The sequence below is a fragment of the Cyprinodon tularosa genome, unplaced genomic scaffold (genome assembly GCF_016077235.1).
Source record: "Cyprinodon tularosa strain WSP-4 unplaced genomic scaffold, ASM1607723v1 ctg466, whole genome shotgun sequence".
NCBI lineage: Eukaryota > Metazoa > Chordata > Actinopteri > Cyprinodontiformes > Cyprinodontidae > Cyprinodon > Cyprinodon tularosa.
The window spans coordinates 1-143,357 of NW_024039192.1; the positions used below are offsets into that span (position 1 = coordinate 1).

The 143,357-nt window shown below is 39.3% G+C and overlaps 7 protein-coding genes across 7 annotated transcripts; 2 read left to right on the top strand and 5 right to left on the bottom strand.

The window, feature by feature from the left end:
• Positions 1–221: 221 nt before the first annotated feature.
• LOC119794019 (cullin-5-like) lies at positions 222–19,143 on the top strand. The gene is made up of 19 exons (XM_038301351.1): positions 222–287; positions 2,749–2,858; positions 2,968–3,067; positions 4,869–5,045; positions 5,137–5,278; positions 9,930–10,075; positions 10,553–10,633; positions 10,770–10,863; positions 11,034–11,164; positions 12,720–12,827; positions 12,902–12,966; positions 13,053–13,185; positions 14,510–14,641; positions 14,735–14,858; positions 15,815–15,990; positions 16,519–16,680; positions 16,765–16,883; positions 18,665–18,788; positions 18,878–19,143. The coding sequence occupies exons 1-19, from the start codon at positions 261–263 to the stop codon at positions 19,070–19,072; spliced, it is 2,346 nt and encodes a 781-aa protein (XP_038157279.1). The 5' UTR covers positions 222–260; the 3' UTR covers positions 19,073–19,143.
• Positions 19,144–26,498: 7,355 nt separating this feature from the next.
• LOC119794002 (alpha-1A adrenergic receptor-like) lies at positions 26,499–63,101 on the bottom strand. The gene is made up of 5 exons (XM_038301336.1): positions 62,349–63,101; positions 56,216–56,467; positions 46,191–46,584; positions 26,914–27,035; positions 26,499–26,835 (listed from the first exon to the last, which is right to left on the bottom strand). The coding sequence occupies exons 1-5, from the start codon at positions 62,646–62,648 to the stop codon at positions 26,500–26,502; spliced, it is 1,404 nt and encodes a 467-aa protein (XP_038157264.1). The 5' UTR covers positions 62,649–63,101; the 3' UTR covers position 26,499.
• A 41,339-nt stretch (positions 63,102–104,440) lies between these two features.
• Positions 104,441–109,982, top strand: LOC119794022 (hepatitis A virus cellular receptor 1-like). Its single transcript, XM_038301354.1, has 7 exons — positions 104,441–104,505; positions 106,486–106,675; positions 108,603–108,742; positions 108,824–108,895; positions 109,192–109,265; positions 109,435–109,543; positions 109,627–109,982. The coding sequence occupies exons 1-7, from the start codon at positions 104,457–104,459 to the stop codon at positions 109,701–109,703; spliced, it is 711 nt and encodes a 236-aa protein (XP_038157282.1). The 5' UTR covers positions 104,441–104,456; the 3' UTR covers positions 109,704–109,982.
• Positions 109,983–114,933: 4,951 nt separating this feature from the next.
• LOC119794023 (claudin-4-like) lies at positions 114,934–116,549 on the bottom strand. Its single transcript, XM_038301356.1, has one exon. The coding sequence runs from the start codon at positions 116,093–116,095 to the stop codon at positions 115,118–115,120; it is 978 nt and encodes a 325-aa protein (XP_038157284.1). The 5' UTR covers positions 116,096–116,549; the 3' UTR covers positions 114,934–115,117.
• A 5,310-nt stretch (positions 116,550–121,859) lies between these two features.
• LOC119794020 (claudin-4-like) lies at positions 121,860–123,270 on the bottom strand. Its single transcript, XM_038301352.1, has one exon. It carries the CDS (start codon positions 123,174–123,176, stop codon positions 122,547–122,549), a length of 630 nt encoding a protein of 209 aa, XP_038157280.1. The 5' UTR covers positions 123,177–123,270; the 3' UTR covers positions 121,860–122,546.
• A 7,564-nt stretch (positions 123,271–130,834) lies between these two features.
• Positions 130,835–131,592, bottom strand: LOC119793999 (claudin-4-like). Its single transcript, XM_038301333.1, has one exon. It carries the CDS (start codon positions 131,455–131,457, stop codon positions 130,900–130,902), a length of 558 nt encoding a protein of 185 aa, XP_038157261.1. The 5' UTR covers positions 131,458–131,592; the 3' UTR covers positions 130,835–130,899.
• Positions 131,593–136,596: 5,004 nt separating this feature from the next.
• LOC119794004 (claudin-like protein ZF-A89) lies at positions 136,597–137,375 on the bottom strand. Its single transcript, XM_038301338.1, has one exon. It carries the CDS (start codon positions 137,337–137,339, stop codon positions 136,707–136,709), a length of 633 nt encoding a protein of 210 aa, XP_038157266.1. The 5' UTR covers positions 137,340–137,375; the 3' UTR covers positions 136,597–136,706.
• Between the last annotated feature and the right edge of the window lie 5,982 nt (positions 137,376–143,357).

Sequence of the window (143,357 nt, forward strand, 5' to 3'; positions counted from 1 at the left end):
TGCCTAGACTAAAAGCATTACTGCAAAATTATAATTAATTCTATGTAATTAAAAGTTTATTTGTAATCGCTGTTATAATTGAGGTTCTAATAATGGGGAAGAGATATGTAGGATCATAAAAAGTAACAGCGTAGTTACAACTTTAGATTAAAGGAGTTGCGTCTGAGTTAATAATAAAACGTCTGAGGGGAAACAAACGCAGCATATTTCCCCACTTTGAAGTTCACGCGAGATTTCTCGAGAGGAGAAGTTGAGGGAACATGGCGGCGCCGTCTAATTTGCTGAAGGTAGGATCCTTGATTCAGTTATTATTGCCTGCAGCACCTGTCATTCTCACAGTGAAACGCTAATGTTTGGGTCCCAGTTTACCGAACAGCACCGGGTCATGCCGGCGCTGTCAGGGTTCGGCCTCAACTGGCAACAGTTTAGTTTCTTCAAGCTAACATTAGCTGCTTCTTAGTGATGTAGCAGCTAAACACAGGAGCTATAGCAGCGCTAAAATAGGTAGAAACAACTGGAGCCGATGAGGGACAGAACCTTGGGATGAGTCGACGTTTTACTGCTCGTTCTGGTACTGTAAATATAACCACAGATTTCTTCCGGGCTGGTCCCGAAGCTCATCAGCTGTCATTCAGCAGAGCTGAAGCCTCTTTAGACCAGAAGGGTGCTGCCTGGATCAGCTGTCATTAGCCTTTTTCCCTCCTCCTCACCGTTTCCATACATTCAGCCACAGACTTTCTGTCTGTTCTCTCTATAACAGGTGTCTGCCTAGTTTTTAAAAGGGCTGCATTTTCATTCATTGCACCATAAACTTGGCCAGTATTCATAGAAGTAATGCACAGGCAACCTTTTTGTCTTGACAATCAGTGATGGTGAGATGAAGCCTCATGAGGCATTGAACCCTTTGGCCAAATTGCTTCAACTATCCCAACAGTTCATGAGGCTCCATGTGAACATGTCACCACCTGTAGTACATAACTAGAGTTTGTAATAAAATCTGTGATTTTTTTCCCCAATAGTTTTTCTTTTTCCCCCTCTTTTGAGTTCCTTTCAAATTATTAATGGTTGGTGTGTATAATAAAATATCTTGTAAGTTTTTTTAAGTGTAAAATTTCTTAGAACAATCATTTAAGGTGCACAGTTTTTCTGCCATTTTAGTTAAATAAACTCAAGCAGACAGTGAAAGTTTTTGTGCAAATTGGGCAATGATGAGCAAAATGAAACGTGTTAGTCATTTTAATTCAAACATAACAGTTTGTTCCACATTTTTTGGTTTTAATCAGGTTGGAAGTTGATTTCAACCAATCTTTTGGCTCAACCGACCTAATATGGCAGCGTTTTTAACCCATCTATATTTTTACTAGTGCAAACCAATGCAAATTAGTCTCATTAGCCAAAATAGTTAAGTATAATCACAACTTTCAAAAGTCAAAGGTAGGTCTTGAACCATCAACCTCAGAAGAGGGAGTCTGTGTCTTACAGATAACGCCACTTACGTATTAAACTGTTCAATGGAGACAATACTACTTAACACTAATGTTACAAATGTGCCCAGTGGCTTGCTCAGATTTTGATCATTACATTGTTTATTCTAACCAAAATAGTTTTAAGCAACTAGATTGGTTGGAAAAACAACCAATCTATTCTAAGAACCTCTCCAAACTCTATACAGCTGACAGCAACTCCTGCAAACTCCCACATCTTGACTGAGTAGTGAGGCTATTTAAATGCCTGTCAAAATTCTTGCGCTTCCTGAACCACTTCCCAAAGCAGTGACATGGTATCACGGTAGCGAGGCCTCGGACGTCATCAATTTTGGCCCCTCCATCTAAATGAATCACGCCTCGACACGCGCTTCGGGGAAACGCCCCCTTCATTACTCGACACACGCCTCAAAGCCTTAGCTCATCTCGTAACATCACTAACAGTCAGCCTTTAAATAAGGTATACATGTTAGAAACAAATACATTTTTCCCATTGATCTGAACAAATAAAGTACATTGTCAACAACACCAAAATTATATTTGTATAGTAAATAATAAGAAAAGGAAAATTCTTTGTCAATTTATACCTCTATGCCTTAAAATCTTTGGTGCAGAGTTTGTCGTAGTGGTTTATTAGCACGTACACCCTGTGTTGTGTAGAAAATGACTAGATATTCCTCATATGGAGCCATTATATATAGGTTTGTTTGAGACATTATATAATGTGACTTCAGCAGATGGATCAGCTCAGTAATTCATCGTCTTGGTGCCCGAGCCGCCTCAGCTGACTGCTCTCAATGTGGAGGAGCAGCAGCTCCCTGATACTCAAGCTCCTCCTTACATTATTATTAAGGGAGGAGCACTCTTTACATTTTTATCCCACAGCGTTTGTTTTGGGGTCTGTTAAGAAATTGTATCCAAGCTTTGTATGATGGATTACTAAAGTTCCACAGCAGACAAACTCGTCTGGCATGGAAAGAATGGAGTGGTGTGAACAGCAATGGGTGTGGCCTTATTTGATTCAAGACTTCTTGTGTGGAAAGGTGCTCTTGCTATGAACTTCAGGCTAAACCTAATTTTCTCATTATATTGACGGTAAAGAATTACTTCTTTGCTTTAATGGCTCTAACATGATAGAAGAAAGTTTTAGATATTTTATGTAACAGTAGGAGATGAACAGAGAAGGATAAAATATAGACAAATGAAGAAAAAAACAATATTTCCACTTGGTGTATCTTGTAGTTTTTCCTTTTTCTGTTTCTAGAACAAAGGCTCCCTACAGTTTGAGGATAAATGGGATCTGATGCGCCCCATCGTGCTGAAGCTGCTACGGCAGGAGTCCGTCACCAAACAACAGTGGTTCGACCTGTTCTCGTACGTTTTTTTTCTTTTCTTTCTGCGCTTGTTACTGTGATTACTGGAAGTGTTGCTTCTCAGTGGCAACAAAAACTGCCATTTGTTTGTCTCCTTCTGGTCTATACAGAGATGTCCATGCCGTCTGTCTGTGGGATGACAAAGGTCCCGCAAAGATCCACCAGGCTCTGAAAGAGGACATCTTAGATTTCATCAAACAAGCTCAAGCAGTAAGGCATGCCGTTGATTTCTTTCCATCTTTACACAAACTAAAAGTGGATTTTACTGCAAGAAGAATTTGTTTCTCTAGTCTTTTTACTTATAAATATAACTGCTTAAAATGTGGTGTTAATTTATACTCAAACAGCTTGACCTAATTAAAAATAATGTCTCAATCTGATGTTATCAAAGCTGGATTATCAAATTGTAACAGAAATTATCAATTTGCATCAAGACAACTCTAGTTAAAAACACAGCAGACAGATCAAGCAGTCGTTTAAAGCAGGGTAAGGTTCTAAAACAATATCTGAAACTTTTAAAACCTTCCATAGTCTTGTTTAATTCATGAACTTAACCAAAAGAGAGACCAACCAACTGCAGACCAACCATGATATGGACTGCCACTGTCAGGAGGTGCATCATAGCTCTGGAGGAGCTGCAGGGAGCCACCACTTACATGGGAGAATCTTAACACAGGACAATTACTGGTGTTTTGTTGTTGTTGTGTTTTTTTATTCTTTTTCCATTTAGTTTTTTTCTTTTTTTAATGGTAACTTTGGAAGAAGAAAACCATTGTTGATAGATAGATAACTGGATGGATGGATGGATGAACCATGAATTAGATCATGGGTCGTGTTAGACAGTCAAATCTGAAAGTCATCTGTAATTTTGACCGTTAGGAATTCACACCATGACATCTTGGGGGCATGTAGTGTAATAATTAGCTGTTCCTCACTTGTTAAGAAAACCCCCTCATCAGATCACCTCATTTGGTGACATTTTCCTAGATTTTAAAACTTTGGCTAAAGTTGTATTTGTAATTCTATCTGTTGGAAGATAGCAGGGTTCAGCCTCCAGAGCAAAATTAAAACAGTCCGAGCTGAAAGTGCAATAGGGTGGTGATAAATGCCTTAGTAAGAATTCAGCTGGAGACTTTTAAAAACTTACAAGCAGGTGTGAAGCTGTGAGAATTTGTGTTTTTCTTTTTTTGGGTGATCATTTAATTTCATTATTTATGTTTGTTTTGTCACTTGGTCCACTGTCATGATTCTTTCACAGCCGTGAAAAAGCTCCATATTTTATGTGGGTTCTCTGTTCAGCTTCTTTGGACTGGATATCAGTTAAATGAATGAAAATCTCGCATATAAATTATTACCATTAAAAATGATGGGTAGAAATAAATTATGACTTTAAAGAAAATGTAAAACTGGAAATTGAAAGAAGTCTAGCTCAGCCTCTGCTGCAGACAGAGCAAGCATGTGGAGAAGATGCTCTAATCAGAGCAAAAACTAAACTCAAAAAAATATATAGATAAATTGGTCCCCATGGAGAAACGCAGCATTATGCTTACAGGTCAACCAATAGGAATTGTTTAGGACACCCTCCAAGTGTAATTAATGGTCTATTCACAGAGTAAAAAGTTGCACCTATCTGGGATCTACTTTGGTTTAAAAGCTGCTCCTTATCTTGATATACTGTATATATATTGTTTATTCTTAATGCACCTTTTTTCCTCCTTGTTAGCACCTTCTTTAATTACTATGCCAATATGTGACCAGTTAGTTTAAGCAGCTGTTTGGATTAGGCTCTGTTTAAATGTTCATTACTGATTTTTAGGGTAGAAGATGACTTCAGATGTCTTTCAGTTAGATAGCTGACTTTATATTTAAAAGTAAAGGTTTTGTTAAGAAGTCCACACTGATGTCATGACTTCAGTACCTAGGCCATTTTTGTTGCATGTTTCTTTATTTTCTGTCCTGAATTAAATGTTGCAGATAAGCCCTATCTTTTGCTTCTAACCTTTTTTCCAAGCGCGTGCTGAGTCACCAGGATGACACGGCGCTCCTGAAGGCTTACATCGTTGAGTGGAGGAAGTTCTTCACTCAGTGTGACATCCTGCCCAAACCTTTCTGCCAGCTGGAGATCACCCTGATGGGCAAGCAGGGAAGCAACAAGAAGTCCAGTGTAGAGGACAGCATAGTCCGGAAGGTGAGGAGAAGCAGAGTTCTGCTGTCTGGTTCTAACCCAGCGTTCATCCACTGTTAAAGCAAAATGGGGATTCTTGTTTTGGTGTTTGCAGCTCATGCTGGACACGTGGAACGAGTCCATCTTCTCCAACATTAAAAACAGGCTCCAGGATAGCGCCATGAAGCTGGTCCACGCCGAAAGGCTCGGAGACGCCTTCGACTCCCAGTTGGTCATCGGAGTGAGAGAGTCTTATGGTAAGAAACACTTTTGATTTAGTGAAAAAGTTTTCGGAGTTACTGTGGAAATCATCTCCTGTTTTGGAAACTCAGATTTAGGGCTGGGTATTTTCGCCAAAATCCTGTATCGATTCCATTTTGATTCATACGGTTCTAAATCGATTAATTTCGATTCAATCTTTTTTTTACAATAGTGAAAGTGGTTCAACTGTGTTTCAAAATACTCATGTAATTTATTTTTTCCTGTCACATTAAACACAAAGTGCAAACTTGTAAATCAGACAGTTTAAACTTGAGATGTGAACAAAACTGTCTCATAAGTGGCAAACTTGTTTGTGAATAGTGAAAAAGTGAAAACTTTCACGAGCAAGCAGACGTGACACAGCGGGAAACGGCAGACATGCATGAGCTGCATTATCTCCGCTGCAGAAACCATATTTGCAGCGTTGTCTGTAACCTCTACAGGGTGTTTGCTGGTCAGCCACAATTTGTTAATGTCTTCAGTCAACCTATTTGCAGCTGTCTGGCTTGAAGTAATCTTGAGTGCATCTTTCCTGCTCATTTGAATGTGAACATCAAGTGCGTCACTATAAAACTAATCAATCTCATTCCCTAGACATCGATTTTGCAAAAATGCAAAGGAATCGATTCAAAATCGATTTTTTTTTACCCAGCCCTACTCACAAATGTTTTTTTAATAATCATTAATTCCTTCTGCATCAAACCTCTCCTCCATCAGTACATACATGAACCTGTCCACATTGAATATTTTACCCACTGATTTCAATCATACAGTCAAATTTTTCTATCTAAGGAAAACCAGTGGATTGCATCGACTCAAATGCAATCCCTCACACTAAGCATGCTTTTAGCGACAGTGGAGAGGAAAAACTCCCTTTTAACAGGAAGAAACTTGCAGCAGAACCAGACTCATTTCAGCCAATAATATTTTTTTGGAAGATCCGTTTTGATCCACTGCCTTATTATTGTTCCTGCTTGTTGCTAGCACACCCCCTCATTGGATACCCGTCCCACTTTGTCCCAGCTGTTTGTTTTCCTCTGTCAGATCTTCAGATATAAAACCATGCCTTGTGTATCTCATAACCTAGGACATCCTTTAACACTTTCCATACTCCTTCCATGTACCTCTGCAAAACATAAGTTTGGTCAGCCCCCTTCTCTCTACATACACTGCAGCACTTTTTCTGTTCTTTCCCATAACTCTTTTTTTTTTTTTTTGTCTGTGGGGGTCATAAAAATTGGAATTATGTTTTTTCTGATTGAACTCTCTGCTTGTCTACTAAAGTAATATATTTTTTTTCTTTTTGATTTTCTTCAAATAATAAACTTAAAAGCTTAATACATTCAAAAGTGAAGAAGTATGACTCATGTATTATTTAGTCCCTCTTTTACATAGACATTGATGTGTTTCTAGGTACTTGTTTTTATAATCAGTTTATTTAAGCAGTGAGAAATTGTTTTTATTTCAGAAAATGTCTTTCATAGTGAACGGTGTGTCCATGAGCTGTACACTCAGACCTCTCGTTCTGCATAAATCGCATCAATGCGCGTGGGATAGAGAAGATCAACCTGTGGTTATGCTCAGATGTTCAGGAAGGTTGCTTTTATAGCCACCTTCAGGTCCCCAATGCTGGTAAAAGCAGCTATTGGTACCTTTGCCTGTGTGGATCAGTAACAAACCCTGCTTGAAAATAGGGGTGTAAATAATAATCGTTTTGTATCGATGCATCGATCCAAAAGCCGACGATCCGATGCATCGACACGTCCGCAAGATAATTGATTCATGTTTTTTTTTTTTCCTCCGGTCTATTTTTATCCAGTTGCTCCTGGGCGTAATTCTCTCTCCCGTGCTGCGGTGCCGCTAAACCTATTTTGCCCTCCTACCGCGCTTCCTGGTTATACTCTTACAGCAGTTTGTTGCAGCAAGCTTCACACAGACATTTTTAAATTATGCTCAATATTGAAGCGTGGTCTGAGCTACACACTGTGGGTCTAGATATGGCCGAGGCGATGAGGAAGTGGGGGCGAGTTTAGTCCGACGACGGAGCGACATGAGGGCCAAAAAGAGCGGAGATCCAGCTCGAAAAAGGGTCCCAGCGTTCTCGCGCACCTCGCTCTTCTAGCGGGTCAAACTTCACGAGTTGTTTTCCGCAATTTCGGTCATAAAAACAAAACAAGCCGGCCTCCTGTCTGCTGCACTGTTTGCGGTGAGCTACAATCTGGGAGTGGAGCAGCGGAGCGTCTCTCAAGGGGGCGGTGACATCGACACACTGGAGCCTTCTTCTTCTTCTTTTTTTTAATGGCGGTTGGCAAACAACTTATAGGTGCATTACCGCCACCTTCCAGAATGGAGTATGGACCAGACAAACTATTATATTCTCCCTAAAATACCCGTTCTTCTTAGAAAATTAAAAATACTCCCCAAAAACTACATCCCCAGATTACCTTTGAAACAATTCCCTTATATCTAGTTTATTTTTATTCCTGTCTAACTCTCTACACAACATCTCTCTTTCCTGAGTATATTTATTGCATTCTAAAAAAATATGTTGGACAGTTTCTCTGGAGCCGAGGTATTGCATTGAACTCATTACACTGATATTGTGCAGTATTTTTGCAGTATTTTTTGATGCAACTTTTCTACTTCTGTTATTTGCTGTTGTTTCTAAAGAAAATGCATAATGATATTACAGCTTTCATTGATTTATTTCAAACTTGAAGCTTTGTTTAGCCTGTAAGGTGTAATAAAAAAATTATAATAATAAAGGAAAAATTTAACCGATTAATCGAATCGAATCGAATCGTGGTGTATTCTTGAGAATCGAAAATAATCGAATCGTCGGGTCAAGAAATCGATACTGAATCGAATCGCCATGATGGATGTGATTTACACCCCTACTGGAAAATGAAAACAGCATCTCATTAAACTTGTTAGCATAAAGTGCTCCAAGATGTCCTGGTAGATGGCTGAGCTAACTGCAGACTTGATCAAACATTGGAGCAGATGCAGCAGATAACATATACCCCATTTACACTACCCTTGAAAAACCGATCCATGCCGAGACCGGTCCGAGCTCGGATCAGTTAACCAGACGGAGCTTGGTTCTGACGACCGTTTACACATCACGCTATCTCAGTTCCTCGACTCCTAGTGATGATCTGCGGTATTACTGCCAGTATTGAAGGAGGAAATTAAGCAGTTGGTGGCGGTAATGCACCAAAAGTTGTTTGCCAACCGCCATAAAACACAAGAAGAAGAAGACGATGAAGGAGGGAGTCAAGCAAATCAAAATGGCGGCGCCCGTCACATTCAGAATGGTATGCTTGATTATTATTGCTGTACTTGGGTGTTATTATTTAAAAAGCCATTATTTAAAATGTTGCGTGGAGAAGATTTTGATTGTTGTTTATAGTTGTTCTTCTTCTTCTGTTTTGTGTTGGTTGGCTGGCAACTTCCGGAGGGGCATTACCGCCAACTACTGGAATGGAGTGTGAATCGCGATGTTCAGCCAGACAGAGATGACGCGTTCTGCTCATGCGCTCTTGTTATCAGAGAAAAACCGAGTCGAGCGCACCTCTGGAACTGGTCTGCAGTTATCTCGGTTCGGTTGTGTCGAGCTCGGTTCAGTTCAGTTTGCTTTCCATTTACACACAATTAGTTATCTCTCTTACTGAGCTCGGACCGGTCTCGGCACGGTTTTTCAAGGGTAGTGTAAATGGGATAATAGGACCCTAATTCATCCCACAGTGGACCTGCAACAGCTTGAGTTCCGGGCTTCCCCTCCTCTTTCATACTTGAAGCTTGATTTCAATACTTACTTTCCTTTGAGAAGAGGAATTTGTACCACAGAAAAAGTCTTTAATATTCTCTCCTTTGTCCAGCTAAGAAGCTGCTGACATTGTCTGTGGTTCAGGTCCAACACCAGGAATGTTACACAGCCCATGTGTAGCTCTGGCACCTCTCTCTGCAGCTACAACCCACACAAAGAGAATCTCTGCTAAGCTATTAAATAGGCCCTTTCTCATAAATATTCTCCAGGCTCCATTTCTCCCTCCTACATGTACACAACAGTTTTTCTTTTCACTCAACTTCCAATCAGAAGCTTGGGTACAGCAATCTGTCAGCATTCAGCTTCCTCAGTAACAGCCTTTTGACGTTTCTCCTGCTGGTGGCTGCCACCTGGACAACCTTTGACCCTGCAGTCTTCCTTATGATTAAAATGGCTAAATTGACACATTAAAACATGTTCTAGTTATTGTACAAATTTCTGAGGAGGTTAGTTTGGGGTTTCCCTTTTTTTTTAAGCCAGAGTAACAGCAAAAACGGACACAAAAATAACCCAAAAACTAGAAATAAATTAGTTCAAATAAAATGAATCCATAGAATAGACACTTTTTAAACTAAATTACTACAGATGCCCTTTTTAATCCTATTATTATGCATTGAGCTACAAATCTAATTTGGTTACTAACCGTTGAGTTATGAAAACAGATTTTGTTGTGGTTAACTTTATGTGGAAAGCTTCGCGTGGTTGTAAAACATGTAGAGCCAGTAGCTGTTCCTCATGAACTCTTGAAGAACCCGTGAAGTGTTGCAGACTTTCATAGAAGTTTTCTTCTCTCTGATTTCCTTCTTTTGGTCGATCAGTAAACTTGTGCTCCAACCCTGAAGACAAGCTACAGATCTACAGGGATAACTTTGAGAAGGCTTACATGGATTCTACAGAGAGGTTCTACAGAACACAGGCGCCGTCATACCTCCAGCAGAACGGGGTCCAGAACTACATGAAATATGTAAGTATAAGGCAGGAGTGCACTACTGACAAATACTGCTTTAGCTTTTCTTGTATAAATTTTTCAGCTCATCAAACAGATTTTATCATCAAACACGTCAAACCTGAGTAAATGGAAAACAAATCAATTGAAGATTTATTTCCCATTTACACTATCCCTATGAAACTGATCCATGTTGAGTTCAGATCAGTTCCCCTTTGGGTTTAGTGAAGTCTTTCTCAATTAAATCAGCTTCAGACCCTGTTGTGATTTTAGTCTAACTGCAGCTGTTGTGTTTCTGGCATCAGAGGTTATTTAGAGAAAAATCAGCATCATGAAGACAAAGGACCCTGGTAGATGGGCAAGGAGGATGTTCTGGGAGAAGTTTTAGGGCAGCGTTGGGTTAATCAAGATGATCAGATTGTTTTATTTATATCTTCACGTTTGCTGAGAGGACATGGTTCTGTGTTCAGTAACTTGGTCTTAAACTCCCGCCAGGCGGATTCAAAGCTGAGAGAAGAGGAGAAACGAGCGCTGAGGTATCTGGAAACGAGACGCGACTGTAACTCCGTCCAAGCTGTGAGTTTAATACTCAGTCTGCCTGTTTTAAATATGGGAATTTGATGCTATAAAAGTTAATGACAGAGTTATTCTATTGATGATGTAACAGAGTTTTCTATTAATACTGCTGATGTTTTCCTCTCCCTGCTTCCAGTTAATGGAGTGCTGTGTAAATGCGCTGGTGACGTCATTCAAGGAGACCATCTTAGCTGAATGTCCAGGCATGATCAAACGAAACGAGACTGACAGTGAGTCCAGAACCTGAACCTTCTAATGTTTTCACCTTCATACAGAGTTTCAGTGAACTACGTCGAGAGGTTTAAACATCTAAAGAAACTAGAGACAAAGTTAATGAATGCAGACTTTTGGGGTCACAAGAGTTTGTAAACTGACTGGATCCATTTTCTCTTCACCACAGGGTTACACCTGATGTTCTCTCTGATGGACAAAGTTCCCAGTGGCATCGATCCCATGCTGAAGGACCTGGAGGACCACATAATGAGCGCCGGCCTGGCCGATATGGTGGCTTCAGCAGAGACCATCACCTCAGTGAGCTTTTCACTCAGACTCATGAATGCTTTCAGTATGAGGGGGGAACAGTGTCTCTGTTCTTTAAAGTTTAGAGGAACCTTTTGAAACCGGTTCATGTTTTTTTTCAGCCTTAGATCTAGATTAAGCTAAAAAGAATTACATTTATAGTAATTTAATATTTAACCTTTTAATAAGAAAAAGAAAAAAATATTTTTTTATATGAGCTGTTGATTAGAAATGTTACGTTCCCACTTAAATGTGGATTTATAGTGGGCATCTTTTATAATAATTAAATGTTCTTCTTTTTCTTGGTCAATCAGACTATATATATATATATATATATATATATATATATATATATATATATATATATATATATATATATATCCATCAATCAATCTTCTTTCACTTATCCGGGGTCGGGTTGCGGGGGTAGCAGCTCCAGTAGGGAGGCCAAGACGTCCCTCTCCCCAGTCACTTCAGCCAGCTCCTCTGGGGGAATCCCAAGGCGCTCCCAGGCCAGCCGAGAAACATAGTCCCTCCAGTTGGATGAAAGCGTCTGCTAAATTCATTAACAAACTTTGATTGAAAGAAAAAAGAAGAAAATTCCCAGTCTAACTTGTGATATATTTCTAACAGCTGTGTTTGTCAGAAAACTGTCCAGTTAAAACTAAATATGGGTCGGTTTTCGTGAATTTGATTGAAAGGTTTCTTTTGTGCCTTATCTGCTCATTCCCTTTCACTTTCTAAACTTAACTCCTATAAAGTTATTTGTTTAAATGTTATTTTACTAGTTGGAGATCTCACAAACACAAAGAAAGTATGAACGGATCTGATACTGAGGTCCCAGTTTATCATCCAGCAGAAGGAAAAAAGAAATAAGAGATCTCCCCCATGTCAGCATCAAGGCCCCGGCTCCTAAACATTCTGTTAACATCAGAACATGCTGTCATTTTGTGATAAATGTATTTAAAGTAGGGCTGAAACAATTAATCAGATTAATTGTGATTAATTGATTATTGAAAAATTGTCAACTAATTTAATAATTGATGAATGGTTAACTGAATTTTAGAGACTCAAAAACTCGTCTTTAGCTGAAAGAGCGACCCACCTTGAGCAGCAATTATACCAAAATTGTAAAAGAAATGTTAACATTTGGAATTTAAGATAAAAATCTTCTTCTTCTTTCAATATCTTCTATCAAACACTCCTCTAGTGGAAAACTCTTACTTTCACCTGGTTAAATTTAGCAAAAAGAACCTTTTACTATCCGATTATTAATTGATTAATCAAAAAAATTATCAACAGATGATTCAATTTGCAAAATAATTGTTAGTTGCAGCTCTAATTTAAAGACTGATTAAACGTTTTTAGTGTTGATTTGTTTAATGAAGAGGAAGTAAATAGATAATAGAAAATGGTGGATGAATAAAAACCGTAGAATGGAGTAAAATTGTTGGAGTCAAGCTTTGGGTAGTTTACCCTTTAACTAGTTGGTTGAAAACAGATTTCTTTTTCTGCAGTTTAAGCTTTTAGGATCTGAAACCTGCTTTAATGTTTTCTTCTGCTGCAGGACTCAGAGAAATACGTGGAGCAGCTGCTGACTCTGTTTAACCGCTTCAGTCGGCTGGTAAAAGAAGCCTTTCAGGACGACCCTCGCTTCCTCACTGCTCGAGACAAGGTGAGTTTTTCTGTGCTGAACATTCAAAGGAGGCGATGAACAGTTTCCCTTTACATTTTTATTCTCTTTTCCAGGCGTATAAAGCTGTCGTTAATGATGCCACCATATTCAAACTAGAGCTTCCAATGAAACAGAAAGGGTAAGATAATTTTTACTACCAGCCGCTGCTTTTGGTTCTGATCCAAAGCCGAGCTTATGTCTTACTGATCGCTGTCATGCTTATAGGGTGGGGATGAAAACCCAACCAGAGTCCAAGTGTCCAGAGCTGCTGGCCAACTACTGTGACATGCTCCTGAGGAAGACGCCGCTGAGCAAGAAGCTCACCTCAGAGGAGATCGAGGCCAAACTCAAGGAAGTGGTGGGTCCTCATCAACAGAAACTCGTAGAAACATTCACGGTTTTTGCTTTATTTTTAAAGGAAAAGTCCGGTCTGCAAGGAATGCTAAATCGATCATTATCTATACCTAAAATTAATGCGTTTGCAGTGATTTCATGAATTTAGTGTTAATCGGTAAAAAAAATGAAAACATTATTTTTGTTGCGATCGCTGAGTCTGGGAGCGGCCATTTTCCCCCCAAATTAAGTAACACCTCACTCCTGACATCTTCCGGCAGTGACATCACTGTGCGGTAAGCCTAGCGCCATTCTCCCCGCTTTACAAGCAAAATCAATGGGAACTACTAGACCAGGGGTCACTAACGTGGTGCCCGCGGGCACCAAGGGGCCCCTCATGGACCACATGGGGTGCCCTCAGACTTCTAATAAAATAACAATTCACCAGTGGGCTAAGTTTGAAATTTTCTTCTGTTCTTTTTCTCTCCGTTTTTTATAATTTATAGATCCTTTCAAAATGACAATGTCTAAAATACAATTAGAACCTAAAGGAAACAATAAAAATTGTTAAAAAGGTTGGTGACGACCCCTGTACTAGACACATCTGCAATCAACAACAATTATTGAAGATTTCCAGAGGACTTCACCATTGAAATTCACCAGAGCTATAGTGAAACTGACAATGCCCACGTGCATGGCAGTTGGGTGTTGGAATACATCGGGTAAAAGTAATAAAGAAATTAGTTATTCCACCTTTAAATTAGTTATTCCACCTTTCCTCCGATTCCTGATCCTCCACAGACGGGTTCGTCGTTGGATTGCAAGAAGTGGTCGAAGAGGAAGGATTTGCCATCGAACTTCTGGCCAGAGAAAAAAACACGTAATATGTAGCCAACATTTGAAAGAAGAATGTTTTCAAGATGACTTAAATAATAGCGCGTTGTGACAAACACCAGATACAGCACTGGGACTTGATCAACAGCCGATACCGTACCATGACGTCACAAACCAATAGGTGGCAGTAGTGTTCTTTGACAAACATGGATGCCTCCAGTAAAGAACATTAAAAATGAAAATTACTCTTAATTGAAAACACTCATTTATTGAACAGTATGTAATAATTTCATATTTAAAGTACTTTCAGAAGTTTGATTTCTGAATATGAGTGGACTTTTCCTTTAACTGGGAGGAAAATTCCCACTGAGCATCATGTCCCTCTGGAGCTGGAAAAAAAGAGTCCTCAGTAAATCATAACTGCTCTTGAAATAAAGCAGCAAAAACAAAACTTTCAAAATTTGAGCATTAAGTAGCATTGTGTGGTTTATTAGTAAACTGTTTACTTCTTATAGCTCTTGGTGCTAAAGTACGTGCAGAACAAAGACGTGTTCATGCGATACCACAAAGCCCACCTGACCCGCCGTCTCATCCTGGACATCTCAGCCGACAGCGAGATCGAGGAGAACATGGTGGAGTGGCTCCGGGTACCAAACTCTTCGTACTCTACGTGTGATTTTAATACCGACTGGTTATCAGTTACAGAGGACCTGAACCCGTGATGTCATCTCTCATTACAGGAAGTGGGGATGCCAGCTGATTATGTCAACAAGCTGGCCCGAATGTTCCAGGACATCAAAGTGTCAGAGGATCTGAACCAGTCTTTTAAGGAAATGCATAAACACAACAAGCTGGCTTTGCCAGGTAAAACCCATTTATCTGCAGCCAGAACGGGGTCTGGTATTTTATATTATTTTGAAAATCTCTCACTGCCTTACTGGGCCTGACTGGGATGAAATGATGCACAGCATTTCCAAGAGCTCCTTAAATTTTTTCAATTTTTTTATTCTTTATTTCGAACATGCAATAGAAAAACAAAAATACAATAAAACAATGTTTAAAACATTGGAGAGAAAAACAACAAACAAGGTACCCTTCTTTCCTGAGTTAATATATCTCTATTACATGTGCGAAAAGGAGTAGGAAGAAGTAAAACTTATGTACTCCTACCCCTTTAATTCTTGTATTTCTTCAATTTACAATATTTATAATTATGTTGCTATATATATCCATATAAATACATACCTACCTACACATATACATACATAAATATGTATACACATATACCTTCATACATGTATACAAATAAATAAAACAAAAAACACAAACAAAACTTTCTACAATGCTTCTCTATAGCTTTTGAAAATAATTTCTTTGTACATTTTTATGAAAAGGAATATGTTTGGGCATTGCTTTAGGTTCTCATTTAGTTTGTTCCACTATTTAACTCCGCAAATTGATAAACATAATCTTAATTTTAGGTTAAATGCAGATAATCTTCTCTATATTCAAAATCAATTACATTTGTTTTTGTGTCTCTTTGCGACACATTTTGATGCCAGGATTGTAGTAATATGATATTAACAGTAATACAAACAAAAAGTAGCAAGATTTGTTGCTTTTGCGTTTTTTATTTTAAGTCAAGAGTTGCTAAATAAAGTACAAACGGTGCCTGTGTGTTAATTGGCTTATAGAGTACTAAGATAATGTAGCTAAAGAGAATAAATAAATGACAACATGGTGAAAGCATACATTACAAACCATTATGTATTTTGTATATACGGTTATGTTTTTATTAACTTATGTTCGTTTCCTTCCAGCGGACTCGGTCAACATAAAAATCCTAAACGCCGGCGCGTGGTCCAGGAGCAGCGAGAAGGTCTTTGTGTCTCTGCCAACAGAGCTGGAGGATTTGATACCTGAGGTGGAGGACTTCTACAAGAAGAACCACAGCGGCAGGAAACTTCACTGGCATCATCTCATGTCCAACGGCATTGTGAGTCTAAAGAATCAGCATCAAATAAAGGAAAACATGTCCTGCCTTCTATATTGAACTTTATAAACTAAGTCAAACAGTTTTAGACTGTCTGAGAGAACATAAGGCCTGTTGGCAGCAGGGCTTCAGGCCAAGCATGGGGCCACAGTGGAGGGGAACACTTCCCTTTTGCTGATGAAAGGGCTGTCAGAACCCTCCTCCATCTGAATCAATTATCGTCAGCTGAAAAGAGAGCAGACCCTACAATTAAATCATTTTTTCCATGTTTTTACTACGCTTGCTCTTTTTATCTTAAAAGCTCCTAAAAACATACAGAAGCAGAGAGTCAGAGTTTCTTTAAATGGACACACCAGAAGCACTGGGTCAGTTATACTTTCTATGATACAGGCAAAGGAAAGACACAATGCTAAATACAGACGAACTGGGTCAGGTGTACTTTCTGTGGGAAATCAAAACAACATTTTAGATTAGGCACCTTCCATCTAGCAGTGGTTTATGGTTGATAAGCTTCGCCTTTCCTCTTTACAGATAACATTTAAGAATGAGGTGGGGCAGTACGACCTGGAGGTGACCACTTTCCAGCTGGCTGTGCTATTCGCCTGGAACCAGCGGCCGAGAGAGAGAATCAGCTTTGAAAACTTAAAGCTAGCCACGGAGCTGCCTGACGCTGAGCTACGGCGAACCCTCTGGGTAAAGAGCCACTCAGAGTTTCAGACCAGTTTGTTTTTTACACCTTTGTGCTGATTTCATTAACCTGTCCTCCTTTTCTTCCAGTCTCTGGTGGCCTTTCCAAAGCTCAAACGTCAGGTTCTGTCGTATGACCCGGTGGTGTCCTCCCCCAAAGACTTTGCAGAAGGAACATTGTTCTATGTCAACCAGGAGTTTTCTCTAATGTAAGGAACCTTAAAGTTGCTTTGTGTCGGATGATGGAGGGTTTGAAGTAACGTGTTTGATTAAGTCCAGTAACTGTCCATGCAGAGAAGGGTTCACACTAGAACTGTTGATTTCAGGTTTCGCCAAACAAGGCATTGTTTATTGAGGTTACGGGTGTTTTTTGTTTGTTTTGTTTTTTTTCCTCAAGGCTTCAGTCGTCCCTTTTGCTTGTGAAGCAAATGCTTGCATGCAGCTCCTTGCGCAAAAATCTTCTTCTTTAGCGTGCCAATTGGTGGACGAATCTCTTTTTTAACGTCCATCTGCTGACTATCGGTCCTCACTGATACCTTTTCTTTTCTGGCCCCATTTTATATTCTGCATAACTAAATTATAAATTAATTCAGCTGTAAGCCAGAATAATCAAAATGAACAAAATAACTTAAAATGTGATGCTGTGTGTTAAAGCCGTCTAAATTTGGGCTTCAGACCTTCTCTGGATGATCTACAAATCTTCAGGGTTCAAATAGTCTTTCTATTCAATTCAATTCAGTTTATTTATATAGTGCCAATTCACAACACAAGTCATCTCAAGGCACTTTACGGTTCAACCAGATCATACAGTCAAATTGATGCAAAGTTTTCTATCTAAGGAAAACCAGTTGATTGCATCGACTCATTGACTCAAATACAATCCCTCACACTAAGCATGCTTGTAGCGACAGTGGAGAGGAAAAACTCCCTTTTAACAGGAAGAAACCTCCAGCAGAACCAGGCTCAGTGTGAGCGGCCATCTGCTGAGGCCGACTGGGGTTCAAGGAGACAGAAGCAGAGATACAAAAAGCAGCTGTAAAATGCAGCCCGGTCCAGGAAACACACAGCCAGGCAGACGAGAGCCGAGCCAGCTCCCATGCCAGAGGATTAAGAGTGCACATGTCAGAGAAACAAGAACCACACTGGAAAACAGGCTTATCTCCAGCATCTATAAACAAAGGTGTTGATAGAGGCAGCACAGCTGATATTTCTCTCCAGGATGAAGTCACAGCCAAACAGATGAGGCAAAGCTACTCTGAGAAAAAGCAGAGAGAGCAGAACGTTAGAAATTGAACTAATAGATTTCGCAGAATAGGAGAATAGAGAGAGAATGAAGCAGAATGATGAAATGGGTGTCCCTATGTCCTCCAGAAGTCTAAACCTATAGCAGCATAACTATAGAGATAGCTCAGGATAACCTGAGCCACTCTAACTAGAAGCTTTATCAAAAAGGAAAGTTTTAAGCCTAGCCTTAAAAGTAGACAGGGTGTCTGCCTCACGGACTAAAACTGGTAGTTGGTTCCACAGGAGAGGAGCCTGATAACTAAAAGATCTGCCTACCATTCTACTTTTAGAAATTCTAGGAACCACTAGTAAACCTGCAGATTGAGAGCGAAGTGCTCTGTTAGGAACATAAGGAACAATCAGATCTCTGATATCAGATGGAGCTTGGCCATTTAAGGCTTTAATGTGAGAAGGAGGATTTTAAATTCTATTCTGGATTTAACAGGAAGCCAATGAAGAGAAGCCAGGATGGGAGAGATATGATCTCTCTTTTTCATTTACATCAGAACTCTAGCTGCAACATTTTGGTTCAGCTAAAGGCTTTTAATTACAGTTTGTGGACTTCCTGACTTCTCATTTTTTCCCCTTCTGTTTGGGTGCTTTGTCTCCCTATTTCAGGTCAATTCCTCCAAACCTGAACAAGACAGCATATGTTTGTTGCATGCTCACACTTATGCACTGATTGATTTTGCTTCAATCTTTCCAGAAAAAACTCAAAGGTTCAGAAAAGAGGAAAAATTAACCTGATTGGTCGGCTGCAGCTCACAACAGAACGAATGAGAGAGGAGGAGAACGAGGGCATCGTCCAGCTTAGGATACTCAGAACACAGGTATGAAGGATGAGTTTCCGCCTGGTTCACAGTAACTAAAGCATGATGGGATGTGGTTTAACCTTTCTGGCTTCTTCTACCACATCCAGGAGGCCATCATCCAGATCATGAAGATGAGGAAGCGCATCAACAATGCACAGCTGCAGACAGAGCTGGTGGAAATCCTAAAGAACATGTTTTTGCCACAGAAGAAGATGATCAAGGAGCAGATAGAGTGGCTGATAGATCACAAGTACATAAAGCGGGACGAGATGGACATAAACACCTTCATCTACATGGCGTAGCGCAGCACACATGAGTCTTCACTTTGTCTCATTATTTCAGGTCTGATGGACATTTCCAGGCCTCCTAAACTGCTGAATTCAGGGGACTGAATTCAGACTGAGACCTATTTAAAACTAACTTCCTGCCTTAAATTTGCGCAAAGGAAAAGTCAGCAGAAACAGAAGAAGCTGAGAATCTGCTGTCCAGCTGAGGTCTGTCAGCTGTCCATGATCTGTTCCTGATGCTGGCTCACCACAACTTCTACAATAATACTATGACTGCTACACTCCTGGTCAGGGTTTGCACAAGCCTAATGAGAATGTGGGCGGAAAATGAAGCTGCAGAAGCTCTGCAGTCCAACCCTGGTTCCAGAACACTTGAACTAAAATGCTGCCATGTTCCCTCAGACACGATGCTGCTATGTAACCAAGCTACTCCCTTTTCCACACGGCTTTGATCCGAACTTCATTTAATAAGCCAGAGAAACACTTCACAGGTCAGAGAGTGCTGGACTGAACCATCATCTCTGGCCCCGGGTACATATGGGGGGGAGGGGGCTGATGACTGTGTTTTATGGTGCATTTAAGTTGCACTATAAATTCAGTTCAATTATGGCTAACATGCACACAGAATGCAGTGGGAGTTCCTCAAATTACCAGTTGATTTTCTTTTCAGATGCTTTGCACTGGCTGAGATCAGCTGTTGCATGAATCAGCATGTATCTGGGAACATGTCCCGCTCAGTGGCCTGACGGCTGAGAACAGGCTAAATCCTGCTGGTTTCAGGTTAATTGCCAGAACTGAAACCCTTAAAAATGGAGCCAAGCACCTGTTGCACAGAAGAAAACCTGACGGAGTTGCTGAGGGTTGAGGTGACTGATCAGTATTAACAGAACCACCTGATCGGGTCGTCTCTCGTGTTCAAACAGTGAAGGAAGGATCCGTACAAACTGGGATAGTGCTGTTTGGCTGGTTCTAATGTGGCACAAACCAATCAACAGGTCGATTCTGCAGCCTTCTGGCAGCCATGTTGAACTAGAACTCAGGGCTCCATGGAGACTTCAGACGATCTAAGCTGACGATGTAGGAGGAGTTGTTTGATTTCAGTTTGGCACCTTGATTTAAATTGATTTTAAAGATTATTTAATAAACATGGTCTACAATTACAACGAATGATTTTAAAGTCATTAAATTGTGGTCATTTCAGATTAAAATGAAGTCGATTAACATTTTTCTTCTTTTAGGGGCATCAGAGCAGTTGAGTACGGAAGAGGATTAGGGCTACTGAAAAAAAAAAAGTTAACTGATTTTTACATTTTATTTCAGTTTAATACGGGAAAAAAGTCAGAATTCTGAACTTTTTTCTCAGAATTCTGAACTTTTTTCTCAGAATTCTGAACTTTTTTCAAAGAATTCTAAACTTTTTTCAAAGAATTCTAAACTTTTTTCTCAGAATTCTGACTTTTTTCTCAGAATTCTGACTTTTTTCTCTGAATTTTGACTTTAATCTCAGAATTCTGACCTTTTTTCCCAGAATTTACTTTAATCTCAGAATTCTGACCTTTTTCCCCAGAATTGACTTTTTTCTCAGAATTCTGACTTTAATCCCAGAATTCTGACTTTTTTAACAGAATTCTGACTTTTTTCTCAGAATTCTGACTTTTTTCTCAGAATTCTGACTTTAATCTCAGAATTCTGACCTTTTTTCTCAGAATTCTGACTTTAATCTCAGAATTCTGACCTTTTTTCTCAGAATTCTGACCTTTTTTCTCAGAATTCAGACTTTAATCTCAGAATTCTGACCTTTTTTCTCAGAATTCTGACTTTAATCTCAGAATTCTGACCTTTTCTCAGAATTCTGACCTTTTTTCTCAGAATTCTGACCTTTTTTCTCAGAATTCTGACTTTAATCCCAGAATTATGACTTTAATCCCAGAATTCTGACTTTTTTCTCAGAATTCTGACTTTAATCTCAGAATTCTGACTTTAATCTCAGAATTCTGACTTTAATCTCAGAATTCTGACATCAAGCCATAGCCATGTCTGTTTTAGAGACTAGCTCTCTTGTATTAATGACCTTCTGCTCCTCCATTAAAGAGGGGACCCCTCGGGCACGTAAAAAGTTGCCTAATTCCGTCATTTTCCACCAATGTGTCACTGGTCCTCTCAGACAACTTACATCTTTGTCAGTTAAGCTGAGTGCTCCCACATCTCTTTCTTCATGGTGCCCATCTACATTAAAATCCAAAATTCTGAGATTAAAGTCAGAATTCTGAGGAAAAAGTCAGAATTCTGAGTAAAAAGTCAGAATTCTGACTTTTTTCCCCACGGTAAACTGAAATAAAATTTAAAAATCTGTTTACTTTTGTTTTTAATTTTTCAGTGGCCCTAATCCTCTTCCGTAGTTGAGGGGTTGGGTTAACCCTAGCTATTATTTTTAGTTCCTTCGATGTTCAAACATTGTGTGAGGATATTTTCTTGAACATGTATTATCCCTGTTATCAGATTCCCTCCATGGAAAGTACCGAGGGTCAGAGGAAGGTGTTGGAGTCCATGATATCCACACTGGTTTTGGACCAAACCTAGCGTCCAGAGAAACAAAGGCTAAAGTCAGTATTAGTGTTACAACACCAAGCTATCAGTGGGGGTGGGGTCTAGCAAGAGATGTGAATAAATAAACAGCACCTTATAATGAAATATTGTACAGGTGTGACTTTGGTCACGGCTCAGTCACTCAGGTTTATTCCTTCATTTATTTATTTTCCGTTAAGTTTCTGTTGATCTAGTTCTGCACCTCTGAAAATGATCAAATATGCTGATTTAGAATCAATCAGATTAAAATTTTTGCTTAAAGGTGATCATTTTGGTCCAATTCTTTAAAACGTTTTTTGTTTTTTGGTTATTTTTAAGAATCCACAACTTATTATACACTGCTCAAAAATAAATAAATAAAGGGAACACTCAAATAACACATCTTAGATCTGAATTAATAAAATATATGTAATATTGGTTCTGTACAAAGTTTAATTTGCTGAAAACAAAATCACAGAAAAATCAATTTAACCGACGGAGGCCTGGGTTTGGAGTCACACTCACAAAGTGGGAAAACAAATTGATCCAACTTTTAATTAAAGTCCTTAAAACAGGTCAAAATGATGCTCAGTGTTATATGTGTCCTTCAAACGCCTGCATTACCTCCCTACAACACCTGGGCATGCTCCTGATGAGGTGGTGGATGTTCTTAGGGGTTCTCCTCCCAGACCTGGACTAAGGTATCCGTCATCTCGTGGAGAGTTGGTGGTGCAGGGTGATGTTGGTCCAGATGTGCTTGATCAGATTCAGGTCTGTGGAACAGGCAGGCCACTTCACAGCTTCAATGCCTTTATCTTACAGGATACACTCCAGCCACATGACGTCTAGCATTTTTCTGCATTAGGAGGAACCCAGGGCCAAACACTCCAACATATGATCTCAAAAAGAGCCCGAGGATCTAATCTCTGCATCTAATGGCAGTCATGCTCCCTCCTGAGCAAATGGAGGGCTGTGCCACCAAAAATATGCCACCCCTCACCATTACTGACCCATTGCCAAAGCGGTCAGGGTGAAGGATGTTGCAGTCAGCAGATCTCTCTTCACAACGTCTCCAGACTCTTTCACGTCTGTCACATGTGCTCAATGTGAGCCTGCTTTTGTTGGTGAATGGGGTGGCGAATTTGTCAATCCTGGGGTTCTCTGGCATATAGCAAGAGTTCTGGTAATTGTGACACTTTGCCAATGGAGTAATAAAATCTACATAAAAAAAAAAAAAAAAAAAAAAGCAGTTATTTCAATCTTTACAGATAAATAAACCTGGAAGTTTTGTAAGCTTGTAGTCAGACTAATTCGTTAGAAATGTAAGAAGTAGAACTAAATGACTCGAGTAAAGTTTAGATTGCCAACATTCTACTGAAGTAATGAAGTATTTGCACTTTAATTGACACCTCTGATCCTGGAGTTTATACTGTAATTGAAAGTATTTCCATCATAAGCTGTGGTATTTAATATTCCTCTGACCCTCCTTTGGATATTTCTACAGCTCAGTTTTTTTCTCCAAATCATTTAACAGGATTTGGAGAAAAGGCATACACAGAGCTTATCTTTAACAGAAAAATAATGGAGCAGTGTAATTTCTGCTGATTAACCATGTCCTTAATACTCTGGGGCCCTCCACTGTTGGCCCCCCACCAGCAAAGGAGCTCAGAAAACCTGCTTGAATGGTGTACCTGGTTTTCTTTTAACACTTCCTTTTGTTTTGGAAGGGATAAAAATGCTGATAAAACTACAAAATAAAATATGCACATTTAAATCAAAAAATTGTTTTTGAAAATGCACAAAGAAAAAAAAAAAATTTTTCTCTATTCCTATTCATTTTGTCCAGATTTTTATTAACCCCTAGAACCCTACGGACCCACCGGTGGGTCCAGCTGCTACGTGACCTCGTAATTTTAACAAACCCCCAGTATTGATGTAAAAAACACATTTGGCACAGTTTGGTGACATTTTTGGATAAATGTGCCAAAATGGCCTCTCCGCCTAAGAAATTTCTCACTAATACCATTCTAAAATAAATATGATTCATCTGATTGATTCCAAATTTGGTATATTTTTACACAACATTTAGATTTAAAAGTCTGTACTACTTTTTTGTGCTATAAATAATATTTTGGTAGTGTTTTGCAATGTTTATTTCAAAGAAAATTTTGGCGAGGTTCAAAAAATGCAAAATATTTTGTATTTTGTCCCTAATATTTCAGGCAGGGTCAAAGCTACAATGGTGCTGACACCAGAAAACCATTCATGACATCTTCCCTTTACAGACGTACCAAAAGTTTCTTCTTAAATCTAATAGCTGTGAGGCTATAAGTGATTTACTTTTGTGTGTTTTGTCAGGCAGAAATTTATTTATACCCCCTTAGGGTGTAAGAGGATAAACCAAACGGATTCTTCCACTTTGTTAAACCAAAATATCTATATACCCTGCTTGAAGATATTTATTAGAGACCCCTCCTATTGGTACAAAACCCCCTATTGTCAGTATGAAACATCCCAGAGTAGTCTGCATCATTTCAAACATGTAAGCTAAGGAACAAATTGAGGGAACAAAACTATAAAGGTGAAGAACAGTGAATGGAAAGAGTGACCTGAAGTTGTTCAAGTTTCCAGGCATAAGTCAGATTTGGGATATAAATGTTAAGATGTGTCAACATGCAGCACAAAGAGACATGTATGTACAACACAGCAAACATGTTTTTAATAAACTGAAACAAACAGATGAGGTGAACCTTGTCCCCGAGGGGAGAGGCTAATGTTTGAATAGAAAAACTTTATCCAAAGAATTAAAAAGCAGCTGCAGTTCTGTACAAGTCCACCAGGTGGTGCTGAATGTCAACAACATCCTTCCTACCACCAGGGCTCAAAATGCCTTCCTAGTTTCCTGCATGTTTCAGAACTTCATCATCTTCTGACAGATGGAGGGACTGATCACAACACACTGCTGCAGAATGTTAAGGACGTGTTGTAGGAGATTGAGGACCACAGCTGGAGACCAACACTCAGGAAGTAAACACTTTGATAGAAGCATGTAAAAAAAATACCTTCACAAAAGAAATACTACAACCACTGATACCTTCACAATATAAGTCCTGTTAAAGCCGTAGCCTTTCAAAACAAGAGCTTCCAAAAAGCTGAACTAATAATATCAGGTTATTGAGTTTTCATTACAGAGTGAAACAATGATAATCAACAGTATTACAGTAAATAACTGTAACATATAAAAGTCCAGGGGTGATGCTGAGAAACTAGTCCATGCATTTGTTACTTGAAAGCTGGACTATTGTAATTCTTTACTATCAGGAAGTCCACAAACTGTAGTTAAAAGCCTTCAGCTGATCCAAAATGCTGCAGCCAGAGTTCTGATGAAAATTAAAAAGAGAGATCATATCTTTCCTATCCTGGCTTCTCTCCATTGGCGTCCTGTTAAATCCTGAATACAAATTAAAATCCTCCTCATATATAAAGCCTGAAATGGCCAAGCTCCATCTGATATCAGAGATCTGATTGTTCCTTATGTTCCTAACAGAGCACTTCGCTCTCAATCTGCAGGTTTACTAGTGGTTCCTAGAATTTCTAAAAGTAGAATGGGAGGCAGATCTTTTAGTTATCAGGCTCCTCTCCTGTGGAACCACCTACCAGTTTTAGTCCGTGAGGCAGACACCCTGTCTACTTTTAAGGCTAGGCTTAAAACTTTGCTTTTTGATAAATCTTATAGTTAGAGTGGCTCAGGTTATCCTGAGCTATCTCTATAGTTATGCTGCTATAGGCTTAGACTTCTGGAGGACATAGGGACCCCTATTTTATTATTCTGCTTAATTCTATCTCTATTCTTCCACTCTGCAGAATCTGTTAGTTCAATCTCTAATGTTCTTCTCTCTCTGCTTTTTCTCATAGTAGCTTCATCTGGTCTGTTCCTGTTTGGCTGTGACTCCGTCCTGGAGAGAAATATCAGCTCTGCTGCCATCAACACCTTTGTTTATAGATGTTGGCAACCTGTTTCTCTGACTGTAACTGGCTGGATGTGCTCTCTTCATCCTCTGACACGGGAGCTGGCTCAGAGCTTGTCTGCCTGGCTGTGTGTTTCCTGGACGGGGCGCCTTTTACAGCTGCTTTTTGTATTTCTGCTTCTGTCTCCTTAAACCCCAGTCGGCCTTGGCAGATGGCCGCTCACACTGAGCCTGGTTCTGCTGGAGGTTTCTTCCTGTGAAAAGGGAGTTTTTCCTCTCCACTGTCGCTACAAGCATGCTTAGTGCGAGGGATTGCATTCAAGTCAATGAGTCGACGCAATCAACTGGTTTTCCTTAGATAGAAAACTTTGAATCTGGTGAATTATCTCTGTAAAGTGCATTGAGATGACGTGTTGTTAAATTGGTGCTATATGAATAAACTGAATTGAACTGAAAGTACACTAAAACATTTTTTTCCCTACCATCTTTAAAGTTATGGTGTATTTGTTTTATTTATATAAACAAAAACAATATATAATAGCTATAGGCAGGTGAACAGTGTTTCAGCATCTGTGTGACCGACTGTTCATCCTGTTACAGTCAGACTCTCATTAGTTGGGATGTTTTCATTTAGCTTTCCTTAAACAAAATTAATCCTGGTCTTTTTTACCATAAAAAACTTGAACAGGTTTGATGATAAAATAAAGATATGCACCAGTCCACAGCTAAAAAAAAAATTTTTTTCATGATGTTCTTGAATTATCCTGGATTCATGAGTTTAAAGCAGCAGATCTGTCACAAAGGTTCACAATAAAAGCCTGGGGTTCTCTGTCTACACCTGTGAAGTTGAGGAGCTCCGCCTCCTGGTGCAGGTGTGTCGATGGGCCTGAGCACCTTATATATGTTAGCTTAGAGTTGATTTCCTCTGTATCGTTGTTCTTCTCCTGTTGTGTGCACAGTGTTAACTCCTCGCAGGGTCCCAGCATCCTTTGTAAGGGGAGACAGAGGTCCTGGACCTGGTCTCGCTGCCGATCCGGGGAGCAGATGTTTGCTAGAGGACGGCCATGGTGGGGGGCGGAGCTTGGTAGAGACGAAGCAGGGGCTGGGGCTGACAGAGGACAGCGTCTGCTGGCTGCCGTTCAGGAAGGACGAGGTGTTTGACCCTTGCTGGCAGCGATAGTTGTAGTACGCCTGCCAGCCCTGACGTTTGGTCTTCCAGCGGCAGCGCAGGATCCGGATGAAGGCCTGCAGGTGGGGAACAGAGGGATGAGAGAAAGAGCCTGAAGCAGCGGAGCTGAGCTTCATCAGAACATCAGCCGTTACCTGTTTGAACTCGCGGCTATAGTAAGGGTAGATGATGGGGTTCAGGCAGCTGTTGAAGTATCCCAGCCAGAAAATAACTTTGAAGAGCGTCTCAGGAGGACGAAGATTGCTGTTAAACGAGCCTGAAGATCAGAGAGGCAAAACGTTACTCTGACTTCATCACCGTTCTAAACCTTTTAACTATCAAACCTGCATTTTATGATTCAAATCAGTGTTTATAGCCGTTGATTTCATAAGACTTTAAGCCTTCAATTGACAGTTTTAACTCCCTCTAACTTACAAATAGACCAGACAACATGTGACTCCCAGACCTAGACCCAGGTGAAAGCCATGAGGAGGGGACCAAAGTACAGCGCAGCAAATCTGGTCCAAAACTGCCTATGATTACAGATTACAGGACAAAGCTTTGTGTTAAGGAAGTAGGAGAAAATCTCCTCCAGTAAGATTTATAAACAATAGATTACCAGGAAAAGTCAAGAAAATATGTCAGCTTAGAATGATGAAGTCCTATTACACCAGTTACAGTAGCAGCCATTCAAACTTTCTCCACTTTCCTTGATGGGTCCTTGGCTGGTTCACTACAATTCCTTCTTAAACATCTATCTTTGTACTAAAATATTCTTTCTGTCATGATTTGTGTACATTCAGCGTTATCTCCCTGTCAGACCCTGTAATTCAGTAGCCTCGTGAAACCATCCTGATCTCGCGAGCTTTCAAGATTTCACTCGCTAATCAGGCTGGAGACTCTCCGTTGAAGAAAATTTGGAGCCGTTCACCAAACGAATGTCCAATCAGCGTTGGCTTTGAGGCGGATTGAGGTGTGACGCAACGAGAAGCGCGACAGTTCAGTCTAAAGAACATGGCGGCTTCAGCCGATGAAACTAGCATTAGCGTGGCTAACGAGCAAGTTTTATCGGAATTACAGAGTATTTCTTCACTGAAAGAAGAGCAAAACACTGCTCTGTAGGCTTTTCTCAGAGGAAAATACGTTTTTGCTCTTCTCCCGACTGGTTTCGGCAAGAGTAGCCTGGCTTATGGTTGTGTTTTCGTCGTAGTTCTGTTAGTACGTCATATGCTTCGTTGATCTGATTGGTTTATTTGGCCCGTCTATCACCAACATAGGCCAATCAGCTAACCAGTATTTTCGCCCCTTCCCAAAATTACTTCAACGGAAGGTTTCCAGATGGATATGTGGAGCAAATCCATCTGGCGGAGTCAGGTTAGTAATTCAGTGTAAGGATGGAGTCCGAGTAAAAAAATATACACGCCCAGGAGAAGGAGGGGGTAAATCCATTGGCTGGAGGGAAATTTGCTTGGAGTCGCAGGGAAGTGGTCCATTCGGCTGGCGTTTGACTGGGATGGGCCATTTTGAATGGCTGCTACTGTCGAAGGGTACTAAGGTTATCCTAGCGCTGCAGCAAATCCTCATCAAAGATTATCAGTGGAGATAGATGCTGAAGAAGTTTTTTTTTTCTTTTTTTTGGAGCTGAAAAGAACAGTTAGTTTTATATTGCACCAGCTTTGGGAATACACAGCTAACCCTGCAGCTTTGTTTATTTATTATTAGGATCATCATTAGCTGTGCTTTACACCCAGCTACTCTTCCTGGGGTCCACATCATTAAAATACAGTATACAATGTAAATTCATAAACATGTTTGACAGATGAAAAATATCATATCCATATCAATAAGACTGAACATTCATAGAAAAGGAGAAAGTTACAATTAAAAATTTTAACATTTTGATGAATAAGTTATTTTGTCGTCTGGGCACCAGCTGCCCAGACGACTGAAACTTGGAGACAAAACATCAGACATCATAAAGACAAAAAAACTTCCTAAACCTGAAAAATTAAAACTTTTGTGCACAAGTTTTGATCTTGTGCACTAAACTACTGCAGCTCAGCTGAACAGTTGATTTTCAACTCATGTTAAAAAAACAGGAAACTGTTGTGCAACTTTAATGTAAGATATTTGTGTCTCTTTTAAGAGGCAGGAAGATTTTTAGAAGCTTTAAAAATCTCTTAAAGGGAAACAGAACTAGAAGAGGAGGAGCAATTAATAAAAACATATTTTTCTTCTATTTTGCCCGTCTAAAATAATCTATTCCCTTTTCCATAATTAGTCGAAAAAACACTGATGATGTTGGCTTTTACTGTAACTTCTGACTGTTTGGTTTCAGGGTAGTTTTTATATTTTAAATGAAAGATAGGAAATAAATTAGAAACAGCCCTTCTCCTTCCAACATTGGAATAAAAGGATCTTTCCTTCTCTTCCACAAGCAGCTCTCTGGTTGATGAAGCAGCTGAGCCACTGTGTTTCCAGGGATTTTCCTGGACTTTGGTGGTTTTTAGGGGATCAGGTTTTGTATTTTTCTTCGATCCGACAGACTCCTGAGCAATGGGATTGGTTTTCCCTGCTCATGGACTTGTAAGGTAATCCTGCGCCTCAGGCTGTGATTGCTGACTATATATGAAGAGTTTCCCAGTTAAACCAGACAACGGGCAGGATAAAAACACGGGACACCTGCCTACCAAGCATCAGTCCCAGTAAAACCCACATCTTTCCAAGTTTGGAGTTTCTCCTCCTGATATTGAGGATGGAGTTATTTTGCTTTGTTTTTCGGGTAATTTAAGGATTTCTAATGCTGATTCCAGGAGGTGTGTCTGGAAGAATGCAATAGGTTTATTTCACCTTCAGATTAAATCAATACTGACATTTAACACGCAGGTTCAAACATATAGGCGACCATTTGGGTAAAACAAAACTTTTCTTGTCAGGGTTTGAGGTTGAGGTTTGGAGGACCCAAATGCAGAGGCAGAGGGGCTGAGGGGAATTCTTGTAGTTTTTAATGATGAAAACAGTTAACAAAGGCAAGAATCCAAAAATCCAACAAAAAATGTAACAGACCAGAACCACGAAGACATAAAGGGAAAACACGCACAAGGAGCCAGGGAGAGACGAGGTGAGAGGACAACGACAGGACCAGCAACAACAAGGAACCAACAAAGAGTGAGAGCAGAGGGAGAGCGTATATAGCTGACAGAGACAAAGGGAGGGCTAACGAGCTGACAAGGAGCAGGTGTGAGAGGAGACAACAAGGGAGCCAAGGGGAAAGGAACAAACACACACAAGAGGGCAACAGAGGACAACAGAAAAACATGAGAACTAACAAATCTAGAAATTACAACAAAATAGGAATTAAACCAATAAAACTAGAAAACAAGGAGCAAAGTAAAGCATAACATGACCAAAACCATGACATTTCTATTTGCAGGACTGGAGGTGGAAGGCAGTTAAAGATCCGGTTCAGGTTTTCTAAAGACAGGAAGCCGACAGAGCCTGCTTTAAATGCTATATTGGTTTCCCTAAATACATTTAACAATATGGTATTTTCAACAAGATCATTTATTTGGACTTTACTTACAGTAGCAGCCATTCAAAATGGCCCTTCCCAACCAAACGGCAGCTGAATGGCAGTCTACTCCCCTGTGACTCCCAGCAAAATTCCCTCCAACTTCCAGCCACTGGAGTGACCCCCTCGTTCTAGTGGGGGTGCTTTTTTTTTTTTTTATTTGACTCCAGCCTTTCACTGAACTACAGGGTCTGACCCAGAGATTATGCTTTTCTATAGATCTTAATGTCCACAAATCATGACAGAAACAATATTTTAGTACAAAGATTGATGTTTAAAAAGGAATTGTAAGGAACCAGCCAAGAGCCCATCAAGAAAAGTGGGGAAATTTCAAATGGCTACAACTGCATTTGGTAAATTCCAAAATCATTCACTTAAAATTAATTATGAAAATATCCCAATTTTAAAATTCTATTTATCAAACTAGTTCTTTAAAGAAAAAAATATGAAGCATTTCCTGTGTTTGGGGAACGATAAAAGCAAATTGATAAATATTAACTGATACTAACTAAATTGGAATGGCACAATTATAAACTAATATGTTCCCATCTGGTTCTTACTCAGCTTTTAGTCTCTGTTTGGTTTTGTGGATCTGCTTGTTGAGCTGAATCCAGGTATTAATGATGCTGTCAGGCTCACATAGAGCTGCAGGAACTTTTAATGCAACACTGCAGCTGCAGTGTTTTCACTCTGCAGCTCCACTGAGGACGCAGTGCAGTTCATGACTCAGCATTTCTGAGTCACTCAAGACATATTACAATAGCTCTGTTTGTTCACCGTCCAAGACCACCTGACATCATGGATCCAATCAGGAGGTCAGAAATCAGAACCAGTCAAAATCATTACTGCAGCAGGTTAGAAAGCCTGCAAAGTGAAATAAAATGGACCATACCCCTAAAGCAAACTTCCCAAATCACTGAAGGCATCAGTTAAAAAAAACTATTTTACAAATCTTCAGAAGAACTGTTCAAGTACTTTTTCCTTCCTTGAAGATTTTATCACAAAGTTCATCGTTAAGAACAGGTATCCTGGATGATGTTTTAATTATCGATTTTTCTCAGCACACCTGGGTCAAATGGTTGCTCATTAGCAGCGATATGCAGAACTTTCAATTTGCTGAGGTGGTAGCAACTACCTTCAAGGAGAAGAACTAAAATACCAGATAGCAGATTTGCATGACATTCCAGAACTGTGAAAAATTAAGGGCAGATACTATTTGTAGTTCACTAATTTGTTGTTGCCATTTGGCCAAGTTGTTCAGCTTGAGTTTTCAAAGCAGAGTTCTAGTTTCTTTGTGGTAATAGGTTCAACCTTAGTGAACATGTGAGGAGAATTAAGTTACTGTTTTCTTTTTGGTGTTTTTAATTAAAGGTGTAGTGGAGAATTTTCTTTGTCCAGGTGGATCATCTAAATAAGTGATCCTCCTAATTATCATTCTGGTGATATGTTCATGTAAGGCCGTCCTACGTGCTCGCCCCTTTAGCTATCTTTTTCTGCCCATGCACACTTTCAGGCATATATGTGTGGTGAGCTCCGGTTTCAGACAGTCATTGAACCTCACTTTTCTCAATGCGGTTCTTTGAAAATGTCTGAAAGATAAAAAATGTCTATGAAGTGTATGAGAAGAAAAGAAAGGCCTCAGAAGAGGCAGATATATCCCAGAATACTTTGCGTGTAGAGCTCTCCTCGCAGAGCATTATGGGATTTGCTGTCACAGCAGCCTGCTGTCACCATAGGCTGCCGCCACCCAACAGAGGTGACTAATAAAAATGTAGGCACCTCGCGTTGGAGGCGGAGTTACGTGACCAACGGGGAGCAATAAGAAGTGACTATCTGTCTGGACAGACAGTTAACTAAGTTCATTATAAAATCCACTATATATTCACCACTCCATATAGCGATGAGGGATTTAGGGGTTAGGGCGGACATTTGGTCACAGTAAGTTTGTATAAGTGATGCAAACAGCAACTTTTAAACAGAGCTTGTACAAGGAGAAATGGGCTCATGCATGCATTTAATAGGCGTTCCCTCTCGGGAGTGAAAACTTGAATATTTTCAAAACTGAAAAATTCAGTACTTTAACTAGAGTAGATTTTTGACCGAGCAACTTTTACTTGTAGTTGAGTAAGATTTGACCATGAGTATCAACACTTTTACTCAAGTACTGTAGTTGAGTACTTTGTCCACCAATGGCTGTAGGTCATAGCTGACTGATTTTACTCAGCTGTTAAACAGACAGACACAAAGTTCTTTAGAGTTCTTAAGGAACTCTTAAGGAACTCTCCTGAAGGAAAAGACAGCAGATCTGCTGTTTTTTCCTTCAGGAGAGTTCCTAAAGAAACCCTGCAAACTTTTGACTTAAGAATTTGCTTAATTTGATATTTTAAAAAGATTTTTCAAATCAATATTCAGGACATTTGGCTGAATGACATCACCAGAATGGTTCTAATCACCTCAATACAAATTATTGAATCTTTACATCACCTATTCCAAACAAAGGAACTTTACAAAAAGAACCATTGTCTGTGCACTAACATGCAATCGTATCAGATGGCATTTAGACAGAAAGCCCAATTGGATCATAGTTATAATAAAATAAAGCTCTCTTTATGCGTATCCTTTTATCTTCTATCAAAGGAAGCGCAGTAGATTTAGTACTGAGCAAGTATGAGGCAACAGTCAGAGGGAAAACCTTCTTTCTTTAAAATAAATTCCACCAGAGCCTGGTTCCGTTCACTGATCAGACGAGCAAGAATCAGGCATTTATAAAAGGCTTGTTTTTTTAGAGGAAGCAGTACTTCTTAGGTTTAAAGACAGAGATCAAAATATTTCTTACAGCTATGACCAAATGATACCCTGAAGAGACCAGAGACTATAAAGTTCATCATCCTTACCCAGTTTGTCAGCCTCCTCTAAACCCCAGAGCAGCCGGAGCTAATTTCCTTTGCAAACATGTCCTCTGTCTATTAATTCACCATCCAACACTATAAACTGGGTACCCTCTGAAGAGTGATGCATTCAAGAGCTTCAAGAGAAAGACGCAGAATGACAGTGGTCACACTGGAAATGTAAATCTATCTATTAATAGTAATAGTTAAAAGTTAAAGTAATTTTACCCTCCTGAGAGTTGGTCCAATCAGTTTCCGTTACTCCTCTAAGCCTGGGTTGCTTTCAGGGCAGGTTAAGGCAGCTCAGAATGAGAATTAAACCACCTTAGTTGCTCAGTTATAAACCTGGACTCAGCAGGTATCATGTTAACTATTGAACCATTAAGATCCAAAACATTAGTAAATCCACACAACCAACTCTCTGCTGCCTCTTTCTCCTTTTTATTCAACTAATCCGCTAGATAAATGCCTTTAGAGACTTTAATCCAATGACTGAGTTTGAATCAAGTTCATTTGCAGTTTTAAACATAAACTTTGGGAATTCTTAGATTAAAATCTAAGATAAAACTTGTTGAAGAAACAAATAATTAAAGTAGACAAATCTTTATTTGGACTCTTTGTTTTTTCTTGTTTAGTTTTATGAAAACAATTGCTCATGAAAAACCTCCTCAGAAAGAGGTCTACATGTGGAGGGCAGAGATCCCAGATCGGTCCCTGTTAAAGGGCAGACTGTTTACAAACAGCTCCCTGCCTGGATGCTCAACTGGGATCAGCTGGATCTGAAGTAATAAACGTCTTTATTGTGGGAAATAAAGAACCCTGTTTGCTGAAATTCCTGAAGAGAAAACTGGAAACATTTCAGTTTTTTTCTGTGCATCTTTGTGATGCTGCAGCTGAAACTTTCCTCAGACCAAATATTTCAAGCATTCCTGATAACGGTCTCAACATCAATCCCTCTTCTGCCTGGGTAAAAACAGCTGTTGTTTCATCAAGGAAGCGTGTGGAGGATGCCGTGAGTCCAAAGCTAACAGCGCTGACAGCAGAGAAACAGTTTAGGTGAAGAAAATATGTTTGTTCAGGATTTATCAGAGTTAGCGTATCAGACTGATTTTCAGCTGAATTTCCTGCCCCTGATTTAATGAAGCAGCTCAGATCTGCTGTGACCAATTGAGGCTCAGGGGAGTGTTAAAACAATATCTGACTGCTGAAAGCACCATGCTGCAGATAAGAATCAAATTAACCAGGTATGCCGCTTTTTTAACCTACTTTGGATTTCCACAAATTTAATAAAAGGTTGGTTGTAAAAAAATAATAATATATATATATATATATATATATATATATATATATATATATATATATATATATATATATATATATATATATATATATATATATATATATATATATATATATATATATATAGTCCATTTGATGCTGTTTTTAAGATAGAAATCAGCAGATTTGAAGCAGGATGAAATTGCAGCTAAAAAAAGATCTTTGATCTTTGTTCAACAGAAAAAATCTGAAACAAGAAAAAAACTGCTGTTCTAATGTCCTAAACTGATAAAATCATCTACACATCTAGGAATGTAGTCATAGTAACTTATATAAGTCTAAGCCATATATGGTAACTAATACATATACACTGCCTGGCCAAAAAAAAAGGTCACTCATTCTAATACTTTGTTGGTCCGCCTTTAGCTTTGATTACGGCACGCATTCGCTGTGGCATTGTTTCGATAAGCTTCTGCAACGTCAAAAGATTTATTTCCATCCAGTGTTGCATTCATTATTCCTCAAGATCTTGCATTGATGATGGTAGAGTCTGACCGCTGCGCAAAGCCCTCTCTAGCACATCCCAAAGATTCTCAATGAGGTTGAGGTCTCGACTCTGTGGTGGCCAGTGTTGGGTAAGTTACTTTAAAAATGTAATCCGTTACAGTTACAAGTTACCTTGTTTAAAATGTAATTGTAGCGTAACTTTTTCGATTACTTTTAAAAAGTAATGTAACTAATCACTTTTGATTACTTTTTGATTACTTTAAGGTTTTAATTGTTGGGAGCTGGAGAAATTCCACCTTTCTCCAGCAGAGTCCGCCGTGGATCCTCTGAGGGAGCCTCTTGCACAGCTGCAGCTCTTCAAGATCATCAGAGGATCCACTACTTAAGCTGTCTTCAGACCTTGCCTCAACGCCGCAGTGTTGTTCCAGTTGGTCAGCGCTTAAGCCTAGATCCTCAGAGTATTTCGATGACTTTTGAATCCAGCTTGGATTCTAATCCCTGTTTCTGTTTTCCAGGAAACCTGTGTCTCCTCTGTGAAAGCTCAGGAAGAGCTAACCTGCCGAGCCGACCCTCAGAGCCAAACCTGAAGATTCACAGAGAACCTCCAAGCAGCTCTGGACTAGAGCTGGAAAACCCAAAGCCAAGGTCTGTTCAAATTAGACGTGAGACGCTGAAGCAGCAAACGGACTCTGCTGATGAACTCTTCTCCAGAACCAACAGTGACTCTCCCAAAGCTAACCTCAAGAACCCTCAAGGTACAATCAGTAAACTTCAGGAAATCAAACCTCCGTTGACAACGCTAACTGAACTATCTCTCACGCAGACTCCGGTGAACCAGAATCCAGGCCCCGAACCTGAACCAGTATATTCTGTGTGTTTGTCCATAAATAAACTGTTAAACTTTCATCCTTGTGTCCGTCAGTGGTGTTCTGCATTCTTGGGTCGTTTTTAGTGAACCCATCATGACAGAACACTGCGGCCAAACTCAAGGCCCAGCAGATCACCTCACCCGTCGACTGGAGGAGCAGGATGCCCAAATTCAGGGACAAACCCAAACGCTCCGTGAGTTATACCGTCTAGTTGACACTCATAACCAAATGCTACAGAGCTGTGCTAATTATCTGAACAGCGCTAATGCTGTCCCACAACCATTCCCGGGTCCAGTTCCACCTCCGAGGTCACCAGCTGTGACGTCATCAGAGTTCCGTCCTAGTCTCCCAGAAAGATTTTCTGGTAACATGTAAGATTGCAAAGGATTTTTATTTCAATGTCGGTTGATTTTTCAGAACTCCCCTGGTTGTTTTTCCACGGATCACAAGAAGATAACTTTCATTCTCTCGCAGTTAACAGGAAGAGCCTTAGAATGGGCTCAGGCAAGATTTGCCGCTGACGATAGCTTAAACTGCTACTACTCTGATTTCATTTCTGAATTTACCCAGGTATTCAACCAAGAAACTGACCAAACTATTGATTCTAGAGCTCTTTTCAACCTTAAACAGGGAAACTCTTCGGTGGCAGAATTTTCCATTAACTTCCGGGTTAAAGCGGCAGCTTCCGGATGGAACCAAAGCGCCTTAAAGGGAGCCTTTTTCATGGCATTAAACGAGCACATTAAAGATGAGCTCGCAACCCTCGACGAACCTGCTACCCTCGAAGATTTAATTCGCCTCTCCATTAGATTGGATAATAGAATCCGTGCCGAAACAGTTCTAAGAAGCAGGGTACACTTTTTTCTGCCTCACATAACGTGACTGTTTGTTCTCCCTCTACAGGGCAGCTGCCCATTCAGAGGCCTAAGTCCCAGACTCTACCGTTGCCTGTTCAGGCCTCTCATTCGGGCGAAAGGGATGTCGAACCCATGCAGGTGGGACACACCAGGCTCACTCCAGAGGAGAGACAAAGGTGATTTCTAAGCAAACTATGTATCTACTGTGGTGAGAGTGGACACTTCATTGCTTCCTGCCCGGCTAAATCAAAAGCCTGGGCCCGCCAGAGGATCTGAGGAGTCTGGCGGGCCAAATAAACACTAAGAAATCTCCTCGACTGTTGCTGCCTGCCACGCTTTTCTGTGCTAATCAAAGCCTCTCTTTCTCTGCATTCATCGACTCAGACTGTGAACGTAACCTAATCGATTCTAACCTCGTCCAGCAACTCCAAATTGAAACCATTCCGCTGACTCAGCCTCTCAGTGTATCCGCTATTGACGGAAAAAGACTCCATCAAGTTACACACCAAACTCAGCCCCTCGAGCTACTTCTGTCAGGTAACCACCGAGAGACATAACATTTTTTGTTTTTCCCTCTGCATGTTCCCCGCTGGTGCTTGGTTTCGAATGGTTAGAGAAGCATAATCCTCACATTAACTGGACTGAACGTCACCTGGAATCATGGTCCATCTCATGCCACGAGACATGCCTTCGTTCTGCTGCCCCCTTGGTGGGGTCTCCTAGAGGTGGGGGGGAGATGGACTCTCCTGACCTTTCTTCAGTTCCTTCTGAGTACCATGACTTAGCCCCTGTCTTCAGTAAGGTCAGTGCGACGTCCCTACCTCCACACAGACCATACGATTGCGCCATCAAACTTTTACCTGGTGCTCCTCTACCTAGCAGGAGACTGTATAATATTTCCAAGCCCGAGAGAGAAACAATGGAAAAATACATCAACGAATCATTAGCTGCTGGAATAATTCGCCCATCATCCTCTCCATTGGGCGCCGGGTTCTTCTTCGTAGGGAAGAAGGATGGTTCCCTGAGACCATGTATTGACTATCGAGGTTTGAACCAGATTACTATTAAAAACAAATACCCACTGCCTCTCCTTGCCTCTGCTTTTGAACCCGTACAGGGAGCTACTGTGTTTTCTAAACTGGATCTACAAAACGCTTATCATCTCCTTAGGATCCGTGAAGGCGACGAATGGAAAACTGCCTTCAAAACACCCTTGGGCCAATTCAAATATCTAGTCATGCCCTTTGGGCTAACTAACGCTCCAGCCTGCTTCCAGGCCCTCGTAAATGATGTTCTCAGAGACTTTCTCAATGTGTTTGTTTTCGCGTACATTGACGACATACTCATCTACTCCAAAAACCTCGATGAACACAAGAAACATGTCCGCCTTGTCTTACAGAGACTGCTGGAGAACAAACTGTTCGTGAAAGCCGAGAAGTGCGAATTTCATCAACCTTCAGTCACCTTTTTGGGGTTTGTGCTCGAGGGCGGCCAGGTTAAACCATCTGAGGACAAGATTAAGGCAGTTTTAGACTGGCCAGTTCCTGAGAACCGCAAACAACTACAAAGGTTTTTGGGTTTTGCTAACTTCTATCGTCGGTTTATCCGAAACTACAGCCAGACCGCCCTTCCATTAACTTCTTTGACCTCTGTCAAACGCAGTTTTCAATGGACTCCCGAGGCTCAAGCAGCATTTGAAAAATTAAAGTCATTGTTTTCCAGAGCACCAGTCCTTATGCAACCTGATCCGGCTAAGCAGTTTATCCTTGAGGTGGACGCTTCAGATTCTGGTGTTGGAGCAGTCCTATCCCAGAGACTCGACTCAGATCAAAAGATACACCCTTGTGCTTTCTTCTCCCGTAGACTTTCTTCTGCAGAGTAAAATTATGATGTGGGTGACCGAGAGCTTCTGGCCATCAAACTGGCGTTGGAGGAATGGAGGCATTGGCTGGAGGGAGCTGAGCACCCGGTTCTTGTATGGACAGACCACAAGAACCTGGCTTACATCCAGTCAACCAAACAAGCCAATCCCCGCCAATCCAGGTGGTCAATCTTCTTTTCTCGGTTCAATCTCATCATCTCCTACAGACCCGGATCCAAGAACGTGAAGCCCGATTCTCTCTCTCGTCTCTACTCCGTCGATCATCCCGAGACACCTGAACCTGTTCTTCCGGCTTCCTGTACAGTGGGAGTGGTCAACTGGGAAATAACTGACCTCATCAACTCAGCCCTGGCCACTGAACCCGATCCAGGTAACGGTCCTTCTAACCGTACCTATGTCCCATCTTCCGTCAGGTCCCGTCTCATCCAGTGGATGCATGCCGCCAAATTCTCTGCTCACCCAGGAGTCAGTAGGACTGTAACTCTCATCTCCAGACGCTTCTGGTGGCCCACTCTCCACAGGGACGTTAAGGAGTATGTGTTGGCTTGCCCCACATGTGCCCGTAACAAAGCCTCACACCAACCTCCTTCTGGCCTGCTTCAACCACTTCCTGTTCCCTCACGTCCTTGGTCCCATATCGCCATTGATTTCGTCACCGGTCTCCCTGTCTCTCGAGGTATGTCCACTATATTCACTATTGTTGACCGTTTCTCGAAGTCTTGCCATCTTATCCCCCTCAGAAAACTTCCCACGGCCTTCCAGACAGCCCAACTTCTCATCAAACATGTTTTCCGGTTACACGGCATTCCCCAAGACATCCTCTCGGACAGAGGTCCACAGTTCATCTCCCAGGTCTGGAAGGCTTTCTGTTCCGCTCTCGCCTGCAAACCCTCTCTTACCTCTGGTTACCACCCCCAATCGAATGGTCAGACTGAGCGTATGAATCAGCAATTGGAATCCACCCTTCGCTGCCTCACGTCGAACAACCCCGTGGACTGGAGCCAATTTCTTCCTTGGATAGAATACGCTCATAACTCCCTCAAATCTGCATCTACTGGACAATCCCCATTTCAGGTCAGTCTCGGCTATCAACCACCTCTTTTCCCCGCAGACGAGAGAGAGATTTCGGTGCAGTCCGTCAACCAACACATCCGTCGTTGTCAAAGGATCTGGAGGGAAACCATAGCCACTCTCAACCAGTCATCAGAGTCAACAAAACGCTTCGCCGACGCCAGGAGACGTCCCGCCCCCGAGTACACCGAGGGCCAGGAGGTATGGCTGTCCATTCGAGACATCCCCCTCAAGGGGATGTCTCGAAAACTCTCCCCTAGATTCATCGGACCCTACAGGATCTCTCGAGTCATCAACCCTTCAGCCGTCGGTCTTCAACTACCTCAGTCCCACCGAATCCACCCTACCTTCCACGTGTCTCAGATCAAGCCTGTCTCCTCGAGCCCTCTGTGCCCACCGTCCGACTCCCCACCACCCGCCCTGGAGGTCGATGGTCATCCGGCCTTCACGGTTCGCCGCATCGTGGACTCCCGTCGACGAGGTCGCGGATGGCAGTACCTCGTCGACTGGGAGGGCTACGGACCGGAGGATCGCCAGTGGGTTCCAGGCTCGTACATCCTCGATCCAGCCCTTATCGAGGAGTACGAGCGTTCCTGCCCATCAACCTCTTCCGGACCGCCAAGGGGCGGTCGTTGAGGGGGGGGTACTGTTGGGAGCTGGAGAGATTCCACCTCTCTCCAGCAGAGTCCGCCGTGGATCCTCTGAGGGAGCCTCCTGCACAGCTGCAGCTCGTCAAGATCATCAGAGGATCCACTACTTAAGCTGTCTTCAGACCTTGCCTCAACGCCGCAGTGTTGTTCCAGTTGGTCAGCGCTTAAGCCTAGATCCTCAGAGTATTTCGATGACTTTTGAATCCAGCTTGGATTCTAATCCCTGTTTCTGTTTTCCAGGAAACCTGTGCCTCCTCTGTGAAAGCTCAGGAAGAGCTAACCTGCCGAGCCGACCCTCAGAGCCGAACCTGAAGATTCACAGAGAACCTCCAAGCAGCTCTGGACTACAGCTGGAAAACCCAAAGCCAAGGTCTGTTCAAATTAGACGTGAGACGCTGAAGCAGCAAACGGACTCTGCTGATGAACTCTTCTCCAGAACCAACAGTGACTCTCCCAAAGCTAACCTCAAGAACCCTCAAGGTACAATCAGTAAACTTCAGGAAATCAAACCTCCGTTGACAACGCTAACTGAACTATCTCTCACGCAGACTCCGGTGAACCAGAATCCAGGCCCCGAACCTGAACCAGTATATTCTGTGTGTTTGTCCATAAATAAACAGTTAAACTTTCATCCTTGTGTCCGTCAGTGGTGTTCTGCATTCTTGGGTCGCTTTTAGTGAACCCATCATGACATTAATGAGTATTGACCATTGTTCAACGTTTAATTTTTGAGAACTGAATGTGAACCTTAAAAAAAGTACTAAGCTGAGAGGGAACTGCTGACAGGCAATCACAGGATGTCCACAAGAAGAGATGCCAGCACCAGGCATGTAAGATTTTCTCAGACTCCTCTCATCGGGCCATACTCTTTCTGATCCTACCCCAGGCTCTACCATTTACGCAGTTTGCAGACTAACACAAGCAGGTTCAGGTTGATAGCCGGCAAACACTTCTTGCACTGCACGGTTAAATTTGAGCCAATTTCACAGATGTAAATGAAATGCTCCTTAAATTTCCAGTGCTGGAAGGCTGTCATTTTTGATGCGCTGCTTGAGCTGAAATAGAACCGTCTGCTCGCTTGCTGTTCCTCAAGGAGGCTCCACCAGCACAGGATGGATCATCAGAGTGGCAAATATGATAGAGACAAGGAGCCGTAGTGGGAAACGGCGATACAGGGCGCGAAGCAATAAAAATATCATTACTGTACATATTTCGCAAAGGTTTTTCTTTATATTTTTAAAAAAATGAAACTAGACTTAGACTTAGACTTCTTTATTTGTCATTTTGTATGCACAGGGTGCATACAGAACGAAATTGCGTTACATACAGCTTATGAACGTTGCATTGATATTTCACAATGGCACGAGTTATAGAAAAATACAAAAAGTGCAGCAGTGGTCAAAGTGTGAACAGTGCAGAGGATAAGAGACAGTGTGCAAGTTGCAGTGGTTCAGTGCAAAATGGCATTTGTGCAAAAAATGCGTTATTGAAAAATACAATGAGATGAACAATTTAAAGGGCTAAAAGTTAAAAGTTCAGCAGCATTTGATGCCCGATAATGTGCAATAGGTGCAGAGTTCGGATTGTGGATCAAAGGTTCAACAGTCTGATGGCAGTGGGGAAGAAGCTGTTGCACAACCTGGTGGATCTGCAGCGGATGCTGCGGAACCTCTTTCCAGAGGGCAGCAGGGAGAACAGTCCATGGTGGGGGTGTGAGGGGTCTTTGATGATATTACGGGCTCGGGACACACAGCGCTGTGATGAAATGTCCTTAATGGAGGGAAGAGGAGCCCCAATGATTCCTTCCGCTGTCCTCACCACCCTCCTCACATTCTTCCAGTCAGAAGCTCTGCAGCCTCCACACCACAGAGAGAGACAGCTGGTCAGAACGCTCTCTATGGTGCTTCTGTAGAAGGCTGTGAGGATGGGCGGGGGCAGGCGGGCTCTCCTCATCCTCCGCAGAAAGTACAAGCGCTTCTGTGCCCTCTTCACTAGAGATGAAGTGTTTACAGTCCAGGTGAGGTTGTCCGTGATGTGCACCCCCAGGAACTTTGTGCTGCTGACCACCTCCACAGCTGAGCTGTTGATGAGCAGTGGAGCATGGTGGGGGCGGTTTTTCCTGAAGTCGACGATGATCTCCTTCGTCTTCTCCACGTTCAGGATCAGACTGTTTTCACTGCACCAGTCCACCAGCTGCTCCACCTCCTCTCTGTAGTCCCGGTCGTTGTCGTCCCTGATGAGGCCCACCACCGTGGTGTCGTCCGCAAACTTCACGATGTGATTGGTGGTGAACCTGGGGACGCAGTCATATGTCATCAGGGTGAACAGCAGGGGGCTCAGGACGCAGCCCTGAGGGGAGCCCGTGCTGAGGGTGATGACATCAGAGGTGTTCTGACCGACCCGGACTGACTGAGGTCTGTTGGTGAGGAAGTCCAGCAGCCAGTTTCGAAGGGGTGTGTTGAAGCCCAGATGTTCCAGCTTTCCCACCAGGTGCTGTGGGATGATGGTGTTAAACGCTGAACTGAAGTCCAGGAACAGCATCCGCACGTGGGTGTTCTTCTCCTCCAGGTGGGCCAGGCTCAGGTGAAGAGCAGAGGAGATGGCGTCCTCAGTGGAGCGGTTTCGCCGGTAGGCAAACTGGAACGGGTCGAGTGTTGGGGGGAGACTGGAGACGATGTGTTCCTTTACCAGCCTTTCAAAGCACTTCATCATGATGGGAGTCAGTGCGACGGGCCGGTAGTCGTTGTAGCAGGTGACTTGAGGTTTCTTTGGCACTGGGATGATGGAGGCAGACTTGAAGCATGCTGGCACTGTGGCTTGCTCCAGCGAGGTGTTAAAAATGTCCGTGAGGACACCAGCTAGCTGACCTGCACACTCCTTGAGCACCCGCCCAGGTATGTTGTCGGGACCTGGGGCCTTCCGCGGGTTGACCCTCCTCAGAGTCTTCCACACGTCGGCTGTGTCAAGGCAGAGAACCTCCTCTTCCTGATGTGGGACAGCCTTCACTGCTGGAGTGCGATTTAGTGCCTCAAACCTCCCAAAGAAGTTATTTAGTCCGTTTAGGAAGTCAGCATCAACTTCATCCACCGGGGCAGGGGGCGTGTTGTAGTCTGTGATCGCCCGTATGCCTTGCCACATGCTCCTGGTGTTGTTGGCGTCGTGGAACAGATGCTGGATTTTCTGGTTATGGTTCCGCTTTGCTAACCTGATGGCACGGTTCAGGGTGGCTCTAGCTGTCCTCAGTGCCTCCTTGTCACCAGACTTGAAGGCTGAGTTCCGTGCTTTTAGCGCGTGGCGGACCTCCTCAGTCATCCAGGGCCGTTGGTTGGCTCGGGTGGTGATGGTCTTTGTTGTGCTGACGTCCTCGATGCAGTGGTTGATGTAGGCTGAAACAGTCATGGCGTACTCATCAACATTGATCTTGTTGTCATATGTTGCTGCTGATTTGAACATGTCCCATTCAGAGCATTCAAAGCAGTCCTGGAGTGCATCCATGGCCCCCTCCGTCCAGACCCTCACCTGCTTCACTGTAGGTTTTGCTCTGATCAGCAGGGGTCTGTATGCAGGAATTAGCATCACAGAAAGGTGGTCTGAGGAGCCGATGTGGGGGCGGGGGGCTGCTCTGAATGCGTCTTTTATGTTTGTATAAACTAAGTCCAGAGTGTTCTCTCCACGAGTAGCAAAATCCACGTGTTGATAAAAATGAGGGAGAACAGTTTTCATATTCGCCTGATTAAAATCTCCAGCAATGATGAAAACGCCCTCTGTGTAAATTTGTAATTCTTAATATTTTCGGAAGTAACTGTAACTGAATTACATATTTTCTCATTGTAACTGTAACGAATTACAGTTACTCTGTTTTTGTAATTAAATTACGTAACGTTGTTACATGTAATCCGTTACTCCCCACCACTGGTGGTGGCCAATCCATGTGTGAAAATGATGTGTCATGCTCCCTGAACCAGTCTTTCACAATTTGAGCCTGATGAATCCTGGCATTGTCATCTTGGAATATGCCTGTGCCACCAGGGAAGAAAAGGTCCATTGATGGAATAACCTGGTCATTCAGTATATTCAGGTAGTCAGTTGACCTCATTCTTTGAGCACATACTGTTGCTTAACCTAGACCTGACCAACTGCAGCAACCCCAGATCATAACACCGCCCCCACAGGCTTGTACAGTAGGCACTAGGCATGGTGGGTGCATCACTTCACCTGCCTCTCTTCTTACCCTGATTCGCCCATCATTCTGTTACAGGGTCAATCTGGACTCTTCAGACCACATGACCTTCTTACATTGCTCCACAGTCCAATCTTTATGCCCCCCTAGTAAATTGAAGCAATTTTTTCTGGTTAGCCTCACTGATTAGTGGTTTTCTTACGGCTACACAGCTGTTCAGTCCCAATCCCTTGAGTTCACTTCGCAATGTGCTTGTGGAAATGCTCTTACTTTCAGTATTAAACATAGCCCTGAGTTCTACTGTTGTTTTTCTTCGATTTGATCTCACCACACATTTAAGTGATCGCCGATCACGATCATTCAGGATTTTTTTCTGGCCACATTTCTTCCTTGAAGATGATGGGTCCCCACTATCCTTCCAGTTTTTAATAATGCGTTGGACAGTTCTTAACCCAATTCTAGTAGTTTCTGCAATCTCTTTAGATGTTTCTCTGCTTGATGCATGCCAATGATTTGACCCTTCTCAAACAGACTAACATCTTTTCCACGACCACGGGATGTGTCTTTCGACATGCTTGTTTAGGGAATGAGAAGCAAGTCATTGCACCAATTGGGGTTAAATAACTTGTTGCCAGCTGAAAGATAATCGCCCATGCAGTCATTATCCAATAGGAGGCTCGTACCTATATATATATATAGTTTACCTGTGTATGCATCTGCATAAACAGCAAATGATTAAAGGAATAGTACACCCAAAACATGATTAGCCTTCATTTTCTACTCACCCCCATGCTGAACAACACTCTGGAGTACTTTTTTGATATCTCAAATGCATCTGGAGATCTGGGAGACTTCTTGCTGTCTGCTGACATTCAAATAATGGAGGTCTGTGGCGCCCGAGGCAGAAAGGTCCATAAAAGTCCACAAAAAACGTGTCAATATTCCTCCATACTGCTCGTCCAATGTATTCCAAGTGTCCTGAGTGGGTAGCGTCCATAATTTACTCGAAACGAAGTCATTTAGAATGTTTTTAGAGCATAAACAGTAGTGTATAGGATTTCCTAAAAGCGCGTTCACAAGTCTACGGAAACCGCGGCCGACCAAACCAGATGAAAGTGCGCATTCAGCGTCTGCCGATAATGCAAGCGTAGAAGAAGAAATGTGCTGTTTACCTGTGCAAAGAAAGAAACAACGAAAGAAAAATGTCTGAGGACTTCAGTGTTGAGGAAGAGCATGAGTTCTTTGCCGAGCCGAACGCGCACTTTCGTCTGGTTTGGTCTGCCGCGGTTTCCATAGACTCATGAACGCGCTTTTAGGAAATCCTATACACTACTGTTTATGCTCTAAAAACATTCTAAATGACTTCGTTTCGAGTAAATTATGGACGCTACCCACTCAGGACACTTGGAATACATTGGACGAGCAGTATGGAGGAATATTGACACGTTTTTTGTGGACTTTTATGGACCTTTCTGCCTCGGGCATCACAGACCTCCATTATTTGAATGTCAGCAGACAGCAAGAAGCCTCCCAGATCTCCAGATGCATTTGAGATATCAAAAAAGTACTCCAGAGTGTTGTTCAGCATGGGGGTGAGTAGAAAATGAAGGCTAATCATGTTTTGGGTGTACTATTCCTTTAATAAATAGACAAAGGGTATAGTTGTGATTTGCACTTACTGATTGGTAAAACCAAGAAGAAGGGCAGCCAGCAGAGGATGAACATGCCCACCACCACACCCAATGTCTTGGCAGCTTTCTTCTCACGAGAGAACTTGAGCAGCTTGACGGTAAGTGCGTTACGCCCTGCCGTAGCCCCGCCCACTCCTGCTTTGGAGGGCGGACACAGATCATGGATCTGTTGGTTCCTGCAATGAATCCTCAGGGTGAGCTCATTGGAGTCCTTGGCTTGGTCCTTCATCATGCCGGCCTCCAGGTTCTTGGTGGTGCGTTTGGCCACCACGTACACTCTGCAGTACATGGCCAGGATGACGGCCAGAGGGATGTAGAAGGAACCGAGAGAGGAGAAGAGAGCGTAGAACGGCTCCTCTGTGATCAGACACACCGTGTCGTCCTGTAGGATGGACAGAATCAGCAGAACTTTACCTGATATGAACTATGGCACAGGGAAAATTCTATTAAGCAATTGGGTTTATAAAATGACAGCAGAAATGTTGTTCACATCTTCAAACTGTGTTTTGTAATGCTTTTGATTAGAGCCAAATAACCAGGAGAGGCAGTGTGACTATGAGGACAGAAACTAGCTGCTGCTCACACGAACATCATGCAGTGGGGGTGTTTCACTGCTGGAAGTAAAAATGCATTGCTAAAACAACAAGTGGGACCACCAGATTCTCCTGCTTCTGCTGAGTTTTCCAACACAATAATGATTTTCATATATTAAAATGGAGTTTTAATCCCCAATCTAGACTAATTAAACACTTATGAAGATTCCTGACGGCTTAATAAAGCTTATGGTAAATGTTCAACTTATGTATATAATTTTACCCTGTTTGGATAAGATTAAATCCAATAAATCGAAACTATTTATAATAAAATAATTAAAGTTGCATGAAGTATAATCACCCCATCCTGAGAAAAACAAATCTAGCAAATCCTTAAAAGCCCCAGAATAATATGCCCATGATGAGTGAATGGAAAGTACATAAAATCCTGTGGTTCTCTATAAATCACATAAATCATTGTGCAATTTTGCACAGGGCTATGAGCCTGGATTCCCAGACCCTTTCACTAAGAATAAACTAACATTTCCCTTATTTGCAACAAAATATGAGAAAGTCAGCAGCTTAACTTTACCAAACATGACTTAGAATATCAATACTGAAAATATATGAAAAAAACGTTTTTTATAATTTTCCACAGGCTCTCCATAAAATTGTGTTAAACAACAAAAAAAAAAAAACTGAAAATGCAATCCTCACCATCATCATTGGAAGGAGGAATGAAACATTTATGACCCACAGATGATCCCAATAGTGACACGAACAAATAGATGGAAAACTGTCTGTTGATGTCCTGAAACAGATTTTAGGAAGCTGTTCATGAGACAGCCGTCATCTGCTGCCGGAAAAAAATTTAATTGCAAACAGATCTAGGCAGACAGTTGATGTGGATTTCTTTTTATAGAAAAACTGAAATACTTATTGAAATAAGTTAAAGCAATGGAATATGAAACAGTCTGGCAGGGATAACACAAACCAGGATATTTATTACTGCCAGATGTGGTAAGCTACATGTAAACTTGGAGTCTCATCTATAAAATATTGCATAGGATCCGTATTAAGTGTTTAATGTGTGATTTTATAAAAGTTTTTAGGCTGCTGCTCTTTTGCCAACATAAAATTCTGAATGCTGGGCTATGTTGGGAACCCTGGGAACTCTCATATGATTGGCTTAGGATCTAGGAAGTAAACATGAGCCACACACTTGTTACGGCTGCAGTAGGTCTCTGCTTTTTCTTTTAGGGTTCTGGAGGCAGGCCTTCTGCAGGTGTTATATTTTTCCCTGATTGGTGCTCTGCTGCTTTAAAAGCTGTCATGCTGCAGCAGTCAGGAGGCTTTTTTCCTCCTCTCCCTCTTCAGAACTCGAGTTGGTTTGGACTTTATGATTGAGTTTTGTTAGGTTTGTTTTGCGTGTGTTTATCTCTAATTGGTTATGGGTTTTGTATTAATCTGTTTTGGCTTCTTATTTCAGGTAATCCTTTTTTAGGTTTTACTTAATATAATTTAATAAATTTCCTTTTTCATCAACTCTGAAAATCCTTGTGTGGTCTCCATTAATGTTACTCCACCTAACAAGCCAGGTGGACGTAACATTGTGGGGGCTTGTCCGATTCATGTGGACTGATTATGCTTAATTGGCCTCATTGTTTGTCTTCAGGTTGCAGTTACATGCCCCTGATTTTGGTTTTCCTCTGTTGCAGGTTGTTTGTGGGTTTTTGGGCTACTTTAAGGTCTTTGGAACCTTACTAGATTTTGGACATTTTTGGTGTTCCATATGTCTGTTGTTGGAGGTCCATGAGGATTTTTGCTCTTTTGTTAGAGGGGGGGGGGGAGAAGTCTCTTTGTTTTGTGTCAGGTAAGTGCTATCTGGTGTTTGTTGTTTTGGCAACTCCATTTTAATCGACCCTGTTTATTATTTTAGTTCGTTATTTTTGGGCTGGATTCTGGGCTGAGGGCACCGCCGTGGTTTGCTGCCTGAGAGGTTTTGGCCTGGAGGGATTTGCTGCCAGCGGTATCTTGGTGCTTAAAGTGCCTTGGCTCTTGGAGGAAAGCCTGAAGACTAAGCTAAGTTTAGTCAGGGCTTTGATTGGTTAGTTAGTAGTAGGATAATGGAGTTTTGCCATTTGTTTGTACCAGTTATGCACTTCCTGATTGTTGGTTAAAAAAAACAAAAAACAAAAAGAAAAACAAAAAATTGGTGTTTTCTGATTAGGTTGGTTTGTTGGATTATTTTTTGTTGAAAATGGATACTGTGGGTTCTTTTTTGGCTTCCCCAACTTTAGAACTGTTGGAAAAGCTTACTAAGGAGCAGATTCATCAAGTAGCTGAACACTTTGAAATTAACCTTGGAGTTGCAAAAGGATTTAAAAAACCTCAATTAAGGAGTTTCTTAAAAGACAAACTTGTACAACTAAATGTCTTTGCCATTTCTTTTTCAGATGCTGATGTGTCAGATGTAACTTCCCGGGGCATAGATTCTTTAACTGGTGCTTTAAAGTTGGATGATGACTCGCCAGGTCCAACGGTATCTCAAGAGTCTCAATTAAAGTTTCAATCTATGAGAACTGAGATGGAAATGCGGTTTGAGGTGGAAAAATTGTGGCTAGCACATGAGCTTGAGGAGAGAAAACTAGCTTTACAAGAAAAGAGGCTAGCACATGAACATGAACAAGAAGAAAAGAGGCTAGCGCATGAACAAGAAGAAAAGAGGCTAGCGCATGAACAAGAAGAAAAGAGGCTAGCGCATGAACAAGAAGAAAAGAGGCTAGCGTATGCACATGAGTTGGAGGTTAAGAAATTATCTTTGGAAGCTGAGCGCTTGAAGTTGATGTCTGAGGGCAGGTTAAGTGGTGGATCTTTCCATCTGTCTCAAGGTGGTGATAGGTTTTCTGGACATAACTTGGTTAACATGTTGAAGCTGGTACCCAAGTTTAATGAACAAGATCCTGATGTATTTTTTTCTTTGTTTGAGGACCTGGCAGGGGACAATGAGTGGGGTGATCGTGATTGTTCTATTCTGCTGCAAAGTGTGCTGGTGGGTAAGGCCCAAGAAGCTTATGTTTCATTAACATCAGCTGAAAGAAAGGTATACAAATCTGTTAAAGAAGCTGTTTTGAAGGCTTATGAACTAGTTCCTGAACATTACAGGCAACAATTTAGGAACTGCAGGAAGGCTGAAAAACAGACAAATACAGATCTAGTCAGACAACTAAACACCCAGTTTTATCGTTGGTTATCAGCTGAAGGTGTGAAGGAGTTTGAATCCCTTTGTGATTTGATGGTGTTGGAACAGTTCAAGACCATTATTCCAGATCGGGTTGCCACATATGTTAACGAGCAAAAGGTAAAAACTGCTGCTAAAGCTGCTGTCTTGGCAGATGAGTATGTTCTGATCCATAAAACTGTGAGTGATTACAATTGGAAAGGCAGCTATAGCTTTCAGGAATCTCATCAGGATAGGTTCTCTGGTAAGACTGGAGTGGAATCTAAAGCAGACTCTGTTTGTAACTATTGTCGCCAGAAAGGACACTAGAAAAATGAGTGTCCTCTGAATACCAAAATGAAATCGGCTAGGAGTAAACGAGATAATCAAAAACCTGTTGCTTTAGCCAGCGTTTCACAGTTGCATTCAGTGGAGTCTACGCATCCAGCTAAAGTTGAAAGTGTAAGACCAACTGTTTTAGCTGTACCTGTTGACTATAAGTTTTTTTCAGAACTGACTGTTACAGATCCCCAGATTTGTGAGAAGGATGTCGGACAAGACTATGCACCTTTCATCACAAATGGGTTTGTTTCTTTGAGTGGCAGTTCAAATAAAGTGGCTGTGAAGATTCTACGTGACACCGGAGCATCTGAATCTTTCATATTGGAATCTGTTTTGCCATTTTCTCCTTTATCTGATACTGGTTGTAGTGTCTTAATTGGAGGTATTGGGTTGGAAACTTTCTCTGTGCCTCTTCATAAGATCTACTTGCAGTCAGAACTTGTACAAGGAGAGGTAACTATAGCTCTTCGTCCTTCTTTGCCTGTGGAAGGTGTATCTCTCATTCTAGGAAACAATCTGGCAGGTGGACGTGTGTGGCGAGATGTTGCACCCCCTCCAGTGGTCCGAGCTTGTCCACCCGTTTCTTGGTCAGACGTATGTGCTCGAGACTTTCCTGAGGCTTTTCCAGTTTGTGCAGTAACTGTGGCTGATAAGGAGGTTGAGTTTGGTAAGCCTGGTTCTATTCTTGAGAAGACTGCCTGTTTGCCAACTCTTCCTGTTCCTTTGTCACTCAGTGCGTTGATTACAGTCCAGCAAGAGGACACAACTTTAGCTGCTCTGTTTGACCAAGTCCAGGCAGCTGAACAGGACACAAAAGTGTCAAGTGGATATTTTCTACAAAAAGATCTGTTGGTACGTGAATGGTTGCCGTATAGTGACAGGGAAATTGTTGGCCCACTCATTCCTTCAAAGTCAGGATCTGTGTATTTGCTGACAGTTATGTGTAGAAGCACTTGTTATCCTGCAGCCTATGCTTTGAACTTGGCTGGCAAACTAGCCTCTGAGTATCTTCAAAAGGCTCAGAGAATAATTAAACTGTGGTTTGTCCAAAAAGCTGAGATTGTTACAGAGGTCCCTGTTGGGATCCTCTGTTTTAAGGGGGGAGGTGTTACGGCTGCAGTAGGTCTCTGCTTTTTCTTTTAGGGTTCTGGAGGCAGGCCTTCTGCAGGTGTTATATTTTTTCCCTGATTGGTGCTCTGCTGCTTTAAAAGCTGTCATGCTGCAGCAGTCAGGAGGCTTTTTTCCTCCTCTCCCTCTTCAGAACTCCAGTTGGTTTGGTTTGGACTTTATGATTGAGTTTTGTTAGGTTTGTTTTGCGTGTGTTTATCTCTAATTGGTTATGGGTTTTGTATTAATCTGTTTTGGCTTCTTATTTCAGGTAATCCTTTTTTAGGTTTTACTTAATATAATTTAATAAATTTCCTTTTTCATCAACTCTGAAAATCCTTGTGTGGTCTCCATTAATGTTACTCCACCTAACAAGCCAGGTGGACGTAACACACTACACCAAAGTAGTTTCAGACCGCAGCTCTAGGTTTGAAAGAAAGAAAACTTGGCTAAGACATTATTGATGGAGAGGACTATTTGTATACAGGGAATGTTAGTTCCATCCCAGATGACAAATGGGAATGATTTGGGATCATTTTAATGTAAATATTTAACTTATTGTATATTTAAATGAGCCAGTGTTATGTTATGGTTACCAATGGCAACCACAAGAAAGACTGCAAAAGATACAATTTAGCTAGGTAGAAATACATGTGTTGGTGCAAGTGTATGGAGGATAAAAAGTGCCAAAATTAAATAAATAAATACAGCATTAAATAAATAATTAAATGTGTCTATAATTAATTAAATGTGGAATTAAATAAATAAGTCATTCATTAATTAAAACCACGTCACTAATATAAAGTGCCACAATTAAATAAATAAATACAGCGATAAACAATTTAAATGCGTAATTCATTAAATAAATAAGGAATTAAATATATAAATGTGTCATTAATTTAATAAAATACGTCTTCATTTTATTAAAAAAATATATATAATTATTTCAGTGTGCATTTAATTATTTCATGGTCCTGTGCATCGAAACCATTAAAAGAATCTGTCAAACTCACCCACCAAAGTTAGGGGGCGGGGTTAACGCGAATCGAGTCTCTGTAATCGCTTTGCTTCGCCTTAATGTGCAGGGTGACCAATCAGGTGTTAGATAAGCGCCCCCTAACTTTGATGGGTGAGTTTGACAGAATCTTTTAATGGTTTCGATGCACTGTGACAAAGGACCATAAAATAATTAAATGCACACTGAAATAATTATATATATATTTTTTTTATAAAATAAAGACGTATTTTATTAAATTAATGACACATATATTTAATTCCCTATTTATTTAATGAATTACACATTTAATTAATTGTTTATCGCTGTATTTATTTATTTAATTGTGGCCCTTTATATTAGTGACGTGGTTTTAATTAATGAATGACACATTTATTTATTTAATTCCACATTTAATTAATTATTGACACATTTAATTATTTATTTAATGCTGTATTTATTTATTTAATTTTGGCACTTTTTATCCTCCATACAAGTGAGGTGGAGAGTCAGATAAATACTGTATGTTTGGTAGCCAGAGTAATGGCATCACATATATCAGGGGGTATAATGATTTAATGCGGGCCAAAACAAAAAGTGTTTTGGCTACATTAGCTCATTTTATTTAGATGCACAAATTTAAGCATGTCATCTATTTACTGTAAATCTTAAGTTCATGAGTTTTAAATGTAGAACGAATTGCTTGTTTTTAGATCTGTTTTTCTTTAGAACCTTGCACCCGGCAAACTTCAGTTTCTTTCTACATCAGGTTTGTGCGCACCAATCTCTTGTTTAACACGTGTGATGCACAGCATCACACTGTGCGATTTTTTCAGTACTTTCGTATTTGGAAAACAGACATGGCTGATCAAACGTGGCTACTACGGTCTGTCAATTTTACAGACAGAACTGCATTTCACTCATTGCATCCCTGCCATGCTTCTGTGTTTACATCTGAGAGGAAGAAGAAAAAGAAGAATCCTTCTTTGCGCACTGAGCGATTTGCCCAGGACGGTCGGGACATCCTGATCACGATTCCTGATCAGGAGGTGGTCGTGAGAGGCTGATCGCCCCTCGTTACCCCCTGTTCACTACACAACGCACGATCAGGATGAAAGTCGAAAGATTCTCGCACGACTGGAAAATCGCCCTGAAAATCGCACAGTGTACGTCCGCCTTAGCAAGTATAAAGTTCTGCCACAGGTCCTTAGACACGGGTGTTTATCTTTGCAATCTTCTTACTGTTTGTTTGCAAATACAGTGTTGGATTTCATGGCATAAAAAAATGGTAAATTGGAAGCATGCTTGAGGCAAGCTGTGAGCAGTGCTGTTTGACACTGCTGGCTAATTCCATTCAGTAATTCAGGACAAAAAATGTTGGAATTGAAATGATTGATTTGTGTTCATATGGTAATTCACTTCATTTTAAAAAGGCTGTTATCTAAAACTGCCCACGATGATTCCACTGTGGATTTGACTATCAGCACGGTGGTTATCCAACCGTCTACTATGTGTGGCACAAGGGTTAATCCCCTGATGAGGAGCGCAGAGAAATAAAGATTTTTTTTCTTAGTTTCCCCACTAAGCGGCAAAAAATGTTATTTCTTTTATATTTTGCCCCCTTTTTGTTTAACATTTAGGCACAATTAGCTTAAGTCTAATACATCTTGTTTGTCTAATCTTTTAAGCCTTTTTCAGCAGTGTGACACTGCTGTTCTTACTATGCCACAGCCACCAAATCCTAGTATAGTATAGTTAAAGTGTGGGCAACAGACTATCAACTGTAAACTAAGAGTACCTTTGTTGACTAAACCTAATTTTCTGCCTGTGCTATGTTTACGTCTGTTTTAAATAATAAACTACAAGATTGAGAAACATATTTAGTGACAGGCTGTCCCCTCTTTTCATCTTATGAATGCACCACAACTTTCTTTAGAATCATGAAACCATGAAACAGGTATTCCTCCACTGTTTGGATGCAGAACGCTGTGGCAAAGTTCATGTGATTTGTCATTATTGTTTAAACATATGTATTTCTGTATGGTAAAATGCGCACTTTCATCTGGTTTGGTCTGCCGCGGTTTCCGTAGACTCGTGAACTCGCATGCGCGCGCTTTTAGGAAGTCCTATACACTACTGTTTATGCTCTAAAACATTCTAAATGACTTCGTTTCGAGTAAATTATGGACGCTACCGACTCAGGACACTTGGAATACATTGGACGAGCAGTATGGAGGAATATTGACACGTTTTTTGTGGACTTTTATGGACCTTTCTGCCTCGGGCACCATAGACCTCCATTATTTGAATGTCAGCAGACAGCAAGAAGCCTCCCAGATCTCCAGATGCATTTGAGATATCAAAAAGGTACTCCAGAGTGTTGTTCAGCATGGGGGTGAGTAGAAAATGAAGGCTAATCATGTTTTGGGTGTACTATTCCTTTAAAGGAGAGGTGGTACGCACATCATCAGATTCTGCACTTCTGCTTCACTCTTTCTTTCCTGTAAAACTCTGGCTGCAGCCAAAAGGATCTCATGAAGCAGCTCAAATGAATAAATGACTAGATCAATAGAGTGTTATCATCAATATGTTCGCAATTAGAGAATGGTATGCAAAGGGAGTCCAGCCTATCCAAACTTTGGATAAGCTTGTTGAGTGGAAAATACAGTGAACATTTCAGACTGTTGTTATAATGTGAAATACTCCTCTCATGCTTAAAGAGTTCTGGTGACATATTTAGCTTTAAGGAGGGAAGAGGAGGTGGATGAAGAGGAGGCAAAGGAGGAGGAATAAGCACCAGCAGCAGGTATCCCACAATCCAGCCACTTCTAAATAATCATGGAGGTACTGGAGGGTGTGGGCCGGTCCATCAAAGAGCCTGAGAATCTTATCTGCAATATGTTTTTTGTTAAGTTCTCCATTATGAGTTTAAACAACGCTGCTTATGGTTCTTTTATGCCTGAATGATTTATATAGCTAAGAGTCACTCAAAGATACACTGGAAAAAATTTAAATATAGATAAGTAATTTTTTTCTTTAAATAAGTGCATTTGTTCTTGAATTGAGGGGGTAAAAGAGACCTTTTGCCAATGGAACAAGACAATTTACATTTAAAATAAGTAAACACAATTGCATTGTCTTATTTCAAGTGCATTTTATCTAATTATCTTATTTTAAGAGTAAAAATACTAATTCCATTGGCAAACTATCTCATTTACCTACTTAAAATAAGAATGAATACACTTAATTTAAGAAATATTTACTTATTTCTAGATCGTTTTTGCAGTGTAAAATGTCCAGGTACAAATATTTAAGCTAAATGAAAAAGCATCCTAAGTCCTAGAAAACCATAAACACCTTCAGGAAACCTGGAAAACAGCTGATCCAAACTAATTCCAGAAATTCCATCACAGGAAGGAGAAATTGGTGAAGGCTGGGCTGAATGGTAGCAGTCAGTGGCGTTCCACAGCACATGGGTGTAAATAAACAAAGCTAAAGTCAGTAAATATTTCCTGCTCTGGTTTCAGATGGTCATGGCCCTGGCATTCTAATGAAACTCTATCTGTTATTTGTGGGGCCTAAAAGTGTTTAATAAATAGCTAATATTATTGTTTTATTTAGAAAAAAACATAATCTGATGTCTCCCTTTTGCCCAGACAGCTTTCCAACAGGGACGTTCCGAGTCAAGACGGGCCCCAGATGTTGTGATAAATTCAACAAGCTTTACTGCATCAAAGTTGTGGTTCACTGGGTTCTGTCTCCCTCCACTATAACAACAGGATGGATTGACTCAGCCTGGCTGGTTCCGACGGCGTACCTGTGACGGTGGCTGCTTCCAGCCCAGCAGCGGCCCGATTGAGATGACGAAGGACAGGATCCAGACTCCCAGCATGGCCAGCAGGGCCCGCCTTTTGGTGACCACCATTGGGTATTGCAGCGGATAGCGGACGCCAACGTATCGGTCAATGGAGATGACACAGAGTGACATGATGGACGCCGTGCAGCACAGGACATCCACTGCAGCCCAGATGTCGCAGAAGATTCGACCAAACACCCAGTAACCCAAAACCTAGAGACATCAAAATTTACAGAATAGATGTTTTAGGACAGTTCTACTGTCTATTATATAGATTATATTTACGTAATATTTGTCCCCTGATAAATTGCATCCAACTTTCCAGACAGTATGAGATTAATACTATATGGGGACTTTTAGACATTTAGATCCCAACCGTAACTTATTTTTACATCTGGAAATATTTCCTATAACTCAATGTATTCAGCATGTGTGAGAGGTGTTCCACAGGGATGTGTTTCATCTCCTTGGTTTTTGTTAGTTCATACTAATAAGCTGCAGACCTGAACCTTCAGAGGCACATAAAGGCAGTTACTAATTTAGGACTAATGTCCAAGTGGGATCTAGAAAATCTCAGTCATGCATTTATCTTTATTTCAATTGATCATTGCAACAGTGTCTTCAATGGTTTGCCCAAAAAGTCCATCAGACGGCTGTAGCTGATCCAAAACGCAGCTGCCCATGTTCTCACTAGAACTAAGAGAGTAGAGCACTTCAGTCCGGTTCTGAAGTCCTTCCACTGGCTCCCTGTATTTCGGGGTAAGGACGTTAAAATCCTTCTGTTAGTCTATAATTCACTGATTGGATTAGCATCTACGTGTATAACAGATTTGTTGTCAGTGTATAAACCTCAGACCACTCAGGTCTTGTACTGTAGTTCAAGTCTACTCTGTACACCCAGAACTAGAACCAAACATGGAGAAAAAGCGTTTAGTTCCTATGCTCCATTTATTTGGAAAAAATTTCAAAAAGACTGGAAAAGTGATGAAAGCCTGAGTTCTTATAAGTCAAAGTTAAAAACCCATTTGTTTAGAATTGCCTTTGAATATTAAAGATAAAGTTTTCACTAAAGTATTATTATTTTAAGTTTGTGGTCCATCTGTTTTGTTAGTTTTACTTGTTTTTTTTTTTATCTTTACTTGCTTTTATTCTTCTTTTATTTTCCTTCTATATTATAGTTTAAGTTATTTAAAGCACTTTAAATTGCCTTTGTACTGATCTGTGCTATAGAAATAAACGTGCCTTGTCCTCTGAAAATTAAAACAGATGCTATGATCCAACAGTTACTCTTTCTTATTTCTTGGAAAACAAATTTCTGCTATAACTTAAATAAGCTGTGGGTTTGGGGGCAGTCACTGTTTACAATCCAATTTAAAAATGTCCGATCGGGGAGCGTCACTCAAAAAATACATAGTGCTGAACACAGGCTGATGGATCAAAGGTCAATTACTCAAAATATTTTCTTTTTAATTATAGCATATTATCACAGAAATCTGAGTTAAACATCAAACAAAATACAGATTCTGCCTCTTACTCCAGACATTATACGGTCTTCACTCTATTTAAATTCTAGAGGACCTAAAGTTGTACATGCACAGAAAACTGGAAATAAATCCTTTATTCCTCATGTTATAAAGACTAAAAACTGGAACAATTGCATCAGTCCACCTTCATTGATAAATTATCTTTTGTATATTCTGTTTTTCTGCTTTATTTATTTATTTTTGATGAAAGTCTGTATTTCCATAAACCTTATAAACAAGCACACACATACATTTCCACCTCACTCTGTCAGAGTAGTATCACAGAATTGTTTTTAGGAATGCACCATTATGGCTGATAAGAGATATTTACCAAAATTGTTTCCTACATCTACCCTTTGATCACCATTGAAAACCGACCATAGTGCTGACATTGCCTCTCTGTTAAACACCCACAATCCTTTGCTATATCACTGTCATACGACAAAAAACCCCTTCACATTTACTTCTTTCCCTCTCCTACAATAAAGACAGTTACATTAGCCCAGTTCTACTTATTGAACCAAGACTGATGTGTCAAAATGACATCTGCCGATACCGATCTTAATGCGCACATAACATGCTTCTCTAGATTTCCCCAAAAAAGAAAATTAAAAACAATCCACTTGACTTTGTTTCCAAGTTTAAAGATGTTTCGTTTCCCATCCAGGAAGCTTTTGAGCAATTGAGTTAATCCCTTCCCGTTATCATCGCAGCCTAGAGTCCTGCACGGGTCGAGTTTTACCAACCCGCACCCGCCCGAATCCATTAGGATCACTACCGAACCCGACCTGTCACCCGCGGATATCTTCAATTCAAATCCGAACCCGACCCGACCCGTTGATATTTAACCCGCAACCCGACCCGTTAACACATCAAGTGATAGGCTATAGTGCGCTGCGCTGCAGAACAGCGCCATTAACACTGCAGCAGACGTGTATGCACTGACTGTGGCCTTTTTGGAGGGCAGCCCACACTGCCGGCAGGGCTTTAAGCTACAACAAGGGTGACCCCAGTGCCTGATTAATATAACATTTCTGATGTCCATAACAACACACACGCATAAAAAAAAAAATCACCAACTACCGCACTAAAAAAATATCCGCCCGACCCGTTTATTTTTATTTTTTTCACCCGCAAAAGAGCATTTTAGCGGGTGACCCGTCGGGGACCCGCAGGTACCCGACCCGTTGCAGGACTCTATCGCAGCCCCACCTCCTCCTCTCTTTCAGACACTTAGGCTATGTTCACACTGCAGCCTTAAGTGACCCAAATCCGATTTTTTGGCCCATATGCGACCTGGATCTGATCTTATCATGGCTGTCTGAACAACACAGATTTTTTTCCAATGCGACCCAGCCCACTTGGCTCTGTGGTCCTGAATCCGATACAAACCTGATCTTTTCAAATGCGATCTATGTCTGGACGGCCAGGTCGGATTAATCCGACCTGAACTCCATTGATACCTGACTAAGGTAATTATTCTGGGTCTTGCTATGAAGAAGCGGCAAGAAAAACAACAACCATGGCGGACGATGATGGGCAGTATTTATGTTTAACCACCTTGAAAAGATTGTGTTTTTATGGTTGGGAAAGATCGCTAGATGCTCTCCGGCACTACCATCCATGTTTACTTCCGTAAACACAGAGCACACCGGCATGTGATGTCATTGCGCCTCTACTGCGCATGCGGGACCCTTGAGTTGTAATACTGCAGTTCACACAGGAGATCAAATACAAGTCACATACATATATATGGAAACGTGAACGAAAGGCAAAAAAATCAGAATTGAGCATCAAGGCCTGCTGTGGGAACGTAGCCTTAGACAGATATGGGGTATTGCAGTCTAACAAAAGAAGCCAAACGACCCCAATTCCAAAGGGGTGGACCCCTTCATCTGTTCATAACAAAAACAAGGCTTTGTTGGGCTACAGTATAAAACCTCAAACTCAACACTAATTCTGATATTTTGAATTGAAAAAGCTTCCTGGATAGGAAGCGAAACATCTTAAAACTTGGAAAAAAAGTTGAGTAGATTGTTTTTAATTTTCTTTTTTTGGGATGATTATGACCTAGATGACTGAGAACCTTCACCAGTCTCTAGAATTATATTTTAGGTGAGTGGGGATTTTACTGCATGCTTAAAAAAAATACAAAATCACATGACCAGGTGATGCAGATGATGAAGACAGCACAGCTTTGTAAGTAATCACACTCCTGTCTGTGAAATCTTGGAAAAATTCAAACATTTGGTCGCAGTTTAGTTATAATCGTTTGTCTGTTCCAATAATTCAGGAATGTGTTTCTGTGCAAAATTCACAAAGTCACAGTGAAGATGCTGGTGACGCTGGTGAGCGAGCATCATAAGATATACATATAATATATATGTATATCTATATATCTATAGATATATATATATCTTGTTAGATGTCACTCAGTGAGGAAGAAGCCATTAACCCAATTGTGACAGAAAGTTATGCAAGCTTCTAATTACACACAGGACAAAGAATTTTATTTTTAGAAACATTGTGGGCATTAGGACATAATGAGGCTTTAATATGGAGGAAAAACAGGGAAATTCTAAAGTGTGAGAACCATTAGTACAGAAGCATCATTTGTGGTCCTAAAACAGCAAATTATGTAGGGAAACAGCTGCCTAAGTATCACCAATAAGCTACTCATCGCTCCTAATGCTGCTTTTTATTTTCCTCTAGAGTGAAATTATGCTCAATAACTCAACATCCTACAACAACACATACAGCACTTAAAATTAGAGCCTTTCCCTGAAGTTGTATAGATATATATATTTTTTCCTTCTTTAAACATATCATCATGATGGGTATTTGATGGTGTCATATTTACTCAGGTAATAAATAAAATACCGTAATAAATAAAGATTATGCATTGGTGTTCTTGGTCTACCATTTTCCCAGTTTCCCAGTTATCAGTTTTCGTATTATTGTATTTACACTACTTTTATCAACGTTTTCTTTCAACTGAAGCTGCTAAATCATATTTTTTTCCCATGATTTTATCCCATATAACATATTGTCTAATAAGTTGGTCCAATACTCACTCTACTACAATAAAACCATTAGAAACATTATATAAACAAGCATTAAAAATACTAGATAAAAAAAACCATACCATTACCACCACTGTAGTATTCTGAGGAAATATCAGTTACTTACATGGAACAATTTTATCAAGTTCAAAAACATCTGTTTAATTTATAAAATCAGACATGGTTTAGCACCACCTCCACTATGTGACTTTGTACAGTTCAGATCCAGTGAGATCAGGGTAACCAGAGGGGCAGTGAGGGAAAACTGCATCATCCCCCGTTGAAAAACAGCCTTTGGTCAGGCTGTCTTCTCCGTAAGAGCATCTCAGCACTGGAACACAGTGCCGGAAACCATCAGAGACTCTTTGTCATTCTCTTCATTCAAAAAGAATGCAAAAAAATGGCTTGTAGAGAGCCAAATTTGTGGGCACTAAGGTTTTCTGTGTATTTAAATAATTTAATTTTTTATTATTTTACATGAATTGTATTTCTTAACCATAATGTTTTTCATGTAATTGGTATTGTAATTTTATCTTGTGATTTTATACTTTAAGGTTACCTTTTTTATACCTGGCTGGGGGACTACCAATGAAAATTAGCACTCCTTAGCTAACTCTGGTATATTTACATTGTTTTAATGTTGATTAATATACACTGTCCCCTTTCAAATAAACAATAAATAAAAATGAAATGAAACGTTGCTTTTTTTCCTTAAAAGAGTTTTAAATGGCAATATAAACTGTGTGATTGTAGCTGCATGAAATTAAATCATTTTCATTTCATTTTTCTAGAAGTTGCACAAAATATTGACTTGCAATTTTAAATGCAATTTAAATCTTTACAGCAAGCCATAATATTTCACCAGACATGTACTAATGCTGTGCATGAAATCAATAGATCTGGCCACCAGCTGGATGGACTATCACTGCCCATGATGTTCAAACCTGAAATAGATGTAGGTGCAAGAAATGCATGAGTCACAAAGAGAATAGATGCGAAACAGGGAAGAAAATCTGGTTTAAAGGCAACTGATAAAATTATCACTTAAGCTGTATGCAGATCCATATATTCCTGTATCGTGTGGTTATAATTGCAGTGGATACAATTACAAGAAAATCACTGCATTGGCCACTAATACTGGTAATATGGTGCAATATATGCTGTAATTTAGGGTCATTTTTTCTAACAACTGAATATGCAATTATTATTATTTTTTTTTTTACTACTTCATTACCAGAATCTTTATTCAGCAACAGTAGAGGAAACTGAACAATGGACTTTACAGCACTACTGCCATACAATATACACTATATACAAGACTTTTTACATGTAATTGATAATATCATCTATTCCTCTATGTGATTTTGGGACATTGTGCAAAATCAAAACAAACACAAAGAACTAAACATTCCCAGCAGGGTTTGGTTTAAAGTAAACCTTAATTAGTCCAGCAAACAGCCACTAATTAACCAATTAGCAGCTGTGGGTCGTAGTGTTGCTCTCATTTACCTCCAGGGTGGCGGACACCGGCAGCACCGTGGTGCTCAGCAGCAGGTCGGCCATGGCCAGGTTGATGATGAAGTAGTTGGTTGGAGTCCGCAGGTGTCGGTTACAGACCACCGACAGGATGACCAGGATGTTCCCCACGATGGCGAACATGATGAAGGAGGCCAGCACCATGCCCACCGGGACCGCCCGGCTCAGGTCCAGCTGTGCGGCGGTGGAGGCCGGGTGCTCGGTTCGGTTAGAGGAGGAGTTGGTGTCCAGAGGGAACAGGTCGGTCCCGGAGCCGTTAGTGCTCAGACTCATGCTGAGAAACGGTCAGAAAATTCAATTTAGCTGGACTTTAATCCAGTAAGGAGCGGAGAAAAAGTTTAATATGTTAATAGAGTCCAAACAGCGTCGATCCCGTTACTTTGTTTTTTTAATGAAAGCTTGGAAGAACGTAGAAATGAGCTTTTCTCGGCTCCCCGGTCTGAGCTGAGCGCTCCTGTCGTGGAGCGCGAGGCGCGCGCTGCGCTGCGCAGCAGCAGGTGGAAGGCTCCAGTCCAGTCCGGCTGCTGCGGGACAAACTGGGCTCCACGGACCGATCGGTCAGCTCCTGCCGGCCCCAGCGGAGCTCCTCCTCGGCTTGCACTGTTGGTTTAGGCGCAGGAAGAAAATGTGTGTGTCCTTTTATGGTCCAAGTGTTTAATGTGGGAAAGTTCCGAGAGTTGAGGGAGAAAAGGCAGAGATACATAAACACACACACCGATACATGGCTCTCTCACTGCGACTGAGCTGTACTGATACAATCTTCAAATACAGCTTTAATTATTAAATCCTTTACGTGTTCTCATATTATGTCTAAACTACAATGCAATTATCAAAATCCTACCGACAGAACAAAGCAGTAGGTTAAAAAAAACCCAAAAAACACTAAGTCTATTTATGGGTTTATACCATGTTTTAAAATGCAACCTGAAAAGTGTGGCATGCACGTGAATTCAACCCCCCTGAACCAGTACCTCCTGGAACAGGTGTTCTCATATTGGGGAACAGGGTGCAGTTTTGAGATGATATTTACATTTATTTTGATATTATCACTTAGGTATATAATAAGTCATATATGTTAGACCAGAGAAAAGGATAAATAAACCATGATTTGTTTAGATATTTCATTCATATCTATTAAACTCTTACAGTAAACAAAAAATGTAATTCCTAATAAAATAATAAATATGATATATAAATACATATGGTAAATAATAAATTAATAAAATTTTAAAAATGAACTTACTAAAAACTAAATGCAATTACTTTACTATATTTGTCCACAGATATGAGCGAAACAAGATTTACGGGTCGATCAGTCCTTGTGCGATTTTTTTCTCTCTCACAATTGTGCAATAACACATGTCAAATACTGTGTAGCTTGTGTAATTTTTTTTTACTTATTTCAGTAAGGTACATTACAGTGAATATGCAGTCAATATACAATTCAACTACTTTGTAGTCTGTTTAATTTTCACCTATTTATATGGTCAGTACATTTCTGCAGTACAAGTGCAATAACCCAAGTCAGCTACTTTGTAGTCTTCCCTTAGCTCTCTCTAATAGATATTTAGATATTTTTATATCTAAGGAAAACTTAGATATAAAATAGAGTACTCTTTGTACTCTATATAAGCTAATGGAACCAGAATTTCCCTAAAGGAGTAATCCCAAGGGATCAATAAAGTTAAGTCTAAGTATAGTCTGGGTTATGGTTATTTTTGGGGTTGTGGGCTGAGAAATCAGGGAACACCTGCTCTAGAACCACGTTATTCCGATCCTACAGCTGCAGGTCTTTCTGGTCTGTTATATGGGCTTTCAGCATCTACAGAATGGATTTTTGGCTCATTCCTTTGTAGAAAATGGCTTAATTTAATAAGTAAAAGTGGAAAACATTTGTGAACACCAGATTTTAGGTCTTGCTCCAGATTATTTTTTAGATTATTTTTTTTTCTTTCTCTTTCCTCCCATTGTTATCCTGATTTAGTCACGTTACCAACCTACTCAGACCAGTTTCCCTGTTCCTGATGAACGAAAAAAATCCAACAGCATCATGCTGCCACCACTTTCATGGCATGTGGAGGAGAAAGTCTTAAGCGGGTAGCAGATAGGTATGTTAGTGAAGGAAAATTTAATGAAAAAAAATTAAACTCATGAAAACAAGAACTAAGAGGTTTAGGAGGGATGACTAAAAAGCACACTTAAATAATACAGAGAGTAACTGAAAAAAAGGTGAGGAAAATTAACTTAAAACAAGAAAGTGTAAATCATAAAACCACCATGTTTTAATCTGTGGATTAAGTGTCCACACAGCGGTTAGAATGGGGGAAAAAAGAACAAAAAGGCTCAGGAGCGGTCGAAGATGGTTCAGACTATCAGATTACTGTTGGTCAAGACACATAAGCATTAAATGAGTTCCATTTTTTTATTGTATTTAATTCTTTTTTATAACCCAGAGTAACTCCAGGTTGCCCAGGATAAAAAATATGGCCATAATGCATAGAATATTATTATTTTTATGAAAAATCATACAAAAAAATCATGCTTTCTTTTTTTTTTTATTCATTCTTTATGATACACTGGAAAATATTTAGGTGATGAAAAGCTTTGCAAGTATTTAAATCTGCATTTCATAGTAAACCGTTTCGCCACTTGTTTGTTTGAACTCAATGTTTTTTTACACAGGCCTTTACCCACCTATTTACAACAAAAGGTCATCTCAGTACAAAAATAATCAGGTTCTGTAAACCTGAAAACAGCAGGAAATGTCATCTCTTCTCTCTTTCCGTAAATAAAAGATGGATTAATTCTCACATAGATGGAGAAGAAAATGTCATCTTTCTGTTCTGCATCCGTTATGTTATAAAAGGTAATAATTTGATCTAAAGTTCACATAATTCTGCCATAGCAGCTTTATTTAGAATGACTGGCTCTAAACACCTTGATCAAGTTTGCATTTGTTTGAAATTGTTCGGCTTTACTACATTAACTCATATTTAAGGTCATCCATCATGGGATTCTAATTTTATAAATTGACTAAAACATTTACTTTGTTAAAGAAGTTGCTTTTAACAGCACAATCTTATATTTATGCATATTTTATAGAACTGATCCTCAAACAGCCCTAGGCAAGGTTATTTTAATTAAGTGCAGTGAGGCTGTAGTGAACAGCTGCTTTAATTACCAACATGTATGATTAGTATTTTCTTTTCTAATTAATTTCTTGCATGAAATTATAAAATAAACACTTGAAGCCAAAATAATAGTTATTAAAAAAATATTCATACTGGAGGCGATTCATAAAAAAATTATTCTGTTGAAAAAATATCTAAAAATAATAACAAAAGTTCTTTGAAATCAGAAGAAATGAAATTCCATACCACAAAATATCTAAAATATGACTTAAATAATATATTAAGTAGTGTTGCGCTGATGCCATTTTTTGGCCCTGATACCTGACTGTGCAATATTGGCCGATACCGATACTAGGCGTGTAAATCACATCCATCATGGCGATTCGATTCAGTATCGATTTCCTGACCCAATGAATTGATTATTTTCGATACTCAAGAATACACCACGATACGATTCGATTAATTGGTTCATTTTTGGGTTTTTTACACCTTACAGGCTAGACAATGTTTAAAATTTGAAATAAATCAATGAAAGCTGTAATATTGTTAAGGCAAGGCAAGGCAAATTTATTGTATAGCACAATTCAGTACAAAGACAATGCAAAGTGCTTTACATGATTAAAATAGAGGAAGATAAAACAGAATCAAAGCAAGGAGGAAAAAAAATATACAGGTGCTGGTCATAAAATTAGAATATCATGAAAAAGTAGATTGATTTCAGTAATTCCATTTAAAAAGTGAAACTTGTATATTATATTCATACATTACATACAAACTCATATATTTCAGATGTTTATTTTGTTTAATTTTGATGATTACAAATGACAACAAATGAAAATCTCAAATTCATCATATCAGAAAATTAGAATATTACTGAAGACCAATAAAAACAAAGGATTTATAGAAATGTTGGCCAACTGAAAAGTATGAACATGAAAAGTATGAGCATGTACAGCACTCAGTATTTAGTTGGGCCTCCTTTGGCCTGTATTACTGCAGCAATGCGGCGTGGCATGGAGTCGATCAGTCTGTGGCACTGCTCAGGTGTTATGATAGCCCAGGTTGCTCTAATAGTGGCTTTTAGCTCTTCTGAATTGTTGGGTCTGGTGTATTGCATCTTCTTCTTCACAATACCCCATAGATTTTCTATGGGGTTAAGGTCAGGAGAGTTTGCTGGCCAATTAAGAACAGGGATACCATGGTCCTTCAACCAGGTACTGGTAGCTTTGGCACTGTGTGCAGGTACCAAGTCCTGTTGGAAAATGAAATCTGCATCTCCAAAAAGTTGGTCAGCTGCAGGAAGCATGAAGTGCTCTAAAACTTCCTGGTATGTGGCTGCGTTGACCCTGGACCTCAGAAAACACAATGGACGAACACCAGCAGATGACATGGCACCCCAAACCATCACTGACTGTGGAAACTTTACACTGGACTTCAAGCAACGTGGATGAAGTGCCTCTCTTCTTTTCCTCCAGACTCTGGGACCTTGATTTCCAAAGGAAATGCAAAATTTACTTTCATCAGAGAACATGACTTTGGACCACTCACCAGCAGTCCAGTCCTGTTTCTCTTTAGCCCAGGCAAGACGCTTCTGACGCTGTCTGTGGTTCAAGAGTGGCTTGACACAAGGAATGCGACAGCAGAAACCCATGTCTTTCATACGTCTGTGTGTGGTGGTTCTTGAAGCACTCACTCCAGCTGCAGTCCACTCTTTGTGAATCTCCCCCACATTTTTGAATGGGTTTTGTTTCACAATCCTCTCCAGGGTGCGGTTATCTCTCTTGCTTGTACACTTTTTTCGACCACATCTTTTCCTTCCCTTCGCCTCTCTATTAATGTGCTTGGACACTGAGCTCTGTGAACAGCCAGCCTCTTTAGCGATGACCTTTTGTGTCTTGCCCTCCTTGTGCAAGGTGTCGATGGTCGTCTTTTGGACAACTGTCAAGTCAGCAGTCTTCCCCATGATTGTGTAGCCTATAGAACTAGACTGAAAGACCATTTAAAGGCTTTTGCAGGTGGTTTGAGTTAATTAGCTGATTAGAGTGTGGCACCAGGGGCCATCAATTTTGAACCTTTTCACAATATTCAAATTTTCTGATATGATGAATTTGAGATTTTCATTTGTTGTCATTTGTAATCATCAAAATCAAACAAAATAAACATCTGAAATATATGAGTTTGTATGTAATGTATGAATATAATATACAAGTTTCACTTTTTAAATGGAATTACTGAAATCAATCAACTTTTTCATGATATTCTAATTTTATGACCAGCACCTGTATAAAAATTAAATAAATAAAATAAAATAAAAAAATGCAGAAACAAAAAAAGAACATTAAAAACAGTTGGAAGATTTGTTGGATTACATTTATTTATATAATTTTTTTTATGGAGAAGAAGAGGACTTCGTTTGAGCTAATTTTCCAGTATTTGATTTCTAATTATCTATAAAGCTGTTAGCATTTGATCAAAAATTTCTCCTTGGGCAGTTGACAATTCCCCAAAACCTTGCCTTTTGTTCTACTACCATAGAACTGCAAAACCTTTCCCATTAGCTACAGGTAATTTAACTCTGCCCGATATGCAATTTAACTCTGCCCGATACACACCAATCCTACTGTATGGTGCCAACCTGGAGAACTGGGGATGCATTTTTTTTTTTTAGAAACAACAGCAAATAACAGAAGTAGAAAAGTTGCATAAAAAAATACTGCACAGAATCAGTGCAATGAGTGCAATTCAATAATTCAATTAAATTTTTGGCCCTCATGTCCCTCCGTCGTCGGACTAACTCCCCCCCACTGCCTCACCGCCTCGGCCGTATCTAGACCCACAGCGTGTAGCACAGACCACGCTTCAATATTAAGCATAAATCAAAAATGTCTGTGTGAAGCTTACTGCAACACACTGCTGTAAGAGTATAACCAGGAAGCGAGGTAGGAGCGCAAAATAGGTTTAGCGCCACCGCAGCACAGGAGGGAGAATTACGTCCAGGAGCAAATGGATAAAAATGGACCGGAAAAAAAACAAACATGAATCAATGCTCTTGTGGACGTATCGATGCATCGGATCGTCGGCTGTTGGATGGATGCATCGATACAAAACGATTATTATTTACACCCCTAACGGATAACATCTGTTTGAAATGTATGTGTTTATATATGAAGAACTGCATACTGCTTGGATGTAAAGTAATTGCCAATCCTTTCTTTGTCAAGCTGCTGCCTACCTTTGTGAAGCAGGAAAAAGACAAATACAAAGTGAATCCAGTAGAACTTTTTATTGCCTACCTGGAGTGGGTGACAATAGTTGAATAAACTTCTTGCTCTCAAAATGGTATTGGTGCCCTCTTTGTTGGTACTCGCCGATACCGATACCACCATTTTAGTGCTGGATCGGGGCCCCGCCTGATACTGGTATTGGTATCGGTGCAACACTAATATTACATCTACTCATCATAGACATAATTAATCAGATTTTTTTTCTCCAGGGTGAAATAATTATACTTTTTACAACTTAAAGGTATAGTGGAGGATGTTCTTTTTCTGGGTGGATCATCAAAATAAGTGGTCCTCCTAATTGTCAATGGTGATATGTTTATGTAAGGTCATCCTGCATGCTCATCCCCCATTTTGTGAGTCTGACATAGTGGAAAAGAAGCAAATCTTCTTTTGAAAAGTAAGCTTTTATGAGCAATGCAAACAGCAACTTTTAAAAAGGGCGTGCACGAGGAGAAATGGGCTTGTGCACGCTCTTGCAAGCGTTTAATAGCTCGGGAGCGGGTACAGGGTTGTGCATGTGCATTTAATTTTTTTAAGTGGAGAGGATGGGTCCTTTCAAAAATTTGTCAAAAATCATCACTATACATTTAAAACAATTGTTAAATTAATTGGTTTGGGAATATTTAAAGTAGTTTAACATTAATGGTTTTCCCAAACTGTGTTGAAAATGTGAAACTTTGCTTAAAGTCTGGTGTTGTGCAGAAAACACAACTGTTAAATTTACCTGTACTAACTGTATAGAAAAGAAGCCAAAAATCTAATAATAAAATGCCAGATGCTTTTTGCTGTGGTTGAGGTGCTACTTGGTGTGGGATGTTTAACCCAATATCATAGTGGATATGTGTTTACAGTAGGTGTAAACCAGTGTATCATAATGACCCTTTGTGGATATAAAGAAAGACATGATGAGTAGAAAGATACTAGACATCCATATATGGTGATGTGAGCTCACATTGGCCTTAATGGGATCAGGTTAAAGCCTGTTTTTTGAAATGCAGATGTAATTCATTTGAAGTTGCTGCGGTTGCTCTCATTCAGCTGCTGACTTCAATGCTGTCTGGTTTGTGTGAGGAAACATAGCAGAGGTCATTTCAGCCCCCCTGTTCGTCCACCAAAACACCAGCAGTCATGTAATTCCTGGACGCTCCATTAACAAAGCTAATAAATTTCCTGGAACTGCTGATGCTGAGGGTGAATGTCCTTAAACGCAGAAATGATTTAATGGATGGATTAAATGTGTCTGGGGACCCACAGTCTGCTGGCTTCTCTCTGTCACAATCAGAACAATTTGATGCTGCCCCCCCCCCCCGAACAGCTTCTGTCTGTCAGCTTTCACATAGAAACATGACACCACAACAGCAACCTCAGCTGCTTCCAGGTCCTAAGAGGAACGAGTAGAATCCGGTCCCGCCCTCAGAGTGTGTGATATAAGGCCAGGGCTGAATCATCCCCAGCCAAGGTCCCCTGGTTTCAGGCGATATAAGTAGCCCAGTGGGCACGCACAATGTATTTCGAGATCTGTTAGAAATTCGCACCATCCTGTCGACAGCACGGCAACAATAGATGTACCAAGGTGCTATAGATGGAGCTCCATCCAATCAGAGAGCAGATTAAAAGATGGGAGGTGATGAACAACACAGCGGGGGTCGAATCCACAACCTTTTAGGTTGACTTTTTTTTTTTTTTTTCTGAGACACAGTTTCTTCAGGATTAATCCTGATGAATCACATCGACACGTAGAGATGTTTCCAATGTCTTCATCAGTAAAACAAGAGGATGAGCCACAGATTAAACCACTGTGACCTCCACATGGAAACCATTCATCTGAGCCGGCAAGCAGCATGGACTGATTTCTAATGTGAGGATCCTCTAATCATAGGAAGAGGCGTGTGAGTCAGACTGAGGTAAAACAACGTCAGCACAGCTTTAAATTCCACACAGACTCCTTAAATCTGCCGCTGACAGACTGATGGGGAAGCTGAGGGGAGATTGGGAAACATTCAGAGCAACCAGAGTCTATATGACCAAACACGTCATCTAGGTCCATTTTTTCCCCCTCCGGAGCTCCTTAATGATCTCCGTTCCAGTCACTTATCGATTCTCTCATGGGGGTTTTTAATCTCTTAAAGCCACTATAATTAAGAGTGTATTATTTGAACGATGAAGTGAAGTGATACTGTGGGTCACTTGGGATAAAGGTTGGGCTGAATTAACATAGAAAAATAATCTCTATGTAAGGAATTAAACCATACACACAATTGTTTTCTTTCCGCATAGTCTATAACCTTTTGTATAAATAATCAGTCTTCTTTAAGTGTTTTTGAAGAACTAGGTATTTTGTGATGATATGCTAATTAATGACTGGAGCTTTCCCTTACTTCCTGTTTCTCTTGTTATTCCCCGTTCTTAGCTTTGGTAATTACTGATGACCTCTCGTTTTATAGATGTCCCAATTCAGATTTATTTTCATAAAAATGTTGACATTAATTTGAAATTATGCACCTGTAGATTGTGCATCAGAAAACCTAATCTGATACTAGATTTAAGATAATAAAACTGTTGGTACGTGTTTGTGTGAAAATTTGTATGTGTGTAAAATTGAATAGCTTTGGGCTGTAGTAATACTTCACTATCTTTCTTTTGTGTCATATGGTCCACATATGTATTATGATTAGATGGCCAATTTTAACTTTTCTACAGTAGGATACAATTTTTAAATGTTTTTTTTCTCAGTCTTTTTGTGTGTTTTTTTAAATACGGAGCCTAGGCAGAAGTTCAACTGAAGAAACTGATCGCTCGCCTTCATTCACCTACTTAAATGGCCTCCGATCTGCAACTCGTCTGCTACCTAGTGCACAGACCGCCATGTTGAGCCTGGTTCTGCCAGAGGTTTCTTCCCAATGGGGAGTTTTTCCTCTCCACTGTCGCTTCATGCTTTCCCATCATGGACAGGTTCTCCAAACCTGTGTTATCCAAACTAGACTTCCATCTTCCAGGTCCCTGAGTGAAGCTCTCAGCTCACGCAGTGCACTGGATCTCCCCATAAAGCTCAGCAGACCGTCCCGCTAACCAGCAGTCTACAGACTAACCAACTGCATCTATCTCCACTCCACCACCAGTTTCAGGCCTGGGGGGGAAACAGCTCTCTTCTTTACTCCTGTTCAGGCATATCTATCAAATTCAGCGCTATGTTTCCCGCCTAGATCGAGTAATTGTATCAATAAAATTCTCCTTATTATCTTTTCTCTTCGTTTGAGTTTTTCAGATTGAACTCTGTGCTATTTAACTTCTCCAAAGACCTATTTCCTCCCTAAATGAAAAAAACTCTTATCGATTACTGCAATGTTTTTATACACTATCAGTAATTTATAAAGTTGAAAGTAGCATTTTGCTGCTTGTTTCCTTAACCCTTTAAAGGCTGGATTATGAAAAAAATTGACAGCTCTATTTTTTATTTGAGTTTTTAATGAACTTTCTGACAAATGAAATAAAAAACACATTTTAAGTTGAAGTTAAATGAGATTGTTTATTTGCATCAATTTTAATACAATAGGAAATTCTGTATACTCTATTACGCATTTTCTGTTCACTAAATCTGTGTGATCGTGTAAGTCAGGGAGTTCAAGAATGAAAATATCACACATGAGGTAGAGGTCTCAAAAACTCATGTGATACACCTGGCTTTAAAGGGTTAAATTCTGTGACTAAGCTGTTGGGTTTTTTTTTTCTTAGAGCCTTCCTTCTTGCAACAACACCCTTTATTTCCATTTTGATAAATGGGGCTCTATAATTAAATTTCCTTTGCCTTTTTCTTGCATTTTTTCCAATTTTAGCTGTTTTTAGGTTTATCTTCTACACTTTTGATCTGTGTATGTGTCATTGCTCTATGTTGTTGTTTATCTTTAGTGACTGATGGGGAAGCTGGTGGCACTCAGGAGCTCTGATGAACAAACACATCATCTCAAAGATGTCGCAATGTGTGTGTGTGTGTGTCTGTGTGTGTGTGTTTGGCACAATGATTAGTTCAATAATATCTGCAGGGCTTGTCTGAGAGTAAGCCAATGCTCTGTCAGCAGATGGTGCTTTTAAAAGGTTTTGACGCAGCTCCTTATTCAACTGCAGGGAGACTTAAGCACTGTGGCCTCACACAGCAGCAAAAACACGCAAATACACCACAGAGAGCGAGGGGGACATGAGCACAGTATTCACCCTAGACGTTACAGACTAACAGACCTCCTCTTCTGCTGAGGGTTTTGCTTTCAGACCTTCAAACATGTCAATTATCCTTTTAATCCAAAAGACAAACACAAACGATGACCAGAGTTTTAGGGGGACTGGGCATAGAGCAGCACTGGTTTCTTCCCATGACCTCCAATGCCTCCATGCTACCCGAAAAATACGTCTCACACAGTCAAAAGACAGAAACTGCAGTTTTAAATCTGATTCTCTGTAGTAACTTCCTGAGGGGCCCAGAGGCAAAGTAGCCGGGCCCCTGCTGACCCCAATTATATATGCTAGAATCTCAACTCAAAATCCATGTTTTCTCTGTAGTTAAAGACTGAACAATATCTAACATTTAAAGTTTTTGACTGAATATAAATCAGTTTTTTTATGTTAAATCATTATTACTCTTTTTTATCACTTTATTTACACTGAAATTAGTTGTTTACTTGTAAAAGTTATTGATTCAACATATGAAGCGTCCAACTGGAGTTGACTAATCTACAACATTTCTATCACAACTGAAAAGGCAAAATTTCAGACAAAAGGCAAAAAAAACTATGTTAACATTAATAACAGTGTCATTGTTATGATTTCTGGAGTATATCCTTGATAAACAGTGTCAGAGTTTGAAGGCAACATTAAATTTGTATCATTGTGATGCAGAGTGAGTCTGTTGATAGACGAAACATCTGAAAAGTTTAACTGCACTTATGTAGTCAGATACTATAGATGGACCTGGAATAAAGCATTTGCCAAGTCCTGTGTGTCAGGAACTGCTAAAACACTCCAGCTATATGAGGTATATCATTGTCCTGCATTACGAGGGACCCAGGGCCGCACCAGCTCAGTACCTAATGGCAGCCGTGCTACCTCAGGCAAGAACATAAAGTGCTGTGTGGCCTTCCATAGAAATGCCATCAAACCAGTATGCTAAAGGATGTTGCAGGCAGCAGATCATTCTCCATGGTGTCTCTAGATTCTGTCATGTCTGTCATATGCTTAGTGTGAACCTGCTTTCATTTGTGAAAGTACAGGGTGCCAACAGTGCTAATCCTAGTTTTTTTTTTTTTTGGCAAATGCCAAGCATCCTGCATTGTGTTGGGATGTGAGCACAACCCCTATCTGTGGACATCAGGCCCTCTTACCATCCTCATGGAGTCAGTTTCAAACCATTTGTTGAGACACATGCACATCTGTGGCCTAGAGGTCATTTTGCAGGGCTCTGGCAGCACTCCTTCTGTTCCTCCTTCCACAAAGGCAAAGGTAGCGTCCCTACTACTGAGTTGTTGCCCACCGTAGACTTAGACAACTTTTATTGTCATTTTGTATACAAAGCAAAATTTTGTTTTGTACAGCTTTAATAACATTTCCATTTCTTAAAGTGCAGCAGTGATCAAATGTAATCAGTGTGGTCATTATGATATGTGATAGTTTTAGTCGACTAAAACTTAAAAAGGTTTTAGTCTAGTTTTAGTCAGTGTTATGTTGCAAAAACGTAACCTTTACAATTTCAAATAACAACCAGGTTCTTTACCAGACTGACAGCTCTTGCCTAGATACTACAATTGCTGGGTATTGAATGCTGCCGTGCAGTTCATCATTGCTGTTGGGCAGAAACTTTACAGAATTTACAGAATAAAAATAAAATTTTCAACACCTCACTCCTGACATCTTCCAGCAGTGACCTCACAGTGTGGTAAGCCTAATGCAATTCTCCCCGCTTTATAAGCAAAATCAATGGGAACTAAAAAACACATCTGCAATCAGCAACAATTATTGAAGATTTCCAGAATACCTAACCGTTGAAATTCACGAGACCTATAGTTAAACTTACAATGCCCATGTGCATGGCAGTTGGATGTTGTAATACATCGGGTAAAAGTGAAGAAAATATTAGTTATTTCACCTTTCCGATTCATGATCTTTCATGGACGGGCTTGTTGTTAAATTGCCAACTTCAGGATTTGTCATTGAACTTCTGGCCAGAGAAAAAAAACAAATCATTAATCCCTTTCTCTCTTCTTTGCATAGTGCACTGGTCGTCGCCATTATGGGTCATATCTTGTTGTGACAAACACCAGATAAAGCATTGGGACTTGATCAACAGCCGATACTGCACCGTGACGTCACAAACCAGTAGGTGGCAGTAGTGTTCTTTGACAAACATGGATGCCTCCAGTAAAGCACATTCACATGAAAATTACTCTTAATTAAAAACACATCATTTTATTGAACAGTATGTAATAATTTCACATGAATATGACCGGACTTTTCCCTAATATCTCCCATCTTCTCCCTAAGATGGGAGATATAGCTGTGAATAAACCAAGCCAAGACTTGCCAAACCTAAAGCTAAACCAAACATGAACATGGCAGTGCAGGAGGATGTAGGTCCACTGCTATCACTCTTTTTTGTTGTTGTCAGAATCCAGGATTACATCTTTAAAGAATAACGGCAGGCATAAGTTGATAGCCAGGTATTAGGTCTGAGCAGACCCAGAGGAAAAAAGGAGTGTATCTAAACCTGATGTGTAGCACACATTACCAATCTGGCTTGCCAGGCTAAATATAATTGCAAACTTGATTATTTTCTTTTAATCAGAAAAATATACAAAACTCGGTTTAAGTTTAGGATCTGATATTTCACAGATCAGATTTCTAAAAGAATACCTATAACACATATGGACAGCCCTGGTCCTACTGACGACAGCTCAGGCCTGCAGCAAACTTTCAAGCATTGTGTATATGTCTGTGTGGGTGGCACTTTCCTGCCTTGGCCCAGATCTAGGTGTTGGAGTGGATTCAGAGTCCCATAGGAAATACTGTATCAGTCAGTTCTTCCTTCAGTGTCAACCAATTTCAGCTGATGGCAAACTTATAAGGATGGTCGGTGTGTAATCAGCAGGGAAGCAAGCCTTAAAAGACATGGTTGACAGAGGTGCACTGCAGAGCCAGAAGTTTACTCAGAAGTTTACTAAATATTGAATTACTCCTTGTCTGTTATACCCCAGCTGTTTATTAACACTACAGCAGTAATAATGATTGGTCCCTGGTCTGGACCAAACAACCGGAAAATAGACACTTTTTTAGGTGATCTCATTACGCTTACGAAATAGCTCTGGTGACTCAGCCGTGTGGTGACGGTCAACGTGATAAGTCATACCTGATATGCCATCTGCCAACATGCAGGGGGGGAGAACACCATCTTCTTCTTCAGTTTGTAGCATCATTTACTTCCAAAATTAGAAATAAAGTCGCAAGACTGTTTAAAATTAGCTGCTTTTGACACAATGATTTTCTAGCTCCAAAGCAAAATAAATTATGCAGAACAGAAAAGCAGAATGCAAGACTTCTATATTAGTATTCCTCTATTGTCTGTGCTACTAGTCATTTTTCACCAATGAGACAACAACGAATACTCAGATCCGTTGTTTTGTTTAGAAACTACAGTTAATTTGCAAGAAGTACAATCTGACTACTTTTTAGGTCTCAATTGAAGAGGTCAGCTAAATCCTGGAATGAATACACTCTTAAATAAGTTGAACGAAAAAAACCAAACCAAGGTAGCTAGAATACAGAGGGGACAGAATAAAGGAATAAATTAAACAACTAAGTACAAAAGTATAAACTAATATGGAAAGAGCAAAACTTGTCTAAATGACCAACACTGAAAAAAATAATGCGAACATTTTTGGCATTTACTTAATCATATTTAGTTACTTTATTTATTCTTCTTGATGCCAAAAAGAGCCCAACAGATCTTACTTTTACAAGTGTAGCAGTACGGCTATTGCCATAGTGTTCCGCTTGATTTATGCATATAAATAGCTTCATCATAATTATGAAGGGAGTTTTACAGATTATATGGACACTGCAATGTAAGTAGAACAGGAAAAGAACAGAAAATAAGCATCTTCAGTCTGCTTCATCACCTGCAAAGAGATGTAAAAAGAACAGCACAACCAATGGACATGGTACGAGACATACAATAAAGTAACACCTTGATACTATCGCTGAAATATAAGTAGTATTATTTAATCTGACATGTATTCTGTGTTACCTGAAGATAAGAATGTGGGCTTTCTTTATGAAAGTGAATCTCTACCTGGAACATTTACTTAATCATATTTAGTTACTTTAACACAATTGTTTCATGTTAGCAGGGTAGGACATAAAACTATTGTATTAAAGTAACTAAATATGATTAAGTTAATGCCAAAAGCGGCTGCATTATTTTATTTATTTCCGTGAAGGAAATACTGTAGTCAAACAAACCAAAAAACATAAATGTGGAGACCATGGAATTTTGCTTTACTTTTACCCATAGCTGCATGTTGTTAGATATACTTCATTTTAAATTATATAAGAACTAGCAGATGTAAACTCTGCAACATGGCGTAGTTTTGTATTTGTGTGTAGGAGCATGCTGTCTGCTCTGTAAGAAATGTATCGTCTGCAACAAAACTTGCAGTTGTAGAACAGCTTGGTTTGTTTTTTTCCTGCAGGAAACGAGGGATTGATGTCAGACACACTCTGAAATATGGCCTGTGCTACTAGTCTTAGCACAGACCATAAAACAAGACCGAAGCATTTCAGCTGAGGAAGTTAACTTATAACTCTATACTGTTAGGTATCTGACAGAGAAGCTGACTGTGATAGAACAAACCTGATCTTTGATCAATACAGAGGATCTCAGATGCGTAAACACCTTTAAGTGTTTGATGATGTCACCCTTTAGCATTGACAGAGCGTGCTTTTTAAGTAACTTAACTTCTTAAAAGTGGTATACATCAGGTAGATGGACAGGGCTCCAAAAGACTTGTACCAAACTAGTTCTGCTCAGAAGCATTGACCCGTCTGACTAAGCTTTCTATGTCTGTGTCTAAAGTCCAGATATCAGGTTCCTTTCTCATCGCAAATGTGTTTGAATGCATAAATTGGCTTAACACACCAATGAGTTCATGATGTAAGTTCCTGTCTGTCTTGCTGCAGAAAAAAATAAAAAAAGAAAGAATAGCACAATCTCATTCTAACATTTGATAAAACAGGAAATAAAAAAACTAGAAACGGACTCCGAGAGCTCAGACCATTGCCAAGCAGGACATTTTGCCCCAAATCATGACTTACACCTATAGCTAAAACTTGCTAATGACCTGGATCATAACCAAATTTAAAGAATTGTTCCTTTGCATGAGGAGCACCTCTGGTAAAAAAAAAAAGAAGGTATATCATGTTATAGAATAAAGGATATGTATTGCTAAATAAATGCAAGAAGGGTTATAAATGGCTGTTTGTAAATTATGTAATGAAATAAAATGTTTTATTTGCACATTACAACCAACTCTTTTAAAAGTAGGATAATTCTGAGGTGTCAAAATGAGTTTGATATCCACCGGATTAATGAATGATTCTCTATAAAGGCAGGATATGAAAGTAGCAAGCACAACGTTGATGCTAAAATACATCAGTGGTGCAAACAGGCACACAGCCTCACACCCCCACTCACAGCAAAAGGTCCCCTCTGGTGGCCCAATGCCCATCATGACCCCACCTAAATTTAATTAAATTCAATTCAGTCTATTTATATAGCGCCAATTCACAACACAAGTCATCTCAAGGCACTTTACAGTTCAACCAGATCATACAGTCAAATTGATTCAAAGTTTTCTAAGGAAAACCAGTTGATTGCATTCTTGACTCAAATGCAATCCCTCACACTAAGCATGCTTGTAGCGACAGTGGAGAGGAAAAACTCCCTTTTAACTGGAAAAAAACCTCCATCAGAACCAGGCTCAGTGTGAGCGGCCATCTGCTGAGGCCGACTGGGGTTCAAGGAGACAGAAGCAGAGATACAAAAAGCAGCTGTAAAAGGCGGCCCCGTCCAGGAAACACACAGCCAGGCAGACGAGCTCTGAGCCAGCTCCCATGTCAGAGGATGAAGATAGCACATCCAGCCAGTCACGGTCAGAGAAACAGGACTACACTGAAAAACAGGCCGATCTAAACTGCCCAATTCCAAGGTGAAGGCACCAGTTAACCATGGCTATTGAAACTGCATAGGCTTAAGGTGGAAGGGGTATGTTTTATACTTTTGGGAGGTATTTCTCTCAAGAGGGAGGTAAACCCTCCAGAGCCCCTACAGCTAGCCCAACAAATCCATCCATAGAGACAGTACTCCACAAAGAGTAGCAGACACCTCTGACTTTCTTGATTGGTGATAATCCTTAATGAATGGGATCAATGTTTTCATTTTCACGTTTTTTCTTAAACCTTACAAGTAGCAAGAAGGGCAACCTATTCTCATTATGAGTGCGTATGAAATCATACGAAAAGTTATGCACCGCAATTTCGTACGTTTTGGACGTTTTTTTCGTCGTATGCGCATTCGCATCTGACGCACCATTTACGAATATAGAATATAAATAACATTTAGCCCTAAACCTAACCCTAAGATATAAAACAGCAAGCAACGTAGTTAGAGACATGAATAAGTGATTATTGCACTGTTTTTCCCATTTTTATGTCCATCCGCGGATCTCCTTTTTTTTCTGTCTGCCAGCGCATGCGCACTGATGTGGTTTTTTGAGGAAAAACGTCCAAAACATACGAAATAGTGTGCATAACTTTTCGTACGATTTCATACGCACTGATAATGAGAATATGTTGAGAAGGGACATATTAAGTTTTTTTTTTTCATTTGGAGAAAGTGTTCAAGTAATAGCTGATGGAACAGTGCTACTGTATATGTGAATAGCTCCTTATGATTTTTATGAGAATTTAAAGTAAGGATCAAAAATTAACATTAAATCAAAGGTGGAAATCTTAAAACAAAGTTAAATAATTAAGATCTTTCCTGGTTACAATCTCTGAAAATGGAGATCCCATTTTCATTCAGCTTATTGTCCTTTGCATTGTTCTCAGATCCAGAAGGGGATTTACCATAAGGCAATACTAGGCAGTTGCCTAGGGCCCCAAGTTCCTGGGGGCCCCATAAAACTCTGTTTACATGTATGGTTAATACAACTATTCCTTATTTGTGCACATTAATTATGTTTTTGATCAAAACCCTTTGGCAAAAATGCCATCAGAACACTGATAATTTTAAGTGTGTCTCAGCCCCCCACCCACAAACCCCCCCCCCCCCCCCCCCCACCCCCTTCAGTGTCCACCATATTGGATCAGTCCATTTGCTGCACATGTTCAGAAAGGTCCAACCAGACAGCAGCAAACCATTTGAAAACAAATGATGCAAAGAGCAGTGTTGCCAACTTAGCACTTTAGTCGCTATATTTAGCCACTTTTCAGACCCCTCTAGCACTTTGATTTCTAAAAAGCTCCTAGTGCCAAATCTAGCGACTTTTTCCTGCTACTGGAGACTTTGGAGACAACATCTAAAAGCAGCGAACTCTGCTCTCCAGAGCGAGTAGATTGGTAACCCCGCCTCCTGCTCTCCTCTATCTTGTCTGCTGTCATGATTCATGCAGCTATTATTTCATCCAAATGAAAAATGGAGAACAGATAAGCAGATCATGGCTTGTCTACAGTGAAAAGAAGGACTGGGTTATTTACTTTGGCCTTTTTGGAAACACAGGAAGGAGCAATCAGCTAAGTGAGCTTAGTGCTTGGAAAAAATCTTTAATTCCTTTAGAGACAGCATGAAAAGTCAGCTGAGTACAAAACATAGAGAGGAAAATGGGTCTGTTTATGTCTTGTCGTCTCCATTCAGGCGGCCCCCTGTCTGTATTTGCCTAGGGCCCCACATTTCCTAAATCCGCCCCTGCTCAGATCTATCAGCACTTTGTTGTTAGGACGGATCTGTTCAGTGAAAGCCAGATGCCAACTCTGAGAGTGGCCTGCAGGTCCTGTGCTCTCTGACCCTAAATTATTTCCAACCAAACTAAAAACGGCAGCATATCCCTTTAAGTTTCAGTTCTACATTCTTGGGATGGCAGCTTTCAATGCAGGACGCTCAGATGTGTGACAGCTGTGAAAACAAACAGCAGTACAAGCCAGCATCAAGGCTTCTATTTTAACAATCAAAATTTACATAATAAAAATGAACTCCATTTTGTCTGTCTACGAACATCTCTGTTTTATTCTGGACATATTTACAGTGAAATTCATGAGTTCACTAGTTTGAGTTTGGAAGAAGTTCTGTTGGTTTTCCTCGCTGAGGCACTTCGCCGTCCTCCTCCGCTCCAGCTGGACCTGAGTTATGGCGGCGTTCGGCAGCCGCCCGTGCAGCTGGTGGGAGTTTCACCACTGATCGATGGAAGAGGAGGATGTCCTGACATCCACATGGTGTGCTCAGTTGCAAGATAAATATAAGGGTGGTGGGAGGATGCTTTAATACAGATCTCTAGGTAAAAGAAAGTACAAGCAATTCCTTTTATATGATGAAACCTTAAAGTTTATCCTGCTTTTGCAGTTTGGAAGCAGCTACAGGGAGACGGTACCTAAAGATGAGATGAACAGAGGACTTTAGCTGCTTCCTTCAATTGTTGAGCAGATTGTGCTGTTACATAACTGGATGATTCAGAGCAGGAATAGCAGGCAGCAGATTTAGTTATAAGGATAGAGAAGTTTAACAGCAGGTGGAGGATGAAGAAGGAAAGGATTCTCTGGGGTTTAAAACCATCAATCTCAGTCTGCATCCTCCGTCCGAGCATTTGCTTTAAAAATATGTTATCAGGTGTACACACACGTTCCTTCTTACGGGTTTCTGTGGACAGAAATCGTAAAAAACATTTACACCTTTAAAAGTCTGACATTTTGTCAGGTTTTAATCACAACTTTTGATGTATTTCCTTGGGTTTAATGTGACGAGGAGCAAAATGCTGGCAGCAAGAATTGAGAAAACTTAAGGGCTGCAGGTGTTCAAAGCTTTACAACCTCCGAAGACTTGCAGCTTGAAGAACAAGACGTTTCTACAGACTACTGAAAAATACACTTTTCAGTTATCAGAAACCTATTGATAACAAATAATTATATAATTTGTTTTGTTTTTCCAGCTTGACAATATCTTGAGTGAGTTAATCAAAAATATATACATTTTTTGTGGTAGTAACATGAAAAACATGCCACACACACACACACACACACAGCTTTGTTTCCATGACATATGGGGACATTTCATTGACTTGCATTCATTTTATATGGCCTAACCTAGACCCTTACCCTAACTATTACCGAGATGTACCTAATCCTAACCTAAACTGAAATCACACCTTAGTCCTAAACCTAACCCCAACTCAAAGAACAGAACTTTACCATATAGGGACCAGTTGAATGTCCCCATATGTAACTGTAAGTCCTCGCATGTACGATATTTTACTAAATACTTCCCTCACATTGTAGGTAAAACAAGACCACACACACACACAAATCATTTATGGCCTTCAGGACTATTTTTATCGTCCTAAAAGTATTTGAGAGCTCTATCACTCCATCTATTTGCTGTGTTTCTACTTGTAAAACTTGTCAAAGTGTTTATATAAAAAGTCACAGTAACAGGCAGATGGTCAGTTAAACCAGTAAATAAATGTCCTCTTGCAGCATCACTGATAATGTCTGTTATGTCAGCAGAATCTCTTGTTATTCTACTTTGTTTAATTATTTTACTATGCAGTACTAAAGTTTGTTTTGTTTCATTTGGATTGATCTAAATATATACTTATATTTTTTAGATTGTTAATTTTAATCTTGTTATTATGCAAGAAGTTAAATAACACAAAGCACCTGAAGATGATCCCTGAATGTATGAAGACAGGATCCTGGGAATCATTATAAACAGGTAGACCATTTTAGATCAGCATAATCTCTGATTATTAACATTCAAATTAACTTTAAATTGTTTTGTAAAGACTCACAATTCATTTCTAACAAATGAATACTGTACTCACTGTTTTGTTTTATTAGTTCAATCTGAAAAACTTACACATAAGGAAAGAAAATTAGAAGAGTTTTATTGATACAATTACTTAAATCTTTGGTGCTCAGACCTCAGCAGGAAACAGAAGCGCAGAATTCGTTTTGATATGCATAAACAGGAGTAAATAATAGGGCTGTTTCCCCCGAGGGCTTAAACTGGTGGTGGAGTGGTGAGGATAAGGTTGGTCAGTCAGTGTGCTTGAGCTTTATGAAGAAATCCGGTAGGCTGCATGAGCTGATAGTAGTGCATCACTCTGGGACCTTGAAGATGGAAGTCCAGCTTGGATGACAGGTTGCGTAAACCTGTCCATGATGAGCAAGCATGAAGCGACAGTGGAGAGGCAAAACTCCCCTTTGGGAAGAAACCTCTGGAAGAACCAGGCTTAACAAGGCGATCTTCTGCCGGAACGCAGTAAGAGTCCAGGAGGAATGACACACTGATGAAGCTTTAGTTACGATGGAGGAGAAGGTGATGGAGGTGGGTTGAATCGGGGTCCTCTGAATAGAAGTCTCTCATAGCGCGACCGCTGCCTGGACCTTCTATGAGATGTAGATTGGAGTCCCTTTTGCAGATGAACGATTGATGCTGATTGGCCAGTGACGGAGGTGAATAGTAATCGTTTCTTCAGTTGAATTTCAGCCTGGGCTCCATTTGTGAATCTGATCTTGCAATTTCTGCACTCAGTAGTAGTGATTCACAACAGAGGTCATCCAAAGATACATTTCTAGACAGAGTAGTTATAATTAAATGCAGACAGGTTTAGTGTATTTAAGCCAGCTGGTAAAATAATTAATAAAAACGTTCAATCTAAGGGAACCTGGCAGAGTTCTTCAATTCATGAATTTTTATAAATTTTACTGTTATGTTGTTCTTTAACAATTCTTTCAAAGGATAAAATCATTTGATTAAATTAAATAAAGACTGAATAACAAAATATTTTGTTGCATAACCTGGATGATTAGGCGAACTATTGTTTGAATTAATAATTTTATTGAGCTGATTTTAGGAAATCAGTGCACCAAAGAACTATAGTTAATCTCCACTAGCATCAGTGGAGATGAAGAACTGGAACAAACATGAATCCGTTTGTGTTATGGAAGAGTTTTTCTGATAAGACATCATCTATTTTAAACTTTACTTTCTAAATCTTTTTTAGGATAACAAACATAGCTAGTATAAATATTGATTTAAAACACATTTCTAAATCATTTTCATTTCTACAGTCTTATACTGTCGTATTCTATAAATAATACTGTGTTTTAGTGGGACTTATTCGTGAGATTAAATTTCCTTTTTGATAATTCATGGTAAGAATCTTACAGAAATTTGATAAAGTAGATCAGATCTCTCCCTTGGTATTGAAATAGAGCTGTTTTAAATTAAAAATTTCTATATGCCCCCTAAGAAAGTGGCTCATTGGATGCAGAAAAGATATAATAATAATTTTCTTAAAAAATATGGCCTTTTTAAGGGGGATTAAAAATCTACCAGCACGTTGGTTGACTGAAATTCCTAAAATTAAGCACGTTCATCTCATGTTCATTTAAATAATGATTCAAAATTAAATATATGTATTTTAATTCACATTTATGTGTTGTTTTCTATTATTGCGAGTATATTTTATTTACAACCTATAACTGAAGAAAAAATTTTCAATGATTTTGATTAGATTTTGTCTGGTCAGCAAATATTTGGAACATTCTTGGACAAAACAAAAGTACCTTTAAAAAATAATGATTGAAAGGCATGAAAACTTTATTTTAAAAACCATTTGTGTATCAAAATGTTTTTATTAAAAATTCTAATCTTTGTCATATTTTCTTTAGCTGTAAATAGAAAAGTGACATATTTAACAGATAAATAGGCTTGAAGGCAAGGCAAGCTTTATTTGCATAGCACAATTCAGTGCATGGACAATACATAGTGCTTGACCTCAATTAGATAATAAAATAAAAGACAAATAAAAGCGGAATAAAAGCAAATAAAGATAAAAACATACGTTAAACAAATAAAACAGTTGAACTAATAATACCTCAGTTAACAGTTTAATTTCAACAGTCTAAGGACGGTTCCAAACAAATACGTTTTTAATTTATACTTAACTCAGGCTTTCAGCACATTTACAGTCTTGTGGAAGTTTGTTCCAGATGAGTGGAGCATAAGAGCTTTGAAAACATCAGGCTGGGTGTAAACAATCTAAATAAAGTTTAAGAAATGCCTCTATGTCGAAATTTGTCTAAAGATGCTGATTCAGCAGAAAGGTAATTCCCTATTTTCATCCAGTTGTCTACTACAGCGGATGTCTTCTAGTGCCAACGCTTATGTCATCCTCTAACACTAATGATCCAGATGTAAGCTATGTAGATGCACTTTTTCATAATATTATTTGCATATTTTACTTTTTAAACTTTGAAATCCTGTTCTCAGAATTAATATATCTTGCTTTAGCTCTTTTTTTATTGATCTGGTAAAGTTGGTGAACAGAAGGTTCAACTTAAGCACAGTTTATAAAACGGAGAAAAAATTTTTTTTCAGATAGATTAATCTGAACTGTCCTAAGTCGTGATCAGAGAAAAGGTTTTTTTGAGGGGCCTAGGTAGGTTTTTAAACAGTAGACCAAAAAATAGATCTCCCAAAACATGAGGGGGAAGGCCCGCCTACAACAGCTCAATTTTACTGTTCAGCAGTGCTGCAGATGAAGGGCTGTACAGGTTTCTTTTTCCATATTGATTATTTATAACCTGACATGTGTCCATGTGTGTATTCTTATATTGCTGATATGCAGGGGCCTCTGACAGGGATGAACTTTATGAGGACACCATGTTCAGAATCCCCAAATGTTTTCATATTCATGTTATCTGGCTGAAATCTTTTGAATTAGGGTTTTTTTCTCTTACTTCTGTCTTTTTTCAGTTTAAAATTTGGTCTTTAATCAAATCAAATCTAATTTATTATTAATGAGGTTTAGATAAATGTTTACCCCTCCACTGTGTAGTTCAGCATAGATTGCCCTTGCTATGAACAAGTACCCAAGAAGTAGCTCTCATCCTTAAAAAGGTTGGCCAAGTAGCCAAGGCGCATGATCAGTGACAGAAACAACACTGTGACAATGTTAAGAGTGGGTGTAGAAGATCTACAGACCTCTAAAAAAATGGAGTAAAAAGGAGACCTGTTAGTTCATTCCCAGATTTTCTTTCCAGTTTTAATGTGACCTACAATACATCCTGTAAAATATAACTTTTAAAAATTTTAGGCATGCAGAAAACTTAAAAGATGTGGTTGTATATACACTATATTGCCAAAAGTATTTGCTCACCCATCCAAATTATTGGAATCAGGTGTTCCAATCACTTCCATGGCCACAGGTGTATAAATTCAAGCACCTAGGCATGCAGACTGTTTTTACAAACATTTGTGAAAGAATGGGTCGCTCTCAGGAGCTCAGTGAATTCCAGCGTGGAACTGTGATAGGATGCCACCTGTGCAACAAATCCAGTCGTGAAATTTCCTCGCTCCTAAATATTCCACAGTCAACTGTCAGCTGTATTATAAGAAAATGGAAGTGTTTGGGAACGACAGCAACTCAGCCACGAAGTGGTAGGCCACGTAAACTGACGGAGCGGGGTCAGCGGATGCTGACGCGCATAGTGCGAAGAGGTCGCCAACTTTCTGCAGAGTCAATCACTACAGACCTCCAAACTTCATGTGGCCTTCAGATTAGCTCAAGAACAGTGCGCAGAGAGCTTCATGGAATGGGTTTCCATGGTCGAGCAGCTGCATCCAAGCCATACATCACCAAGTGCAATGCAAAGCGTCGGATGCGGTGGTGTAAAGCACGCCGCCACTGGACTCTAGAGCAGTGGAGACGCGTTCTCTGGAGTGACGAATCGCGCTTCTCCATCTGGCAATCTGATGGACGGGTCTGGGTTTGGCGGTTGCCAGGAGAACGGTACTTGTCTGACTGCATTGTGCCAAGTGTAAAGTTTGTTGGAGGGGGGATTATGGTGTGAGGTTGTTTTTCAGGAGCTGGGCTTGGCCCCTTAGTTCCAGTGAAAGGAACTCTGAATGCTTCAGCATACCAAGACATTTTGGACAATTCCATGCTCCCAACTTTGTGGGAACAGTTTGGAGCTGGCCCCTTCCTCTTCCAACATGACTGTGCACCAGTGCACAAAGCAAGGTCCATAAAGACATGGATGACAGAGTCTGGTGTGGATGAACTTGACTGGCCTGCACAGAGTCCTGACCTCAACCCGATAGAACACCTTTGGGATGAATTAGAGCGGAGACTGAGAGCCAGGCCTTCTCGTCCAACATCAGTGTGCGACCTCACAAATGCGCTTCTGGAAGAATGGTCAAAAATTCCCATAAACACACTCCTAAACCTTGTGGACAGCCTTCCCAGAAGAGTTGAAGCTGTTCTAGCTGCAAAGGGTGGACCGACGTCATATTGAACCCTATGGATTAGGAACGGGATGTCACTTAAGCTCATATGTGAGTCAAGGCAGGTGAGCAAATACTTTTGGCAATATAGTGTATATGCATACTGCTAGTGAATAATCTCTGTCATCCAGGTCATTCCAAAAAGTAAAAAAAAAGTTAAAAAACAAACCACACTGGAACCTGAGGTGGTGCCTAGTTTCGCTAGGGACCTATCTGCCACCACAACGCAGCAATAGGGTTGATTCCTTCCCACCATCATCTCAACCCACATCGCTATGCAGGAAACCAAAATATCTCGCCTGGTCAGCCAGGCCAGCAACAACCCTAACGACTCCCTTTTCAGAGGTATGGGACAGTATCGGGTATTGCAGGCCAACAATGATCTTAACATTCTCCCATTAGTAAGGGGTGGACCAGTTTTTTTCAGTTCAATTTGCATGTTTTCTAAGCCATAAGAAGGCTTTTGTCTGGAACACAAGCTCTACTCCAGACATTTTTAATTGAGAAAGTTTCCTAGTGGGGAAAAAAACCTTTTTTAAACTTCTTTTAACTTTTTGGAATACATGCATACTTCCTTTAACACAGGCATCCCCAAAGTCGGTCCTCGAGGGCCGCTGTCCTGCAGGTTTTAGAGGTTTCTCTGCTTTAGCACAGCTGATTCTGATGACTGCATTCCAGCAAAAGGATAAATCTGCAGAACAGCGGCCCTCGAGGACCGACAGGGGATGCCTGCTTTAACAACTGTAATGATCTCAGGAAGTAGGACCCAGACTTCAAGGCGAGACAGGCAGTGGGAAAGTTCAAAGCGTTTATTTAATACAAACAGGTTTGCGGGGCTGCTCGTCTGCTGCGGGGCGGATCTCTGCAGAGATGGGAGAATACAGGTCAGTGACTGGATGTGGAGCTTAACACGACTTGGAGCAAAGTCACTGACCTGATTCAAAGTTCAGTCCGTTCGCGGAGGTTTGACCGCAGATGCGGCGGGCGACGCCCCCAGAGTTCCCAGAGAGCGAGCGGAGAGGAAGCCAGCCGACGCCGAGCAGCAACAGAGTTCAGAAGGGAAATCCAAGGCCGAAATCAGGAGACAGTTCCAGGTTCAGAAGCCGGTAGAATCCAGGACCAGATGCGACACACAGAGCAGATAGGGGCAAGGCAAAACTTGAGATCCACAGGGCAGAAAACTGGTCATAATCAGGAAAACAGAAAGACTAAAGATTCCTCGGAAACGTCTGACCAAAACACTTGAATAACCTGGTGCTGATGGGAGGCAAACACACAACCTAAATAGTAGAGGAACCAGGTGGAAATGATGTTGGTCAGAGTGCCACCGAGCTCTCTCTCTCACTGTACCTCAGTGGAGTTGTGGCTGCAATGTCCTATAGCTTGCCACTATCAGTGTGTGAATATGTGTGTGAATGTGGGATGTACGGTGGATGAGAAGTGCAAAACACATTTACAATTCAAAAACACATTAACAAATAAAAAACAAAATAACATTTGAAGAAACAAAATTATATTTTATGAAACAAATGTATTTTTGAAAAAAAAGTTACAATTTTTAAAAACACATTTACATTTTAGCAAACAAATTTACATTAACAAATAAACAAAATAACATTTGAAGAAACAAAATTATATTTTATGAAACAAATGTATTTTTGAAAAAAAAGTTAAAATTTTTAAAAACACATTTACGATTCAAAAACACATTAACAAATAAAAAACAAAATAACATTTGAAGAAACAAAATTATATTTTATGAAACAATTTATTTTTGAAAAAAAAAGTTTAAATTTTTAAAAACACATTTACATTTAAGGAAACAAATTTACATTTTAAATAAGTTAGATTTTAGGTGAGAGAAAGTTTCATTTTAGAGAAAAAAAAATACATTATAGGGAAACAAATTTACATCTAAAAAAAAATTGACCGTTCGGAAACACTTGTACAAGTGCAAAGACAAAACTGAAAGCGGCAAAACACAGTTACATAGCCAAAAACAAAAACAAATTAACAAAAGACGGCTACACGGAAAGGGAATGTCCCAGTGGCCGGATGTGACGTCACGATTACCCTGACTTGTAGTACAAACAGATCAATCTGTAGTCCTCCTGCTTCACATGAAAAGTCAGCGGCGATTTTAGATGGAAAGAATTGCACTGAAGCTGTTTTTCTTAAGTTTACGCTAACCGAACAATGTTTTCAGCCAATTTACACCATTTGGTTCTTCGTGCGGACGGTCTCTGGAACTTTTACGGGACACGGACCAGGTGGCAGGACCAAGCAGCAGGGCCGAGCTCAATTCGTTTTATCTGCGAATAAGTGGCCTCGGCCGGCAGCAGCCACCATCGGCCTCTCCGATGGCAGGCTCTGCCGGCAGCGGCCACCATCGGCCTCTCCGATGGCAGGCTCTGCCGGCAGCGGCCACCATCGGCCTCTCCGATGGCAGGCTCTGCCGGCAGCGGCCACCATCGGCCTCTCCGATGACAGGCTCTGCCGGCAGCGGGCAACAACGGCCACTCCGATGGCAGGCTCTGCCGCAGCCACTGCCACGAATTGAGCTCGGCCCTCCTGCTTGGTCCTGCCACCTTGTACCGTGTCCCGTAAAAGTTCCAGAGACCGTCCGCACGAAGAACAAAATGTGTTTTGCACTTCTCAGCCACCGTAGGGATGACTGAAGATTGTCTAAAGCACTACAGAGAGTCCTCTGACTTACCATTTTTACAATTTATTAATTAGAACATCTTAATTAACATTTCTGTATTAGGTACCGTGTTCTTTGAAACTCAACAACGTTGGTACAAAAATTGGCAGTGCAACAAACCTTTTTCATTTGTCATCTAAAAACACTGTACTTTTCTCCTCTTTTCCTGTCCTGTTTGTAGAAGCTGTTGCATCAAAGATGGTTCAGAGACCAGGTCAGAATTAGAGAGTAACTACTTTTAGAGTTTAGTAATACTTCAAAGGTTCATTCTTAGATCATAAAACACTTCAGTAGAATCAGTCTTAGCCTCTATTTATCTGATAATTTCTTGCTTAAATAAATTATTGGTAAATAAATATGAGTCTACAAGTTATTGATCACGTTAATATTTCAGATGGATCGGATTTTTGTTATGATTATTGATTCAGAATTGTTCCTAAATAAACCGTTCATACAAAAATCATCTTACTTCATTGAGAACTCAATGGAGAGGAACACAATTTGTCCTTCTGATCACTGACTAATTGGTTTATGAATATTATAATATAGTTTTTGAACATAGTCATAGTCATACTTTAAATTTAACACAACAACATCAAGTTTAAAAATCATTAAATCAAATGTAAACAGTGTGTAAAATGTCTGCAGAGATCACTTGAACGTAGCAGCATCCAGCTTTGAGACACAGCGAGCGGTAAAGCACTTTACGACCACTGGAGTGTTTCTGTTTCAGCTCTTTGTGGCTCTGAGCTGAGCAGAGATCAGAGAGAATCAGAGCGAACATCTGAAGCAGCTGCTGTCTTTAATCCAGAGTCTTTCTCCGTGTCCTCTGAAAGGATTCAGGTATTTGATGTCCTCTGATTTGTAAACAGCCGTCCATTCTAAGTGCTCACATTAAGAGGAAAAAAAAGGTGAAAGCATGAATAGTGAATAGCACTTACAGTACATCACAGAAGAGAGCTAAAAGTGAAGGAAATTTTTAGTCTCATTCTCTGTCAGCCGTCACCCATCACATAAATTGCTCCTTCAAGGTGTCTTGATTTTTTCCATGATTCGAACAAATTGAAAAGCTTAAGGACCAGCAACATATAAAAAACATATGGACAGTGATATAAGATATAAGTTAAAAATAGTAAAGCTAAAGGAAGACAGAACATAGATAAAAAAAGACCTCAAAGATCTAAAGTCGATCAACCTGCAAAGAGAAAAACACAGTGGACAGCTGCCAGTCTTCCTTGGAGTGGATGTCCCAGCAGATTAAGCTCTAGACGGGAGCATGAAATGACTAAAATCACATCAACTCCATATTAGACTCTGCAGGCCTCAGTTAGCAGGGTCTGGGAACTTAAGCCCCATTTACACTACCCTCTGAAATCCGATCTGAGATGAGTTTGGACTGAGCTTGGTCGTAAGCAACCGTAAAGAACTCGGTTCCTTAGGAGCGTTTACACCTCACACTATCACGGTTCCTTGCCTCCTAGTGATGTTCTACGGTACTACTGCTCTCTAGGATTAAAGCAGGGAACCAAGCAAATCAAGTGCCCCCTTTAACATTCATTCAGAAAGTTATGTTTGGTTATAATGGTGATATTTCATTGTTTGCGAAGAGTCAGATGAAGAAGGCAGCCTTTGATGAATTCACTTGACAGAGTCGGCTTTTGGGAAGTGGATACGACAAACGATAGTCTAATCAGGGCTTACAGATGCAGGAAACAATGACAGACGTTGAGGTTCATCACACTGCTAGGCAGAATCAACACTGGAAATCATGTGGCAAGGTTGGGAAGCTTGCATTTTTATGAATGTCGGAAAGTTCATGATTACGGAAGCTGACTGTAAGGAAATGAGGCAGTCTGCTCATGCGCTCTTTGTTATCTGAGAATTGAGCCTCAACTGAACCGCGTCGAGCCCTACGGATGAACTAGTACCAGTTTAGCACGATTCGGTTGTGTCTGGCATGGTCCGGTTTAGTTACACTCAAGAGCTATCTTGGTCACCGTGCTTGGACCGCTCTCAGTATGGTTTCAAAAGGGTAGTGTAAATGGGGCATGAGATTAACAAAGCTGCCACTTGATAAAGTTGTTGACTGCGCCGTGAACTCGTTTGTGGACCAAATCTAGAGTCAGTGGGCGACAGTGGCATCAGTTGAAGGTTTGCCCATCAATCGAAGGGTTGACGGTTCAAGGCCCAGCTCGGGCTTTCAGTGTCGTTGTGTCCTTGGGCAAGACACTTCACCGGCATTGTCTACTGATGGTGGTCAGAGGGCCCGGTGGCGCCAGTGTACAGCAGCCTCGCTTCTGTCAGTGAGCCCCAGGGCGGCCCTGGCTCCAATGTAGTTTGCCACCATCAGTGTGTGAGTGTGTGGGTGAATGACTGAATGTAGTGTAAACCACTTTGGTCAAGTCTCCTGACTTGAAAAAGCGTTATATACAGGTGCTGGTCATAAAATTAGAATATCATGAAAAAGTAGATTGATTTCAGTAATTCCATTTAAAAAGGGAAACTTGTATATTATATTCATACATTACATACAAACTCATATATTTCAGATGTTTATTTTGTTTAATTTTGATGATTACAAATGACAACAAATGAAAATCTCAAATTCATCATATCAGAAAATTAGAATATTACTGAAGACCAATAAAAACAAAGGATTTATAGAAATGTTGGCCAACTGAAAAGTATGAACATGAAAAGTATGAGCATGTACAGCACTCAGTATTTAGTTGGGCCTCCTTTGGCCTGTATTACTTTAGCAATGCGGCGTGGCATGGAGTCGATCAGTCTGTGGCACTGCTCAGGTGTTATGATAGCCCAGGTTGCTCTAATAGTGGCTTTTAGCTCTTCTGAATTGTTGGGTCTGGTGTATTGCATCTTCTTCTTCACAATACCCCATAGATTTTCTATGGGGTTAAGGTCAGGAGAGTTTGCTGGCCAATTAAGAACAGGGATACCATGGTCCTTCAACCAGGTACTGGTAGCTTTGGCACTGTGTGCAGGTGCCAAGTCCTGTTGGAAAATGAAATCTGCATCTCCAAAAAGTTGGTCAGCTGCAGGAAGCATGAAGTGCTCTAAAACTTCCTGGTATGTGGCTGCGTTGACCCTGGACCTCAGAAAACACAATGGACCAACACCAGCAGATGACATGGCACCCCAAACCATCACTGACTGTGGAAACTTTACACTGGACTTCAAGCAACGTGGATGAAGTGCCTCTCTTCTTTTCCTCCAGACTCTGGGACCTTGATTTCCAAAGGAAATGCAAAATTTACTTTCATCAGAGAACATGACTTTGGACCACTCACCAGCAGTCCAGTCCTGTTTCTCTTTAGCCCAGGCAAGACGCTTCTGACGCTGTCTGTGGTTCAAGAGTGGCTTGACACAAGGAATGCGACAGCAGAAACCCATGTCTTTCATACGTCTGTGTGTGGTGGTTCTTGAAGCACTCACTCCAGCTGCAGTCCACTCTTTGTGAATCTCCCCCACATTTTTGAATGGGTTTTGTTTCACAATCCTCTCCAGGGTGCGGTTATCTCTCTTGCTTGTACACTTTTTTCGACCACATCTTTTCCTTCCCTTCGCCTCTCTATTAATGTGCTTGGACACTGAGCTCTGTGAACAGCCAGCCTCTTTAGCGATGACCTTTTGTGTCTTGCCCTCCTTGTGCAAGGTGTCGATGGTCGTCTTTTGGACAACTGTCAAGTCAGCAGTCTTCCCCATGATTGTGTAGCCTATAGAACTAGACTGAAAGACCATTTAAAGGCTTTTGCAGGTGGTTTGAGTTAATTAGCTGATTAGAGTGTGGCACCAGGGGCCATCAATTTTGAACCTTTTCACAATATTCTAATTTTCTGATATGATGAATTTGAGATTTTCATTTGTTGTCATTTGTAATCATCAAAATTAAACAAAATAAACATCTGAAATATATGAGTTTGTATGTAATGTATGAATATATAAGTACAGGCCATTTACTATCCCTTCCACAGGTGCAAACTGGGTCATCAACTGATCCCTAATACCAAAAACAGCGGCAGAACTACAACAGAATAGCTGAAAATGACAAGAACCAAGGAGCTGCAATGACCAGTCAAATTCCAGACCACATGCTGGGTGAAAATCTGTGGTGGGACCTTCAGGGAGCAGTGGAGAAACCTCAGAGATCTGAAGCTATGTTTGTAAGAAAAGTGGAATGAAGGCCTTCAACTTTTTCAAAAGAGGCTGGGTTGTGTTTTTGATGGTGAAATTTGTTTATTTCAGGCTTATATTTTCCCTTTTTCTTCCTACAAAAGCCTTCAAAAGCTCATTAGTCAAACCAGTTGTTCTGGTGAATTTGGCCCCAGGGCCCCTTGTGGTCCTGAACAATACCATTTCATACAGCAACAATGACTCTCTGTGTTTTCTGCACCTGTTGCTGTAGAAACATCAGTTTTAACTCATGGTGAGTCTCCACTACTCTTCACTGTTTCTCTACATGCCTCGTCCACTCCAGCATACATTAGCCTCCAGCTAACAGTGAGTGAGTGAGGCGTGCTGCTGCTGCTGATTGCATTATGATAATATGAACAGGCGGCGGCAGACTGCAGTCGCTCATTAAGGCTAAGAGCTTCCATATGAACTAGCTGCTGCTAAAAGGCCTGCAGCTCCACTGCATGGGGCTAATTAACAGGCTAATGTGAGAATGAGTCACTTGAAAACACTCCAGACACTTGGAGAAGTCACTCCACACTGTGAGAGCTTCCATCATCACTGATCCCATCTTCTCAACCACAGCTAGAAACTTGGTAGATTTCATTCAACACAGATTTTGTCTAATTGATTAATCTCAGAAGTGATTGGTCTTGTAGATTCAGGCAGTGTTTGGGGCTTTTCATCTACATACTTTTAACACCTATGACTCTTTCTTCAAATAAATACTTATATTAAAACAGTCATAATGTCAGTCACAGTAAAGGCTTCATAAACTATGACAATATACTGCATTTTTACCCAACAGATTTTTTAATAACTGCACAATAAAAAATACTTCTTTCTAAAGGTTTAGATAAATTGGTTGTCCTCACACTTCTAAAAGAAATACCAGATTATACCAATATTTTCTTATGTACATTTATTTTTAAACCCTTTAAATCTTTGTAGTACCTCCTACCTGTTTGGATCCAGTTACCGATGCGTTGGACTTTCTTGCTACAGACGGAACATTTCTGTCCATTACTCTTGGTAAAACAATGTTAGCTAAGATTTGATGAGCAGTGATGCATTTATTTAAACAATTTATTGTAATTCTGACTGGTTGTTCTGCTTGAAGGTGAGCCTTCGACACAGACTCAGGTCTTCTGCAACATCGAAAAGGTTTTCTGTCAGAATATTTTCTGTCTCCTTTTAAAGAATCTGCATCTCTACAGCATTATACTGCCACCACCGTGTTTCCCTTTGCTTTAGTGTTAGTTTTCTGCCACATCTCGTTTTGCATGTGGATCAGGTCTGGTCTCCTATGATCAGAGCACCTTCTTCTATAATTGTTGTGTCTAAAATATGGCTCCTGACCTTCTTGGTACGTTTCGGTGAGTGACAGATTTCTGGGTAGTATGACTGTTGAATCTCTGCAGCTCAATCAGAGTGATAATGGCTGCTTCTCAGATTGATGCTTTGAAAGTCCATTTCTTGCTAGATCTGCAGTGGGTCCTTTCTTCATGTTCAATTATGAAATGATCATAGCCCCAGGAGATGTTCACAGATCGAGATATTTTTTTAAAACCTGACCCTGAGTTAGACTTCTCCACAACTTTATTCCTGACCCATCTGATGGGCTCTTTAGTCTTCATGATGTTTTCCATTATCCTCTAACAAACCATGGAGGCCTTCAGAGAAAAGTTTAATTTATGCTTAGCTTAGATTACACACAGCTGGACTGGGGTTACTTATTACACTGTAGGGTGTTTTTTTTTCTTTTAATCAAAGGGTATAAGAATAGACTGTGATGGATACAAATAAATGCCAAACGTTTCACCTTGCACCTTTATGCCTGACTTTACTTTGGTCTGCCACAAAATCAGACTGAAGTTTGGGTTTGGAAAGTCCTAGCAACTCTGTAGAGGCCAACCACAAGTAACACCAACCTACTGTATATCTTTAAGACGCTAAAGTAAAAACACTTTTACAGACAAGCTTCTTCTGTCAGAAACACTAAGGTCGTCACAGCAACAACCAATAATATGACATCAGCCAACTGCATGTTGGCCCTGTTTCCGTCGCCATCGCCAGGTTAACGAGTCCCTGACCTCCATCTGTCTCCTCCTCCTCCTTCCCCTCCCAGCAGGCGGTGTGTTCTTGTTGTTGATGCTGAGCAGCTACATGATGTTCTGCTGCACAAATTGAACCTGATTGCAGTTTAGTATTCAGTCTGCCTGCCAAAGCTGCTTTAACCTGGTTCATAAAACAGCACGACTCCCACAAAATCATTCAGTCTTTTTATGTTCTGCATAATGCAGGGACGAATATTTACACTCAGTCATCACCAACATGGATCTGCTGTTAATTTAGGTCTTTTAAGGATTTATTTGAACTGTTCTTTTACCATGCTATGATGAAGATCCAAAATAAATTTGTTAAAAACAGCAACTGGGTGGACAAGTTTCAAGTATACAAAATCAAAAATATACAAGAAGTCTTAAAGATATGGATACTCTCCCAGTAATACTACATTAAAGCAAGCTGCATTTTGACAGCTCACTTCTTGTCCCCCTGCCTCCTGCTGTGACTCAGAGTTTATCTGGAATAGTTGGTTTTCAGGAACTGTTTTACTGGTTACCAACATTTTAAGCAAAGTCTTCACATTTCCAACAGGGCTTGGGTTGAACTGGTCTAAGAAAATAATTTCTGGATCCGCAAGTGACTCTTTGGATGTTCAAGAAGGGCTCTTAACAACTTTGGCTGAAAAATAAAGTAACTAGGAGAGTCAGCTCTCACCTACTTTGCTGCTTAGGCACTGTGTAAGTGGTGGTATACTGAATACAACTGTGAGAAAAATACCATCCGAGACAATTTATGCCATCCCATGCATGAAGCTGCTGCAGAGCTGGAGGTCACATTCACTGACAGACAGTTGCATCCTAAAGGCATTTTTTCTGGTGCTTCCAACAGGCCCAACCGTTTTCAAACATAATAGGCTTCTGGTTGCACAGCTTTGTGATCTGTTCATAAATGTATTTGCACAACTCCAATCCACATAGTATCTATCTTAAAAGTGTTAAGAAAAAAAAATGTTATGATTTATTAAATTTTCTTTTTTACATTTCTGGATTTTCTTTTGTTTTAAATTTTTTCACCTGTACAGCTAACTTTGAATTTTGTTCTCTTTGTATTATTCAGTCTTCTGTGTAAGTTTCTTATATTCTCTGTCTACCTGGTTTTGCCACTGCCACACCCAATTCTCTAGCCTTGTGAGACCATCCTGATCTTGCGAGCTTTCAAGATTTCACTCGCAGATCAGCCTGGCTACTTTCCGTTAAAGAAAATTTGGAGCCGTTCACCAAACGAACGTCCAATCAGCGTTGGCTTTGAGGCGGGTTGAGGTGTGACTAGAAGCGCAACAGTTCAGTCTAAAGAACATGGCGGCTTCAGCCGATGAAACTAGCGTTAGCGTGGCAATCGAGCAAGTTTCATCGGAATTACACAGTATTTCTTCACTGAAGAAGAGCAAAACACTGCTCTGGAGGCTTTTCTCAGAGGAAAAGATGTTTTTGTTCTTCTCCCGACTGGCAAGAGTTTGATCTATCAATTGGCTCCTTTTCGTCGTCGCTCTGTTAGTACGTCATATGCTTCGTTGATCTGATTGGTTTATTTGGCCCGTCTATCACCAACATAGGCCAATCAGCTAACCAGTATTTTTGCCCCTTCCCAAAATTACTTCAACGGAAGGTTTCCAGATGGATATGCGGAGCAAATCCATCTGGCGGAGTCAGGTTACCAATTCTCCCCACAGTGGGACAATAAACACATCTCTTATCTTGTAGATATGAATATAATCACAAATATGAAATTTTTATAAAATACTTGCATTACATTCCCACAGTATAAAAACACTAACAGTTGTAGTAGTAATATTTAAATAATTTATTCTTGTTAGGTTGGAATATTTGACTCTATTTTTACACAATGTTACGCAAATATAAGCATCCCATTAAAGAACATGTATTTATTTTTTTTTTTATGAATTGTTTAAGCGTGGCTGAGGGTAAAAGGGCTCTTGGGATTATAAAGGCTTTTCTCATCAATGCTTCACTAAAACTTTTTTTTTTGTTGTGATTTGTTTCTGACCATGTGGATCAGTATTGATGACAGATTCTTATTTGGCTGTTGGTTTGGGTTTTTTGTGTGTTATTTAACAAAAACAGGTTTTGCTATATAGAGCACAGCGATAGAAACAGCTGTGAGAGGACTGGCTGTGATGAAGCGGCAGTCTGTGAAAATGTGTGGAAGAAATGAGAATTCAAAAAGGCATGAAAAGTTTACTGAAGCAGGTTGTTAAATTTTTAAGACAGGCCAGTTAAGCTTGTATAAATTAGGGATGATCGGTGGTGTACTAGACTGTCTAATGTCAGTCTTTAGGTCTTTTTTATCATGAGTCTTTGACACATCTTCTTGTCATTCTTCTGTTCTCCTGTATCCTCTTACATTAGGAAGATCCAGCTCCCTCTTGCTCCCTCTTCTAACTGGCCAATAAAAATCAGTCACACACAAAGCAAAGGCAGCCAACAGTTGTAACTCTGAAAACTCTAAAACAAAGGACATGACTCTTCATTTTTAAAGCGGACTGAATGGCTCCAAGAACAAATCTTCATTTATTTTTCCTGTCTAAATATTCAGCTTGCATGGAGTCGACTTTGATCTAATCTTTAGAAAGTGGTCTACATGGTACTGATCTGTGACTGTTTGAAATTTATTTAGACCTGTATTTATTCTATGAGCTGCTGTTTCTTTCAGTCTTAGTTTCTGCCGCTTCTTGATCTCAAGCATAAAAGAGAGGGCAGCTTTTATATGAAAAGTTGGCTAAATAAGAAATCTTGTAAAGCTGGGTGCACAGAAAAGGTTATGTGTCTAAAAACTAAAAACAAACATATCCATTTTTCTGCACTCTTGATGATTTACGTTAAATATATTTCAGCTCCAGGAGCCTCTTTGACCAGTCTGTTACTGCCTATAAAAAATATGCAAAGTAGTAGGAATACCCGGAAGGCTCTTGCCATGTGTCCAGATAACCATGGCAACAGCTTTCAGTAAGGAAGAAAAGAAGAGGAATTTGATTGAATGTGAAATGGAGATGTGTGTAGTGGGTTGGGGCACCGATTTGGGACTTATTCCTCCACTGGTCTGGATACAGGTGAAATGTATCTTTACCAGGGCAGGAGCTGAATTTCAGTCTTTGTGTGAAATGTAAAAAGGATGTGATGAAGAGTTGCTGCATCAGCCAAGGAGGTCCAGGTTTAGAGCTAACTTCACCCCTAAAGCCGGGCATACACCGATCTTTTTCAATCGTTACATGCAGCTACAGCTCACCTGAATGTACGACGAATCCACAGGGTTTCGTCAAACAGTGTGAGTTCACAGCTCACGATGTATGTTCTCACACTGTGCGACACAACGCTCTGATGCGATCTACCTGCTCACACTGTACATATAAAAACCACGTCAGACTCAGCTCTGCAATGAGATGGAGCTACTCTGACTTGTCTATCCGGAAGCAAAATGGGTAGAAGAGGAATATGAAGCTGAGTGAAACGCGCTGCCTTGGAAATTTGTGCAAGTTTGTGTGTTGAAAGCTCTACAAAGAGAAGGAAAGGACCTATTTGGCTACTAAGATATGTCAATTTTACAGAAAGAACTCCATTTCACTTGAGAGGAAAAACAAAAAGCAGAATCCTTGTTTGCCCACTGAGGGATTTGCCCATGACGGTTGGGAGAAAATCAAACATGGGGAAGTCTATGATGGACTGACAACCTGTCCAAGGTGTACTCTGCCTTTTGCCCATGGACTGCTTGAGATTGCACCAGCTCCGATGCTACTATTACAGATGAAGCAGTGAACCAATGAACTTTGGGTTCACTTGTAGGCTTATACAAACTGAATATTTGAGCTCCTGATTGGATCTGTAAGGCTGAGTGCAGCAATCCTACAGAGGAAGCTAATTTTTGCTGCTAGTATCCAGGACCTGAGTCTATTGATAATGATCCAAATCTCCTGAGGAGAGATAAGTTGAAAAGTAGACAGACTGATAAATTAAAAGCTTTTAATTCAGCTGTCTCTATACCATAGATGAGAGCAAGACCCACAGACCTAAATCTGTCTGTTCAAGTCTGTCTGCATCCTCCCATAATTGGTGAAAAGGAGAGAAACACAGGACTTAAAACAGAAAGATGAGAACCGTGGACTGTCTGACTTAGAGGAACTGACTCTCTTCCCACTCACTTCTCAATTGGCTGGGAACAACCATAGGGCGTGTTGAAGGTCATGGCCTGAAAACACAAGCAGAACCACAGCCTCCTCTCTAAGACCTTAAAACCAATAACTCCACAAATAGAATACGGGACAGAAATCCTTTTCTGGTGGAGTGTGATTCTGTCTGGGAACAAGCTGAGGATGGAGAAACGGCTCCTGCTTTGGTTATACAAGGATAGAGCTGAAAAAAGAACATTTCAGGAAAAGAATGTGGCTGTCAGGTGATGCTGCTGGTATTTAATGGAGGAAATAAGAGGAACCCCAAGTACTGTACACAATGTGGCCTTTTTCAGACCACATTGTGTACAGTACTGGGGGTTCCTCTTATTTTCTCCACTGAATAAGAGGAACCCCCATTACAATACACAATGTGGCCTTTTTCAGACCTTCTCAAATAAAGCTCTTCACTGAACTCAGTCTGAATATTTTCAGCTTCTGCCTCAACTTGCATGAACTTCCATCCTCCCTACTTTATTCTTCTCCTCTGTGAATACATATGCTAACTTATAGCTGCGGTGTCAGTTTTTGGGCTTGCATCTAGATGAGCTTAATTTCCACAAACAGTTTAAGCTGTGGAATTTCAGATATAGGCAACTCTTCATGTTGTTGCTATGAATTCAATTTGCAACAAAGGTTGACTGATGTTGCTCTTTGTTAGAAGTTGTTTCATGCATCTCTTTTAGAATATGATGGTAGCTCACCTCAGGACAAACTCAGTTTAATATGTTGGATAAATACATGACGTTTTTTTTTACGTCCAGCTGCAGGAATTTGATTAAAGAGGAATGTGGCAGAAAATCATTTTGGAGACAAGCAGCTAAAAATAAATTACTTCTAAACCCCAACTGTTTTCATTGTATAACATAGCAGATGAGATTTTTTTTTAAATCAACTTTAACTTTAATTGAATAACAACATATAGAAAAAAATAATTCTCCTATACAGTTTAATTCCATTACACCGGTGCTTCATTGTCATACCAGGGGTTCCAAACAGTCCAAACATCTAGGAGGCTGGACCAGTTTGTGCCAGCCATGACCCTGGATAGAGGGGCAGAGGGTTTAAGATGTCAGCCCGGTACAGCTGTAACACTTTTATTTCTTATGGGAAGTTTTTTTTTCTAGAGGTTTAGGAACATTTACAGGAATTTTCCACCATTTATGAGGCCAGACTCCATGTTGGACTAGGATTGACCTTGTTTTGTTCACTGGTGCACTGGTGGTCATTTAGAGCAGTGGTTCCCAACTGGTCTTCAGGGACCTCTGACCTGAATGTTTAGATATGTCTCTGTTTCAGCACACCTGATTCAAATAAGGCTCCTCACCTGCAGGGAAGTGCTGCAAAAGCCTGTTAATTGTTTGTTGTTTTATGGTGTGATACAAGAGAATAAACCTAAAACATGCATGACAATGGTCCCTTAGGAACACGGCTGGGAACCACTGATTTAGAGCATTATTTTGTGCATTTTTCTGGAGCTGTAGCAAGCCGCTGCCTTCGGGCTCAGCTATCTTGAGGAAGTACCAAGATGTGATACTTTAATGCTCTCAACGTCCTAATAATGCTCTGAACTGCCATATAAATTAGTTTTTTTTTTCTCCCACACTATTTACATTTGATCACTGCTACAGTCTATGAAATTGAAATGTTAATTTACTGTCTGAAAAGCTGTAGTAAAAGAAATGTCATTTTGTATGCACTCTGTGTATACAAAATGACAATAAAAGTTGTCTAATACTAACGTCGAGGGCAGGAAGGGAGGTGTCCACATTCTCTCAATTTGCTGCTGTATTACGAACCCTATTCGGAGTTCTGCCCCTCTTTTCATTGTTTGGTGAAGCATTAAAATACTCTGTCCAGTATGATATATATTTTTGTCCAATAGGTATATATATTTTTCCTGGTCTGGAGGAGTATGTTCTGACTATATTAAGGGCTTAATGCTTTCATACTCATGAAAATAATGGGCTAAGCCCTTCACACATTATTATACTAACATCTCCATCAGTCTCATTCTGAGAAAGGACTTCAGCTGGGCGGTATACAATTTGCCGCACCAGTGCTCTCAGAGCTTCAGTGATCTCAGGCAGAACATGCACAGAACCTGGAGTCTACTCTGAGATCCCTGTTTTAATGTGAACTCCACTTAACACCTTCTTCTTTAAGCCAAAGTTAAGTTTTATTAAACAGTTCTGAACTTCAGAAGGCTAGACATGATTTTATTAGTTTAAGAATTATTTACTGCAACACGCTTTATGGCGCAGTCTCTTAGTTGTCTCTCTTCTGGCCTCGACTGGCCCCAAATGAACTCTTCCAGAGATGAGCATATCATCCCCATTTTATCCTCCCTCCATGGATTGGCCTTCAAAGCCACATTTTACCTCTTGTTCCCATTTCACTTTGCGGTTGGGATAATGAAACTGTTGCTATGTTGATTATCAGGGAGGTCGGCAGATGTGGTAGATGATGTGATGATCAGAGGGAGCTGCAGCCAAGGAAGAACCATCCTTGGTACTTTTCGCAGTGTCTTGATTTGATCAGATGCAGTTCATTGGTGCAAATGTAATGATTAGACAGAATGGATGCTGTTAAAAGTTAATCTTCATTAAACATTTTTTTTCTTTCAGGTTAGTCAGCATTTCCAAACATCTACTGGGGCGGACTCACAGTAAATCATAGTTAGCTTGAGCTTCACAGACAGGAAGGCAGCATATCCTGTTTTTAAATGCTATTTTGACATCTCTTTTCATGGGTGATTATCAGTGTTTCACATTTTATGTATTGTATTAATCGTTTTCCGTTTTTTTATTTTTTTTATTTAACATAATGAATTTTTTCTTCAATATATATTATTAAAATGTCATCATGTGTAATAAACCCCACATATTCAGTTTATTCAGTCAGTACTTAATACAGCGGTGACAAAAAAATATTTGAACAGAATTCTATGTTTTGTTTTAAATTCAGTATGTTAAAAAAAGTTGTTACAGAAAGATCATCTATCTATCTATCTATCTATCTATCTATCTATCTATCTATCTATCTATCTATCTATCTATCTATCTATCTATCTATCTATCTATCTATCTATCTATCTATCTATCTATCTATCTATCTATCTATCTATCTATCTATCTATCTATCTATCTATCTATCTATCTATCTATCTATCATCTATCTATCTATCTATCTATCTATCTATCTATCTATCTATCTATCTATTGATAGAAAAAGGAGACATTAATACAATCCCATTTCTGTGTGCATTTAAACCATAAAAAAATAACAATAGTACAAAAAAATATTTGTAGTCTTTATACAACTGTACCCAAACCAAACTGTGTGCATATCAGCGACTCTTACCCTGAATCTTTGAAGATCAGGTCCTTTGTCAGTACCATATTGTAGCCACCAATAAGTATTTTGTGGGAATTTATTTGTATTTTTTGCGCATGTCATATATATTTTATTGCCACAAATGAGTATTTCTTGAAGTCAAATTGTAATCAAAATGCATATACACAGAATGAACCATAGGGAATGGTTTATTACCACAACTGCTGGTTTTATCTGGTCTTCTTCAGGGTTTGTCTGCAAAGAGGAAACTATCTCCTGTTTTATTACAACAGTGAATGCACCCCATAGTACCATCAGCCTTAGTTTAGACCAGGTGATGTAAATATTTTCTCAAGCATGTGTCATGAGGATTTTGATATGTTGGGTTATTGGACTCTGAGCCCATTTGGTAATAGCAGTCTGGATCTATATATAACCACCTAAATGGAAAAGGGAAGTTAGAAAGTTGAGTCATCTGTCTGCCTCGTGTTTTGTCCATCTCTCTGTCCTTCTGCTGGACTCATAACAACATGATGCTGCTGCTCCTTCACAGCCTGGCCTCGGTCTGCATTCGCTCAGGTGAGTCCTTACCCAAAGAACATCATAATTAGGGTCAAGGGCCTTTGATGGCTCTTTAGGTAAGTGGTATTAATAGGATTTATTTTTATTAAATATGTGCAAATGCCATTATTAACTGAAACAGTAAACTTTTGTCTTTTTATTCATAAAAATGCTGAAATATGAGAAAGGCAGGTTCTTGGATTCCCTGCTTTCATGTAATGCACTTTTTTTTAAAAACAAGATTAAACAATTGATGAGGACACACAGAGTGACTAGAGCCTTAATATTAAGCTGTGGTTCAGAGGAAGCCTTCAGGAAGTGATTTTGATAAAAAGTTTCTCAGTTTTTGAATGATTTCTTATTTAAAGATTACAATACGATACATTTCCCTTTATTTTGTCTTTTTGGGTCCTGCCATAGCTAAGCAAGGGAGCCTAAAATGTCACGTCCCATGCATTGTTTGGGGGCAATTATTATTCTACACTTCTGAACCTCACTCTTTATTTCTATAGAAACTTTATGCTTCTTCTATCCTGATGAATGCAACCAGAACCATAGGCTGCACCCTAAGAATTTAGGTATCAGAACATCCAGCTTGATCTTGAGGTGGCTGCTATTATTTTTATTGGCATTTTCAAATGATCACCAATGGTGGAAGAAGTACTCAACTGTAGTACTTAATTAAAAGTATTGATACTCATAGTCAAAACTACAAGTAACAGTTATTTAGTCAATAATCTACTCAAGTACTTAATTTTCAAAATACTTAAGTATTCAAAAGTACATACATTTAAAAGTACTTACAGTAAGGGTAAAAAAAGTATAAATTTCTGTATAATTTTCAGAGTAATTTAAAGAACCTTGTAACTTTCAGAGACCACCTGAAATATTGCTGGTACAAGAATAGATATTTTTAGAAATATTAGTATGAAATGCAGGCCAAAAAAGGTTAAAAAAAAATCAGAGGTAGCTTGGCAAACACCAAGAATAATTAGATACCTTTCCTGACTCAAATACTTAAGATTGTACTTAATTCCTTGACTCAAACTACAGTAGATGCTAAAGATAATGAATCGTGAGGTAAGTACTATAATTGTGTTGGACACATTATCTTCTAAAGATACAAGATTATTTTAAGACAATCATCAGGTACTCAAAACTATAAAGTCTAGTTTTGAAAATACTAACAGTAGCAGTTGTAAAGCAATGCAAGGCTGAGAAAGAGATACATTTCAGAGAAGTAAACTTAGCAGCCCAAATAGACCCACTAAAGTAGAAGAAATCCGATAGAAAATGGATTAATATGAGGCAGATAGATTGGATAATTTAGAGGAAAGAGGAAGATAATTAATGGAAGTTTAAATGTCTAAATTATATTTTTTTGGTAAATAGAATGGACAGATAAAAAATGATGAAAGGGATTAAAAGTTGCATCTCAGACAATCTTAAAATTTAAAAAAAGATGCTTTTTTTTAACTAAACAACACCTCACTAATGATACCTCAAGTCAAAACAAATTCTACATTTGATTAATCACCTGCAAAAACTGCATTTTATGAGGACAATACATTTGAGATCTAATGTTTGGTCTTTGTACATCATGGACCATCAATTGACCTCTTATTTATATTTCTTTCTTTCTTTCTTACTTTCCCTCTCCTTCCTCTCTCTCTTTCTTTTTTTGCTTTTTTCCTTCCCTCAATGGTAAGGACTTTCAAAATAAGGGAAACAATACTCTACAAAATAAAAACCTCCCTTTCCAATACAAATTCTGCTGTTAAACACAATGGATTACTTCTGTTTCCAATATAGTATAGTTTTGTGACCCAAAGAGGTCACAAAACAAGCTTTTGTTGTTGTTTTTTTTTAAACAGAGCACAATCATTCAGAACCTAAGATGGTCAAGTACTCTAAGAACCCAAATGTATCACTCTAAAGCACAGAAAATTGTAATTCATCTTAACATTCTGCTCATATATCTTTCTGTTTCTGTATCAGTATCAGCAGTTGCCACAGAAACAGTGCTGGGTGTGGCTGGACAGGTGGTGGAGCTGCCATGTCGTTTGGAGGAGGCGAGGCAGAGGGGAGTGGAGGTGTGCTGGGGAAGGGGAAAGCCATCGTTGTTTACCTGCCACAATACCATAATAAACTTCGCAGGAGAGCAGGTGAAGTTCCAACAATCCCACAGGTAGGTCCCCAGCTATAGATATGTTTTTACAAACATATCTACAGGTGCTGGTCATAAAATTAGAATATCATGAAAAAGTAGATTGATTTCAGTAATTCCATTTTAAAAGTGAAACTTGTATATTATATTCATACATTACATACAAACTCATATATTTCAGATGTTTATTTTGTTTAATTTTGATGATTACAAATGACAACAAATGAAAATCCCAAATTCATCATATCAGAAAATTAGAATATTACTGAAGACCAATAAAAACAAAGGATTTATAGAAATGTTGGCCAACTGAAAAGTATGAACATGAAAAGTATGAGCATGTACAGCACTCAGTATTTAGTTGGGCCTCCTTTGGCCTGTATTACTGCAGCAATGCGGCGTGGCATGGAGTCGATCAGTCTGTGGCACTGCTCAGGTGTTATGATAGCCCAGGTTGCTCTAATAGTGGCTTTTAGCTCTTCTGAATTGTTGGGTCTGGTGTATTGCATCTTCTTCTTCACAATACCCCATAGATTTTCTATGGGGTTAAGGTCAGGAGAGTTTGCTGGCCAATTAAGAACAGGGATACCATGGTCCTTCAACCAGGTACTGGTAGTTTTGGCACTGTGTGCAGGTGCCAAGTCCTGTTGGAAAATGAAATCTGCATCTCCAAAAAGTTGGTCAGCTGCAGGAAGCATGAAGTGCTCTAAAACTTCCTGGTATGTGGCTGCGTTGACCCTGGACCTCAGAAAACACAATGGACCAACACCAGCAGATGACATAGCACCCCAAACCATCACTGACTGTGGAAACTTTACACTGGACTTCAAGCAACGTGGATGAAGTGCCTCTCTTCTTTTCCTCCAGACTCTGGGACCTTGATTTCCAAAGGAAATGCAAAATTTACTTTCATCAGAGAACATGACTTTGGACCACTCACCAGCAGTCCAGTCCTGTTTCTCTTTAGCCCAGGCAAGACGCTTCTGACGCTGTCTGTGGTTCAAGAGTGGCTTGACACAAGGAATGCGACAGCAGAAACCCATGTCTTTCATACGTCTGTGTGTGGTGGTTCTTGAAGCACTCACTCCAGCTGCAGTCCACTCTTTGTGAATCTCCCCCACATTTTTGAATGGGTTTTGTTTCACAATCCTCTCCAGGGTGCGGTTATCTCTCTTGCTTGTACACTTTTTTCGACCACATCTTTTCCTTCCCTTCGCCTCTCTATTAATGTGCTTGGACACTGAGCTCTGTGAACAGCCAGCCTCTTTAGCGATGACCTTTTGTGTCTTGCCCTCCTTGTGCAAGGTGTCGATGGTCGTCTTTTGGACAACTGTCAAGTCAGCAGTCTTCCCCATGATTGTGTAGCCTATAGAACTAGACTGAAAGACCATTTAAAGGCTTTTGCAGGTGGTTTGAGTTAATTAGCTGATTAGAGTGTGGCACCAGGGGCCATCAATTTTGAACCTTTTCACAATATTCTAATTTTCTGATATGATGAATTTGAGATTTTCATTTGTTGTCATTTGTAATCATCAAAATTAAACAAAATAAACATCTGAAATATATGAGTTTGTATGTAATGTATGAATATAATATACAAGTTTCACTTTTTAAATGGAATTACTGAAATCAATCTACTTTTTCATGATATTCTAATTTTATGACCAGCACCTGTATAGCTGAAGCTTGATCACATTTAAGCATCAACCTCTCTTTGAGTTAATTCCAGAGTCTTGGCTGGAACATGATCTTGGTTCCATGCCTTTTAGATCGAACTTGGATTTTTTAAAGATGGCCACTAGTGAAGGCAAATACCCTGGAAGAGAAAGACTCAACCAAAAAAAAACCATATAGGCCCAAAAATATGGGCATCAATTCTAATCATACTGTGTATTTGGACCACACAGGGTCTTCCACATCATGAATCTGCTCCTTCTCTCCTCTGCAGGTTCTCAGTGTCCTCTTCCACCTCAGCCCTTTCCATTTCTAAGGCTCAGCTCTCAGATACTGGTTTCTATCACTGCAGGGTTCAGTTGCCTGGACTATTCAACGACCAAACATCTATCGTCCACCTCATGATCATCAACCGTATGCTCATGCGTCTAAATGTTCCCAGTTGATTTTTTTTATTCTAACGTGCTGCTGACTTCTCCTTATGCCTCCCTGCAGCTCATTCTGTGACCTCCAAACATCTGGGTCCTTATGAAGTGAAGAAGTTCAACACATCACATGCAGTAACAAGTGAGTACAAACCTGAATGTCTGTTGACAAAAAATACGCTTATAGCAAGTGAAATAAGTGATTTCATGAGGTGACAGAACAGACAGTGAGATCAAAAGTTTTCTCAGCTGCTGATCTCTCTTTATCTTAGAGTTTCCTCCTTGTTATCGGTTGATCTAGCTGGCAATTGACCAGACAAAAAAATTAGAAATAAAGCTGAAGCTGTTTCAGTCAGAATGACCCTGTCATCTCAGATCTCACATCTTTTTTTTTTATTTGTTTTATTTATTTCTTCACAAATATGAATTTTACAACAGGTTTTATCACAGAGGAAGGAGGAAGTGATGTCGCAGGAATTGTCGGCACAGAGCCAATGGTAGCTAAGGTTAAGGTAGGTCAACAGGTCGGTCAGCCCAGCACTGAAAAAAAGAATCATCATCTACCTGTACACCAGGAATATGTTTTCTGATACAGCCTATTTTTCTCATTTTTTCGTATTTATATCATTTGTGTTATTTAATAATCTGCTGCTTGTTTTATACCCTACTTTTTTCCAACAGGCTACTATACAGGAGGAACCTGAGTACCCTCTGCAGACTTTTGTTGGAAGCACTTTGAGGCTGGCCTTCATCATCTTCATCCCTCTTGTGCTGCTGGCTGCTGCTTACAGTTAGTGCAAATAATAAAAAAAAACTTTTACAAAAAATGTTTTGCTGGGTTAGATAAAACTACAACTTCTCTGTCGGTTATAGGAGTTTGGAGAGCCAATCAGAGAGAAGAGAAAGAAAGAAGGTCAGGCCATTTAGAGGAGGAGAGCAGCTCTGTTTAAACACGAAGAAAAATAAACATCAAAGATCACAATGATCCCTGATACTCATTGGAGTGTCATATAACCATTTTTTTCCTCTTTACTCTACCACAAAAATGTCACCTGTCGCGGAGTATACAAAATTAAAAAGACTGCCAGATTATTATGTTTTCATCTTAATTTTTGAAGTTATTTTATAACAGGTTTCAGACATATTTCAAGGTTCTAGGCCCGGTTTTCAGTTTCAGTCCTCTACCCAACTTTTGTTTTGTTATTTCAAAACCATCTAATTCAAAAAAACACTAATTTTTTCTTAAAATAAGTGCATTTTTTTCTTGAATTGAGGAACTAACTGAGACACTTTGCCAATGGAACACGACAATTTACACTTAAAATAAGAAAAAGAATATTGAATAGTTCTATTTCAAGTGTATATTATCTAATAAACTTATTTTAAGAGTAGAGATTCTCATTCCATTGACAAACTATCTCATTTACCTACTCAAATTAGGGGAAAATACACTTAATTTAAGACATTTTTAATTATTTCTAAATCGTTTTTGCAGTTTAAACGTGAGGTATGCATCAGTGTTGGGTCAACAAACAAGAGAAAATATGCACTTTAAAAATACAATCTGAAGAAATTCATTGATTTGTTCACATTTCTTCAAAATTTCAACAAATTTGAAACTCAGGATGTTGACTCCTTAAAATTCTGTTTGAGATCTTGTGAGGTCATACTGCACCACAAGGTGGCACCCTTTCCCTTTCAATGCCAAGTCTACAAAGACCATGAGTTATTGCATTTAGGTAAGGAAATGTTTACAGATGGAGTGTTTTTTTTAAATGTATGATTCGCCATGGAAAACTGGCCTCATAAAATTGATGTGAGAACTAATCTGATCAACAATTGCAAACCACTGGGCCCAGGTTGATACCATGTGTAGTTCCACAAGTTCTTTTGTATTTGTTGAAAGTGTGAATATTCAAAATTTGCAACAAAAAAAATCAAAGCATATTTCATTTTACTTTTTTGTATGATGTACTTTATATGTATTCATTGAGAGCAAAATGTATTGTTATGTAAAGCATTTTGGTGATTAATGCTCATCGTATATAAAATGAATCAACTCTGAACTCTTTCTTGTGATGAAATCTGCAGTTTCAGAAGTATTTAACCCCTTCACGTCAAGTATCTTTATTATAGAGCAGCCTGCAGGGATCTTATTCCCCTCCTAAAGGCTTAAGGTTTTCAATTCATGATTATCCTTTGACAAATCCCACCCAAGCTTTTCAGCACGGCTCAAATCAAGAACCATCAAAACAAGGGTGGAGCTTTCTATGGGGTTCATTGCGTTGTTGGTAAAAAAAAAAAAATGGCCATATTCTAGTCCCTTCCTCCACAATAAGTCTTTTTATCCATCCATTTTCTGTCACTCTTATCCCAAGCAGGGTTCCTGGTGCTTATCTCCAGCTGCCTACGGGTGAGAGGCGGGGGCAGCACAGAGACAAACATCCATTCACACACGGTTACACCTAAGGACAAGGACAGAGAAACCAATTAACCCAACAGTCATGTTTTTGGACAGTGGGAGGAAGTCAGAGTACCTAGAGAGAACCCACACATGCTCAGGGAGAACATGCAAACTCCATGCAGAAAGAGCGGGAATCAATCCCAGATCTTCTTGCTGCAAGGCAAGAAGATCTGGGTTTAAATACTCATTGAAATAGTATTCATGTAAAATTAGTCAGCTTATGGATTTAAACTACTTTGTTGTGATTGCTATATTGCAAACAACTTAACATTTTAGAATTTTGACAAAAAAATAAAATTGGCTGCAGGATTTGTATACTTTCAGCCTCAACCATTTCACAGCTATATCAGTGGGTTACTGTAGGAAATTTGTATGCATTTTTGCTGATGCTAGGTCAACTTGTTATCCATTATGTGTAGGTGTACTGTTTTTCTTCCCATTATGATTGGTGGCTAATGGCAAAGACATATGGCAGAGATAAAAAGGTTTAAAAAAATTTGGGTAAGAGCACACTAACCTTGACAACTTGGGCCAAGTCTAACACTTCATCTATGACTGTATGCCTAATGTCAAATGGATATTCACCCCAGAAGTCTGTTTCTCCCAGGTGTTGAACCTTGGACCTTTTAAGTGTGATTCAAACGTGATGACCACCACACTACAGATCACCCTTCTACTTAAAGACGGATACAGGAAGCAGCATGGCTAAGGTTTGATGAAACATTAAGAGAAGAAATTCCGTACAATTCTTGTAAAAAAAATATGATCTTGCAAAATGTTGTCATGTAAACATGAAAAGCTAATACTTGAGTATATAAAATATTTATGATATCAGTTTATGAAAAACAAACGTAACAAGAGGGATATTGCATGAAATGCAACAGATTAAGGACTAAACTATGTTTACTTTTAGTTACAACTAGTCTAGAGATTCCACCATTTTTAGGCATTTTACCAGAACCATGTCGAGCAGCTGAATTTGATGAAAAACACTTTACTGAAAATATCTTTAAATCAGGTGCTTTTTCTTGGTTGAATGTGTTTGCAACTTTTTCACTATGTGGACATTGGGGCCAGAATAGGGATGGTTAGACAAAGCATGCTCACTCTGGTTAAAATCATTTTTTTGGGTGGAATCTTAGCAATGATAAACCAAACAAGCCACACTGACTAACCACTTGCTCGATGGCTGGCGAAGATTCTCAGTCATCCAGGTCATAGTCATTAAAAAAAAAAAAAAACCCACTGGACTTTGTTTCCCAAGTTTGAAGACGTTTTGCTTCCCATCCAAAAAGCTTTTTCAAACTTTTTCCTGGATGGGAAGCGAAATGTTTTTACTTTTTTGGAATCACTTGCTCAATGCCATTTGATTGTACTTTTTTCTTTTTATCAAACTCAGCTGCACATTACTGTGGAACATAGTATGCCAATTAGAATTTGTAGAAATGTGTATATTGACTGTTGCTGTTGTAATCTAGCCCCCTTCTTGTTGTTGAAAACAAATACATATTCCCCTTCTTTGACTTTAAATGTTTCATCACTTATCCCTTATCGTATTTTGCATATTTTCTCTGAAGTATCCATCCCTTAGTCTGTGGATAACTTTCCAAGTCTTAGGAATGGCTGATTCAAGACAAAGTAATTGTTAATTATTGGTGAGATATACCATTTCCTCACATAGGGTGGATTAAACTTAATTGAAATACTAAATTGAGGCCTAAAACACCATACATCAAAATCAATTTTGGTTGCCACATTTTGTAGTTTTGCTTCTCCTGATAGCTGCCCTTCAGTTGTTTGTTAACTAATGAGAATTAGACATACTTTAATAATTCCAGAGGGAAATAACTTCAAACAACTTAAATATGTTTGCCATATGAAACTGGTTTGCCAATGAGACTACGGTAATATTTATTGGGGGGGGGGTAAAAAAGTGGTTTTCAGCTTTATTTACCAGAAATATGTATTGTAGATTTAATGCAGCACTAGACCCCTGAAGTCCAGAGATGGTGAAATGATTCAGATAAATCATGAGAGGTGCACATTTGGTAAGAGAGAGCAGCAAAACAAGATAAGGACTCTAATACAGCCTGGAAAACTTCTAAATGTCTTCTTAGAATTTTCCAGATTACAAATGGTTCCATAATTTTCAAAACAATCGTTTTTTCCCAAATTATATTTCCTCTCAGATTCTCTTTCTATCTCCCTTCCTTGCTTCCTTCCTTCCTTCCTTCCTATTGTCATTTATTTCTTTTTTCCTCCCTTTCCTTCTCCCTTATGTCATTCTATCTGTCTCTTTTGTTTCCTTACCTCTTTTCCTGTTGTAATACCTTCCCTCCTTCTATCCTTGTCCTATCTGCTTACTGTCCTTTCATTGTTCCTTGTGCCTCCTTTCTGTTGTTTTCTCCGATTCCCCAGTTTCTCCCTCAAGAAATTATTTCCTGCTCTCCTTCTTTGTTATCTTCCTTCCCTTTTCCCTTCTTTATTAGACTTAGACTTTTATTTTATTGAAATTTTGTTTCATCAATGCTTTGAAGCCTCTTCCCAGCAGACACAACAGCATAACAAATTTTATCCTGCAATTTAACCCTGTAATGCCAAATGTATCATATTTGATACATACGGTTTCTGAAATGTTTTGCGTCTGACACCTTTTGCATAATTTAATGGTAAAAACTACACAAAAAATAATCTTGACTTATCGCATAGTAATAAATTATTAATATCAAAAATGTGTTACTGTTTTTTCTTTTTACATATTCGTTAAAAGGCCAAATAAGGACTTCAAAACAAAAAAAAGTAATTTTCTACATTGTCTACATACAAACTTTACCTTTTTAAAACACTATTTTGAAAAAAAAAAACATGAGCGAAATGAAGAAATGCTGTATATTTTAATATTCATTCAACATTTCATTTTTCTAATCACCGTAGTTGTTTAAAGTTTATGGATCTGAGCCTATCTCCATAAAAAAGTATTCACAAAAAGCTATTTTAATGGCGTCAATGAGTTAGACATTTTGACAATTGCCATGCATGTTGCTTGTATCATGGGAATTATTTCCTTTTGAGTCATTAAAGTCAACACAACATGATTCACTGAAACTCAATGAAGAACCCTCTGTCACCTTGCTTCCTTGTTTCACAAAGCACAATTCTTTTGTGATCTCTGTCAAACCAGTTTGTCCAGAATCTCACAGCTACCAAAGAGCAACTATGTGTCTACAGAGAAAGCTTCTTTTTTTCTTCTTCTCTATTTCGTAACAATTGGCAAAAACCAAATGACAACAAGGCTTTCTCATGTTTTGTCAGTTTATTAAAAAGTAAAGTACATTTTCTCAAAGTCCTTTTTAAATAAAATAAAACTCAATCATATTCAAAATGCATTGATAAAAAAAGTATTTACATAAACCTTTGTTGGAAAGAAAAAGTTTAGCAGTAAGAAGAGCATTTTATTCCACAGATTTAAGTATATAAGTAGTCATTAAAAAAAAATCCTTCATCGCTCATTTATCAAGCTGCTATCAGTCTTTTAAATAAAAAGAGTTACTGTATATTCTTCAGGCAAAAAAATTACATTTATATCATTCAGCACATTAAACACTAAAATAAACATCTAATGAAGTGTAATATCCCACATTTACATGGCAAGTTAAAAACAAAAAATTAAACTGAGCAAGTCTTTTCATAACAAATTATACATCACATTTTTTTTTCCTGCTGGTCAGTTCAAGCACATATAAAATGTTCAAACTTCATTTGTATCCTTCACATTAAGGATGATGAACAGTACATCTTGATCCTCTATAATATAATGCAATATTTTAAACTACAACATCTAAGTAACAGCAAACTAAATGTAAACTAAAGTACTAAAGTTTCCATCTTTTAGAGCTCATATTACAGGTATGTTTTCGTTGGGTTCGCCGCCGTGTCCTCATTCTCACTGGCAGCTGATAAAGTTTCGTCCAGCTCAGCTTTTTTCAGCTGGGACTTTGTCGACGGCGTGTCGCTGTGTTCTGACTTTCTGGAATCTGGTCTTTTCATCTGAGACTTTGTGGATGGCGCCCAGGATTTCTCTGAATCCTCCCTCATGTCCTGCTCAGATTCAGCCTCATACACCTGTCTTGTGTACAGTGGAGGCTTTGCGGACCCTGCTTCCATGATTTGGGGCTCAGGGGACATGGTTCTGATGGGCTGAGCCATTGCTGTCGGTACCCGTGTGTAATGGGAGCCCGGCTTGGTCGACCCGTTGGAGGATCGGACTACCACGTAGCGGACGGAGGGGCTCTTGTCTGTGTCGTGGGCTTTGACGGGGCAAGCTGATTTGATGAACAGACCACCTCCCAGGACCAGCAGAATGGCTGCCCCCCAGCCAATGTAGAGGCATGCTCCAAGCTCTCTCTTCTGAGCATCTATGGATGCGCTGTAGAACTTATTCACCACCGAGCCGGCCGCCCATGCAGTGGGGATCAAACAGAGCAGCCCAGTGAGCACTAGCAACACCCCTGCTACTATAGCCACCTTTACCTTTGCACCACCGCCATCTCCATCCAAGAACCTGGTGCATTTTCCACCAATGAAGGCCAAGATGAGGCCGACACCACCTGTAACCACAGCGAGGATCATGAGTGCTCTGGCACCCTTGGTGTCGGAACTGAGAGCCAGTTGGGACTCGTAGGGTTTACACTGCATCTGCCCTGTGCTCTGGACCACACAGGTCATCCAGATCCCCTCCCAGACAGTCTGCGAGGTTACAATGGAGCTGCCAACAAAGGCGGTCACCCTCCACATGGGCAGTACACAGCTGGTGAAGGCCCCTATCCAGCCCAGCAGGCACAGAGCACTGGCCAGGAGCTGAATCCCCATTGAGGCCATGATGGGAAGATTTTGGAAGCTGCTGGAAAAATCCTCACAGACCTTTCAGAAGCGTCTCTCTCGATCCCTGCAATGCTTGTTTTGCCTTCGTAGTCGTTCTCACTCTGATCAGTCTTCTCTGCTTTAGTTTTCAGCCCTTAACATCTGTTGCCTCTTTGACATGCCTGCATTTCTGAGCACAGTCTCTTATGGCGTGTTAAAAATGTCTGTGGAGAGAACTTGGTCTGCTGATGGTTTCGGTCCCTCTGCTATCCACTGATGTCCTTTTCTAAAGCTCCAGGTGTGTCTCAGTTCAGCCGTACTTCATTTGTTTACAGGATATTTCCATCTCTCACTATCCCTCCCCTTTTTTGTCCCTCGGTGGAAATGTTCACCTCCCCCTCTCAAATTGTCTCTTCTGTCTTTATTCCTCCACCTGAGAGAGCTCTTTCTCTTTTGTCACCTGAGTGGCTGTGCTACTGGTTTGGTCTACATGCGACACACCTATTCTACTGGGGACAGAGAGGGAGGGAGGATGTCAGGAGGAGTGACATCATCCATTTCCACTCTCATAACATTTAGGTAGTTTTGCAATAGCTATTAGTTTTAATTCTAAATAAAGACATTTCATTATGAAATTAAGAGGAATTTGGCATGGGAGCCACTTAAGGGTTACCTTAATGTGGTAAGATGCTCTCAAAGCTTGATCCTTTACACGTAAACATTGTGATGCATATTGGAGGAGAAGCTTTTCTAATGTTTTGAGAAGCAGTGAGATGAAATGTTGGCTAGAATTACAAAACCAGTTTCACACAAGCAGCAACACTAAGGAGAAAAACCGGTTTAAAACATGCAAACACATTTCCACTCTGACATATCTACCCACACAGACAGGCAACATAAAACATTTAAATTCAAAATAAAATTACTTCTTTTCCTTTCATAATTAATGTTTTAATGATAGCAAGTGCATTTACTTCTTTTTAGATTAGTTTTTACTAGTATTTTTCCTTTGTTTCCTTTTCTCCTTCAGTGTTGCCATAGTCAACCTCTTTAGATTTTTTCCCATCCTATATAATCTGACCTCTTTCAATTTTACCAAATTTAATTAGACTGTAGTGACACAAACAGTAGTATATACAGAGAGAAATGTGGGGTGAGAATAGCACCCTGGTTGGGTACTTTGCACCAGATCTTCATATGTTATTCTAAGAAAAGCCGGAAGTGGTGACAAGGAAACGATTAATCAGATGTAGTGGAAATAAACCTTAAATAAATTCCCACATGAGAATATGTCATGATCTTATAAAGCTAACTTTTTTTTCTATGTAGAAATGAAGATCCTTGAAAAAGTAGTTTCCTCAGAATATGAACTATGATATAAAAACCTTTATTTCACACATGGCTAGAGGTTTAGTAACATGATTTCAAGCTGGTAAAAGGAGTGTTAAATACTTTATCCTTTGCTTATGAAGTATTTCTATTTTGTCCAAGTAATCCCCACATGCAAAGAAATAAAATCAGTTTTATCCTATACTTAAGTTAAATTAAAGTTGAATTTGAATGGTACAGGCAGTAAGTGTTAAAGACATGAAATACAGCAAGTAAAAAAAGCACAGATAGCCCAGAAAGCAGATGGAATCAGTCAAGATTTAGAAAGTGTTTCTGATCTGATGCATAAATAGATATGAGCTGGCTTAATAGTAACAGATAGAACAAGTTTGAGGAAAGCAAAGAGACCGACACAAGTAAGTAGGAAAATATACAAATGAAATTAGATGGATGTGCATTTCTAAATTTCCAGAAGAGCTGAATTCATAATAGGTAATGTCCTTTACACAAACTCGCTGCGCCAGACTCCAGTGCTGAAAAACGCATGTTAGGAGGAAACTAAAACTCTTGGAATGGCCTTTTTAAACACTGGATCTGTATCTAAAATCTTTTTTTTTCAAAGAACCGAATATATGAATGCCTCGTTTGACAAGTTTGTGTAAGATTGCTTCAAAATCAAAGCTGAGAAACTTGTTTAGCTAAGGGTGTAAGACGTCATTTCTAGAAAGTAAAAAAAAACTCTTATCAAAGTAATAAAATTCCAGTTTAAAGTCAGGGGTTTTCTGAGCTCTGGTAAAACCTGTTTCATGTGTCATCTATTGCTGACGTTTATGGACAATAAGCCAAGGAGGATACTAAAGAATTATAGAAGGATATGCAGGTGAAGGTAGATGATTTCCAACGATAAGAATATTTAAATATTTTAAAAAACTGTCAATTTGCAATGTTAAAATTCTAAAAAAGAATATGAAGTGAATGACTCTTTTGATACATTCAGGAAGGCCTCAATGTACAAATAATTAGGCAGGTGAATAATTACCAGCCATTGTTAGGCCAGTGTTATAAAGTAGCATGTTACAATAGGTTAAAGAGCCTCAAAATGGCCACAATAGTCAACATTACATTTAAAGATGAGCCAAAAGGGCTTTTTAATATTTTGACTCCATTGTTTCAAATGTGTTTGCTACCAAGGCAGACAACATCGCATTTACAATATGACAAATTGATTAAACCTTCTATTCATAGAATATGTATGTTATGTTCTTTCTTATGTATTTGCCTGCCTAGGGTCTACGGATGAAAACTAGCTTTGTAGCTATAATCCGGCATATTTACATTTGTTTTTATACTGATGTTCATTAATGTGCATTGTCCCTATTAAAATAAATAATAAAAAAAAAATAAATAAAAATAAATAGTCTCTATGCATTATCTGTTTTTACTCCCAGAGAGTTCCAAGTGGCTGATCTGCAGCAAAAGTGCATATTTTGGTCAACCCTTGTAACAGAGGAAGTCTGAGTACTCAGAGAGAACACATGCTTTACTCAGAGGAGATCAGGCTAATGGGAGCCTTTTCAACACTGAGCCTTCTTGCTGCAAGACAGCAGTGCTTACACCTGTATAAGTGGCTCTGTTGAAGTTCCTGGGCTGCGTCCTCCAAAGGCCAGATTTGAAGGTCATAGCGTGGCGCCGAGGTTTGGTTGGATTCCAAGACTCTTTGATATGCATCCTACAAATGTGTCCTTCCTTTTGCCTGATTTGAAGGACGGGTCCGATGTCTCCTCTCCATCCTTGGTTATCTCAGGATTCATTGCGAGACCAAGCAAGCGATCTGCTCCGTGATCGGAGGAAATGGTACTTGGTGCAGAACAGTGATGAATATTGGAAGTTCAGTTTAATATAATACAAGTATGAATGGTTTCGTGAATAGTTAATTCTGAAATGAATGAAAATAGTAGTTTCAATGGTTATTGAGTCAGATATATGGCGGGTAATGTTTGGTTTATCTAAAGTGTTTTATCTGTTACTGTCTAAATGGGTGTAGCTGTAATTTAAGGACAGATTCTAATGAATCTGCAGAGTGGGGAATATAAATCTGATAGGATTTAAATTTTTTTTATTGCTATTTTGCACAATTTGCTCAACTAAGTGTTTTCTGTTGCTATTTCGCAGATTTATTTTTTATACCGTATATATATATATATATATTGTTTAGATTGACTTATATATTTTTAACCCTTTCATAGAACAGAATAGAATAGAATAGAAAATGTCTTTATTTTTCCCACAATGGGGAAATTTACAGCAGCAAAAAGATTATTGAAAAAAATTGTCACACAAATGTGTACCTTAGAAAAATGTATAACAATAACATAATAGTGAAGAGTTAAAATATAAACAATAAAATTCTCTGCTGTAAAGTGTTTTAACAATGTAAAACTGTGAGAACATGGAGAATAAATAACCAATATGCAGCTATGGACATTTTTACAGTAATGGATATTTGAAAATAGCAGCAACATCAGAGATGTGCAAAATGACAGCAGCATTTTATTTAACTGACTAATGTTTATATCGTTACATTTGCTTTCATTTTTTCCTGCTCCTGTGGTTGGCACTGTTATTCCACTCATGACTGTAGTCTTTGTTCACTTTACAATAAAAAAAAAGAAAAGAAAAAAACAGTTTTGAAAAGTTTTTATTTTTTTCCTGCTTTGTGTGTAAACCGTCACGGTTGCTAAGCGACACAGCATTCCGCATTATGGCGTTGTGAATTCCTACCTGTTTGAATTCACAGCCAAAACTCTTCCGGTCTCTTTATTTTCAAGGACTTTGAAGAATCCAGTCCAGGTAGACCGCGCCCGTGGAAGACACAGGCTATGTGTAGTCCATCAGCCTCTGCCTCTAGGATTTACCCTGACATTCCAGAGGGGTCTGATTAGACCACTTCAGGTAGATTTCAAAAATGCAATTAACATAGTAGAGGCAAAAAATGACAGAAACTGTGAACTTTTTAATTGACAGTGACCATTTTATTAAACAAAGAGACGTCCTTAATACCACAAAAGGTTTTAAGCTGTAAATGATGTTAAATAGAGGAACAGCCTGCATTTAAACTTTTGATGGTTTCTGTTTCTTGTGATTTGAAATAAGTTTAAGAGATAGAATAGAACAGAATAGAATAGAAGAGAAAATACCTTTATTGTCACACAATGGGGAAATTCTAAATGAATTAAACGGGGATTCACCTATTAATCTATTCAGCTATTAACAATAAGAGGAAATATAGTTTTGTACCATGCAAAATTAGATATTAATGTTTTAACTTAGAGGTATAATTGCACCTAAGTGTCTTTTAAAAGTTTACACACCCCAGTTTAAGTGGCTGTGTTGAAAGACGGAATCCATTTCTGATTTATCCACTTTTAATATTACTATATTTTGTAAAATATTATAAAAGCAGGAAGGAAGGAAGGAAGGAAGGAAGGAAGGAAGGAAGGAAGGAAGGAAGGAAGGAAGGAAGGAAGGAAGGAAGGAAGGAAGGAAGGAAGGAAGGAAGGAAGGAAGGAAGGAAGGAAGTGTGATCAATACTGATGTATAGATTATCTTACCTTTGGTCATAAATAGTGAAACCCATTCATAGCTGATAGCTATGAATGGGTTTCACTATTTATGTTAGTGGATAACAGGAAGTTAAATTGGTCTCTAAGTAACCAACAACTTTAGATTTAAACAACTCAAATTTCCTTGTAAATGTCCTCTCTTGTTTTGTTTAGCATTTTAATTTTATTGCAGGTGTCCTATGCAGTGAAGGTTTAAATTATTTATACCCCATCTACAAATAGTATTAGTTTCATTTTATGAAGGAAATAATATGTAAATGGAAAAAGTAAATCCCGTTATTGTCCCAAATGAGGAAATTCAGTCTCTGCATTTGAGCAGTGTTGGATTAAGGGCCTTGCTCAGGGAGTGCAGGCTTTAGGGATCAAACAGGGTATTGCACAACCGTCTCAGCGCACGAGTGCACTGCTCTACCCCCCACCCCCACCCCTGCAAAAAAAATATAAAAATTTATATTTTATGGCAAAATTTAAATGATTATCAACAGGGGTGTTGATCATTTCTTGCATACCTGCGTGTGTTTTAACTGCTACACAACAAAGACTAAAAGTTCTAAGAGTTGGTGGATTTTTTATGTCCTTATCAGCTAATGTAGTTTGACTTAACTACATGGTTAAGTCACAGGGTAAACCTTTTTATTGTTGTTGACCTGTTTCATGTTGAAAAGGGCAAACAGACCCTTACCTCTAAATCTACTGATGGCCTCCTATTGTACTCTGTTTTTTGTTGGGGTTTTTTCTTGCATTTTACCATTTTATTTTGCTTTTAAAATCTAATAACAAACAAGAAACGGAAACAAATATATAAATAATAATAAAAAAAAAAATTCAGATGATTTTATGTAAATATGTTTATTCCAAACATTTTGTATTTCTCTTTCAGATGTTACAGTAATTGGCAAACTATCGTAATAAACTACAAGCAAACAGTTTTCATATAAACAGCTTTGTCATTTGACCTTGTTTTAGTTTAATCATGTTTCTTTAGCAGGCAGCAAACATTGTCACTCAACCTGTTTGTAGAGATTCTTTCACATTGACAAGCAAAACCAGATTAACTTAACTCTTTTTTCCTGCTATCTTTGGAGTTACTGTAAGCACTGATGACATTTGGAATGAAAAATCATCTTAACAGGTCACTGTTTTAATTATACAGAGTGAATATTTAGAAATAAAACTATACAAATCATTTAGTCCTAAAATGCAATTACATTTGAAAAGATAAGTAGAGATTGCTCTGTGTTTATGAGTTATACATTTCAGTAAAAAAAAAAAGATAAAGAAACATAAAAGCTGTGTTTTTTAATACAAACAAGATCTCAATGTGTTTATAAACTGAGGAGCAAATACCAAACATTTAACAATGTGGATCATTCTGACAGTATGAAACTACGGAATACCATAGATGATTTGCTCATTTTTGTTGCCAGAGTTTCTGTCTGGATCTCCAGATTGTTCCAGTTGCTTGAACCTGGCTCATCTTCAACAGTCTTACTGTATCTCTTCACATCTCTACTGGTCTAAACGTAGGCCTTGCTGGAATCCACAGAGCGAGCCTTGGAGTACCTAACATCATAGTTGTCTTCCTTTGGAGGGCAGGTGCTACAGAGGAGCCCACCAGCGATGAAAAGCAGTCCAGCAGTGCCCCAGCCAATGTAGAGGGAGGCCCCAAGTTCCCTCTTCTGAGCGCTGATCAGAGTTGGGTTGTAGAAATCCCGAATGATTGTGTTGGCAGTCCAGCAGACGGGGATGAGGACCAAGAGGCCTGCGACAATAAAGAAGACACCAGCGGCGATGGCCACTTTGGCCTTTCGAGCTTCCTCTGGTACGAAGTTGGTGCACTTGCCTCCCACGACGCCCAGCATGATCCCAATGGCTGCAACGAGGATGGCGAGGACAATGAGTGCTCTGGCAGCCTGCAGGTCTCCAGCCAATTCAAGCAGGGAATCATAAACCTTGCACTGCATTTGTCCTGTGCTCTGAGTCACGCAGTTCATCCACAAACCTTCCCATATGACCTGAGAGGTGACGATGTTAGCGCCGATGAACGCCGTGACTCTCCAGGTTGGGAGGCCACAGATGATGATGGCCCCCAAGAAGCCGATTATGCCTAAAGCCATACCCAGGATCTGTCTTCCACCGGCCACCATGTTGAAGCTGTTGTTGTCTTTACAAATCAAGTAGTTTCGTCTTGCGCGCTGGAGAAATGTGTCTGTCGCAAACTGGGTGGGTAGTGGCTTTGGTTGCTGGTTTTAATGAGACAAGAGGTCAGAGGAGGAGTTTGTGTTGACTTTGAGCTGAAACTGGTTTGTGAACATTCTCACTAAACCTGATCTTCACAACATCAATAAACAGCAGAGTTTCGGAGCGTCAGTGAAAGACAATGGCAGAACAGCTCAGAAGACACAAAACAAGACACTTTTAGTGCAATGCTGTGTTAGTTTTGCTCATTAAATTTTATTTTAAATATTTGATAACATTCTAAAAAAATGCAATAATTACAAAGTTGAAACTTTGGCATTACAAGCTAAGAGGGTCACTCTGTGACCAATGCAGAAACAATGCACCTGCACTACAGCAATCCTGGTTTCACTCTGAGTTTCTTTGTTATTTCTCTACATCAACTAATTTTTTATGTGTTTTTACCAAAAAGGCATGTCTTTAATACTTCTGATGAAATTACATCAAGTTATACAAACAATATAAAACACTTGAAATATGTTTCCTGTTGGAACATTTAAAAATGACCTAAATGTCTAATCGATACTCACTGTAATAACATGAAGGTGTCTGAGTGAATACGTCACAACTTCCAGCAGGAACTGTTTACACTACATTCAGGTCACATAATCCTTTATTCCTTCCCTAAATTCCTCCTTTTATTAGCGAAATTTATACCTGATTTTAGTGAAAGAAAAACTCTGTATAGAGATTTACTCTGTTTTTTGTCCATCAGTCAAAGCATTATTCTTAACAAATAAAGGTAGCTATTGCGGTAGATTTGTGGATAAGTGGCTTACTTTCATAGAATGATGCAAAAGTTTCTGGTTAATATTTTAGGTCTGTTACTTTAACTACACCAGTCCTAATTGAGGACACAAGACACATCAACTGGCTGATATTTTTGGCAGATATGAGCATATTTCTCTTGTACCCATATAAGCCGATATGTGCATGTGATAGGTGATTCATCAGTCATGCTTTAAGATCATGTGATTTACATATTTACATGTGTTTGTACTCTATTTGTAATCAATCAATAATGATTTTTTGATTCGTTAATGTTTCTTTTTTGAAAGTTGCGATTCGTTTGCTAACATTAATTCAGCTTCATCATGTAAATAGTGGAAGAAAGAGCAATATCAGCTCTGAGAATCAGCTAAAAATATTGCCAGTATACTGTATATTGGGGATCAGATAAGACTTATAGCAAATTGATTAATATTGCCCCCAAGAAACTGTATAAGATGATCTCTAGTGTATAGAATACAAACTTCAGCCATTTAAAGGTGGATTTGCTGGTTCGTTTCAGATGGTCCTGCTATATAATCTAAATGTATTTTGAGTTAACGACCAAATCTGATGGCTGGAATTTTCTTATCAGGATTTTCATGAAGTTATCTATATAGCTCCTGAAATACCAAAGCAGCCCTAATACATTACATAGGCGCCACCATATTTGATATAGTGTTCATTTTCTGAATTAGGATTCACCAGATGGAATAGGATCTATAATTTCTAGAAATGTCTCATTAAGTCACAGAATATTTAAGGTCAAATATGAGGGAAACCCTGATCGATTCTCTCTCTTTTGTTTTACATTTATTGCCTTACATACATTAAGTGCACAATTTTAACCGGTTTTCATATATATATATATATATATATATATATGTATATATATATATATATATATATATTTTTTTTTTTAATCAGGAATATTAACAGCTGAAGAAAGTGGGTCTTTAGAGATTTTTGGTACATCCTCATGTTTTTGGTATACTCTTGCAGTAATTTTGACAGGTCAGCCAATCACCACATGTGTTACTCTTTTAGATATCTTTTGCTTACTTCATGTTGCCAGCCAAGTTTCTTTTTACTCGAAATCTGGAAGTAATCAAGCCTTTGTTTGGTGAGTGAAACTGAGAAATTTAGCAAAAAATAACAATCAGACAATATTTTTTCAGAGAGGGGGCAACTTATTATTTGCAGAAATCTATTAAAAAATATTTAAAAGCTGCTTCTTGTGTTTATGCTGTTTATTTTGCTCTAATTTATGCCATTGTTGGAAATATAGTGGACAAAAACAGAGGAAGATTTGAACATGTCAAATGTATATAGAAAACAGAAGCACTGATTTAGGCATAAGAAGAAAAGTTACAGGCAAGTATCCCTTTTTTTTACCTATAGATACAAAAACACACACTGAATATTGTCATAATCACATCAATATGCTTGGTTTTTATGTTGGTGTTTCAATATTATGCAAATACAGACAAGACATTTATATTTAATTTGTGTATTGAATAAATAACATTTGGATAATTAAACATATCAACCAACATTAAACAGGATCTTGAGTTTTTATGTATTATTTAATATAAAAAAATATTAACATATTTTGTAATCACCTGATTTGCTTGGAAAATTAAACTTTACAAGTTAACCTGAAACTTGAACAGGCCAGCTAAGATAAATTTAGGCACCTTCTCCAGTCACTTACAAGTTTCAAAACAAATGAAATCCTTGTGTCGTCATGCCATTCCTTTGGACTGAATAAATCCTTCCACCTGGTGACTTTTCACTTCCTGCCTACTAGCCTCACCCCTCTCTCCATAAATGGTCAACAGGAACTATTGATCACAACAAAAAATGTTTTCAGCCAATGTCACACACAACTATTGCAAATAATTTCCTGTAAGTCGAAACTCTTTAGATAAAGTTTCAGCTGTATTAAAAATACAGTTTATTAGCATTTATATTTACTATTCAGGAGAATAACATTTCCTTAAAAGAGGTACTGCCAATATTTCTAAAGGAATGAAGCTGAGCTTTGGAAAACTACACAGAATTTGGTAAAAATAAACCAATTTTACCTACATAAAGTCATCATATAAGAATTATCAGTTTGGATTAGACTTTAGCTGAATTCAGATAAATCTGAACTGATCTAAGAAAGGCCATCAGATTGTTCAAGTCCCACATTGAAAACTTCTTCCTTCTTTCACAGGACAACCACTAAGATTCCAAAGATGAGTGATTCCTTTTTATAAATAAGTCTTACTTAATTTGGGTCAGTCTGCAGGATTTTGAAGTTATTGACATACATCCAGCATATTATAAATCAAGCAGTTTGGTCATCCTTAAGCTGTTGAAGTTAGGCCAAACTTTAAAGTGAACTCCTCTGGCCAAAGGAGGGCAATGATTTAAGAGGCATCCTCCAGATCAATTAAATCACATTTTTATTTCTTACAAAATTTACAATTATAACAATACTTTGGATTTGTAATGCACTTTATATTTAAACAAATCCCAAAGTGCTAAATAGTAAAACAGGTAAGTAAAAATACATGGAGAGCATGAGAAATAAAAAGTGAAAAAAAGCTAAAATAATCAAAGACAATTAAAAAAGGGGAAGACGTTGGAAGGCCACGTTGAAAAACATCCACAGTCTGTGGGGATCTCAGGTGGCCAGGGAGAGCGTTTCATAGGCTGGGAGCAGCTGAAAAGAAAGCCCGATCTCCCATTGTACGAAGCTTCGTCCTTGATGGTTTCAGCAGATATGTTGCAGTAGATCGGAGGTTACATGTTGAGGTCTGTGGGGTGAGAAGTTCCTTACGGTATGGTGGGGCATCCCCATGGATGCACTGGTGGGTAAGGAGGGAGACCTTGTACTTAATTCTGGGGACTGGGGGCTTGGGGATGTCTGGCGCCCGGGCTCGGGTGGTTAGTGTGCCATAATTGGCCTACGGGGGTGGACTACCAGGATTGTGGTTGCCTAGCAGCCATGGGTATGAGAGGACCATATGGATGTGGGGTCCTGGAACGGCTGGGGCTGGCTGGGGTCGGGGTGGGCTTTTTACCTGCTCTGGCGTCTGTGGGGGTGGGTGTGCGGTTTGTGGGGGGGGTGTTGTGGGGGAGGCGGCCCGGGGGGGATTGTCCCTCCTTTTCTTTCCTTTTCTGTCTTGGGCCCTGCAGTTTTGTAAATCCTTTATAAACAAGCATGCCCGTCCATACAAACCATGGGAGTTTACTTCCAGGTGTTCACCGATACCGACTAAAACTAAATACTAAGCTGCAACTACAGTTATTGAAAAATATCGTTAGCTGTATGGAGTTCTTAACCGATATGAATGGTTGCCTGGCAAGCCCTCACCTGTTTGAGTTATGCCGATTAGTTAAAGTTCAGGCATGATGCGGTTGTCCAGTAAGAGACAGATACAGATAAAGTTGGATGATTGATTTTTATGTAAAAGAAGTTTCTAAAGTACAGCTATGTGGCAACAAGAAATAATAAACATACCTGATTACCAGTATTCACAATAACCACAAGCTTACTCACATTCAGCACCAACATACAAGTCTTTCTCCAAATATTAGCATATTGTGATAAACTTCATTATTTTCCATAATATAGAGATAAAACCTGAACATTCTTATATTTTAGATTCTTTGCACACTAACTGAAACATTTCAGGTCTTTCATTGTCTTAATACGGATGAGTTTGGCATACAGCTCATGAAAACCCAAGATTCCATTCTCACAAAATTAGCATATCATTAAAAGGTCTCTAAACGAGCTATGCACCTAATCATCTGAATCAACAAATTAACTCTGAACACCTGTGAAAGATTTCTGAGGCCTTTAAAACTCCCAGCCTGGTTCATCACTCAAAACCCAAATGATGGGTAAGACTGCCAGACTGCTGTTCAGAAGGCCATCATTGATAACCTCAAGCAAGAGGGTATGATACAGAAAGATATTTCTGAACCAGTAGGCTGTTCCCAGAGTGCTGTATCAAGGCACCTCAGTGGGAAGTCTGTGGGAATGAAAAAGGTGTGACAGAAAACTCTGGACAACGAGAAGAGGTGACCAGACCCTGAGGAAGATTGTGGAGAAGGGCCAATTCCGGACCTTGGGGGACCTGCGGAAGCAGTGGACTCAGTCTGGAGTAGAAACATCCAGAGCCACCGTGCGCAGGTGTGTGCAGGAAATGACAGGCTACAGGTGCCGGATTCCCCAGGTCAAGCCACTTTTCAACCAGAAACAGCGGCAGAGGCGCCTGACCTGGGCTACAAAGGAGCAGCAATGGACTGTTGCTCAGTTTTTCATGTCCTTTGGAAATCAAAGTGCCAGATTCTGGAGGAAGACTGGGGAGAAGGAAATGCCAAAATGGCAGAAGTCCAGTGTTAAGTACCCACAGTCAGTGATGGTCTGGGGTGCTATATCAGCTGCTGGTGTTGGTCCACTGTGTTTTATCAAAGGGTAGGATCAATGCACCTATCAGGAGATTTTGGAGCACTTCATGCTTCCATCTGCTGAAAAGCTTTATGGAGATGATTTCATTTTTCAGCACCAGCCGACACCTGCTCACAGTGCCAAAACCACTGGTAAATGGTTTACTGACCATGATATCACTTTGCTCAATTGGCCTGCCAAGTCTCCTGACCTGAATCCCGCAGAGAATCTGTGGGATATTGTGAAGAGAAAGTTGAGAGACCCAAGACCCAACACTGTGGATGAGCTAAAGGCTGCTATCAAAGCATCCTTGGCCTCCATAACACCTCAGCAGTGCCACAGGCTGACTGCCTCCATGCCACGCCGCATTGAAGCAGTCATTTCTGCTAAAGGATTCCCAACCAGGTATTGACTGCATAACTGTACATAATTATTTGAAGGTTTACTTTTTTTTTGTATTAAGAATACTTTTTTTATTGGTCTGATGAAATATGCTTATTTTGTGAGATAGGAATTGTGGGTTTTCATGAGCTGTAAGTCAAAATCATCCGTATTAAGACAATAAAAGACCTGAAATATTTCAGTTAGTGTGCAATGAATCTAAGATATGAATTTTCAAGTTTTATCTTTACATTATGGAAAATAATGTACTTGATCACAATATGCAATATTTTTAGAAGGACCTGTAGGCTTTGTAAGCATCAGTTTTTAATCCCAAATCCAGCTGAAGTTCCCTGCTTATTTAATAATTATCTAATAAGCAGTGCTTCTATCATATCTTTGTTTCGAGTCACGAGATCCTGCAAATAAAGTCTTCTTCATGGAAGTGTCACTTTTTGTTGGGCCTAAAGTAGATGTTGGTCGTTTGCTGACTCCAGAAGAGTCTTCTGGAGACTCCTACTAATATTACTGCTACTGAAACAACCATGACTTCCTCTATCAAAAATGTCGGGGAGCTCATGGAGCGTCAATAGACGTCATATATATTACTTTATATTAGTGAACGTGGATTCCAAGGGTAGGACTGTGTGGGAATTTCAGACCACAAAGCATATTCAAGGCAATGAAGTGATATGTGGATGGGCTTGTTGGTTTTGGTTTTTGGCTTCATCACTGATTAACATTTCAAAACTGGACTTGCATTTGTATTCTTTCACAACTCCTGCTCCTTGTTCCTTTTTAAATATGCGTTATTTAGGTCAACGATAATAATCTCGAGGCCAATGGTCTTAATGAGGGAGACTCAAAAGCAACTATTTAAAGTACTGATTGAGTAATTAAACTGAAGGGAGGGGGAGCAGATTGATGTAAGTAGTAATGTATTTTATATTGCTCTATAAATATGTTACTGTTTTGTACAACCCAACAACACATCTGAGAGAAAGTGAGCCTCTCAGCAGACAACAGGAAGGCTCAGAGTTGTTATTTTTGCACTATTCTCTACTGGGGCTACATGGAAGCACAGTTTGTAGTTTCTTGGTTTTGAACCACAGCTTGGGGTCTTTCTGCATAGAGTTTGGATGTTCTCGCTGTTCCTTTTGTAGGTTCTCTCCAGGTACCCCATGTGGTCTTTCTTAAAATACTTGACAATTAAGAAGCATTTGTGTTTAAAGTAGAAGCATAAACATATATTTATTACATATAAAAAATAATGCTCCATTCATTTACAGTACTCTACAGATTTGTAAAACATGTCATGTTTTTGGTTTTTCCAAAAAATTAAACGCAAAAAGTAAATCTGGCACATTAAGACAAGTAGCAAATGAAAACAATTGTTTAAACCAACATTATGACTTCATATGACATTAGTTTAAGTACATATCTATCTATATATAGAGAGCTTAAAATGAAGAAGCCATCCATCCTGTCCAGAAGAACAAGGGATAGATAGATAGACAGACAGACAGACAGACAGATGATAGATAGATAGATAGATAGATGATAGATAGATAGATAGATAGATAGATAGATAGATAGATAGATAGATAGATAGATAGATAGATAGATAGATAGATAGATAGATAGATAGATAGATAGATAGATAGATAGATAGATAGATAGATAGATAGATTATACTGTATATAAAAAATCAATAAGTTGTGGTTATTTTTTTCTAAATAAACTTCAAACATATACAGTTAATTATGAGAACTCATGTTTTTTTGTTTTTTTTTTATACATTTCGTATGATGCTACTATTAAACATAAAAAAAATCATACCCTTTATTTGTGCTGCTCTCTTGGTACTTTGTACACACTCTTTAAAAAAATTGTAATTTAGTGCAAATATAGACCTTCAGTTAATGTCTTTATGAAGTAAAGTAAAACTTAGCAAACAGAAGCTATTTCTATAGTTTAGTAAGATAAGGACGGCAGTCAAAGGGCAGTCTATTGTTCTTCTTCTCCCATCCTCCTCAGCATCTGTAGCTACCTGCCAGTATCCCTCCTCCAATGACAAGCAGAGCTCCAGACACCCAGCCAATGTAGATGGAAGCCCCTAATTCCCCCCTCCTCTCCTCTGTGGGCAGGGGGTTGTTAAATCCTGTGATAATGGTGTGAGCCGACCAGCTGACAGGAATGATGCATAGGACCCCTGCGATGATGAAAACCACACCTCCACCTATGCCGATGTTGGATTTAGTCGGCCTGTCGTAGCGACAGAAGTTGGTGCACCGGACCCCAACCACGCTGAGCCCAATGGCCACCACACTGACGCCGAGGGAGACGCAGATGAGAGCCCGAGAGCCCTGCAGGTCCTGAGGCAAGGCGAGAATGGAGTCATATGCCTTGCACTGCAGGTGACCTGTGCTCTGGATCACGCAGTTCATCCATAGACCTTCCCAGAACACCTGAGCGGTGACGATGTTTGCTCCAACAAATGGCGTCACTTTCCACATGGGGAGAGCACAGATGAGAATGGTTCCCATGAAGCCGATAATCGCCAGGCAAAAACCGACGAGCTGAGTCCTCATTGTGTCAAAGGTTAAAAAAACTGCAATAAAATTAATTCTGTGTTGACCCAAATATCATTTTTACAGCAGGTTTTCACACGGCTACGAACACTGCCGGTTGTTTTTCTGTCTGATTTTTTTTTTGTGCTGCAGGAATGAAAGCAGCAGCTGGGAGGAGACTTGTTAGTTTGTAGATCGAGTTTCCTGCTTGTCCTGATTCTTGCTCAACCTGAATAGCTGTGGAAAGAAAGTCCCTCACCAAAGAGATATGAAAAAAGGGGCTGAGAGGTCCCAAAAAGAAAAGGTTATATTCGTCAGTGGTGGAAAAAGTACTCACAAACAGTACTTATTACAAATAAAGAAACAAATAAGTACTCTAGTAAAAGTATCACACTGACCTCTGAACTTAAGTAAAAGCAACAAAGTACTTGCTTTTCTCTTTGATTTTTTTCGACTCACTTTGACTAACAGGCACCGAACTTTTCAACTGTAAATTTTAACTCCAGTTTAATCATGAACTCCACAGTTTAACAATATTGTAAAGAGAGCTTTGTAATTCAGAGCTGTCAAACTTTTGATGAAGTCCAGTGATGAAGTCCAGTGTCCTGCAACTTCTCTATTCTTTTCTGCTTCAACACTCCAGATCTTTATTAAGGTCAAATGATTTGAGAACTTCACTCTGAGAACTTCTTGCATCATTCAGAATTATAAAAGTTGCAAGAAACCAGACCTCAAGGACGGTATTCCCCTTTTCTGGTTCCAGGTTCCTTCCTTTGTATTGTTGGAGAGCAGTTCTCTTCTTTCTCCTAAATATATTTTAGTTAGACTTTATACAAATTGGACAGGACTCATTCAGAATATAATTAAGCATTCACATATGCAATACCACCACCCCCCCACCACCCCACCAAAAAGAAATAAAAAAATAACAACAACATAAAGGCCTGGGCCCCATTAAAGCAGTGGTCTTAAAAAAATAACTTGTGAAAGGCTGAAGTGGGTACGGTCTTTTGCCCCAACTGTGTATTTGCATACCTAATTTGCATAATTCAAACAATTTAATTTATTTTTTTGTTTTCTTCACACAGCTGTTACAGATCTTATCTGACCAGAGCAAAAACCTGCAGCCACAGTGGCCCCAGTTGCCCCTTTGGGGGAACTGTAATGTTACCATCATAAATTTATTTTCTTTCATTCCAATATATATTTAATTTGAAGTGTCTGTAAAGTAAAATGGCTTCTAGTCTCTCAACAAACTAAAGAAATATAACAGTTCCTGTTATTTAAACTTTAACACAATAAACTTACAAAATTTCTTAATATTTTGTCCAAATCTTTAAATAATAAAAAACATTGCATAAAAAGACTTAGACTTAAACAGATTTATTTTGTCATTTTTTTTGTACAAGAATGTAAGTGAAACAGTAAAAAGTACATAAAACCAGTAATATAAATATGTGACTGTATATTTACAGTTTTTTTATATTTGTATTCAGCTATTTTATTTTGAGAACATTTTAAACTAGAATTCTACTAAGTGCAATTCACTGACAGATTTGTTTTTCTTTGCCAAGAATATCTAACTCAAAACATGATGAATATGATATTTTTTAGCTAGATGAATGGATGTCTGCTTAGTCTGACTTTTTTTTCCCTGGGTATAGTGATCAAAAAAGCTGAACAGGGCTATTATCTTAGCCTTATGAGACCATCCTGATCTCGCGAGCTTTCAAGGTTTCACTCGCAGATCAGTCTGGAGACTCTCCATTGAAGAAAATTTGGAGCTGTTCATCAAACGAACGTCCAATCAGCTTTGGCTTTGAAGCGGGTTGAGGTGTGATGCAACGAGAAGCGCGACAGTTCAGTCTAAAGAACATGGCGGCTTCAGCCGATGAAACTAGCGTTAGCGTGGCTATCGAGCAAGTTTTATCGGAATTACAGAGTATTTCTTCACTGAAAGAAGAGCAAAACACTGCTCTGGAGGCTTTTCTCTGAGGAAAAGATGTTTTTGCTCTTCTCCCGACTGGTTTCAGCAAGAGTAGCCTGGCCGTTAGTACATCATATGCTCCGTTCATCTGATTAGTTTATTTGGCCCCTCTATCACCAACATAGGCCAATCAGCTAACCAGTATTTTCGCCCCTTCCCAAAATTACTTCAACGAAAGGTTTCCAGATGGATATGCGGAGCAAATCCATCTGGCGGAGTCAGGTTACTATTTTCTAGCATCACAACATCAATTCTTGGTGCTAATTGCCAAAAGGGACGCGTTAAAAAAATGGGAGTTGAATAAATTATGATGTGTTGATTAAATGCATATTCAGGATTATATACAATATTTAGGTCTTGTTTTCTTATCTAGGGCAGTATATGTCGCAACTTTGCACATATGTGATTTATTCGTAATAATTTAAACTATAAGTTCAGGCAGGTGTTACTGGAGGAAAAATGCTAGATTCATGTATCTTTTTATTTCAAATAAGCCACTAAATTCATCTGGACTGTTGCAACCGTTTAAGTTGTCACCAACATTGATAAGCATTGAAGCAAACACCCATGAAAAACCCAATTTAGTGACTTACCTCAATGGTTTTCTATTTAGATTTAAGGGTGAGTTTTTGAAAGCTAGAAGCTCGTCCTTTCGGAGGAGACAAAGGTGGCACCAGAATCTCCAGGATAATTGTTTTTTAGCCAATTAAAGTGAACAATTCTTTCTAATAAGGCAAAGGGTGCGCAATTCTGTTGGCGGGCTCTCTGTGCTGGAATCCATTTTAGATGCGTGTTGGTCTGTAATGAGGCTCGGTAATAACCTCGCTCTTCTTGGAGGAAGCAGGTCCAACGTTATCTGCTCGCTTTGCAGTTGTTCAGTGGACCAATCACCATCTAGCATTTGATTACTTCCCTACTCTCAAACAAAACTAAACAAATAAAGGAAAAACACCATGTGACTTTCCGAAAAAGGTTAAAAAACAATCCACTGGACTTTGTTTCCAACTTTGAAGACGTTTCGCTTCCCGTCCAGGAAGCTTTGTCAATTAAATTCCTGGATGGGAAGCGAAACGTCTTCAAACTTGGAAACAAAGTCCAGTGGATTGTTTTTTAACCTTTTTTGAAATGATTATGACCTGGATGACTGAGAATTCTCACCAGCCTATAATGAAAAGAATCAGAATTTGTAATGGAGTTGAAACTATACGTACTTGTAGTTGTAAATTGTAGTTGAAAAGTAGAAAGTATCCATGGTTAAATCTACTTAAGCACAGATGCATAAAAATGTACTTAGGTAAAATAGTACTTCCACTTCATTACATCGCACCATATATATATAGATATTCATAAACTCTAAAGGGACTGAGAGGGAGATCTTATGAACCATGGCTCAACAATAGAGCGCTTGGAAATCACTTTGTAGTTAGATGTTAAAATAAAAAATAAAAATTTAAATAAAAGCATAAAAAAGGTTTTCAATATTTGCTCCTCTGAATAGGTAGGTTTTTATTTTATTTTTAAAAACCAGTAAAATGTTTGGCTTTCAAATTTGGAGCTTTTTACAGGATAGAGTCCTGAAAACTAAAGGCTAAAACTTCAGTTCTGAAGCAGCCTGTGATTTAGGAGCAAAGATTTTCAGTAAGCTCTATATGAGAAAATTGCACATTCAATCCTTTTACAGGAAGCTGGTGTAAGGACCCCAGCATTGAAGTAGTTATATTTACTGAAGAAATTCATTCAAATTTTGCTAAAATAAAGTATTTTTTTAAATCCATAGTATTTATATGATTCACTTCCCTCTTCAACTTTAAGAGTTCATCTGGAGGGTTTTGAAAGGTTCGGTCCAAAAACATTTACCGGTAAGACACTGATATTGGACAAGAAAGCCTGGCTGGGAGACTTGTCTAATTTGTTCCAAAGGTTTTTCTTAGATTGAGGCCAGTAAAATGCCTCACCACTCACTAACCTGTCATTATGGACCTTACTTTTTGCACATTTCTGTTGGAACATGAATGAATCATCCCAAATTTGAACTAAGTATCTGCATATGTAAAGTTGTAAAGGAAATATTTGCCATAACATGTCTTGACCAAATATTTTATGGGTTGTGATACAAGGTCTTTTACCTCAAAGTTACTCTTGAAAAACTGCTGGTTTCAATTAAATAATCTGAGTACAATTCTAATACCAGCTGTTGGTCTTTGTTTACTTCACTAACAGTTTTTTGAAAATTCAAAATATATTGAGGGCCTTCTGTTAAAAGTTCAACATCCGACTAATTTGCTTACTCTTTTAAACCAGACTGATGCTAAGGAATACAAGTGTATGACCAACAATGTCTGCATTTAGACTTCTCATTCAAGTCTTTTGAATATAAACAAATTACTGTGATTTGAGTGTTTCCAAAATGTGTGAACATACTCTGCAAAGAGATTGAGGGGTTTAAAAATCCAGACATTGTACAAAAAAAAAAATGCATTTTTAATGCAAACACAGGGAGCCAGCACAAATTGTTTTAAATGATTTTACTTTCTAGCACTTATTGGTTTTGATGCAGCTACATTTAGTAACTGTACTGGAATTTTAAGATACATAAACCAAAACCCTTACAGCAATTAAAAATTCTCAATTTGAAGTGTTCATTTCCTCAAGTTCTCTTTTTTCCCCCCCTTTGCATCAGTTGCCTGCAGGTTTCCACTTAAGCTGAGCCATATTGTGTGATCCAGTTTTCAAAGCATTTTTCCTAAAGTACATGGGGTGAGGATAATTCTTCACACCAGTTACATACTTTTAAAGCTTTTTGAAATTAACAGTGCCTGCTGCCTTTGACTTTTTTGGCTAAAGAACAGTAACAAGAGGTTACTTTAGAAATCTTGTAGATGCAAGCCAGGCATCCTAGTTCAGCCTGAACATTTGTTTTTTTTTTGCTCAGAAAGGCCAACAGTGTTATGGTTGGCTATTCACAGCAGACCCTAGAGCAGAACTCTGATTGCAGCATAGAACAAAAACACCCCAAAGTGACATGGTTGTCAGAGAGCTAGCCAAGGACATGTCAAAAGTAACCTGCAAGATCTCAAACTGCTCAAGACTCAAAAGGCTTTTGGATGAGGTTGGATCTACAGCAACTTTTTTTTGCTGAAAAGACTTACAAGTTAAAAATGAAACCCAATGTATGAGATAAAAAGGTTTTATTAAAAATCAGCAAGTTGAAGATTTTAAAAACTCTGGTTTGAGGTTTAGTCCAGTTTCTACAAACAGTAAAAGTGCAGCCTGTCAGGGGATTTCAGACATAGGCTCCCGCACTGGCTGCTGAGCGTGGGGCAGAATATTTAACAGAGTAGCGTCCATCCTTATGCTGGCGGCACTGACAGCAGAGAAGAGCCCCTCCGATGATCAGGAGGCCTGCTGCTCCCCAGCCAATGAACAGAGCCGCACCGAGCTCCCTCTTCTGGGCGTCAATCATGACTGGGTTGTAGAAGGTCCTGATGATGGTGTTGGCTGACCAGGATACTGGAATAAGGCACAGGATACCTCCAACAATGAAGAAGACACCTGCAGCAATGGCTACCCGGCTCTTTGACAGTTCATCTTCAATGCAGTTGGTGCACTTTCCTCCCACAATGGCAAGCAGGATACCAAGGAAAGCAACGAGGATTGAGATCACAACCAGGGCGCGGGCAGCTTGCAGGTCTTGAGGCAGAGCCAGCATAGAGTCATAAACCTTGCACTGCATTTGTCCGGTGCTCTGCTTCACACAGTTCATCCACAGGCCCTCCCAGAAGATCTGGGCCGTCACAATGTTGTTCCCGATGAAGGCAGACACTTTCCACATCGGCAGGGCACAGATGATGATATCACCGATAAAGCCAATACTTGCCAGGAGGATGCCAAGGATCTGAAAGCCAGCAGATGCCATGTTTCCTTCAGTTGCAAAGGTTCAAAGTCAACTCAGCTGCACCTGCAATGGACAATGCAATCAGCACTCACCTGCAGCTTTTTGTATCCACATAGAGGGCTATCTGATTGGCTGTTGAGAGCTGCTCAAAGTGAAAACACCTGAGATCATTCAATAAGGGAATCAGTGTGGAGGCAATGTTTACAATTCAGCAGCAGAGACAAATCTAGAAAAACTAGATTGTATTCAGTACCAAGTACATTGGTTATGTATAGGGGCAATTAAAACTACTTTAACAGCAGCATTAGAAGTAGAAAATGGAGCCTTGCATTTAGAAAAGAACAATTAACATTAAATTTTTGGGCTAACTTAAAAGGCGATAAACAGGATCATACAACTTATCAAACAATAAAACCCTTTTGAGAAAAAAAAATAAGACAAATTAGAAGTTTTGGTTGGATTGTGAATAATAAAATAACAGAATTCAAAATAGATCAGTTTAGTATAAGCCAAACATTTCCATTATCAATAATACTGCCTTAGATTATTCCTGATGTCTATGCAGATTTTACTTTGTTGAACAGGAGAAAAGATAAGGAATTCTCTCTAAAGTCATACATAATACAGGATTATGTTAATAAATATTATAGGTATGTAAAAATGTATACAGATACTTTCAAAAATATACTAAATAAGTAAGGAGTAGCTTTCATATTACCAGAATTCAATGTTAGAATTAGGAAAAGAGTAAGTGATGTTCTTTCAGTTTAGAGATGATTGCAATACTATTAGCTATTCATTGTGTTGAAAAAGTAAAGCCATTAAGATCAGTCATATGTTCAGATTCTAGTTCATCCTTAATGAGTTCGCAGAAATCAGACAAGATATTTTAATTGAAATTCAACAGACACCATATGGAACAAATATGATGGGTTTAATGATTTGTATGGAAACCAGCGCATTGTGGAGTTAAAGGAAATTAACTGGAATACAGGGCAACTAAGGAAGCTGCACTGCAAAAAAATCTAAATCTAGATAAGTCATTTTTTTCTTAAAATAAGTGCATTTGTTCTTGGATTGAGGAGGTAAAAGAGACATTTTGCCAATGGAACAAGACAATTTACACTTAAAATAAGAAAACACAATTGCATTGTCTTATTTCAAGTGCATATTAACTAATTACCTTATTTTAAGAGTAAAATTACCCATTCCATTGGCAAACTATCTCATTTACCTACTCAAATTTAGGGTGAATACACTTAATTTAAGAAATTTTATTAATTCTAGATCGTTTTTGCAGTGTGTTAGACAAACAGTGTATTGAATTGTTAATTTTAGTAAATCAGAAGTTAAAATGTTAATTAAGCAAAAAGTTAAGGATAAACAGCGAAGAGAATGGGAGAAAAGAAAAAAGAGGATGCTGTTTAAAAAAAAAAAAAGAAAACTGGAGAAATGAGAAGAACAGGAAGCACAAGAAGAGAAGAAACAGTTATTTCTCGTTTGAGATTTCTGCATACTGGATTTAATAGTGCTCTGTTTATATTAGGGAAACATAAGAATGGGAAATATGTGGAGTAGATGAAACAATTGAACATGTCATTTTGTACAGTAATAAATATTAGGGAGATAAACAGCAATTAATTAAAAATAAGATAAAGATAAAGATTAAATAGATTTATTTGAATTATTTAGAATGGATACAGAAATAACGTTTACAGGATAATATTTTGCTATGTGAAAATAACACAATTGTATAACAGAATTTAATTCCTGAAATTCATTCTGGGCACACTCCAGTAGAGGAAAAGCATCTATTTGTTGTTTGCCAACTGCTAAAGATTTTAATGAAGATGAAGAAGAATGAAGCAATCAGGCAGAGTGGTTCCACCTGAGCACATCAGTCAGAGAGCTTCTACTGTCAGGCTGGTGGGGTTAGCTTGTTTTCATGCTACCGGCTCACATCTGCTTTTATCTGCAGGTAAAAGGATTTTAAAATCTCCAACAATATATTGTGTGTTTAAAAATAATTCTTAAACATTATTTTACTTGCTCCATTTAACTGGGAAAAATAGCTGCTTTAAACAACCAGAAGTGCTTATTTCTTTATTTTTTGTTTATTAAGAAGGAAGGGTTTGCAATAATTAATATACCGGTACCGTGCACAAAATGTGAATTTGAAGCTGCAAATTTAAATATAAACTAAAATAAGAACAAGCACGTAAATTGAATTAGATAAAGAGTATCAACAAACGTTATTTTAATTCTGTTTAGATAGTGGAACTCGTACATTATTCCCCCTAGTTCAGAGTGATACAGTTCAGTTTTAAAATCTATTTTCTCAGAAGCTCTATATATTATATTAGGCCAGTTATCACATATTTTTAAAAATTCTTTTACTGTTCAGATTATTAAATGATGCCCCTGCATGAATCATAGCTCCATGCTCAATGCTTTGTGGCATAGAGGCAATCAGGCCTTCAATTAAGGGCTCGGGTACAGGCCCGTCTGGAGGGGGCTGGAGTGCCTGCCATGTTATTTTTTTTTTTTGTGTGGAAAAAAAGAAATAACATGACAAATGCCACCAATTTACCTTTTTAACTTTTGCCTCTGTGAGGGATTTAAGAATTTGACCCATGCAGCCCTATGCAGGCAGACTGTGGAGCCCAGCATGAATCGCTTTTATTCCAGAAGAAAAGTCCAGTCAGAAAAGCTGTTGATCAATGAATAAAATTTTATATTCGGAGATATGTGCACCTGTTAGAGGACAAAGAAACTTTGCATTGTTTCTGTTTTCACTGGAGGATCAGTCAGAGCTGAGTGGAGATGAGCACAGTAGGTAATAGTTGAGGGAAGGTTATTTTACTGTCTAGAAAGCTAATAAACTAAGCTAACTAGAATCAACACTGCTAGAAGATACTGTATGTGATGATTTCACGCATTTCTTCATAAAACTTTGTACCCTACATAAATAACATAGGATTGTATGTTTTAATTTAATTTCTAAAATAAGATTTTATCCATTTTTAGATTCTGTTAAGACATTTAATGAGAGTGCATTAATTAAATATGTCTAAGTGTATTTATATAATGAAACTGAATGGCGTGATTCTGTGGAACTGCAACCTGTTTGAATGATGTGACCTTCTCTATCTCTGTAGCAGACGTGGAGGCCGATCAAGAAAACATTGCATGGTAAATACACAACCAGGAAGGATGAGAATAATAAGCAGTGGTCTGGGTTCTTTGTTTAGTTTATTTATTTTAATGGATTTAAATAAGAATTTTAAAATATATAATTCAGATCCTGATATTATTCAGAATAAATAACACATGTCTGATTGGATTAACCGATCAAAGCTTACTGTTTTATGGAGCTTGAAATTTGGAAAAACCTTAAAAATCCTGATGAATCAGCCCTTACAGCCTTTTGGGAGTATTTGGCTGTGCAAAGGTTAGTGGATTGTTAACTAGTTTAGTTAGAAAGTAAAATAAATAATATAGAAACACAGTACGTTTATAGTCAGCATGGAGCTGTTTGAAGGTGAAATTATGTAGAATCTTGCAAGCAGCAAAAACTCAATGTTATTCCTGACATTTTGAATTGAAAAAGCTTCCTGGATGGGAAGCAATGCTTCAAACTTGCAAACCAAGTCCAGTGGATTGTTTTTAATGTTTTTTTTATGACTATGACCTGGATAACTGAGAACCTTCACCTATATATTGCAAGCAGGTAGTTTAGGTTATTATGTGAAGATGTTCTGTAGTGAAACAGATATTGATTAACGGATCATTTCTTCCTCCTTGATAAAAAGAAGGAAAATAACTGATGAGGAGAGAAGAATATAGAATCCCTTTATTGTCCCACAATGGGGAAATTCTGGAGGTGGAGACGGATAAAAGCGACTGAGCCCCAGCTACCATAAGAAGGCTGAGACTGTGAGAAGAGAATAAGGGGGAAAGAAAAGACTGTTCAGGCAAATAGAAGAGGTTTTATCTATGGTTTTGGCAACTTTATGTTTTCTTATGTAAATATTAGATTTAACCGCCCTGGTTTAAATTCTAAATGGACCATCTTTACTAGCAGTTCAGGAATGCAAAAACAGAGGAACGGTTACCTTTTCTGTTATTTTTGTTATTCTAGTACATTGAAAGGTTGTTGTTTTCTTGCTTGTATGATTAACAGAGCAACTGTGTAAAAATCAAACATGTCTCTAGGTTGGACTTTCTACTTTGAATGTTTTGTTCATGTGTAGGTTTGAAAATCTCAATGGTTCTCTGTAATGAAAGACAGTAAAACTTTGATTCCAAGAAAACATTTAACACATTTGATGTTTTTTATATTCTAGTTTTCTCTAGAATTGACTCTTTTTAATACATCACTGTTAAAGCTGTAGGAAAATCTATAGCATCTGCCCCTTCAGTGGTCTCTGAACGGCACCGCTCTGGTTTCTCTCATCTTTATCTGAACAAAACCTCATAAAGCTTTGTTGTGATTCTATAGTTAAATTCTATTCCCAGCCCGCTGGGAATTTATGTTTCTGATACTTTAAGATGTTTATTGCCCTCCCCTGTAGGGGTGGTAAAATATCTTATTTAATCAGATATTATTTCAGCTGTTATATAGTGTTTATGACACACAGTGCTACTAACTGTGTGTTAGAACAATAGATGAAAGAGTGATTCAAGCACTAATCATGGTCAAACAGTTATTTCTGCACATACATGGAATAAATTCACCACAACTTCTGTTCAAAATATAAGGTTTTATTAACAAAAATCATTCAGCTCCAAGTCAAACATATTTTAGTTTAACACTCTCAACTAAGACTAGTAAAACTCAACTAAACTAAACTAACTACTATGTACAAAGAGGAAGGGAAAAATGGTTGAAAAACATATTACAGTTTAAGATGTATTCTGTGTTTGAAACCAAAGTTTATCTGGAAGAATTTGGGATATGATCAAATTAGCTTTTCACTAATTTTAAGGACATTGGAATGTTTTCAGACCAATTCACAATGCAAATCCATGAGGTGAATAAAACATTATTTGGCCAAATAATGTTCTATTGAATGATTTGCTTAATCAAGAACCAAAAACCTTTAGCTAAATGATTCTTTACCCTCTTTGAAATAGCTAGCAGCGAATAGACATCGGGATTCCACTAAATGACTCTTGGTCATACTTGGCAATGGAAATGTAATGAGCATTTGAGGAACACGTGAACACTAATGTTCTATCAGTGTTAACTCCTTAGTGAATAAAGCTTGTCTAAGCTTTAGCAACAGCTCAACACATATTCCTGTAGCATAGCGTAGCATGCAGTCCATTCTTTAGCATCAATTAGCGTTGTCTTTACTGAGCAGTAAACACACGATATGATTAACATCATCAAAAGACACATTGCTTGTTCTGTCCCTAATCATGCCAGACCTGCAAACCTTTTTCCATGTCCGTTTGGAAAGCTTGAGTTTCATCCAGTTTTGCAGCTCTGCAGTCAGGGACTCATTGTCTCAGTCTCACAGCAGGGGTCCCCTCAGTCTCAAACCAGGGCATGCTCTTCATCCAGTTTGGCTCTGTAAGTTCTGAAACTCAAGAGAAATGTGTTGCAAAGGTTCTGTTTGCAGCAGTTAGGTTCTGAAGAGTTCTGACTCATCCTTGATGGTTCTGGGGATCTGGTTTCCCTGGGGCCTGCATCTCCACTGTGGGCCACAGTGGGCCCCAGCTTTGAGAGCAGGAGCAGAAGCAGGCTGGATCAGACGAGGGAGAAAAAGTGAAGAGCAAAAGAGAAAGAATCCTGTGTGCTCTGTGGTTTTGTTCTGCCCTCACAGAGGGGGGTAGGTTTTCACACCTCTGTGACTTCCATGTGACTGCTTTGGCTGAAAAAGGGGGGCTGCTGAAGTCCCCCAGCTGTTATTCACCAAAGCTGCGTTTTCTTCTCTGGTCATCCTATCAGGATGAAATATGGACACTGGTTCCCACTGTCCAAAAAGTATGATCATGGCAAATGGCATAACAGCTTTGATGTAAGAAGTCCTT

What these genes read in the sequence shown, in the direction of transcription:
- LOC119794019 (XM_038301351.1), top strand. Translation starts at nt 261, where the DNA reads ATGGCGGCGCCGTCTAATTTGCTGAAG. An exon ending in ACTGTAACTCCGTCCAAGCT is followed by an intron (nt 10,634 to 10,769) that starts GTGAGTTTAATA and finishes CCCTGCTTCCAG; the next exon opens with TTAATGGAGTGCTGTGTAAA. An exon ending in ATCTCATGTCCAACGGCATT is followed by an intron (nt 15,991 to 16,518) that starts GTGAGTCTAAAG and finishes TCCTCTTTACAG; the next exon opens with ATAACATTTAAGAATGAGGT.
- LOC119794002 (XM_038301336.1), bottom strand. Translation starts at nt 62,648, where the DNA reads ATGAGTCTGAGCACTAACGGCTCCGGGACCGACCTGTTCCCTCTGGAC. An exon ending in CTTCTTGGTTTTACCAATCA is followed by an intron (nt 27,036 to 46,190) that starts GTAAGTGCAAAT and finishes TCTGATCTTCAG; the next exon opens with GCTCGTTTAACAGCAATCTT. An exon ending in ATAGCCGCGAGTTCAAACAG is followed by an intron (nt 26,836 to 26,913) that starts GTAACGGCTGAT and finishes CCCCACCTGCAG; the next exon opens with GCCTTCATCCGGATCCTGCG.
- LOC119794022 (XM_038301354.1), top strand. Translation starts at nt 104,457, where the DNA reads ATGATGCTGCTGCTCCTTCACAGCCTGGCCTCGGTCTGCATTCGCTCA. An exon ending in CTCGGTCTGCATTCGCTCAG is followed by an intron (nt 104,506 to 106,485) that starts GTGAGTCCTTAC and finishes TTTCTGTATCAG; the next exon opens with TATCAGCAGTTGCCACAGAA. An exon ending in CCACCTCATGATCATCAACC is followed by an intron (nt 108,743 to 108,823) that starts GTATGCTCATGC and finishes GCCTCCCTGCAG; the next exon opens with CTCATTCTGTGACCTCCAAA.
- LOC119794023 (XM_038301356.1), bottom strand. Translation starts at nt 116,095, where the DNA reads ATGGCCTCAATGGGGATTCAGCTCCTGGCCAGTGCTCTGTGCCTGCTG.
- LOC119794020 (XM_038301352.1), bottom strand. Translation starts at nt 123,176, where the DNA reads ATGGTGGCCGGTGGAAGACAGATCCTGGGTATGGCTTTAGGCATAATC.
- LOC119793999 (XM_038301333.1), bottom strand. Translation starts at nt 131,457, where the DNA reads ATGAGGACTCAGCTCGTCGGTTTTTGCCTGGCGATTATCGGCTTCATG.
- LOC119794004 (XM_038301338.1), bottom strand. Translation starts at nt 137,339, where the DNA reads ATGGCATCTGCTGGCTTTCAGATCCTTGGCATCCTCCTGGCAAGTATT.